Raw genomic sequence first — 142,771 nt, 5'->3', positions numbered from 1 at the left:
GTAATAGCGTTCACATCATAGGGGTACCAGAAAGAGCAGAGAGAAAGCAAGGGATTGACAATCTATTTGAAGAAGTAATAACTGAAAACTTTCCTAACCTGGCAAAGAAAACAGATGTACAAGCCCGGGAAACACAGAGAGTCCCAAACAAGATAAACCTGTCAGGGAGACAGCAAGACACATTATAATTAAAACAGCAAAGGTTAAACACAGAGAGAATCCTAAAAGCAGCAAGAGAAAGGCAACTAGTAACTTATAAGGGAGCCCCATAAGAATGTCAGCTGATTTCTCTATAGAAACTTTGCAGACCAGAAGGTATTGGCATGAAATATTCAATGTGATGAAAAGTAAGGACCTACAACCAACGGTACTCATTTAAAGGCTATCATTTAAAATCGAAGGACAGATAAGAGTTTCCCAGACAAGAAACAGCTGACGGAGTTCATCACCATTAAACTAGTATTACAAGGAATCTGAGAGAGACTTCTTTAGGACTAAAAAAAAAAAAAAAATCAAAATTATGAATAATAAAATGGCAATAGCTACGTATCTATCAATAATTACCTTCAATTAAATGGATTTAATGCTCCAATCAAGAACACACAGTGGTTGAATGGATAAGAAAACAAAATGCTTTCATATTCTCACTTCAAATTGAAAGACACACAGACTGAAAGTGAAGGATGGAAAAAGATATTTCATGAAAATGGAAAAGAAAAAGAAAAAGCTGGAGTAGCAGTACTTATATAGACAAAATAGATTTTTAAAACAAAGGCTATAACAAGAGACAAAGAAGGACCCAGTAATCCCACTTCTGGGTATTTATCCAAAGTAACCCAAACGCTACTTTGAGGGGACCTGTGCACCCATATGTTCACTGCAGCATTGTTTACAATGGCCAAGATGTGGAGGCAGCCTGGGTGTCCATCGATGGATGAATGGATAAAGAGGAGGTGGTACATTATGCAATACCATAGTATACAATGATATTGCTCAGCCAGGAAAGGAATGGGTTCCTGCCATCTGCTGCAGCATGGATGGACCTGGAGGGTATTGTGCTGAGTGGGGTGTAAGACAGAGAAGGACAGATGCAATGTGATTTAACTTATATGTGGAATCTAAAGAACAAAATAAACAAAACAGAAACAAACTCATAGATACAGAGAACATTTTGATGGTTGCCCGATGCGAGGGGTGTTGACGGGGTGGGTGAAAAAGCGGAAGGGATTAAGAAGTACAAATTGGTTGTTACAAAGTAGTTATGGGGATGTTGGGTATAGCATAAGAAATATAGTGAATAATATTGTAATAACTATGTATGGTGCCAGATGGCTACTAGATTTTTTGGGTGGTAAGTGGGATGGGGTTGGGAGGCAGGGTGAAAAAAGTTAAGGGACTAAGAAGTACAAATTGGTAATTACAAAATAGTCATGGGGATGTAAAGTAAAGCATTGGGAATATACTCAATGACATGGTAATAACTATGTATAGTGCCAGGTGGGTACTAGACTAGTCAGGGGGATCACTTCCTAAATCATATAAATGTCTAACCACTATGCTGTACACCTGAAATTAATATAAAATAATGGCAAATGTCAACTGTGATTGAAAAAATTAAAAATGGGGGGAGAAAATTAAAAATGGGGGGAGGGGACTAAGAAGTCCAAATATCCAGGTATAAAACAAATAGTACTGTGATAGCGTGGTACGGTGTAGGGTGGTTGCTGTACGTACCATGATGATCTCTTCTTTAGGAATATAAATGTTGACTAACTATGCTGTACCCCTGAAACTAATATATCGTATGTTATCTATATTTAAATTGTTTTTTAAAACGTGCCTCAAATTCAAGTGTCTTTTATGTGAAGGGAAGGGGGAAGGGGTGAGGCAGAGGTGGTGAGGATGTAGGGAGCCAGGTACCCCAACCATCTGGGATGGGAGGAAGAGCAGGAAATCTCTGGATCTCTTTGTTCCAGGTCAGTTGATCCACTGACTCCAGCTGGCCTGAGTCAGGTCCTGAGGGACAGGCAATCCTTTGAGAGTCCTTTTTTGTACATATTTCCCCACTTCTGGAGAGGCACCCTCCCACAGGATCTGTTTTTGCAAAACACTCCAGCCTCAAGCAGAATTACTCCAGCCAATCAGAATATCTATAGCAGCAGTTATTAGCCTGAAGGCCATTGGAGAAATGCAGGCTAGAATCTGTGATAGTATCAGGGAGAGAGAGAGAGAGAGAGAGAGAGAGAGAGAGAGAAAGAGAGAGAGAGAGAGAGAGAGAGAGAGAGAGAGAGAGAGAGAGAGAGAGAGAAAGAAGGGGGAGAGAGAATTTCACTCTGTTACAATTCTCCACTTTTTGGTTCCTCCTCCAATATTGAGGGAAATATGGTCCAGGTTCAATCAAGAGGGAGGATTAACTTGTAAGAAGGAGTTATTTGCCCATTTTGTCCCTCTTATCCAGTTCTTACGATATCTCATGCCCACCTCTTTCTTGATGGTGCCTTATCCTTAGAGACTTTCTGGGTGTTCAATGTATAAGCAGAGGCCATAGCAACAAGGCCCCAGAGTGTCTTCAGAAGCAGCAGTAGGTCAGGATACCTGTCCCTAATATGAGACAAAGAATAAAAGGTAATGAAGGCAGGCAGTGACAAACCCACAGATTCTCCTGGTCTGCAGTGCAGTCCAGCATCTCTGATGATGTTGTCAGGGGCTCAGGCAAACTCTGTACGTGGCTCACACAGCATCAGTCCCTGAGGTCATCTGAGCATGAGCTGTTGTGATGATTTCTCTGAAGTTTACATTGTGTCCTCCAGCTGTCCTTTGCAATTGCAAGGCTCAGGGGAAAAAAGCAACTAGGGTTCTTAACAATTCCAAGGCAAAGGATGGAAGAAAAATGAAACACTAGTTCAAAGGGTTGCAGCCAAACACTTTCACTAGAAAAAAACCAGGATCCAGTTCAGTCCACAAGAAAAATAAAACTTTAAACACAATTAACCAAATGGAATCTGATATCCACAATTGCACATTATGGTTTCTTTGAAACAATTTTTCTCTCTACAATCACCCTCATTTGCATCACAGAGAGCCAAATTAAGACTAATTCATTGCATTGAAACTAAGTCTAGTTTCAATAAATTTGACCTGTTTTTGCATAGTACAGCAAGAACAGCAATTGATCATACAGGTAGGTTTCTTTACATCTGCTTTGTTGGAATTTCATAAGGACTCACCAGATAGAACTTCAATTAGCTTCTTGGGGCTAAGAAGCCAAGCTACATCCTTGCCATCAGTCTTGGCCTACAAAACCTATAGATTTAAGTGAACTCCTCAGGTTCTCCAGGTCCCCCGAAATATCTTGAGGGTCTTCCTTTGCCATCTCTCAGGAAAGCAACCTTCATTCCTTACCTGGAAAGATTGCTATGAACCATGTAAGTAAGGTACCAGGCTGTTTTTCCAAGGCTCTTTTATTGGCTTCCAAAGTCCGTCTTAATTCCTGAAGCTTTCTGATGATAGCCAGAGTCTGTGCATGTCTCCCAAACATGACATTCCAATCAAAGCCTTGTGAAGAGTTTCCAGTTTTGTCCTATTATAAAGACAACAGATTCCTCTCAAATTTATGCAAACAACCATATTGCCATAAAAATAACAATACTTACTCATTCAGAGCCTCCAAATTCCTGGAGGCATCAGGTAGGGAGAAAAATGTAAATGTTTCAATACCTCTCACTAAGGTATAATTTTCCAAACTGCTGCAAGAGGAAAAACAAGTTTAACCCACTTATTTCTTAGGTTTCTACAAACCCTCACCCAGTTTAAGGGCATGATTCAAAAATGCCCTCTTAGAAACCTGTGTCCTAAAATAGGCCAGAGTTTGCGCCATGGATCTTTCCAGAGATGACGCAAAAGCGTCGGAGTAAATGAATGACCACCTGTCAATGAGAAGACTTAAAATGACATGGTCATCGATCTGATTGTAACGCAATTGACAAAACGCTTTGCTTTTCTGTAACATATAACATTTCCAGATAACAATTAAACTTACAAATGAAAATACATCGTGACTCTGCAGATAGACTCTTGGACGTTTTTATACTTTTGACCAACATGAACTATCATAGATACATGGTTAAAGTATCCGTTAACAGACAAGGAATAATTCAGAGGTTAAGAGGTTTCAGCCCTTCCAGAACAGGATCATTGTGATTCTCTATGACAAATTTGACTTTTGGGCATTTAATGTGCACAGGAGATGTTTTCACAAGTAGGGTACATACGGGAAAAAAAAAAAAAGGAAATGAAGTCCTTTTTATTCTTTGGGACAGTCTTGCATTCCGCCGTGAACCTTTCTTGCTGCTTTTTCCACGGCCCCATCACATCTGTTCTTAAGCTTTCCTCTCCACTTTCACTAAACTTCTCCCTACAAGGAGACCACAAAAGCCATGACACTGCAGTATCTGAGCTCAGCCAATGTTAAGTAGGTGTGGAAAACTGAAAATACAGTATCTTCATTCAGAAAAGGAAAACTCTCTGTCAGATTTTCGAGCTCCATTTTCAAATTACCTGCACAGGGAATCAGATGGTCTCAACTTGGGTGGATGTTTAGATTAAATAAACTTGGCCATGGTTTCAAGAGAAAGAGAAGCTGGGAGCTGGAGAAACACTTCAAAGAGGTATTTGAATGAATGAATGAACACAGCTTTATCCATCTAAAAGGCCATAGTCTTCAGCACTTATACTTTCAAATAGGAAAAAAATGAAACTATTCTAGCCATTCTGCTCCTAGGGGTAAAGAAAGCAGAAAGGGAGAATTCACAAATATATATGTAATAATTAAGAAATAATAAAATGAAAACATAACTTTTAGTTTGAAAAAAGAGGTTGGTTTTTGAACACTTGTTTAAATAAATTGTGCTTCTAAGTGAACTATTCATGTGGATAAAAAGAAAGGAAATGAAATCAACATAATAGGAATGCAAGAGAAGAAGGAACCACGTATTTAAAAGGACATCAAAAAGAGACTATTACACACAATTTGACATCAATAAATCTGAACGTCACAAAATACGTGACGAACTTCGGGGCATCTCCAGACTGTGTGATGTGCACTCTTGGCTGTTGTGCGCATCTGCACACCTTCCCTGAAACAAGCCCTACCTGGGAGTGTAAGCTGCTCCTGAGTCCTACGAATCCTTTCAGCCAATCCGCCAACATGAGGGTTGTTTCGAGCTGTACTAAAGCACAACCCAATACACACACACACACACACACACACACACACACACACACACACACACACACCTCTCTGTATATTTGTGAAATTACACTCATTAAGTGAATTAAATTATAAGCAGCAAACAGGAGAGCCAAAGAGTTAAAGATGTTTGCAACACATGTGACCAAGAAAGTGTATAACACACAAGGAATTCCTACAAATCAATCAGAAAAATGCAGAAAACCCAATACAAAAGTGGACAAGAGATTTGAACAGGTGCTTCAAAATAGGGACTATCCAAAGTGCTAATAAACATACGAAAAGGTGTTTGACGTCAATAGTCATCAGAGAACTGGAAAAACACAAGGAGACACCACTACAAACCCACTGGGACGGCTAAAATTAAACAAGACAAAACAAAATCATGAGTGGCCGGTTAGCTCAGTTGGTTAGAGCATGGTGCTCTTCACAACAAGGTTGCTGGTTTGATCCCCACATGGGCCACTGTGAGCTGCGCCCTCCACAACTAGACTGAAACAACTACTTGACTTGGAGCTGATGGGTCCTGGAAAAACACACTTACACAAATAAAAGTTTTTTTTAAAAATCGTACAGTGACAACAGCAAGAAGGCAGGAAAACGTGGGGCAACCAGGACGCTTATTATTTGGGGAGGGGTATAAATTGCTCCGAGCACTCTGGAAAGCTCTTTGGAAGTACGCACTAAGGGTGGAAGTATGTACTAAGGGGAACACACGTGTACCTTGTGAACCAGGGATCCCACTCCTGGCTAGATAGCCGACATAAATGGGTACGTACGTTGACCAAAAGACATGTACAAGGAATTTCATAGCATAACAGGGGAACATTCCCAATGCTCCCCATCATGGAAACAGTAAACTAATTGTGGTATGTTCAAACTATGGAAGCCTAGGTAGCTGTGATGATGAACAAGCTACTGCTATACTCAACAAAATGGATGAAACTACAAATATGGAGTGAAAAAAGCAAAGGAACATAGAGCACATGCTGTGTGATTGCATCTGTGTAAACTTCAAAAGCAGGCAAACCTAGAGCATGGTTGTAGAAAACAGTACAGGCTTATCTTTGGGGCAGAGGTAGCATTTCAGGCCTGGGGGAAGGTATGTGAGACCTCAAGGTCTTGGTAAAGTTCAATTTTTTTTCTTTTCTTTATCAAGATGGTTGTTACAAACATGCATTCATTCTGTCAAAAAGTTGTTGTGCTGTGTATTTATGAATTAATGTGCATGTATGAATTAATGTACATTTCTTTATGCACAGTATGAGTCAATAAAACATTTACCAAAGAGACAATACGTCGGTTGCCAAGTAACTAAATGGCTTTCACAGTCCACTAACGCATTGCAGCCACTTGGATGTCACTGCAGGGGATGAGCCACATCAGGGACCGTGGAGCACGTTAGGAATGTGCACGTGTTTAGAGAGAAAAAAAATAAAAAGCCCCTGGGCTAAAGCAAAACGATGGTGACCTTTCACTGTTACTCAGTTGTGTTTGGATGCCTTTCGTGACGGCTAGCTCAGAGGAGTGGAGAGCAAGGGGGGGCTGCCTCGACCTCCCTCCAGCCCCCCATCTTGAGCAGTTGGAAGAAGCAATCCCTCCGTGGCCTTACTTCAAAGCCATGACTTTGAAGAAGAAAGTCTCCCGCTCCTGAGCCTCATTCTTAGATGGGGGAGGAAGACGGGAAGAAATAAGCCCACGTTTAAAGAAGCCGTGATAACTCTGGACTTTTGTGAGCTCTTTCCCAGAAAGGACTTGACCTACTGATTTTATTTACCTTTTTTTCACATGTATTAATATTTTATCTGCTACATAAGAAGCTCCCAATGAACACTTGTTGAAGGAAAGAAGGAAAGAATGCCTGAATAAATGAATAAGAGAATGAATGAATGAATGAATAAATGAATGAATGTATGAATGTATGAATAAAAGAAACTAGTCTGGATAGAACTGACTTGGGAAGTAACCATAAAACAGTGATCAATGATTGAGCACTATCCCAAGTGCTGAGATCTCAATTCAAACTCTTACTCCTTGTGTGACGTAAGTCCCTCCAGGTGTAAAGGGCAGTGCGTACCTGGCACACAGGCTACCTTTATGTAGATTTTCTAATTTCTCACGCCCAGCAGTACTCTCAGTTCTTAAAATGCATCGTTATGTAATCCTTAAAATGCCCCGCATAAGTTAGACACTGATAACCACACTTCCCAGACATGTTAACAAGATCAGGCAGGTAAAGAAATTTACCCCCAGATTAAATAGTACTGGCTGAACTAGAATTCAAACTTAAAAATGTTTAGCTTCAAAAGCCTGCGTGGTCACCTGGTATTTGATTTGAAATGCCAACTGATTCGGGTTTCATTTCTTTATACACAGTGATCTAGCAAAACGGTATTTGTTCTTTCAACCAGACCATGCTGAGAGTACTGAATACTTTTGGCTAAGAAGATTTCAGTTCCTTGGATCATATCCATCGCAGTGTAATTGGAAATCATTAAGCACAGATTTCCTATTTTGCTGATCTTGCTTTCAGTTTCCCTTCTGAGTAAAAAACAAAAACAAAAGTCATCTGTGTTTCCATTCAGAGCAGAATCTTACTAGAACAACAACGATGAACCCTAACTGAATGCTTACACGTTTCCAGGAATTGTTCTAAGTGATTCACATCAATCAGAAAATCACAGGTGATATCTGGTCTTATAGATGAGGAAACAGAGATCCCAGGAAATAGAAACTTCCCAAAGTCATGCAGCTAGTAAGTGATGAACTCAGATTGGGACTCCAGAAGCTGAGCCACTCACACTATCCCAAATTTCTCCAACTCTCATGAAAACGTAAGACCACATGCTCAAACACAAATCTGATTAAAGAGGATGACAGGAAAGAAAATTTCAGTACAAGATTCAGTGATGCTTTCCAAGAAAACTGTAAAAATAAACAAATTGCAAGCCACAGTCAGTCTTGCCAGTTAAGAAGCATCTTAGCAAAGCATCTGGTTTTCCTGGTGTTGGTTGCAAAGTATATAGAAATGCAGGCAGATATAAATGTCTAAATTTTAACACTGTGAAAATGGCTGAGTTAGGATGAATAACTCAGGAAGGATTAAGGCACACTTATCTTTATGTACCTCTACATTTTGGCTGTGATCTGGAGAGGACCTGAGGCTATGGGATTCTGCTGTCCTTCTCCACAGGTAGGTCATGCTTTTCCATACTGGCTTTCACAGCAATCTTTCCCCGCAGGACCATTGTGTGAAGGGTGACAGGGTAGAAGCTTCTAGGTATTATGTCATGCATGAGTAATACGACCACGAAAGAGGTGGCTCTCCCTCTAGTTCTATTGCTGTGTGCTAAACAGAGATGCCGACAGACACCCATATCTTGGTCTACGCCCGGTTAGAAAGCCAATAAACAGGCGAGCAGCGAGGCAGAGAAACGCCGCGGTTGCCCTGTGTCTGAGCCTTCGGTCTTGGCCAGGCTCCAACTTTCATTTTCATGAAGAGAATAACTGAAACTTAAACTCAGCTGAGGCTTCAGTCAAAGGAGGTGTGTCTGTTGTCCCGTGTGACGGGTTGCTCAGGCACATATAAGGCGAGTCCCCGAGCTGAGGGGCAGTCGCAGGCACCTGGCACCATGTGGCTACTCGTGCCCCTGGCTTTCGCTGGAAAGGTGCTCAGCACCTGCAGGAAGCAGCTGAGCTCTCTGTGGGGCAGCCTGGTCCCCCTGCTCCTCTGGCTCAGGGCAACACTCTGGCTGCCAGGGACTGATGGGGCACAGACGCTGAAGGACAAGAAAGAACCCGAGGGGACCAGAAACGAGGAGGAGGGCAGCGAGGATCAGTCCCTCATCCCCACCAGCGTCAACTACCACTTCACCCGCCAGTGCAACTACAAGTGTGGCTTCTGCTTCCACACGGCCAAGACGTCCTTCGTGCTGCCCCTCGAGGAGGCCAAAAAGGGGTTGCTGATGCTCAAGGATGCCGGTGAGTCCCCAGTTCTGTAAGAAACCAGGTGATCAGCCGCAGGCTGGGGGACAGGGCTTTGGGGGCACGCGCAGGCTGGAGAGTTTCTCCAGAAGTCTAGGCGTTTCCCATCACCAGGTGAGGGTGCCCTCTGGGAAGAGAAGGTTAGGTGAGTTTGGGGAGCAGTACCTACGACTCCCTAAACCCCAGAGCTGGCTGGTGGGTGGGTGAGTGGAGCAAACCCAGCCCTGCCCCTTCTGCCTGGCTCCCAGTCTGCCCAGCATTCTGACAAGGCAGGTGGGCAGGTGGTGGTACTGAGTCTGTCCAAAGCTTGATGGACCAGAATTTTCCAGGAATGGTGAACGAGGAAAGTTGAAAAACACTTGGACTTAAGACATGCAGTACTTGAGTCTTTCATTTTGGAATGTGTATGGGCTCTTAATAAGGAACGTTAAAGAAACTCTGTACAACTCAAACGATGCAGTGACGTTGCTCTCAGGAGTTGCTCGCTGAACTCACCACTAGTAACGCGGAGGCACCTCAGACAGAACGCATTATCTCCAACTCAACGGCGTTATCTCGCCCTCCAACTCTGCCCTTCCTCCCGTCTTTCTTTCCCAGAGCACCTCCTCAGCTAGCAATCTCAGCAATATCACCCATCCCCCCCCCCCACAACTGGCTTGACTTTTTTACAGAAGCAGAAGATGCGTGCACAAAGCCACCCACATCTTGAGGGCACATCTGGGTGAATTTCACAAAGTGACCACATCCTAATAAATAGCCGCAGATCCAGGAAGAAGATATCATAGTGACCAAAGAGCGTGCTTCCTTCCAGCTATGCCCTTCCACGCCCCCCCCCCCCAAGAGTTACCCCTAGCTTGTACCACACAGACGGGTTTTCCCAATTTTGTGCTTTATGTCCTAAAATCACACAGTTCGCGTGTGATTGGATCTGACTTCTTTTCTCCCTGTTACGCTCGCTCAGTCCTGCACAGCTGATCTAAGCGCAGACGTGCCTCGCCATTCCAAGTTCCCGGGGGGTCTCTCTGAGGGCCTCCCCATTTCTCACCAGGACTGCTGCATTTCATGTCCTTGTCTCTGCTAAAGTCTGTTTTGATGCTTTAACTGCCCCACCCAACTCTCTTGCGTGGCTTCACACCCCACACGTATGAGCACCGACTTGGCAAGCTCAGCATTACCATCCGCGTCCCCCACCCCAAGGCCCGATGCCCCCTGTGTGGTGGCCACATCGCATTACACCCACTCACCCCAACACCTGCATCATCAGCTTGTACTCGTCTGTTCTCTCTTCCTGGAATGCCGGTCCCCCCAATCTCTGCTAACGATGTGGCCACTAGTGCAGAGAGCATCTAACAAAGACTCCGTGAGCTGAGTGGAAATGAATCAAATTCAAAACGAACTCCCATGTGACACTATCGCTGTATAAAAATCTGAATTTCAAAATATTCCAGGTCTTCGAGTTCCTCATGGTATGTGTGTCTCCATTCCCTCTACTCTTTCCTCCACTCCACCAAAATTACAGGAAAATCATTAAAAGAAGGGGAATCAACCTGTAAGAAATGACCATAATTGCTGTAATGGACCGGGGGCACCTGGGTGGTTTCAGCACATGTCTGCTGGGGGAATGGCTGCTAGAGGCTCTCCAGCCTGCCCTGTGGAATGCAGGAAGTTTCGGGAATGGGAGCCAGGCCGTGAGTGAGAAGTAAGGTGTGAGGCCGGGAAAGGCAGATACGCTGCTTTCCCCACCTTGGTCAGGTGAGGCCTGTGATAGAATTTCCAGAAAGAGAAAAAAATTAAATTTGAGAAGAGGTGGGAACTGCATCAGAAAAATCCCCAAAATAAAAGGGCTGTGTTTTTAGATTGAGGGCCTTCAGAGTGCTCCCAACAGTGAATAGAGACAGATTCCACTAAGCACATCATCTGACATTTCAGAACACTAGAAAGAAAGCTTCTGGAAGTGAAAAAGCCATACACTTAAAAAGGATTGTTTATGAGAGTGTTATCAGACTTCCCAACAAGAATATTAAAACCTAGGAAACAATAGGCAAGCCCCTAAAATTGAGAGTGCAAAGTGATTTCACCCAGAACATTGTATGTGGCCAAACAACTGATTACAAATCTATTTGAAAACATACAATCCCTCACTTTAATTCACAGTTTACATTTTTTCAACAAACGCCAAAAAGAATTTTCCAAAATAAGGGAGTAAACCAAAGGAAAGTAGGTCCAGTATTCCAGGACAAGAGGCATCCAGGGCACGTAAAGGGGAAAGAAAAGTCCCAAATCCATGTAAAATGATGTGCCAGTGCTGAGTGGCCCAAGAATAACCATTCTGAATTGTTCTAGATTGAAGGGGAAGTGCTTTCATTTTTTGCTTCACAAGTCTCAGGGTGGTTGCCTCTTTGTACCCTTGGGTTTCTAAGCAAATCTGTCATCTGTGTAACTAATTATCTACGTTACAGTGCATGTATTTTAAAATAGGGGAAAAAAACAACTTCAGGCGATGTTTTTATTCTGGGGGACCCTGGATGACATACATGGTATTCCCATAAAGTGGGGTTGACAGGGAACTGGGGTTAGAGAAGGCAAGGATAATGAGAAGTTTTATTTCATTTCTGTTACATAGAGAAAATAGGACTTTGGCCATTGCAATAATAATGGATGTTTGTGAAATGGAAAACTAGAAGGAAACATGTCTATCTCCCTTCTCCCAGGTATGGAGAAGATAAACTTTTCGGGCGGAGAGCCTTTCATTCACCAGCGGGGCGACTACCTGGGCAAGCTGGTGAAGTTTTGCAAAGAGGACCTCGCTCTGCCCAGCGTGAGCATTGTCAGCAATGGTAGCCTGATCCGGGAGCAGTGGTTCAAGAGTTATGGTACGCTGCACTGTGTCGTCGTGACACCGCGCTTGTCCTGCTAAGATAGTTGTTGCTGTATTTGCTTCCGTCCTGGGCCTTGGGCCAGGTGTGCGGGGCACCGGGACGGAGAAAAACTACACACCCTTATTGTAATCTCTTTTCAAACTGTGCTTGGAGTTAATGGCATTTCAGTTGTGTAGGGCTCTTGGTAAACAAACGTGGCCAGACAGATAACAGAAAACATGAGTAAGCATGACTCCTCTGCATGTTTCAGTGGGGTGAGTAGTAGGGGCTGAGGCTGTAGCTTAGTCACCTGGGGGGAACAAGAGCACAGCTTACAGTTGTGCAAGCCCTGACCTTATTGTTCATTTGCTATCATGTGATTTTTTAAAATACATACAGAAATAACCGTTTTTTGTTGGTTTGATAGGAAGTAAGCGATTGGACCGCGGTTCTTCTCACTGTTTTTGGAAACTCTGGTTTCTGTAATTTGAGAGCAAGTTTAAGAATTGACCTTGTAGTCAATTCTGCATAGCCAAGAAACCTAGGAAAACTCAAACCTGGTCAGCTGCAAGAACCTGGCAATGAACGACTGGGTTGTAAAGAACACCTGTGCTAAGAGTACAGCGTCACTCTTAGTCACTCTTAGGAGGGAATTACAGGAGTAATAAGAAACGTAGAGGAGAAAGCAATATTACAGAAAGTGATGGGAGAGAGACCAAAACAAAGATAAGTCTCCCCAGCATTTTCTGGGCTCAACAAGCCACTACCACAGCTCCTAATACGCTGTGTGACAGGGAGGGGCCGTACGTTTTCTGGGTCCTCCATCAAACTCCCATTATCCTGTTTTCCTATGCATCTAACACGGTTGTGCTTGCCATATGGTCAGATCTCTATAAATATTTAGATGATGAATCAAATACATAAAAGATGTCAAGCAGAAGTCAAAGAGTGTGGCTCTCCTACAGAGCAATTTTATTTACGGAATGAGTAAAGAAGTAAATCAGTAAATGTTCACAGATCCAAAGTAGCCACCTGTCTCAGAAATCACCTGATGTGATGCACAATTCATGAGAAACTTCATTTAAATATATTGATAAATGCTCACACGTATACATGTGCAGAGTTTTAGAATGAGCTAGTGTAACTGTCTCCATCATCTTATTGTATGTGTTTTTTCAAGATTATTTCACACAAGAACCAATGCACATTTCAGTGAGTTTTGTGATTAGGAGGAAAAATGTTCATTTTTTAAAAAAATTAAAGTGTAGGTACAGGCAAATTATGTTTTATCATAAGGAGATATAAACAGCCAAGAGGGCTTGGTCCTTTGGTGGAAATGATTAAAGATGGTCGTTTTCCCTCAGGTGAATATTTGGACATTCTTGCCATCTCCTGCGACAGCTTTGATGAGCAAGTTAATGTTCTTATCGGCCGTGGTCAAGGAAAGATAAACCACGTGGAAAATCTTCAAAAACTGAGGAAGTGGTGTCGCGATTATAAAGTAGCCTTCAAGATAAATTCTGTCATTAATCGATTCAACGTGGAAGAGGATATGAAGGAACACATTAAAGCACTGAACCCTGTCCGCTGGAAGGTAAGTACACAGTGTTGCTTTTTTTGTAATTAAAAAAAAAAACAACAACAACCAATAAACGTTCAGGAGAGAACTGCTTCTGTGAAGTGAAAACTGATAAGGGTCCAGAGAACTCTGGAAGCTATGGCTCCAGCCAGGAAGCCGAGCTCTGGCTCCTTCTTTCTTCTGTTGAACTTCAAATTACTCACATTCTCTTGGCCTCAGTTTCCCCTCCTGAAAACTGGAACTGATTCCCTTCTGGAATATTGTGAGGATAAAGGCCAGAAGATACATTAAGTGTGGGGGGGTGTTCTGAAGTCCATGCCTACAGAAAGCCAAACTATATTTATTTATGAACTAGAATAAGGCTGGATTTCTTTCTAAAAACTCTTGGATTATTTATAAATGGCTATTTGTTTTTCATAAATTCTGTGAATACATTTTTCATAGAATTATTAAAAGATATTGAGGACAAGGCCATCCTCCAGTTGTAGCAAAATTCATTCACCAAGATTCGTGCTTTAGGACTGGCCCCACTCTAAGCTACTAAAGTGTCTGAAGTTCAAAGACATGCAAGCCAATGCCCTGTATAGCACCCACAAAGAGCCGATACTTGCACATAATTATAAATTAAAGTTTCCTACCCCGGCTACTTTTCAGATTCAACTCTGGGAACAGTTTTAAAAACAGCTTCTTGGACCTTACTCCATGCCCACCCTGGTGGGGGTTGAGAGTGGGGCAGACATTAGCGGGGGACGGGGGGTTTTCATGAATACATATCCTTGATAAGCTGCCCTAATGATTGTTTATATAGCTACCCAAACTCTGTGCCTGGACAAAGAGTAGATGCAACTAAGGATAAGACGGAGAATTTAATCTAGTGAGCATTGCCTCATTCGCTCTGAAATTGCCTTTTCAAAATCCTGCCGTTTTTAGAGGGAGAGGCTTAGTTGCGACCTGTTCGGAATGCAGTTTCCTCATCAGATCGTTAGTGTCCGCAGGCTGCAAATTGATGCAGATGTAACTTGATGCCCCTGGATCAGGTGCCTATTCTTGTGTAATCACTCATGTGGTTCAGGAGCTGGTTTTCCAGGCTGCCTCCTCCAGGGAGGCCCTGGGCTTGCAGCCTCCATCAGCCTTACACCAGGGCTGAGCACTCCTGGGAGATAAAGGCCCTGTGGTATTCATCAACCACGTATTCATGTCACCTGCTGGCTTGCTCAAGCAGCAACAGATTGGGCTCCACCTGGCCCCCCTCATCTGATCCCCCCCACCAACGCCCCCTCTCTCTCTCTCTCTCTCTCTTTCTCTCTCTCTCTCTCTCTCTCTCTCTCTCTCACACACACACACACACACACGAACACACTGCTCTCTTTCAACATCCTATACTCAGCTTTCTCCCGAGAGGCCCCCACATTCTAGCTGGTGGATTCTGGAGCCAGAGTCAGCAGGGAAATCTCCCACGTGTGTCATCACCTATCTGACACTCAAGTCAGCTTGGGATGCCAGCCTGTGTGGAAAGCTCCCCTCCCTGCCAGGGTTCTCTCCTCGTCCTGTGCCTGGACTGGCGTGGGTGATGTGGCTACAAAGGTCAGTGAGCTTCCCTCCCAAGATGCTCACAGCCTACCGTGAGAGACAGCATTGAAAGCAAATCGGAGAATCGCCAGGTGACCGGGGCAGTGCAGGCAGATGTCACAGGATTGGGGAGCGCAGAAGGACGGGCGACTGGACAGGGAACAGAGCAAGCAAAGAAGGCTAAATTGAGGGCATTAAAAGTCACTTCTGTGCTGGCTAGAATGTAATCAAATGCTCCATAGAATCCCCCCCTTACGTGAAAACCCTACAGACCTGGATCGGCACCAGCTCTGTCATTGCTCAGCTGCCACCTACCGTTACCTTGAACAAGTCCCTGGGACTGAGTTTTCCTTTGCAGACAATGTATTTCTTATGATAGAATAACACATTGCACACACACACACACACACACACACACACATCTATTTACTTAAAAGAATGTTGAAAAAGACTATTAATGGCTTTGGAAGACCGTCCTTATGTATTAACTGGAAAACCAATACATTCTCAAGGCCTTAATAAGGATATATTAAAAATCAAAGGAAATGACATTTTGAAAATATTTATTTTTTGGTTTGGGATTTGAAATGATGTGTTTCTTTTATGGATGCTTTTGCATGGCTCATAGTTCCTTCACTACACGTCTGTTATTTCGTAATCTTGAAAAATAGATTGTAAGGCTAGATCAAATATCATCTAGACCAGTTTTTTAAACTTTGTATTTTAAGAATGTTTGCACTCCCTACATTCCAGGGAGAGGTCTCATTTCCTCAGAGAGCACTGCCTTTCTAGAATGGTCCTTAGTTCAAGGAGTCTCGTTTCTTACGAGAGGAAGCTCGGGTCTGGGGAAAATGAGGTTTGGGGTAAAAAATGATGGAAAGCTCCTTGCAAAGCAAATACTACACTTGTTTTTCAGGTCTTCCAGTGCCTCCTAATTGAGGGCGAGAATTCTGGAGAAGATGCCCTGAGAGAAGCAGAACGATTCATCATTAGTGATGAAGAGTTTGAAGGCTTCTTAGAGCGCCACAAAGAGGTGTCCTGTTTGGTGCCAGAGTCGAACCAGAAGGTTATATACAGCAAACGCTGTTTTCTTCCCACACCGTTAGATTAATCCCAAAGAGGACAATTTCCTGCCAAGGGCTCCACAGTGCCAGTCGGAGGGTGCATCGCGGGGGACGGGACCTCAGGGCAGAGGTCCAATGTCCACCCTGCACCTCCCAGCTGGGGCTTTGAAGAAGCCCAAGGTGGTGCCCTACCCACCAGTGGGTAAAGTGGTACCGAGGAGAGCGGTGTGAGATTAGTGGTGATCTCTCTTCATGTAATACATACATAGACAAAGGGGGAAATTAGGTGCATGGTGGACACAGCCACTGGGGATATTGAATAATAAAGAACAGGACTCCCCCACAGCTCGAGGCAATGGGGACAGTACCCTGCAGATTCCTCTGTCAGAGGAGCTTTCAGAGCCACATTGGACCCTGCCCCTGGCGGCCTGGGCCTGTGTGAATCTGTTGCAATCTGAATGGACACAAACATGCCCCTGGAGATGTGTTAGGTGCGGATGACTCACCTCTTGAAGGGCATGCCCACAGAGGCTCAAGCAGTTTAAGAAGAACTGAAGCCAGAATAACACACACACACACACACACACACACACACACACACACACACTTTGTAGGACAGAGTTGAGCGTGCATATTAAAAAATACACTTAAAACTAAATGTGTATTTAATCTCTCCTTTGCAGATGAAAGATTCCTACCTTATCCTGGACGAATACGTGAGTATTTCTAATAAATTGTAAAATTATCCCTTAAAATGAATTCAGCCCAAGTTACAATGAGTGCAATCATTTAGTCCACACTGTTCTTCTCAGCCAGCATTTCGTATGTTGATTGTCACTGATTAGCCTGAATATGTTGCAGCCCTGATTTCACTGTGTCAAGCTCTGACCTTGGCACTAGGGCAGGTACCCCCCTGACCCGGTCCCTGTCTGCACTAAACCCCAGATGATGGTTTCTCCCATGTGGCTGGGATCCATGGATGTCACATCGAAGTTTACACGACACAAAGCGGGGCCATCTTGGGCTAGGGGTTCTCTGGCGACAGGGCACACAGGGCACTTTAAAGGGAAGTCATATTACACTTGACATACCTTTAATACCTCCAATTCTGTCAGCTAACCCTCTGATAATCTTGACTTTGGTGAGACGAGGTTCCTCTTCAAAAGCTGCTTACATTATCCTTATTCCAACTGCCTTCCAAAGGAAAAGGAAAAGCTACCCTTCTCAACACTGAAAAATACATCACTTCTCCCTTTCCCTTCTCTCTTTTTTGTTTGCTTGTTTTTGTCTAGATTCATAAACTTCTAGCAAAGAGCAAATAATTCCATTCAAAGAGCTGTTTTTAAGAAATGAACTCCAACAAGAACCATGGCTTCAGTATTTAAATTGAACGTGTTATTTTGAGAAATGCTTATTGTGACTTTTGGTATTTTACTATTTTAAGTAAGTCCAAGACACTTCACAGCCATTTCTTTTTTGTCACTATGAGCTCTTTTCAGGGGCATAAGGATAAAGGTGACAATGCAAATGTTCAGTTGGTGGGTTGAAGGTAGAGGGGTGAATTCAAACAGAATTCATTTTGGGAAGCCAAATCATCACGATTGGCTGGAGGTCTTGACAAGCCTTTCTCCACCAACTGTCTTCTTTCACACAGTTGGAACAAACACAGAGTTGCCACAATTTGCTTTTGGCAATTTAAGAACGTGTTGATTCCACAAATACTCCTGGTGCTCCTACAAACTGCTCAGGGTCCACGGTGGGTCATAGACGTGTGAAGACCTCGTTCCTGCCTATACGGTGGATGCTTAAAGGATAAAGACGAAGAGCCTTCGCTGGGCTTACAGATTCTTCTCGATCTGGTGTCTCAGCCTCTGCATCTCCATTCTTATTCTTCTCCCTTCCTCTAAAGAAACTTTTTATTACTATTTACACTTATATATTCATGCCTGCACAGCTTTCACTCCAGCAACACCAGCGACCTGCAGTTTCCTAAACACACCATGCTGTTCCCCGCAGCTTACCATTCCAAAGCATCATTTAGATGTCAACGTTTTTTGAGAGTCTTTCCTGATGACTCCCCCCCACACACACACACAATGGAGGGACGTGCAGCATGTAAACAATTGATTGATGTAACGCGTTTATGGGGCTTACCGTGAGCTGGCCGAGTAGAAGTGGGGTCCAAGGAGCGCAGCATCCACAGTGGAGAATCTGGCCCACAGCTCTCAGCACACCTGTGCTGAGATGATTGCAATCTCAGCCATCTTTTTGGGTGAACCCTCAAAATTGAGTTGTACAAGATAAAGTGTATAGAAATGCCCCAATTTCTGTCATGAATTTCTATCTAGATGCGCTTCCTGAACTGTACAAACGGGCGGAAGGAACCTTCCAAGTCCATCCTGGATGTTGGAGTAGAAGCAGCTATACAATTCAGTGGCTTTGATGAAAAGATGTTTCTGAAGCGAGGAGGAAAGTATATGTGGAGCAAGGCAGACCTCAGGCTGGACTGGTAAGGCTCACAGCGGACCGGCCTGCGGCCCATGTGGAACTCTCACTCAGACTCAGCGCACCGCCTCCACCATCTGCCGGGCTTCTTGGTGGCACTTCTCAGGGGCCCTGAAGCTGATTTTCTGTTGCACTTGACATCTGATTCTCTACAGTAACCGAACTCATAACTTGGATAATCGAATTCCATAGATGATGCAAAATCCATTAACTTTAGTTAATTAGTTTATCTTGGTACTGGTCTTTGAGCCTTGTTTAGTATGACCCCCGTATTTCCACTTTGAAGTAATTTTTTCCAGTTTGTTCATATGATACTCAAATATTTTCTGCTAAATACCGAAATGCCAATTTTCACATCTGAAAAAATTGCAAAATATCTGTCCCGAACATTTCTACCTGTAACGCTTTCCTTTTCTGCCCTTATACCATTGCAATCCTTGACTTTCTCCCCAGAAGTTCAGAAATAGTCAACAGGTATTTCAAAGGGTAAGAAACGATAATCTTATCAGTCTTCAGTAAGTACCCAGGAGGACAATCCAGGCATGGACGCTCAGGCATGGCCCCTGGTCCACGCTGACTATTCCGAGAATGTTAGCTATCTCCCGCCCTCTCTTTTCTCTTCCAAGATTCTTAGCAAAACCAAGATATGCTTTTCATTTCATGGTGAAGTCGACAAGGGGGTCAGTGTTTGGGCAGCTGTGTGAACCTCTATATTCAAGCCATATGAGTCCGTGAAGCAGAAAGACGCGAGTTGATTTAAGTGAATGGCTGTCCCCATATCTCTGGACTACCATGAGCTGCTCCTGAAAAGCACCGGACCCAGCCTATAGGAAAAACTGTGTTAACGAGTGTAGAATGCACTGGGATTTTATGTACATAAAGCCGTGGCACGATACAAATTTTCTCAATTAACTCCTACTCACTTGAAATAAGATATAACCTTATTTCAAATTAGGTCAGAAAGACAAGATCCAGTGCCTTTCTTTTCTAGCTCTAAGAAAGTGCTGGAGGAAAATTGTGACTTAGACTGGGTCAGGGAACAGAGTCCTCTCCTTCTGGGAATAATCACATGCAGTTTGTTTATGTAACCTAGATAGTATCTCATTGCCTCCAAAATAATAATTTCCTGTTATTGTTTCAAAAAAAGCAAAATCATGGAAAATGTTTTGCCCAAGCAAGAAAACTTTTAATTCAGGTGCCATTCCACTGTGCGTCACTAAGGGGCGTTTAAAGGTTGCCTGATTGCATTACACCACCAGGCAGAAACTCCATAATCGGTGCTCAGAACTGGCTGGTTTTGAAAGGTTTGTTCTTTGTGATTATTTTCCTCAGAAGAGATTGTCCTACTTCAACTTTTAGGTCACTATAAGTCAACTAAAATGTGTTTTTGTCCCATCGAGTTGTCATGGATTTTCAAATTTATAGTTTTACTTTTTAAGAGAAAAATGAACTGGAAAGTTTTTTTCCCCCCTGTGGATTTTGATAGTGTCTGACCTATGATCCTGCTAACCTAATCAGGATAAACACAAAACAGGTGTTTTACTTAACACGAGTGTGTTTTGCTGATTTTCACATTATTCGATAATAGAAAGATCACATAATGTGAAATCATCGAAGACATTGCCTCGTATACAGCAGATACTCAGTCAATATTATTTGAAACAAAATCCAAATCGGAAGCCTAGGTCCTCTGAGTCAGAGTGAATTTTTCTCAAGCTGAGGGAAACTGTATTTCTCTTTCCCCAAAGAGAAATATAAAACAGAACAAAACAAACGGAAAAAAAAAGCTGCACTTAAGAAATAAGCTACAGTATTTTAAATACGTTATCCAGTTCCTTTATACATTATCCAGTTCCTTTTGTACTATCATCTCCCTTCCTTATGCACTATCAAAATTTGCAAAGCCTTAATGTTTAAAATATTCAAATGTTAATTTTTCTTCAAGGGGAGAAACAAAGACTTTTAGCATTGCCATAAAATTCAAATTTGGATTCTATAATATTTTGCTTTATTTTTTTTCAGTTTTAAATGTGAGTCCTCAGTTTTATGACATGTGTTCCTTTTTTTAGGGAAAACAAAGGATAATTTCATAGAGGTAGCTCAATTTCAGTGTGAAGGGCAAATATTTTGTGGCACCTTTAATTATTGCTTACGTCTACACTGGAACAACGTCACTGGCATTTTGTCTTAAGAAACATAGGTGCGTCAGATATGAGTAACAGCATATTAGGTTTAAAAGTACGAATCATCTCCATTATTTAGTGATAAATGATATGAAAGGTACCTGTTTTCTTATAAGCGTAAAGATGAGTGAGATCATTTGACTGAACCATCTGAAATGTAGGCTCCTGTCTATTCCTGTCTGGAGTTTGGAATAGAGTCGTTGGGTCCCTAGAGAGAATCATGATCCTAACAATGTCGCAATAGGCCTCTATCAGGCAATAATTGATCGTGTGGGCTACCCCCTTGTTGAAAGGACTGTTCAATCAACCATGATACGAGAAAGACAAATGAAGCTGTAAGATTTTAAGGCTTTTTCTTGAGTGTACATAGGAGGTCTGAATTTTGGGGGGAATATCTGTATATATTTTTTTCTGTATATGTGATGCTCTTAAGTATTGGTTTGATGGGTTGTCAGACATTATAATATATTAAAGTATGTTTTGCACACTGCCTTCTCTCTGTGTGGGTCAATGTGAATGTTTAAAGTAACTGCGTGCTTTACAAACGGTCATTGCTAAAGGCAAGTACAATTTCAAAATAAACATACTTATCCATAATTAAAAAGCACATTTCAGACAACCCTCTTGGCTACGAGGTGGAGTAAAGGCGAACCATTGGGAACATATTCTTGTTTTCTAAAATGAAAGCCAGCATCTTGGGGACCCAGCATCCAAGACCTTGTCAAGCCAGAAAGAGTGAATTCTTGCAGACAGACAGACAGCAGGCGTAGCAAAAACCTTCCACATGAGTGGTCATAGCGCCACCCTTCCGAGTATGACCTGGTCAGGGGTCCAAGGAGCAGGCATCAGGCATCAGAATCCCGAGGAGATGCAGATCTTGCCCCAGTACTCTGTTTCCTAGCTCTCCTTTCAGCCCTAACCCCTCAGGGACAACCAGTGGGGCTTGCATCTCTTCAACTAGCATATGAACAGCCTACATGTTCCCTGTCACCTACTGGCCTTGCTGTCCCTTTCCCCAGCAATCTGAGCCTAGGGATCCAACTCCTGGCTCCAATGTTCACTTCATGGCTTCCAAACACCATGGTCCTCCTTAGACATGCAGGGCTCTCTGACACACCCCCGCACTTGACTTCTGGTTACAAGCACTCACTTTTTTAGGAAGGATGTGGCCTCACTACTTTCCCCATCCAATATGTGCCAACTCTGGGCTCCAGCCCCCAGGGCAGGGGTCAGATCCCGGGGCTTAAAGACAATGAGAGACTCCAGGGGTATCAGAAGTTCTCCATCATTGTGGCTGGAACCCTGACAGCCACATTTGGGGTGTTCAACTCAATGCTGTGCCCCTGGAGATGCATGTCCAGCCCAGCCAGGGAAAAAGGGAGGAATTACACCGAAAACCCACATGACAAATCCTACTCAAAGGCCGTTAACATCTTGAAAGATCACAAAGATTTCAACAGTTTGTTCATGATTCTGAAAATAATACACATTTGGAGTATGATTGAAAAACAGTACAGCAAAATGAAGAAAATAAAAATTACCCCTAATTGCATCACCCAGAGGTAACTGCTGATTCACTTCCTGTCTTTCCAGTCATGCATGTTTTAATAGAATTCAGTTCATACTCAATTTTATTTTCCACACACCTTCTGAAGGTTTTTAAAGACAGTTAGTATCCTTATACTTTAATAAGAACAGTTAGTTCTTAACAATTCACACTAAAACCATGTTTCCCCCAAAATAAGACCAGGTCTTCTATTAAGTTTTGCTCCAAAAGACACATTGGGGCTTATGTTCAGGGGATGTCATCCTGCAAAATCACACTAGGGCTTATTTTCCGGTTAGGTCTTATTTTCGGGGAAACATGATAGATGAGAAGCGAGTCAATGGCACTTAAAAAAATCAGTTAATTAAAAAAAAATCAGTGGATTTGGTTTTGGGGTTGTTTATGTATTTGATTACGAAAGTGAGTGTATATTGTGTTCTGGGAATTCACTTTAGCCATGTGGGGACAGAGCCCTAGAGAGCAGTTTCCAGGCTCTCAGCCTCACATAAAAAGGTGCTGGCTCAGGTAGTAAATGGCCATCAACTGGCCATCAGCTGTGTCTAGTTGGCCGTCAGCTGTAACCAGTGAGCCATTGGCTACTAATATAACTGCCGTGGCTACGCTAGCAGAGATGGGGGCTAGCAAGAAGATGGTGGCTGGCAAGAATGGATTGCAGAGAGGCGGATGCCACCGGCGAGAATATAGTGATATGACTCCCCTACTTTTGGCTCCATGAGTGTTCCTTTTTGGCCTCACCATGTCCTGCGTTCTTATGTGGGAGTGGGAGCTGAGACCCCGCCTGACACCCTGCACGACAATACATTTCTCATTATAAATCACAATATCTCCCCTGAACTCCCCTTAGCTACACGTCTGAATAGACTGATCTCTAACAGTTCTTTCTTAGGGTTTGGGTTATAACCACCTTTCTGAGAATTCCTTTCCACATCTCAGTTATTACTGGGGTGTCAGAAAACCCATGTGTACATAAAGCTGGAGTTGTGTATTTTCATGAGGAATTCCTCCTTGCTCCTTAGCTCATAACGCAGATGTCACTTTCTCAGGGAGCCTAACAGATATCAGGCATTCAGGTGTTGTTTGAATTGAACTGACTTTGGTCAGCTCTGGCTGTGCCCACAAAATACCACAGATTGGGGGATCCTAAAAGCCAGACATTTTTCACTCACTATTCTAGGGGTTGGGAGTCCAAGACCAAGGTGCTGGCCAGTAGTGTGCAGGGAGGCAGTTCCTGCTGGTTGGCCTTCAGGTGGCAGAGACTGTAACCGCAGAACCAGGTGGAAATGCTTCTATTCTGTTGAATAAGATGGTGAGTTGCTTTTCAGGGAGAGTGGGCCAAAACCACCTGTCATGCTTGTGCAGATGAGAACTTTGACCTCCGGCGGCACCCGGAATCGAAGTCTAGAATCCCTGCCCCTGTGCCCCCATGGAACCGAAGGACCAAGACGTGACTGAAACCTGAACACAGTAACCCTTTTAGAAATGAAGGATCGTTGGCCAGGAAGATCTGGTGCTGATGCCCTCCTCATATAGGCCAAGTTCTGAGGGCCTCCCATTAAAACTGGTCCCGCCAGAGCTTCCACACACGTGGTTCCCTGACCCCTTAACAGACTCCAGCGAGCCAAGTGGATGTAAGACACTATTAGGTCTCCCATCTCTGGCTTGGTGGCTTCAATAAACTTCTCCTTACTCCAAACTCTGATGCTTTGAGTTTTCGGCCTTTTGAAGCACTGGGCACTCAAACTTGGGTTCGGTAACAAGATCACCACTCGGTAACACTTGGGAGGCCTCACCTGGGCTCCTCAAAGAGAAAAACAACATCAGAGCCAAGCTGGGGACACAGGTGTTCCCTCCTCCCTCCCAACAGCCCGTGACCAGACTCCATGTCTCCAGGTTTTGTTTAGTTGTTATCTGTTCGTTCCTTTTCATCTGTGGCGCCTGCTCTTGATGATTCTTTTCAGAAATACATCCCACCAGGTCCAGCTTCATATAAAACAGGGGAGTCCAAACTTTTGTCAATGGTTTTCACCAAGGGCCATGTGCGGTAAAATACAAAAACAGCCGGGCCACTCACTCAAGGTGAAGTACGTATTGCCTCACCTGTAAGTAAACTAAATATATTTTTGGAATTTGCTGTGGGCCAATTAACAACGGATTGCAGGCCGCAGTTGGCCCGCGGGCTGCAGTTTGGACACCCCTGATATAAAGACATGAAATGGCAGAGGAAAAGAAAGGGGAGATGGGTTGACATAGTTCTTCACACACAGAGAACGCAGCCTGGGGGGGAGGAGGCTGTATTCTTTATTCTAAGGTTGCACTCAGTCAATGGAATGATGCCTGTGGAGCATGGGGCTGAGGGGCAGGGAGGGCAGTGGACCTGGCACATGTTTGCAGCAGAGCCTCAGGTATGAGGACACTGGGTCTGGGAGCCTTCAGGGTTGGACCAAATGATTTAAGGCAGTGGAGCCAATTATTGGAAGCAGCTGTCTCCAGAAAGGGGGTGTAAATGTGGGCATGGCAGCTTCCTTTGGAGGAGGACAAGCCCCAGGATGTGAGCCATCAACATATCACTCCTGGGAGCCACGGGAGAGAGTGCCCTGGTCTGTAGGTGGCTCTGTATAAGGCACTACAGCATCTATTACACCCATCACGTCTCACCCAAACCCTGCTCAGTGCACGAAGCCCGTGTCCTGCCCACGCCGCATTTCTCACCATAAACCTGTAAGACCTTTTACCTCGTGGCCACATCCATTAGCAAGGGGCTCCAGGCGCACCACATCTTGTCTTATCCTGACATAGGCCTGATTTCCTTACTGTGCTTCCTTCCTGCCGGCCTGGTACCTCAGTGCCTTCGAGGTTTCTGTATTTCCCTGGCACTTGGCAGCCGCTTCATATGTCTAAGACCTGACCACCTGGTACTGCACTTTGGCTCTCTTTAAGCAGAACAGCAAGTTACTGCTGATCAAAACCAGCCTCTCATGAAGGCATCATAAGTTGTCTTAGACTAGACTGAGCGGCAGTAACAAAGCCTACCCTAACATTTCAATAGCTTAACACATATGAGTCTATGTGGTCCTGGGAATTGTCCCACCAAGAGGGACCACAGGTAGATTTAATTTTGTGGTCCTGCCTACTCAGTGGGTAGCTCTATGGTCACTGTGATGAGAACAAGGGCCTTGTCAACCCAGTGGTGACTCTCCTGCCATGGTCTATTGAACAAAATGAGTCACACGTTCCTGCCTAACTGCAAGGGGCTGGGAAACGGGCAGAAGTGCATGGATATTTACTGAGCACTGAATGTCTGCCCACAATTAAGTCCACCCAGTGCTGAATGTAATTTAATCACTCCTTCAGAATTCAAGAAGCGTTTAAAAATTCTATTGAGACACAAGGGTTATCTTCTATTGAGTACTATAGGAAAGCAGTGCAGTAAAACGTGAAAAGAACTAAATCAGCCAAGAACCTTGAGTAAGAGCAACATTTAGAGCACTAGCTAGCAGTGACCTTGAAACCATCAAGGGTCACGTTAAACCTCAGTGTTTCCTGTGCAAAATGGAAAGATTAGATTAAACTTTATTTCCGGTCTAAATGTCTCCTTAGAATCTATGGCATTTGCGTCCGAGACACACGGAGGTACTGGCTGGCAGAGTTGTAGAAAACACGACTCATTTATTTCATTTGATGAATATTAAGTGCCTGGAACGTGTCCTTCCTGTGCTGGGTGGGTATGGTGGTGGACAGGACAGACATGGCTTTGGGAGGATGGCAGGAAGAATACGTTTACTTTATCATTAACACAGGAACCTTCCTGTTTATTATCATTAACTTTACCACCGTTGTATGCCATTTTATTTTTATTATGATCCTTACTTTTTAGATTGGATTAGGGGTGTGTATTAGTTGGCTGAGGCTGCTGAAAGAGTGAGTGGCTGAAACAACAGAAATGTATTCCCTCCTGGTTCCGGAGGCCAGAAACCCGAGATCGGGGTGTCGGCAGGGTTGGCTCCTTCTGAGGCCCTGAGGGAGAATCTGTTCGGGCCTTCTCTTAGCTTCTGCTACTTTGTTGGCAGGCTTTGGCAATCCTCAGTTTGTGGAAACCTCACCCGATTTCTGCCTTCATGTTTATATGGTGTCCTGTGTGTGTTTGTCTGTCTTCAAATTTACCCTTTCTCTAAGGACATCGGTGCTATTGGATGAGGGGCCATCCTCCTCTTCTCCAGTATGATGTCATGTAAACGAATGACCTCTGCAAAGACCCTATTTCCATATAAGGTCACATCATGAGATACTGGGGCTTAGGGGGGCAACAGTGAATTGGGGGATACAAATCAAACCCTAGCAGTGCTGCTGCTGACCCTATGCAAGGGGAAATTTCTTCCTTGTACTTTCTTGAAGTTTTGTTTTTCTTCCTTCAGCTATTACTGTTGTTTAGGCCACACATTTTCTTGTGATTGTTACGCAGATTTGGTGTTTTGTATCTTCTCTCCAGGTGTTCTAGGAAAACAGCTCCAACCTTGCATTTTTCCCTAGCTCTGGGGGTGTTTGCAGGGCTGAAGGCAGGGCTGCCTGAAGACAACCTCTCCGCACTGGGTCTTCTGTGGGCACTCCACCCAAGGAAGGGGTTACTTGGGCCATCTGGGCTGGGGAAGGAGGAGAAGTGGCCTCTGAGGGGAGGGAAGCAGAGTGTGGACCAGGGAAGCCGTCCCAAGAAGCCTTGAGAGTGGTAGGGACTTGGCATTGGCTTGAGACGTGGGGACCTGTCAGGCCTCCTGGCCCACTGGAAGAGAAGCTGTGCATGGCATGCTTGGAAAGGGACCCCAGGGCATGGAGAAGGACACTGTCAGTGGACACTGTGGCGATGGGCTGAGGATGACTAGTTACACCCTCCATCCCAGCATCATAAAATCCCCCAGATGCCCGTGTGTCCCAAGGGAGAGAGAGTCAGAACAAACAACCGATACCTAATTGTTGCTCTCTAGAAATAATTGAATTTAAGTTAATTTTAAAAATCAAACATGAATTCTTCATACTTACAGAATATGTGACTACAAACACCACTGTCTAAAAGTCTTTTTAAAGCAGCGAGTTGAGCCTCTCTTACTCTTGTATCTAGAGGAGAAAATTCAGCATTGATTTCCCGTGCTCCATCCTCTGGACCTTCTAAGGCAGCACTGATTCTCTGGCCTGTTGACCACCTAGCACTCTTGCAAGTAGTAAGTCATCAAAAAGATGCTCACTCCATGAGTGGATTATGACTCACAAGCTCTCAGGAACTATGGGTATTTTTTCAAATGGGCTTGACATGAGCAACCTCTGGGTGAGATAGTTCAAAGTCATGACCTGTGTAGGGAGTTGGACTGAAAACCAGGCAGTGATGAGTGCAATGACCTTGAGAGACACAGGCGTCTCCTTGTTAGAGAGACCGAGTCAGTTGCTCAGAGACAGAGCAGATGATTTCACTGTTTATTTATGGAGCCTTTAGTATGCTCAAGGCCCTGTGGGGAACTACACAGAAAAATGACTTCACTATTCTACTGAATCTTGAGATCTAAGAATCAGAGAGTAAATACCCAAAACATGAAGTGTGACAGATGCAATCAATGACCAATATAGAAGCCAACTAAATATTACACAAGTCCAGAAATCTGGGGATGGAGACAGTAGTGATAGATTGGGAAGACTTCATAGACAAAAAATGCACTTGAGATACATTTTATGGCTCCTTCCAAATTGTATTATCCATGATGATGCCCTCTTTCCCCGTCTCCCCAACAACAGTCACAATAACAAAGACAAACAAACAAACATGGGGATGAAGTCACACATCACATACATAAGTACTTACAAATCTCTATTATTCTGTTGGGGAAGAGGTTGGTTTGCACCTCAGGCCTCCCCGTGCCAGCCGCAGCTGTTTCTACCACTTGATTTCTCTGCCCCTTTCCTACAGAAATGTCTGCATCTCAGTGTGGACCTGCTCGTCACAGATTATAGCTTTCCATTTACTCATTTGTTTGATCATCTGTTCACAAGTTGTATCATGGCAGTACTTCCTGGTACCACAGCTAGAGCCAGGAAGATGAGTAGATTTTCTGTGAAGCTCAGACCTCATGCAGATCTGTTATCAGCTTCTAGTGAGAAGCTGGAGTACCCAAATGTTGTTAGGGTTCTTCTCATGGTCCCTTTTTCTTGAATGCCATTTCTACAAAGAATTCGACAGAGGCATCAGAAAGCAAATGCTCCTTTGCATCTTGGAGGGCGGGCAATATTCACTAGAATGACTTCTTAAAGCAGATGTGACAGTTTTTTTGTTTGCTTTTTTAAGATGTGTGTGTATCAAGCAGAGGAAGACAAATTATGCAGTGTCACGATAGTGAAGAATCTTGTAGTTTGATTGTTTTGGGGGAAATGAGACAAATGGTAGTTAAAGACCACAGAGTCCTTATAATTTGCCAGTTATGTTGACGATGCTTTACGCATATTTGACTTACTTAATCCCTTCCAAGATCCCTGTGACACCCACACTGTTACTACCTGCATCTTCCAGGGAAAAAACAATTGAAGCATGAAGTTAAGTAACCTGCTTAATGTCACAGGCTGATGGGTGATGGCATTAGAATTCAGAGCAGACACTGGGGAGTGGAGGGGCAAGGGGTGGCGGCGGGGTATGGTGTAAAGGAAGGATGATGGTAGGCTGTGTTTTCCCGGAATTCTGGAGCAAAAAGCCATGCACTGAAGGAGGCATTCTTTCACACACACACCAGCAAATTTTGTTGCGGTGAGTGCCTGACAGACCTACGGGGCCGCCGGACAATTAAGTTCGTGAACTTTGCACAGCATAAGCGCCTGTGTTACACAAGTACTCGTGTAACTTGTATCTACTAAAGGGAATGGCCCAATAAATCTGCCAGGAATTCTACCTTCACAGACCTTCCACTCTGACAAACCAGAACCCTAAGAACAGGAAGTGGCTTGCTATGCCTGAGCGTCTGGTACCCACAAAACTGAGGGACCAATCAGCTTGCCCCCTCTTCTCTAGGGCTCACAACAAGCAGGCAGTGGGATGGAAAGGCAATTCCCGCGACGCTGGCATACAAAGGGCCTCAGCCTTCCTGGCGACGTGCTCGTGTGACAAGGCATCAAGCTGGCGTTCCGGGGAGCCCGTGGAGAGCTGTTTGTCTGGTCTGTGACTCAGTAGGACCCGAAGCCTGGCCCGGGCCGCCCAGCACAGTGCTCTTTCCATCACGTGGCTCCGAGCTTTGATCGGGTCACCGTTTCTCTCCTAGCTTGCCGATATTACCCCGCAGCCTGCGGGCATCGGGCCCCGTTTCCTGGCGGCCACCGGGCACGGAGGCCCGCGTTGCTCTCGGCGGCCGCGCGTCCTCCCCGCGCGCTCGGGGCCACCCGCCCCGCGCGCCCCGGGCCACCCGCCCCGCGCGCCCCGGGCCACCCGCCCCGCGCGCTCCGGGCCACCCGCCCCGCGCGCTCCGGGCCACCCGCCCCGCGCGCTCCGGGCCACCCGCCCCGCGCGCCCCGGGCCACCCGCCCCGCGCGCTCCGGGCCACCCGCCCCGCGCGCCCCGGGCCACCCGCCCCGCGCGCCCCGGGCCACCCGCCCCGCGCGCTCCGGGCCACCCGCCCCGCCTGCGCGGCCGCGGGGACGGCGGCAGGGGGCGCTCGCCGGGCGGGAGCCTCCGCGCCCCGCGCCTTTGTGAGCCCGCGCCGCCGCCCTCCTCCCCGCCGCCGTGCGCCCCGGCTGGAGGGCGGGCGTGGATAGAGGGCGGCTCCCGCGGGGTGCGGGGCGGCCGGCGCCGGCGCCGGGACCTGGCCGGGTACCGGCCATCGCGCAGCGCTCGGAGCGCGGCCCCCGGAGCCCTGACCGCGCGGGACCAGGTGGGTGGCGCGCGTCCCCTTTGTGTCCGCAGTCGCGGGGGCGGGAGGGATGTGGCCGCGGGGCGCCGGGTCCCGGGCGCGCGGGTCGGGGTCTGCCGTGGGGACCGCGGGCGCCACGCGGAAGGCGCCACCCCGGCCCCGGCCTGCTCCTCGGTGGCCGCAGGTGGGGACCTCGGGTCCCAGCGCCGCGGCCCGGGCGCGGGTCTGCAGCGCTGCGTCCGCGGAGCTCCGGCGGGTCCACGGCCGGCGGCGGGCTGGGGCGGCTGCCGCGTGGGGCCCGCAGTCTGCGCGGGCGGAGCGGGGGCCGGGGGCGGCGGGAAGCCCGGCCTGGCGGGAGCGCGGGCCCCAGGTGCCCTCCGCCTGGCGCCGCCCAGCGCCCAGGTGACCGCGGCCCCCGCCTGCCTCGCCCGCGCCTTCCCGGCCGGGGGCCGCCCCACCGCCCTGCACCGGCCTGGGCGTCCGTCTCCGGCCGCTGGGGCACGTCGGCGGCTCTGGGTCATAGGGAGGAAGAAAGAGGTTACTTCTACCCTATGGAGTAACATAGTCTCAGATGGTCATGCCCAAAGTGTGTGTTCTCTCTCGGTCTGGCTCCCCCCCCCCCAGTGAATTAAAAGAAGAAACTGAAAAATGTCCGTTCAACAACAAACATCCCCGCGCTCTCCTAGTGCCAGGTGGAAGGCAGATGAGGGGGGGAGTCAGTCCCAGGGGACTGTCCTGAGTGGGTGCTGCTGCCCTGGAGGAGGGGCTTGGGTCCCTGCACTGGAAAGGGACCCCACATCGTGCTTTAAACAGTTCTGGGAAGGAAGCCCTTTCCTGGGAGAGGGGCCTGGGGATCTAGTGAGGTCGTGTCCAGTGACTGGCCAGGGGCTGCCTTCTGGGGAGAGGTCCACCAGCAGGTGACACGTGTTTGTAATTGCAAAGCAGAAAGTGAGGTGGTGCCCAGGCCTGTGGAGCTGTGGGAGTTCCCAGGGGAGAAAGGAAGGTCGGGGTAGCTTTGTGAGGGAGGGAAAGCTTGAAGGTGGGGTAGGTGCTAGGTGGTAGGAAGGGCCCCTAGCGGAGGGAACTGCCCTGCGAGGAGGAAGGGGGGAGGGAACACAAAGGGGCCTGCTGGGGAACTTTCCCAGGGGAGCCCTGCCCAAGCGCTCTGCATTGCATTTCCTTCCCAGTACTGATAATAGGGACCTGGTCTTCTGCAGTTTTGTACTGCTTTTTAATTTTTTTGTTTTTATTATTTGTTAAAGAGTGCAAAAGGGATTGAGTAGAGAGGTCAGATGGGGACAAATCGTGAAATCTTTGTGTCCCAGGCTAACTTTGGTCTTGATCCTGAAGCAGTGGGGGGCCACTGATGTTTGGAGGAGAGTGAGTGAACTGAGCCCTGCTTTAGAGTGACTAAGGCGGCATTGAGGGAAGGGGGAGTGTGCAGAGTAAGATTTAGAATTAGACCCCACCACGCATACCTGTAGTATGAGCTTTAGGATCAGACTCCTCCACACCTGTAGTGTGAGATTTAGAATCAGACCCCCACACTTGTGTGAGCTTTAGGAGCAGACCTCCCAGACATACCTGTGGTGTGGGCTTTAGGATCAGACCCCCACACCCCCCACACCTGTGTGAGCTTTATACTCTGACCCCTCCACCTGTACTGCTCATCAGTGGGTCAGGCATAGATTGAAGTCCTCATGAGAGAATTGGATGCAAATAACCTAACTTTAATGGCGTGGAAAATACCCAGATTCAGCACAATTGGCGTTTGTAAGTTTAGGTGTTTAAAGGGCCCGAATCTAATGTCAGTGTAGTCTTGGAAAGGGAGCCAGTGAAGGGTAAACCCAAATGCTGGGGCAGAACTGCAGCCAGCGAATGTATGAGGCGGCCTTTCCAACGGGGGCTGAAAACAGGCCACGTTCAGTTTCATGCGCTTTATGAAATGTGCTGAGCGCCTGGGCTGGACGTGTGTGATCCCTGCATCCAGGCCGTCTCTTGTGGTTTGAGACTTGGCCGGGACCTCACACACTGTTTAGGTGATGCTGCTGAAGTCCAGCGGGGAACGTGCCACTCGGCAGGGCCAGACACTGGGAGCCACGTTGCCTGTTTTTTCCACTGTGGTTCATAATTTGGCCCTGCTGCCTTCTTTTGTTCTGATTTTCCTCCTCTTGGGAGCCTTTCTATTTGTGGTAGACTCAGGAGGAGGCCTGCCCTCCTAGCCTGGAAATCAGAGCAAGATGGTCATCGCAGATTCCTAAGTCAGCCCCCCACTGACTGTGTGGACTCAGAGGAGAGGTCAGGGACTCCAGCCACACACAGAGCTGTGGCTGGTCTGGCCCGGCACCAGCCTTGCTGCCGTGCACTTGAGCTAGAGATGGTGGCGATGTGTCAGCCACCTGGGGGTCTGGGGCCACTCAGGATGCTGGTGAGCCCTCAGACTCTTCCAGGGCATCTGGCCAAGGAAGGACTCCCCTGGATTCCTGGGGTGTGGGACAGCAGAGGCCCCCCAGAGGCCACGGACAGAGTGGGGTGCTTCTAAGGAGGTGAGCCTCCATATTCACTCTGGGAGACTTCCTACCTTGGCCGTCCAAGGACACTGAAGATGCCTTTCTTTAAGACTCGAAGAGTCATTTGAGGTGGTCATTTCTGGAACCAGCCTCCGCCATTCTCTGTGTCTGCATTGCCGACACACATGAATACCTTTTCTTAATTAGATGAAGAAATTAAATTGAAGCAACTGGTCACATACCTGCTGGGATCAGGGCTGAAGGACAGAGCGTGGACAACTGTGACCCAGCTATGTGACCATGGGCGAGTGTTGTAACCTCCCTGCACAGCCTCAGTTCCTTCAACTGTAAAACTAAGGTGTCGGTCTAAATGACTTTTAAGATCCAGAAATGAAAATGGGTCGTGTTAGAGGTCTCCAGGAGGAGAGTCGGTGGTGCAGGACTGCTCGCCAGCTGCATCCCAGGTAAGGATGTTTGCAAGAACGCCGCTTGTCAAGGATATGATGTTGAGCGGGCCTTTGACGAGGGTGCTTCATTGGCCATCAGTTAGCATCGTCCTTGGTTCCTAGGATCTAAAACCTGATTTGGGATGTGTTTCTGGAATGACCTTAGAGACCACTACTCTCAAGAGCAAGATGACGAGCTGGATGCATTGGAGAAAAGAAAGCGTGGAGAAATGTGTCAGCCCCTACCTATAGTCCCCTCGTGTTTGGCACTGGAGAGAGGAAACGGCAGTTAATATGTGTTTGGCGTTTCCCATCTCCAGGTGCTGGTAGGAAGTGCAAGGCTGTGGATCTGACTCTCACACAACCCCGTGGGACAGGCACTGCTACTGTCCCCAACTTCCAGAGTGGAGGTGAAACGCAGCTTGGCTGGTTATCCAAGGCTACACACAGGGTAAATGTGGAACTCAGAGTCTTGCAGAAAAGATTATATTCTGTGACCTTAAGGAGGCTACAGTCTGGGGGGGGCTGGGAGCCAGCTCATTCACAGAATGTTTTAGCCATGGGATCGGAGTGCAGAGTGCAGTGGGCTGTGGGAGGGGCCGCTCTCCAGCCCGTGTGGGGAGCGTGGGCCCCCCTGCTGCAGCAATGGCAACAGGGACTCTGGCTGGGATTTGGAGGATGAGTACCAGTTAGCTAGTCTAACTGGAGGGTCAAGGTCAGATTCTGGACCTGGGAGCAGCAAGAAACAGCCCGGGGCGGAGAGGAAACTTACAGCCAGCATAGCGGGGCTGAGCCCTGAGCTAGCGGGGCACTCTCTTGGCCAGTGTCTTGTTCGCAGGTGTCTCTAACGCTGTTCCCACCAAGACTCCTGGGTATAACACAGTTGCTTTCCTTGCTGGTGTCTTCTGGAAGGGTCTCCCCAGTGTGGGGTTTTGATTAGCTTTGGAGCCTCGGTCCCTCCACTTCCCTTTTCACCCCCAAGTTCTGCTTGGTAGAGAGGGTTCAGGGCAGAGGAGAGGAACCATAGGCAGCAACCATCTTTTTTACAACCCAGGACTGTGTGTGTCTTCTGTCTCCAGAGTCACCTGAGCGAGGCCGGCATGGTTCCCCAGGCTGACAGCCGCCTGTGGCTGTGGCTGAGAACCTCCGAGCTGGACGTTCACCCACGCTCAGGCTGTGGCAGTGCAGCCTGGCTCGGGGGCGAGGACGGATTGCAGACCTGGGAGCGGAGAGGAGGGTTCCAGGTCTGGACAGTGGATATTGAGTGTTTCTGTCGGGTTGTTGGTTAAACAGGGTTTGTCTCTGCCCTCGGAATGCCTCTTACAAGAGGGTTTTCCTGGGATGTTTTTTTGGCTTCCAGTGGGCTGGTTTTCGAGCAGTGCTTTGGAACACGGCAAGTTCAGCGTTGGGGGTGGCTGCGTTTTAAGGTTATCTGGAGGGAGGTGGGCTTTGCAGGCCACATCAGACAACAGGAGAGTGCTTCTCCCACGGCCACGGCCCTCCTGTTAGCCATGCAGACAGCGATGGAGCTGTCCCTTTATGGTCTCCCGCATCCAGCGCACGTGGTACCTGGCCGGTCACAGGATGGTGTATGGTCCTCCCCACCTGTCCTCTGTTGCTCGCTGGTCTGCCTGGTTTCCGGTGTTCCATGGTGGCACCACATGCCAGCCCCTGCCACCCCCTCCCCAGTGCTGTCCCCGGAAGACAGGGCAGCATGCCTGCTGGTCAGAGAGGCTGTCACCCTCCCGCAACTGGGGGATGGGAAGTGACGGCTGTGTCAGGCGACCTCTTCCCTCTCAAGGTAGAACATTGTCTTCCACTGGTGTTCCGAAGCAGAATCAGTGCAGAGAATGATTGACTTTTGGGGATGCTTTATGTTGATCCCACTGGTATCCCTCATTATTCTCTGCACTGACCCCTTGTCACTTTCCTGCTGGGACACCTTTAGTAGCTCCCGTTGCTTGTGTAGTCACCAGTGTGCCCTTTGATTGAGATTTGGAGATTTGTCACCACTTGGTTCCGGCTTGTCTTTCTAGCACTCATCTTTCAACAGCCTCCACACTCATGCCCCGGCACACTGTCCCACCACGTCCACTGATGACCCTAAAGGCTCACCCAGCACACGTGTGGCCTTTTTCTTAGCGCTGTGGACACTTCAGTGTGGGAGCCGTGGAGGCTGCCTCGTCCAGTACTGGCGTCTTGCGGGTGGGAAAAGGCAGACCGCGGCTCAGGCTGGGCCCCAGGTCTGGGACTTGTGTTTCTCCCATCTGCTGGTGGAAACGTTCTCCCCCCCAGGTGCTTCCATGGCAACTTTTTCTTCAAACCCCGCAATTGCACTTAAAACTCTAATTTTAGTGATTTATGTAACTGTCTGATTTCCTCTACTACATGATAAGCCCTAGAATCCTGCACTTCCGCATTCCCTCCGTGCCTGTCATGCTCTTTCTTTCCAAGGGTGCTTTTGTTCAGTGGTTGAACACAAGGTAGAAGAAGCTGGTTCAAGAGGGAGAGCTCCGGCAGACTTTCAGTGAGGAAGTGGGATTAGCGTTTACATTCTTTCTTCACGCTGGGAGGTCAGGCCGCAGGACGGTGAGCTGCTGACCGCATGGTGGGTGGAACTGTCAGCTCGGGGCTGGAGGCTGAAGACGACAGGTGTGGAGCGTGCAGCGTGCAGCGTGCAGCATGCGGCCCTGGCCTGGGATGCAGGATGGAGGCCCGACGTCCCGGGGCCCGAGGTTGTGTAGATAGCAGACGGTGCCCATTGCACTGTCACAGACGGTGGGCCCACGTGAGCTGGCCGGAGGTCATCCTGCAGCGTGGGGCCCACTGTGACGAGGGGAGGCTGAGGCAGGGCGTGTGGACCTCGCCCTGGGTGCTCACTGTCCAGCGAGGCACGCGTATTGAGGGACAGTGACACACAAGGGCCAGCACGTGCCCATCTGTGTGTGTTGGTGGAGCTCTGGGGAGGAAGTGACTGGTGGAAACTGGAGTGGGAGCGGGCCGACTTTGAAGATGGGACAGCAGGGAGGAGGGCATTCCTGCTGGGGCACAGGGGCCAGAGATTCGGGCGCACAGGGCTTGCTCCTGAGGGTGTTGTGGAGTCAGGGCTGGTGTCAGGGCTGGTGGCCAGGCCCGCAGCAGGAGGGGGCAGGGCACCATCAGCCTTAGGATGCTGGGTGCTGTGGGCAAAGGGCTGCCAGAGTTCCTGGGAAGAATGTTTGCTAGGGAAACGCAGTGTGGGCCGTTGAGCTTGTGGTTCTCAGTGTAGCGATTGTAGCAGCGCCGGAGACACCCCAGGACCCACAGAGCAATCGTGTATTCTGTGGGGTCTGGTCTCCGGAACCCGTTTCTCAGTGCCTCGTGCTCTCCTTTGGTCTCTGGTGCCAAAAGCATCTCACGTAGGGAGTGAATGGTTCCAGGAGAAGCCTCGTCTCGGAAGTGGGAAGGCTTGCAGACCCTGGGGCCAATTGTTACGTGACTGAGAATAGGAGGGAAACGGAAGTCCCAGAAGTTAATTTTTCCTGATGGGCCCCGAGTGCCAGCACTTTGTGGTAGTGGGGGCACTGGTGTGTCATAGTCTGGGACAATGGAATAAAAGGAGCTTCCAGGAGACTTTTAGAGCTGGCGTCTGAGGCTCTGAATTTGTTGGCTAAAACTTTGTATGTTTCTTCCAAATCACTCTGCGGGGCCGAAGCAGCCCTGGTCCCGGGTGGGGATGACACACAGCTGGCCTTCGGCTGAGATCAGAGTACCTTCTTTCTTCTCTGGGTCTCAATGAAGCACTAACCACAAGCCTTGAGAGCTGAACCAGTCTGCTTGTTGTAGGGGCCGGAGATGTTAGAGAAGGAAGCAGAAAGTCCTCTTTATGCCGTGAGCTCGTGGGCCCTGGGGAACTGCCTCTGCTTTAGTGTCTGTTGTCCCCTCCCCTAGCCTGCTCAGTGATGGCTTCCACCGACCCTCTTGACCTGAGGCGCAGGGCAATGCTGCAGACCCCCAAGGTCATGTGTTGGCACTGACCCCCAGTGTGATGGCACGAGGAAGTGGGGTCTTTGGCAGGTGCTTGAGGGCGGGGCTGTTATGCATGGGATCAGTGCCTTTATAAAAGAGACCCCCAGAGCTCCCTCACCGTTTTGCCATGTGGGGACACAGTGCAAAGAGGGCTGTGTGTGACCCAGGAAGCGGGTTCTCACCAGTCGCTGAATCTGGCACTGCCTGGATCTTGGACGTCCCAGCTCCCAAAACTGAGAATAATGTCTGTTGTTTATAAGCCACCTGGTCTGTGGGTTTTTGTTGTGATAGTCCGATGGCAAAAATCGTCAGTCACCTGTCATATTGGAGTTGGGCCCCCTCGATTGATCACATGCAAAAACCCTGGTAAGGTCACATTCACAGATAAGGGGTGTTAGGGGTTTGTGTCTTTTGGGGGACACAGTTCAGCCCATAGCATACATCTGCCAGTATCAGCTAGTACATGTTTGTATGTATGTTACTGTGTGTTTGGCCAGCACTGGAACACTTACTAACACAGACCTAAACACACAGGTTTGTTTCCTCAGTGACGAGGTGATTAAGGGTGCGGTTCCAGCGTTGGTACAGCTGCCCGGTGCTGTCACGCAGAACCCAGGGTTCCCTGTGCTGTTCCACCGTCCTTCCCAGGTGGGCACTGCAGGGCCCAGCAGGCCCACCTGGGCTCCGGGTCACGCCTGTGTTTAGGGTGGCAGCAGAGGTGGGGGAAGTTGGTGTCAGCACCGTCTGTCCCTTTCTATCAGGAAAGAACAGGCTTTTCCAAAAGCACTGCAGTTACCTCTTCCCTGTCTCATTGTTCTGGGCTCCATGGCCGCTCCCAGGAGTGAGAAGTTGGGAAGTAAAGCTGCAGGAGCTGGGGGCACTGGCCTTGAGCGGACTGGGGCAAAGCCCAGTGTGGTCCCTGGCCAGACACACTTTCAGAAACGGTCTTTGCTTCTCGCAGCTGCCCTTTGAAAGGCCAGAATCCTTATGGGACGAGGTGCAGACCACTCTGCACCTGGCTGAGATGTCCTTGGTGTCGTGTCGGGTGGTGCACACACCTGGGTCTTACATGAACGTTTGGAGCTTCCTGTTCAGTGAGGGCCGGGAGATCACAGTCCTGTCTTGCTCATTTCTGCTTCCCTTCGCAGCTGGCACAGTGCCTGGCACATAGTAGGTACATGATATATATTTGTTGAGCTTCGTAGGCGTCTTTTCCCCTTCAGTGGCATTCAAGTCCGGAAACAGTCTCAGGCATTCATTCTTTCTTTTATTCATTTGTCCATCCATTTGGCGAAACGTTTTTGGTGCTGAGGGTTCAAAGGCAGATTAAGGAATATAGAGTGAGGGTGAGGGCATGGAAAGAGGGAGGCGAGGGGGCTGGCGAGGTCTTTCTAGAACAAGACAGGGTGTGGTGCTCTGTAAGCAACAGGACAGCTGTTCTCTCTTCCACGTTTGGAATTGTATGGATTCTAGTTTGACTCTAGTGAAAGCAACCAGTTGGGACACAGAGGAAACTCTTCTCATCTAGCAGTGTCGCTTACTCCCCATTTATCCCGTTTGTGAAATAGCTCAAAATCTAAGGTGCCTGCTGCTTCGTCTTCTTTTTTTAAATTAGTTTCAGGTGTACAAAACAAGGTAATAACCATTTATCATTTACACCCCTCACACAGTGATAACCTCCTCTGACATCACACACAGCCGTTACGTTTCCACTGCTTCCATTCCTAATGCTGGTCTCTGCTTCATGTAACTATATGTGCTTCTTAATATGCTGCTAAGTATTTGTGAACCTCCACCCTAAGCCAGGCACCGAGCTGAGGAAGGTGCTAGCGTGAGTGCATCTCAGAAGGAAGTGTTTTCAGTTGGTCTTGAAGGAGTGTGCTCTTCCTGGCGCGGAGGGGCCCAGGGCAGCAGTCTTATCTGTTTATGCTTTAATCGCTCCCAGCGCTCTTTCTCCTTTGGCCTGAAGCCCTGCTTCCTTGGCAGTGACCTTGTTTTTTCTCAGTCCCTGGCCACTTGCAGCGGGACCCGCCTTTTTCCAAAAGGAGCAGCTCTCCTGCTCGTGCTCTGTGGAGGCCACTTCTCCGAGCCCTTGGCTGTGCCCTGCTGGCATGGCAGATAAGACTGCTCTCTCAAGGACAGCGTTTATCTGCGGAGGGCAGGACTTCTCTCCGGTACAGGAGGGACAAACCACGGGCAGACAGGCGGAAGGGGGTGTCATCGAGAGGGGTGCTGTCCCAGTGGTAGTTACTGCCCTTGAACTGTGGCCAGTCCCACGTGAGCTGGGCTGTGAGAGTAGAAAGCATCCAGGACCCAAAATCGAGTGAAAAACAATGTAAAATATCTCAGAACTTTTCTATAGAGAACATGTTCACGATTTTAGTTTGGCTATATTGGATTCAATAAAATGCGTCGCTAACATTAATTTCCCTTTCGTATTTTCTACTTTTTAGTTTTTTAATGTGGACACCAGAAAATTTAAAATTACATAGGTGTCTCACATATTTCTTTGGCCTGATGATCTGGAGGAACCTGGAGAAGTATGTTTCTTTCGTGGTTAATAGGCTGTTGACCGGCTTTGTCCCCTTCTAGGGAGTCCTCGGGCCTGGGGCTCGGGACTAGCAGCCGTGGTTTCCTACACATAGCGTGTCTGTTCCTGAGTTGTGCTGTGTTTTCACTGCCACTTGACAGTTTGCATTTCATATCTTGAGTTCAGGTGTGGATGGTTGACGTCCCCTCTGACTTGGGCACACTCTTCTCTGCAGCCTGAATGGTTTGGACTCAATGATGAAGTGACTCAGCTCGATTCAGTATCAACTCAGATGCAAAAGCCCTTGGACTGGTTATTGTTTGTTTGTTTGTTTGTTTATGTGTAAAATGCAGGGCTTGGGTTTGATGAACTTAACGTTTTTCCTTCCAAAACTCCTTGACTGTTGAAATTGACTTTGCCTTTCCCCTCCACGTGAGGCTAATTGTCCCAGGACCTCCTAATTTGCCCGAGTCCACCTGTCTCTCACGCAGCTTCCACTGTGTTCGCTCCTGAATGTTGGCATTCTCCCCACCTGCCTTGGGGGCCTGATTCAAGTGCACCCACCAACCCTTCCACGTTCTAGACGCCTGAGGGCGGCTGGCGGGGAGAAGGAGCCCCTGTGTGCCCCTGATTTTGTGAATTCTGACAACTGCGCCTGCTGTGTGTCTTAGAGTGCTGGCACGTGTTGTCTGCCAGCGGCTCAGCCCTTCACGCACATGTCCTGTAGCTGACCTCTCGGTTGCACCCACATTTCTGGCAGCAGTGTGTTCCTTCCTCGTTTACTTTCCTAGCTGCACAGTGTTTCCTTCAGGCCTCGCCCTGTCCCTGAGCTGCCACTTTGTGGGTGACACTGATTCACCTGCCTTCTTTTACTCCCAGGACCCAGCAGGCACGCATGGCACCTAGCGCCTACCAGCTTTGCAAAGTTGAATCTTTTAAAACCCTAGAAACCAGCATAAACGCCAGCATACTGTATTAAAAACAAGCATACTGTATTAAAAAACAGTAACACCAGAATTGACGTTAATGCGTGTCATTTAATGTCAACAAAATAGAAGTGTCATTTAGTCAACTGAAACTCAAGGCACAGCTATATGGAAATTATATTTAACCTGGAACGAGTGTGCTTTTTAGTATTTGGCATGATGCCCGTGAGGCCTCTGGCAGAAAAACATCCCCAAATTCAGAACTGCTCTCCATGCTTCTGTCTTCTTTCCAACTTTCCCTGACAGTAGAGATGAGATGCGGACTTCGACATTTTCTTGTCGCATTTCTTTGGGGTGAATGTGGCTGTGGCAGGCTGGGCTTCTGGAGGAAAGGGACGTCTTACTCATGTTTGAATTCCCAGCACAGGACCTGGTGCATTCAGCTTCAGGATGCCAAACTATGAACTGAACTTAATTTGAAAAATAGAAAGGACATTAAGATGGGGGGGGGATCACTTTGTAAGTAATAAAATGTCTAACCACTATTCTGTACACCTGAGACTGATATAATATTGGCTGTCAACTTTAATTGAAAAAAATAAAAGAGAAGACTGTCTTCTAAAAAGAAGAAAAACAACAACAAAAAAGGATTTTGCCCGAAATACCACCACATGGATTGTTTTTAAAGCCACTGGCATCCATAAACTGACCCCAAATGGCAAAAACTCTTAGCTGAGCTGTTATGATTTCAGTTTAGATAATATTTGGATCTTCCCTTGTGTGGACTCTATGCTATCTACCCCATACTGTTTATCTAGAAATCAGTCTAGTTTACACTGTGTACCATCATGGGAAAATAAATACGGTGGTCGTCACATCAAGATTTTCTTGGTAAACATGAAATTGTTATTATTTCACAATTTTTTTCTAAGTGAAATTAGCTACAAGGAACACATGCGAATATGATGAAGTGGGCTCTGCTTCAGAGCAGGAAGCGTTTATGTATAAAGCATGTGGCCTCAGCAGGAGGGATGAATTTCTAGGCCTAGACTGGGGGAAGGGATGGCTTCAGGATAAATGCATGATTTTTATTTGCAACTGTGTGATTATTTTGGACAGTTGTGCTTTGGGAATCTAGCTCAAGGAAATGATGCTAAATGTAGAGAAAAAAAAATGCTCTATGCACAAATGTTCCTCTTCATTGTTTTTTAAAAGCAATCATACCCTCAAATGGAAAACATCTAAAAATGGTTAAGTTAATAGTATGCTGTACAATGTTTGGAGATTGTGGACATGGGGACATGTTTACAGTATATCATTAAATGAAAACAGGTATGAGACCGAAATGTGTGTGCAGTTTGTGTACAAACATGGAAAATATGCTGAGGAAAGGAATCATAACTCATAAGGATTGTGACTTTTTCTATGTTTGATTTTTCAAACTGTGGTTATATTTCATTTTGTGAAATAAATGATTTCAATTAAAACATTTTAATCGTAAATTCTGATGACCGACACACACAAATTTCATTATTTCACACACAACACATACGTAAATTAACCCTGTATCTCAAGTGGGCATTTTGCAGCATGGGGTTTGGAGAGAAATGAGTGACACACAGAGAAAGCCCTCCTGTTAATAGTAAACGGAACAATGCAGTGCAAACACCAGCATTTTTCCTGAAGGGGTGCTCATTCATGCTTGCTTTGCTATCATACCCCTGCCAATCTGAGCAATGACAGTCCCTGTCAGAACTGTGACGTGGCTCCACGGAGTCCAGGTCACCTCATCCATAGCCTAGAGGTTCTGGTCACAACTTGAGCTGAGTGCCTGGTAACCACAGGAACAGGGGATTACAATCCTGCTCCGGATGTCAAGTTCCATTTAAAGTCTTCTGCAAAGACCTTTAATCTCTCTGCAAACCTTCACGTTTTCTTGGTGGAAAAAGTGAGTAGAGTAGTAGGGTTACTTCTTTTCCTGGGCTCCTCTGAGGATTAAGTCAATTGTGAATGAGACAGTTTTAAAAAAAAACATTTAACCCTATCCCAAAGGCAGAGTCATAAATATCCTGCTGCAGTTCCGGAGGGAGGAGGTGACACATGAGGAATGGTAAGGGCTCTGGGAATCTGGGCAGACACTGCCTAATGCTCTCAAACTCTGCCTTGAAAACACTTTCTGGCCACAAGGATGGGAAGTATTGGGCTTATCAAGGCTGGTACTACTTTCTCTAGCTTTTCATTTAAAGATAGGACAGCTGAACTGAAATAATGCCATATTTTCTCTTTTCCCCATTTTTCTCTTTTGACTGTGGTTTTGCTTTAAATTTTTAGTGAAAATGCCAGCAGACCCCAGAGTATTTCTGGTAGGTAGAGCAGATGTGGGCTGTGGGCTGAAGTTAGCAGTACATTCTTTTATTGAAGCCTCACACTCTGGATGTTTTACAAGGTCTGACAATTAGGTTTGCAGACTTGTTGCGATGATGTTGCTAACCTTTTCTTGATATCAAAGGGATTATTCATTATGAATTTGTACCAACTGGACAAACAGTTAACCAAGTTTACTATTTGGAAGTGCTGAAAAGGCTGCGTGAAAAAGACTACCTGAACTTTTCGCCAACCATTCACGGCTCTTGCATCACGACAATGCACCAGCTCACACGACATTGTCTGTGAGGGAGTTTTTAGCCAGTAAACAAATAACTGTTTTGGAATACCCTCCCTACTCACCTGATCTGGCCCCCAATGACTTCTTTCTTTACCTGAAGATAAAGGAAATATTGAAAGGAAGACATTTTGATGACATTCAGGACATCAAGGATAATATGACGACAGCACTGATGGCCATTCCAGAAAGAGTTCCAAAATTGCTTTGAAGGGTGGACTAAGCGCTGGTCTTGGTGCTTAAAAAACATAGCTTCCCAAGGGGAGGACTTCGAAGGTGACTAGTGATATTCAGCAATGGGGTGTATAGCACTTTTTCTAGGATGAGTTCATGAATTTAATTGTCCAACCTCGTAATTGATTTATAGATGTTAAGCATTCACATATTTTTGGAAAAAAAATTTAATGCGTGACTTGGATGGAATTTTTCCTGGAAATATTTTATTTACGTTTTAGTTGTAAAAAAATCAAGTACGGAAGAAGCCAGACACAAAAGGTCACTGTATTATGTCATTTATATGAAATATCCAGAATAGGTAAAACCATACAGATCGAAAGCAGATTGTTGGTTCCCAGGGACTGGGCAGAAGGGCATGGAGAATAACTGCTTATTGGCTAATGAGCTTTATTTTGGGGCGATGGAAATGTTTGGGAATTAGTTAGAGGTGATGCTTGCACAACATGGTGAATAGACTGGGTGCCACGGAATTGGTAACTTTAAAATGGTTAATTTTGTGTAGTGGGAATTTCATCTCAATAAAAAATAGCATATTGAAAATTCAAACCTTTAAGAGTACACACACTGTTAGAATGCAAAGCAGTTCTCCCTCCTGCAGAGGCCTTTAGTCTTGCAATCAGGAGGCGTCTACTACTGGCTTCGTACTGACACTTGCCATGCCACCCCCTCATCTCCCTCTTTTAATGGAAACCACTGCATATTGCCTTTTTCTACTTAGATTGGAGCTTTTTCCTATTAGCACATACAAATCTGCATTATTCCTTTTCAAAACTACGTAGTCAAAAAATAGTTAAAGGAATTGTTTTCTAAGTTCTTTAAAGTTGGGGTGTGCTTTATCTCCCCATTCTGAATAAATTATTCCTGGGGTAATGCCTCTCCTGTAACAAGCGGCTTATTTTGTGCCTAATTTGGTATCGTTGGGTAAATCAGTTGGTTTTTTGCGAGCAGGTTTAAGACTAAGAGCTTCCTTTTTGTGAGTCATTTCTTAGATTCAGGAATGATGGTGGAATTAGCCAAATGCCTTTTATCGCAAGAGAATGAAAAACTCATTTAATTAATTGATAGTCAATAAGCCAATGAATTTGTTCCTTAGCTACAATTTGACCAATAACTCCATTACTGAAGAATGTGTTTTATTTTCCCCCAGAGAAGACAAACGTGAAATAACTAACTGCAGGACAACTCTGAAGGGATGCCTGTGGAGCCCTCTGTCTCCCAGAGTGCAAACCATTAGTATACAATGTCTGTAAACAGAGAGAGCTTTATTGCAGCTGGACAAGATCTCTATTCATGTTAAAGTCAAACAAATCACACAGGCGAAACCTCCCGTATCATAGTCGCATAAGTAGACATGCTTAGAGCTATCATATGCGGAGAGTTTCGAAATAGTAACTTACAAGTTCAGCCGTAGCTGAATGACAGTTCTTGACCTAGAAGTTGAAAGACTGGGGAGAAGCAGAGAGATTGCCTTTGGACCCCTTTTGTGTATGTGTGTGTAAGGAATTGTGGGTAAGTGGGAGGCTTTCTCTCTGGGAGCAGGAGTCTGCTGACGACTACTTGGCACCAAGTCTAAACGTCCATTCATTACGGGAAGGAGAGAGAGGGACAAGCAGAAGAAGAAAGAGCTTCCACTCCTAATCTCTGGGTCCGTGTCACAGCAGGACCCGCTGTAAGGCTTTGCGTCAGGAAACCGAGGGTGCGAAGTAATGGGTCTTTTAGTGGGATTTTCATTCAGAGTTTCAATGTGTGGCACTTATGTAATATTTTGTGAAGCCAACGAAAAATGATTCTTTTTCTCAGTGTATAGTATCTTATGGGTAATATACTACATTAAAAATTTTTGGTGACCGGTCAGCTCAGTTAGTTAGAGTATGGTGCTAATAACACCAAGGTTGCTGGTTCGATCTCCACATGGGCCACTGTGAGCTGCGCCCTCCTTAAAAAGAAAGAAAAAATCTTTAGCTCTGAAAATTTGGAGTTATACATGCAGAAGGTAAAGAAAATAAGTTCAATAAAGAATAAAATGAAGAGTAAAATTCCCTTCCATCTAAAGTGATTATCAACAGGTTGTTCTTTTTTTTTTCTTACATTCTAGAAAAATTAGGTGTGTGAGTGATTTACTTAAATTTGTGTTCACAGATTGGATTATGTAAATTGTTTTGTACGCTGCCTTATTTGCAGTTACGTCCTAGACATCTCTTTATACCCACACCTGCAGGTCGAGCTCATTCTTCACTTACGTGGACGACACCATAGTATTTATTCAACTTGTCCTTCTTGATGGCATTTAAGTAGCTTCCCAGTATTCGCTCTTGCAAAAAATGCTGCCAAGAATATGCTTTTACATACCTATTACACATTTTTGCCAGTCTAGCCATAGAATAAATACTCAGGGTGGCACATGTGGGCCAAAGGTATGTATATTATACTTTTCTCTATTTCCAAGTAATTTTCTAACTGGTTTCCATTGTTATGCTGATCTGATTGGTGAAATATGGTACCTTTTTACTCCATTTCTTTAATTAGAAGTGAGATCCAGCGTCTTTTCAAACTATTGATAATTCTCTTTGTGAACTCTCTGTTTCCTATTGCAGTGTTTCTGTTGTGTTTTTCATTGTCAATTAGGAATATTGATTCTTTATTACATATAATGAGGATAATTGTTCCCAATTTAGTCATTTTTTTACTTGGCTTATGGGTTTTTTTCCATATAGAAATCCAATTTTTGTGTAGTTAAATCTTCATGACTTCTTTATTTTTGAGACCTGTTTTGAGAGGCCTTCCTCCTGAGTTATAAATAATTTTGTCATTTTTTTTTAGTAAAGTTGTAGTTTTACCTATAGGCATTGTTTGGAAAGAAGCCTGATTCCCCCCTACCCTCTTTTGTCCCAGCCCGACTTACTGAAGGTCTCGGCTTTCTCCAGTTGTTTGCAGACACTCATTAGAAGTATTGTGAGATTTCTACGTGGAAGACACCGTGGGGTAGAGGGTTTGTGCAAGAGCTTTGCCTGGGCTTACGAGAGCTGCCTGACTAGCAACCTGACCGTGGGCAAGGGTTTAACCTGTGTCCTCCTCTGTGAGGCAGCTCTCGTGCAGTGCCTGTGCTTTGTCTAATACCACACTTGCCTCCGGGCTGAGGTCAGTGACTGTCACCTTTAGAAAATGTTTTATCAGCGTGGGGTTGATACTCTCTTGGCTTCTCATTGTTACTTCCAGACCATTGCTCCTTCTTCCTCCCCAAGCATGCCCTGCCCCCTTGGAATGAGCCGTCAGATGTTCCTCTCCCTACTCCTTCTTTGGGTCTTCTGCAGGCCCCCTCCTCCACTGTCACTGAAGGTTGGACCAGCCAGTACACTGCTGTCCTCCCTGTTCCTGAGTTCACCATTTCTACATCTGTGTAGGTCAGTCCAAAACTAGGATCCTGCAGTTTCTTCCTTCACCTCCTCTCCAGTGACCTTGCCTTCTGTCTTCCTTCAGCTGCCCATCCCAGGGATGACCCCCGATTATTCTGACACCCAGCCATCCAGCACCCACTCTGATCACCACCCTCCCTCAGTGCGACTCATCCTTTTGCACCTGGTCTTTAGAAATGTCATTCCCCTTGGCTCCCTCAGCCTTGCTTCCATATTAGTGTTCACTGCCACCCTATGTGCTCACTCTCCTTCCTTCTGGAATGTGGTCTGTGCTCCTCCCTTCATAATCACCCAGCAACACCCAGCTTTGGCTGAGTCCAATTTTTGTTCTTGGGTGTCCGCCCCTGAGCTGCTGGTGGGCTGGCGGGAATGCGGGGCCCAGTCCCCTCCTGCCGTGTGTCTGACCACAGTGCAGGCTCAGCAGGACCCAGCTGTCTTGCCGTGTCCCCTGGGCTTCCAGAAACCACACTCTCCAGGTTTATTCCTCTGCACTGGCAGCGCCTTCCTTCTGTGTGGCTACACCTGGACGGCCACGTGCTGATCCTCTGCCCTCTTGTTCTTCATCCCTTTGATACCCATGCCCAGGTGAGCTCATTCAGTCCCCTGCCTGGTAAAGCATGCAGACACCGATGGCCCTCAATTTGTGTCACTAGATCACCCCCAGGAGCGGTAGCTCTGTGCACATTGACTCGTGGCTGTCAGAGAGATGTCTCGGGCCCTGGGACCCCAGTCACACAATTGCTCAAGACAAAAACCTGCACATATCTTGAATTCTCTCCGTCCCTCTCTTCCACCCTCCCTTCTTTTCTTCTTTCCTTTCTTCCTCCCTTCTATCCATCCATCCAATGCTTAGAGATCTGTCTTCAGAATCCATCTGGGTTCTAACCTTTTACTGCTGTCCTCACTTTTCCCCAGGCTAGGTCATTGTCACTCTTCGTTGGGCTCACTCTGTCTCCACATTGTTGCATGTCCTGCTCCTCACTTCACTCAGGTCTCACCTAAAACATCAGCTTGTCAGAAAGGCCTTACAGACCACACTCCGGAAATCACCTCCCTTCTCTTGACTTTGTTGTATTTTATTATCGCTCTTTTCATTAATTGATGGCACACAAACACACACACACACACACACACACACACACCCCACATAACCGATGGCATGTATACCCATGCACACATACATGCCATCAGTTTGTGAAAAGAGCTATAATAAAATTAAACAAGGTAAAGAAATATATACGTGTATATATGTATGTGTAGGTGTGTCTGTGTGTGTATACACACATACAAGGTGTGATCACACAAAATATGGTGAATGTTTAAATAAAAAAGTTAATACAGTGAAAGGCACATTGCCATTAACCACCCTGAAAATACTCCCACTCGCTTTGATCACACTTATCCCCATTATTTTTGCCACTTTCTGAAGCAGTTCTGGAAGTCCTCTCCCGTGAGTGTCTTCATTGTGTTGTCAAGGCTACCTTGATGTCCTGAATCATTTTGACTTTGGGGAAGAGCCAGAACAGAAGTCCTTTGGTGCCAGATCCGGTAAATAAGATGGATGAGGACACATCGTAATGTTTTTATTTGACAGAAATTGTTGTACCAGAAGCAAAGTGTGACACGGAGCCTTTCCGTGGTGATCACAGAATATGGTGAATGCTGCTGCCGAGTGCCATCCAATGGAAAGGCAGGGATCTTCAATATGGGAAGCAGTGCGTGGAACCTTAGTAACTGTGTGACAAGTTTCAACTTGTTTGGTGTAGTTAGTCGGGTGTGAGCTATGGTTGAGAGGAGTGTGCGTGTGTGTATGTGTGTGTGTGTGTTTTAATTGGGGAATATTGGGGAACAGTGTGCTTCTCCAGGGCCCATCAGCTCCAACTCGTCCTTCAATCTAGTTGTGGAGGGCGCAGCTCAGCTCCAGGTCCAGTTGCCGTTTTCAGTCTTTAGTTGCAGGGGGCACAACCCTCCATCCCATGTGGGAATTGAACCAGCCACCTTGTTGAGAGCTTGCGCTCTAACCAACTGAGCCATCTGGCCGCCCCTCCGGAAGCTCAGCGACTTCTCCTTGTCTTCAATCTAGTTGTGGAGGGTGCAGCTCACTGGCCCATGTGGGAATCGAACCGGCAACCCTGTTGTTCAGAGCTCGCGCTCTAACCAACTGAGCCGTTCAGCCTCCCCGAGAGAAGATGTGTTTTAAAGTGTGCTGTAAATCATCCTCCATCATGACAACGCTCCATGTCACACGTCGCTTCTGGTACAGCAGTTTCTGTCAAATAAAAACATTACAGTGTGTTCTCATCCAGCTTGTTCACCGGACCTGGCACTGTGCGACTTCTGGCTCTTCCCCAAAGTCAAAATGATTCAGGACATCGAGGCAGCCACAACAGCGCAACTAAGACACTCATGAAAGAGGACTTCCAGAACTGCTTCAGAAAGTGGCAAGAACGATGGGATAAGTGTGTTTGAAGTGAGGGGTGTATTTTGAGGGGAATTAATGGCAATGTGTCTTGTACTGTAATAAATTATTTTTTAATTTAAACATTCACCGTGTTCTTTGATCACACCTTGTATATATACGTATATACTACATACCATGTTTCCCCCAAAATAAGACATAGCTGGACCATCAGTTCTAATATATCTTTCGCTTCAAAAGACATGTTAGTGCTGATTATCCGGTTAGGTCTTATTTTGGGGGAAACACGGTATGTACACATATATATGTATGTCTGTATGTAGCTCAGTGTGTGCATATATATGTATATTACACATGCATGCAGATTACAAAGTTCTTAAAGTTTTGAGTGGGTATCCCTAACCCTATTTTTTTCTTAAAGCTTGTTATTTTAGTGATTCCAGCTGTTTGTAGTTTGGTGAATTAATTTCACAAGGAATAATTTTACCTAGAGCGCACTAACAGGACTCATTTATATACGGATGTACATGCAATCAGTGAAAGAAATAAGTGAGTAGAACAATTTCTGTGACGCATGTTTTGCACCTGATTTGCTTTCTCAGGTGATTCCAGACAACTGAGTTTTGTTCATACTTGGAGCAACATCCTGGTTTGTATAAAGGAGTGGGTGAATTACATTATATTCAAGTGAAATTGAAATTACCAGAGGCGCACACTCTTAGGAAACTGGAAGCCTTACCTTATACTTTCGTTTCAAGTGACAAATAGTAGTCCTTTTTTCTTTCATCAGCGGATAATGTGTGGGCATACAGATTCCTACAGAGTCTGAAGTTGAAAGCAGGACCACATCTTATCCATCCATCTCTGCATCTCTCTACCCAGTCTCAGCAGGTGGGAGGAGTGCAAGAGAAGGTTGACAAATGGATGAATATTTACCAATCCTTGCGTTCCTGGTGCTCCGCGGAACCTCACCCTAAGAATAGCAGGGTTGGTGGGGTCATGACTGACCACTCCCAGCCTGTCCAGCTTCCTAGGCAGAGCCCTTCTAAGAGCAATGCTTGCTATGTAAACAAGGGAGCCATACCTGAGGCGGCCACAAGTCACATTAAACATAAGGGTGGGCAAACCAGCTGGTGAAATCCTGTAGCATTTTCATTCACGCCTGAGGCTTTCTGGCAGTGGGGCTCCGGTAAGGTAGGGGACACAGGATGTTGTAACCTGCCAACCGCCTGGAAGCCACACAGGCTCAAGACACGCCCTCTGCATGCAGCCTCTGTATACATTTTGTTATAATGCATCTAAAAACGTCTACTGTCGCCAGTGGACCAGCTAAGCAGAGCGCTTGTCTTTCCTGCTGAAGATTATAATTCTATTTACTGGCTCTTACCTGGGAAAAATGGCAGGAACATGGGGTAAAAGAGACTGCATTGTATTGCCTTTTGTTGGAAGGGTCTGCATTTATTGCTAAGTAAAGGCAGAAAATAGACTTGCAATAAATGGAACCACATTTTCTGAAGTTGGCTTCTTGAGGCTTTCCAAGATCAAGCGGGGGAGGGCAGCTTTTGGCAGATGAAGGGGCTGCTCCTTGCCGGTGCCAGATGGTGTTGTGGGAGGTCAGGCTCTCAGACTGACATTGAGGGTCTGGACTTCAGTGGCCTGTCCTGAGCATTGCAGGAAAATTCACCTTCTTGGGCTGTGTGTGGGTGGACAGACTTCTGAAAGCAGTGAGGAAGGAATAGCTACCGAGGAGATCAGTGGGTTTATCCAGCTGGATATATCTCATGTCTACCCAGACCTAAACACTTGCTGCTCTCTGATGCTCAGCTTGGAAGTGACTAGAAAGACAGGATTGATTTTGTTCTTTCCTGCCTGTCCAGAGACACCTAAAAATAAGGGAGATTCAGACACGGGTGGCATTCCTGATCAGCAGAAGCTGTTTCAGAGAAAAGAACGAGTTTTAGAAATTCTGGGGTTATCCTGTCTTACTTTTTTTAAAAAAAAATTTTTTTAGTTCATCTGTTTCCTTTTAAATAGTTTCATTGAGAGACAATCCACGTAGTATAAAAGTCACCACTTTAAGGTGTACAGTTCGGTGGTTTTCAGTCTTTTCACAGTTGTACCAGCACCGTCACGTCTGATTACAGAACATTTCAGTTTCCTTCCAAATACCCTGTGTCCACAGCAGTCACTCCTTACCCTCCTCACCCCAAACCCCCAGAAAGCACTCGTCTGCTTTCTTCTCTCTGGGGATTTGCCTGTTCTGGACATTTCCTAGACATGGTTTCTTGCTGTAGGCGGCCTTTTGTGCCTGGCGTTTTTTACGTAGCATGATGTCCTCACCGTTCCTCCATGTTGTAGCACGCGTCGGCATGCCATTCCTTTTTATGGCCAGCTCCACTGCCATATTTTGTTTACACATTCACCAGTCGGTGGACATTTGAGTCGTTTCCACTTTTCAGCTGTTATGAGTAATGCTGCTGCCCAGTGTTCACGTCCAGGTGTTGGTGTAGACATTTGTTTCGTTTCTCTTAGGTACACGCCTAGATGTAGCATTGCTGGGTCATGGGGTATCTCCACACGTAACACTTTGCGGAACTGCCAGACTATTTCCCAAAGCAGCTGCACACCTCCACATTCCCAGCAGCCATGTTGAGGGTGCAGAGTTCTCCACACGCTCGCCGCCCCTTGGTGCGATTCTGGCCGTCCTCGTGGCCGTGAAGTGGTAGGTCATTGTGGCTTAGATTTGCATTTCCCTAATTGAACATTCATGTTGAGCACTTTGTTATGTGCTTATTGGATACTGAGTATCTGTTTTGGAGAAATGCCTAGTCAGCTCTTTGACCCTTTTTTAATTTGGGTTGTCTTTTTATTGTTGAGTTGTACGTGTTCTTTATATAATCTAGATGCAAGGTCCTTATGATGTGTATATATTTTTCCCATTCTGTGGGCTGCCTTTTGCTTTATTGATGGTGTTTTTGACACGAAGAATTTGTAGTTTATGGCTATCCAATATAACTGTTTTGTAGTTGTTGTTTGTGCTTTTGGAGAACTATCTAAGAAACTAGTCCCTAATCTAAGGTCACAAAGATTTGCTGCTATGTTTTCTCCCAAGAGTTTTACATTTAGGTCTATGATCCATTTTGAGTTCATTTCTGTGAAACGTGTAAGGTCTGTGTCAAGATTCATTTCTTGAGAGTCAGCACCATTTGTTGAGAAGACCATCCATCATTTACCCTTTGAATTGTCATGACAGTGTTGTCAACAATTAGTTAACCATCAACGTATGAGTTTATTTCTGGACTGTTAATTCTAATCCGTTGGTCTGTATGTCTGTCCTTATGCCAGTACCACACTATCTTGATTACTAGTTTTTTTGTTTTGTTTTGTTTTGGTTTTTTGATATCAGGAAGTTTCACTCCTCCAACTTTGCTTTTGGTTCTATTGGCTGCTCAAAGGTTCTTTGGCGGGGCTTTTTGGCTATTCAAAGTCTCTTAGATTTCTATGTGCTTTGTTAGGATCAGTTTATCAATGTCTGCAAGAGAAGGACGTTGGGATTTTACTAGAGATTGCATCGAATCTGCAGACAAGGCCGGGAGTACTGCTGTCTTGACAATATCGTCTTCCAGTCCACGAATATAGGGTCTTTCTATTTATTTAGGTCTTTTTTTTTTCTTTCTTCCTTTTTTTAAGGAGGGTGCAGCTCAAAGTGACCCATGCGAGGATCGAACTTGCAACCTTGGTGTTAGTGGCAATGCGCTCTAACCACCTGAGCTCACCGGCCACCCCATCTAGGTCTTCAGTTTCTTGAAATGATGTTCTGGTAGTTTTCAGTGTACAAGTCTTTCACGTCATTTAAAAAGTGCATACGGTTTTTTTATGCTGTTCTATAATGGGTCTCTTCTAGTAGCATCTACACTTCTCATCCAGTCTACTAATTTCTGCCTTTTGACTGTAGTGTTTAGACCGTTTAATGTAATTACTGATAAGGTAGCATTTGCCTGCCATTTTGCTGTTTGTTTCCTGTGGGCCGTATGTCTTTTGTGTGCCTTTATTCCTCCATTTGCCTTTTATAGTCAGTAGTTTCTAGTATAACAATTTAATTCTGTTGTTTATTTTGTTATACATTTTTGAGTTATCTTAGTGGTTGCCCTGAGGGTTGCAATGAACATAATCTTGTCTTATTTTGAAGCTTCTCTATAAACCTGAACCTGTCCTTGTAGGAGTCCCAGTGGGGCCAACCTGAACGGCTGTGATGGAAAAAGCTGGGGACAAAATGGGACACCCAGGGACAACTTGTTATCTGAGAATTGTCTGTGTTGGTGGATTTATCTGTTAACTTCTTGGTGGAATTTGGTTATTTATACAGTAAACTTCAGTTCTTCTCCAATGAACTATTGTACTTTCCCAATGTTTGTTCTGATAAGGTTCTCGTAGTTATACCAATAGCCTCCCTCGTGGCTTGGAGATGTGAACGGTCCATGCTGAGGCCGATCCTAAGTCAGCATGATGGACTTTGCCATCCTTCCCTCTTCAATCTGCTCTCTAAGCTCCCTGCCCTTCTGTTCCCCAGGTGCCGAGCGCCGTGCTGAGTGCGCCACACCAGGGTCCCCTAGGTGTGGCGGGACCCTGGGGCCAGAGACCTCCTACTTCTCCGTATGAAGGGAAGAGCCAGCTGAATGCTCACCAGCTCACCAGGATTTGGCCAGAAGACAGTTCCTCTCCTCCCCTCACGACTTCTCAGAGGTACTGTTGAATTTGGAAAATGGAGGCTTGCAAGCCTTCCTTTATGTCTTTCAGTGGAATCTCAGGCCATTGACGGGGAAGGCTGCAGGCAGGCCTGGGTGGCTTTTTCTGTACCACCAAGTCGCCCCATGGAAGCAGTCGCCCGGTATGCTTCCCCTGAAGGAATTTTAAGAATGCTCTTTAACATGTTATGTTGACTGTTATAGGATCAATTCTTCACAAAGATTCCTACCGGGTCCTCATATGCTGCGTTTCACGACCTTTGAGTCGGTGCTGCCAGTCTCATTTTGTAGAGCAGGGAACAGGTTTATAAGATGACGGGATGTGCCCAGGGCCTCACTGAACCTTTCATTCACTGAGAACAAATGGACTCAGCTCCTGGCCGTGCCATGTGCTCTTCTAACTTAGGACACACAGGGACCACACTGTCCCCCGCTCTCACAGAGATCCCACAGAGTCGTAGGGTGTGATTGGAGGAAGGGGCGGGAACAGGCACGGAGAGACAGACCGCGTACAATTGACAGCACGGATTAGTAAGTTACATGTGTTGTTCTAAACCATAAATGTTGTGGAAAAAAGAAAAAGTAGATCAAGTTTGGAGGACTGGGGCAGGTTGTCGTTTTAAATGGAGTGGTCTTGGAGGTCTCATTAAAAAGGTGACATTTGAACATGGAGCTAAGGAGTTGTGGGAACTAGCTGCTTCGTGTCTGGAGCAAGAGTGTAGTAGACGGAAGCAAAGGTGGGTGCAAAGGCCCTGGGTCCAGTCCGTATGCTCACTAGCATGTTGGATGGGCCCCAGAGGCAGGGAGGCTGGTGGGGGGCCAGCTGAGAGCAGTGAGTCCTCGGGAGGGGTCGGGGGAGCAGGAACCTGACCACCAGGGGGAATTCTGGGTTTTAAGATGGGAAGTCAGTGCAGGGTGTTAGGTGGAAGGGGACAGGCTTTGCATTGAGTGTTAATATGCTCAGTCTGGCCTCTGTTGATAACAGAAAGTTGGGGTAGAGGACGAGGGTAGACCAGAAAATCACAGAGGCCACTAGAGAAGTCCACTGTAGAAATTCAGATGATAATGGTGGCTTGCCCCACTGGTAGCCGTGGATATAGTGAAAAGTGGTCCCATTCTGGAAATATTTTGAAGATTGAGCGCTTGTGCTGTCCTGGCAGAATGACTGTGGTGTGAGAGGGAGGGAAGGGTCTGCACTGATGGCAAGTTTAGCTTGGAATACTAGATGGTGTTGGTGACAACTTCGTCTAGTCGAGATGGGGAAGGCTGCAGGTGGAGAAGGTTTGGTGCAAAAAGCGATTAGAAGTTCAGTCTTGAACATGTTGAGTTTGAGATTGTAAGACACCCACATGGAGATGCTGAGTGGGCAATTACATCCAGATCTGAGAGCTGCAGGCAGTGATCTGAGCTGGAGATAGCGTGGGAGTCTTTGGCCGATCGTTGGTATTTAAAGGAATAAAACCAGATGAGATCCCTGTGAGAGGAAAGTTGTAAAGATTGGACCCTGAGACATTCCAGCTTCACGAGGTCTAGAGGAAGAGCCAGCAGTGGAGACCAAGAGGGAATGACCAGAGATGTAGGGAAAACCAAGAGTGTGGAGTCTTGGAAGCCCCATGAAATCATTTCAAAAGGGCAGAATGAGGAGCTGCGTTCGGTGTGCAGATGGGCCAGGTGAGGCGATGACCGAGAATTGCCTCTTGGATCGGTGCCCTGCATGTCATGGGTGGCTTTGGTCAAAATAGTACAATGCTATGTGACTCTGGTGGCCCTGGGAGCAAAAGCCCGAGTGGAGTGGGTGTGGAGGGAAGGATGGAGGGGAGGAATCGGACGGAGACGGAGATTGTTGACAACTGTGTAGGGCTTTGCTGCAAAGGGGAGCAGAATATGGGGTGGGGTCCGCTGAGGTCAATAAGGCGAAGAGGGTTCGTGTTGACAATTCGTGTTTAGCATTCGTATGTTTATATGCTGATAGGAACAAAAAATTAATAAGGACCTAGGGTGGCTGAGGTCGTTTCTTGGGTAGGAGAGGGGTGCATTTGTGCACAGGTGGAGTCATTTGCAATAGGAGACACATGCAGGTAGTTCCTGCTGGGGATGGACCAGGACCCATAGGTGGGTGCCTGGGTGGGGGCGCTCCGAGGAGGAGCTACAGTTTTCTTCCAATTGCTTCTGTTTTCTTTGGGAAATAGGAAACAGAGTCACCAGCTGATGTTATGGCAGAGGACGGATTGGAAGTTTGGGGGGACAAGGGAAGGAGTGAGAAGTCCTCTGGAAAGAGGGACGTGCAGAGTGGTCACCTGGCAACTAGTGGCCACAGCCTGGAGGCCCAGATCAGTGTGAGTGTGTTCTTCAAGACACTTCAGCTGGGGAGTTAAAGGCACATAGTAGGCCAAGAACTGAATTATCCTTGGGCCGAGTGGAAAGAGGCAAAGTGAAAGGGTGGCACTAAATGATAGTGGGTGCAGGACAGAGATGGCACTGGTCTCGCAGAGATTAAGACAGTGGCATGAGAAGAGAGGACATCAGGAGTGAGGAGGCGATGGGCTGGACGATGGGTGGGTTGGAGGTGCAGGAGGTGATGGGGCTGGACGATGGGTGGGTTGCAGGTGCAGGAGGCAATAGGGCTGGACGATGGGTGGGTTGGAGGTGCAGGAGAGGTCTGGGACGCTGCAGGAAGAGGCTGGGGAGACGGCGGTGCTGGCAGATGCTGTGTGCAGACCTGGCACTCTGGTCCTCCCTGTAGCCCACCTTCTCGGCACCCCGCGCACTTCTCACCTCTACACTTTGAAAGGACCAGCTTGAGTAATCTTCCTGAACCCCTGACCATGTACTCATAGTACCAGTACGCCCCTTTTGGTGATCCTGGGAGTATATTGCTAACATGTGACTGACACATCTCTTTGCTGAGGCAGATGGCAGTCTGCAGCCCTCCCATCGTTGTGGTGGGGGAGGAGGACATGGAACGTTGGTATTTGAACATTTGAGGCTGTTCCTCCCTTCTTCACATACCTTGCATACTAAGTGCATTGTAACCTTTCTTTAAAAAAACAAAACAAAACCTTAAGTGGAACGTTTTGGGGTTACTGCCTCATTGCAGTGCACTTACTGGTCCAGAAAGACACGGCCTCCTCAGGTAGGAGGGAAGACTTAAGCCCTGGCACAGTGTGCCGCCTGGCCCAGTGGGTCGGGCATTTTTGCTGCGTCTGCCCACGCTGCGTCCCTGGACGCTCCTTTTGGGACTCTCTCTCCAGCAAATTCCAAGAACTGAAATGGCTCATAGTTACAAAAGATTCATGTGGAAGAGGCCAAAATACCAGAAAATGACATTCCAGCACAAGCGCAGATATTTTTAAATGCTTAGGAGTTATAAAGAGAAACAGTCTTCGTGGAATAGAAACCACCCCAAGTCACACTCCTGTGACTGGCTGAAGGAGCTGAATCTGAAAGATGGTTTTGTTTTTTTTCTTCAAGTGGAGAATGTCATCAGTAAAAACAAAACAAAACAAAACAAAACAAAAAAACTGCTTGGTGGAGAAACTTTAGTTTGGCCTTGGCCTTGACTGAGCGCTGAGGGTGGCCAGCGTCTGCCGAGCTGCAGCTGTGGAGCCTGCCCAGGGCCACTCTGCTCCTAGCTAGTGAAGCTTTAAGGCAAAGGTCGTTCAAAACGCTAACTAGAATCGAAAATATCAGTACCCTGCTTTCGTTCTCGTGGTTTCAGTGTCACCCAGGTAGCTAAACAATATTTTTAGAAATGGAAACACATAAAGGTGCTGTTCTGAGGTGCTGTGGCTGAGGGTTCTGTTAAAATAGCTCAGAACGACCGCATTTTCCACATGTGTATCAGGAGAGCTGCAGGGTCTTTGCTTTCACATTTTGGGTTCCTTTTCTGTTTGTTTTGAGAGCCTCGGGTCATTTTCATGTCTGTGCTGTCCTCTCGGCTTGGTTGTCAAGTCTTCTGCCAGGCCAGTTTTCTTGGTGTTTCCATATGCCAAGTTCAAGTGGCCCGATAACTACAAAGAAAAGAGTGTGCCTGTTCTCTAGGACAGGGTGGATTCCTCCAGGGGGTGGAGCAGCAGAAATTTAATGAGCATCTGTTACAATGCAAGGACTGTGAGGGGGAGAAGAGGAAAAGAGGCAGGTTTCTGCTTTCATGGTTTTCTTTGTCTAATGTTAACAAGCGGAGGGTGTGGAACTCCAGTTCCCGAGAAACACTTGGGCACAGGACAGAGCAAAACCCAGTGGCGAAGACATGGGTGCTGTGTATGAGGGGCCCGCTCCCAACTAAGACATTTTTGAGGCCGCAGTGGAGAGAAAAGAGAGGTAAAGGCAGTCCTGGGACCACTTGTGCCGGACCATCAGCATTTGTAATTAGGACCTGTCTTGTGGCTGGTGGAGAACCAGGAACATTAGTGAAGGGGAGGGAGAGGATTAAAACAAAACAGACATGTGTTGGACCCTTTTATGTGGACGCATTTCTGGTGGAAGAGAAGCCTGAAAGCAGGGAAAAGAGTCAAAAGGCAAAGTTTGATCATGCAGCTTAACAAAATTAAGGTATTTTCCCCTCTGATTTTAAAAATACAGTACTTTTTTGGTTGTACCCAAAGCCTAACAACAAAGCTTCATAGACACATTTACCAACGGAATCTCATGCCTCCTATGATACTTCCATAAGTAACTTACGATGTTAGCTACATTTAACATTGCTAGATTAAAGACCAATGAGGAAACCATTAGTATTTGGTCATTATAACTTGGTATAAAATGAATAACATGCTTCAGATACCTCAATCTCATTTTAATCCTGACTGTACTGATTTCAATAACCTGTTTTTTGTGTGTCCCATGATTTATTTCCCAATGTTTTAAAAAGTATATCTATCTATCTATCTATCTATCTATCTATCTATCTGTCTATCTATCTGCACACTTATTTGAATTTAAAAATGAGGTGAAACCGTTTCTGATAGAAAGGAGGTCGCATTGGCTGGTTGATTTGACAGTGAAAACGGTCTTTATCTCAAGTTATTGGGCTGAGCTAAATATGCAAGTAATATGGACAAACATAATCGAGGCATTATAATAAAATCATACATTAAGATATTTTATATGGGAAGGTGCATTGAAATCACTATTTTTTCACGTTTTCTGAGTATATTGGTTTAAGCAAGGTGTCTTCTATGAAAAAGTAGTAAGTACAATTAAGCTATTTCTAGAGTCTCAGTCTGTCTCTTGATATACTACCCAGAAATTGGGGCTTGGATGACTGACATCTTGGTAACTCATTCTTGTGAAGGTCCAGAAGTTTCCAAAGGTTTTCTTTTGTAAAAAGATCCACTGATGAAATTGTCTAAAACTAGTTTTTATTTTATTTCTATGTGATTTTTTGGCATATAAGTGGAAGACTGTGAAGAATTGAGTTTCATTTTTACAAAACACCATCTGGTCTCATCTATGTGCTTATGTGAACGAATGAATAAAGTTATTATGTATATAAAAATGCAAAATTGATCTTGAACTGGGCCTTATAAATGTAGATGAATTTTATCTATAGATCCCCACACTTCAGGAGAAAAAAAAATCCAAATCGTTTTTATTTCTTTGAGAAATACTAATTAGTTTTATTAGCTAATTTTTTTTTTAAAGCTTGTTTGAGGTATGAATCAGCTTGTAACACAGTTAAAGTGTACAAGGATTCCACAGCCGAGACCCTGCAGTATTTTTCTTTGTCTGGCTTGTTTCACTGAGCATAATGCCCTCTGGGTGCATGCATGTTGTTGAAAATAGCAGGGCTTCCTTCTTTTTAAAGGCTAATAATAATCCATTATATATATATGTAGATAGATAGATATAGATATCTCACATTTTCTTTGTCCATTCCTCCATCGATGGACACTTAGATTACTTCCATTCCTTAGCTGTTGTGAATCATGCTGCAAACATGGGAGTGCAGCTCTCTCTCAGAGACTAGTTACTCAAATGTTAGTTACTAGTTAAGCACTAAAAGCAAATGATATAAATGATCAGTCCCCTGCAGCCTCCTGGGACGCGAGGAAAGGGGAAAGAAGGCTGGTGTGTGTACGCGTGTTGCACCCACGCTGAACCCTGAAACCACAGAAGACACAAACAAGAAGGAAGCACCCTTGCTCACAGCTGTGAGGAGGGCTGGGCCTTCCATGGCCATGCATGTTTTGTCCTCTGAGGAGGGAGATTCCGATTCCAAGGGAGGGCTGTAGGAATGTGGAGGATCTGGCTAAGGGATGGATTCCATGCAAGCACGGAGAGAAAGGAGTTGGTTTTAATCTTAGGCTCCTGAAGCCACTGTCTAAATGTGCAGAGAGAGATGCACTCATTTAAGTGGCTGCTAATTATGACAGTCACTTGCATATCACTTTGGTGTTGATAAGTGAACTTCCAGGCGCACCACTATCTCAGTAGCTTACACAGCTCTCCTCTGATTATCGCTCTTGTTCTTCCCATCACACAGGTGAGAAAGCTAAGACTGAAAGAGCCTTGGGCAAGACCGTGCAACTGGCAGGTAATAGGTGGAGATGCAACAAACCCAGAATGCCCAACGTGCAGGTCTCATGACCTTTCTGCCTGATAGAGAAGGTCTTGGGGGCACTCAGCACCAGCAAGTCAGGGAGGACTAGGCAATCTTGGAGAACATCTTGGTTTCGAATGGAAGTTATTTAGGATTGCACGGCACACACAGGATCGCGAGGGGCAGGTGCGTGGTGGGGGGAGATGGGGTCATCTCTGGATTTGGAGTTTTGGAAGAAGCCCTTTAAGGGGTATTGGCTGGTGCTTTATGGGTTGCTAAAGCTATCTTGAGGCCTAGCAGTAACTGTGCCCAGCTATGGGAGGGGCCATGGATATATATTTACATATGAAGCGTTATTTGCGGAGTTTAGGAACATCACCGTGAAGTCCATTAATGGACGGGGTTGACGTGGGGAGAGGAGAAGGGCCCGTGGGCTCTGGGCATCTGTGCCTGGACGTGTAGGTCATGCAGATGACCGCAGAGTGCTTTGTGATCTTGTTCGGGATCCCCTTGGGCAGACTTGAGTTCAGTACTGGTGCAAGCTGAAGGGAACTCCAGAGAGTGGAATCTTTTCACCAGTAGCCCCAGAAAGAAAACCTGCAATTCGGGGTTTGGAAAAATCAGAACGAAGACCATACTTTGATTTCTCCACTGTGTAAGTGGAGAATGCAAGAATTAATGAGAAACAGGGTGTTTTGTATATAAATTGTGCCAAAACGGGAAAAAGTCACATTTCATAATCTTTAAAGAGGGAGCTATGCTGAGGGAAGCGTCTCACAGTACCCCCCCTCCCCCCTTTTGGCATCAAAAAGCTTCCAGTAGAATAGAGAATAAATCAAAAGCACATGGTGTGAAGAAGGTTCTTATTCTTTTATAGGACAAGACATGAAAGATGTCCTGTATATTGAAAGGATCATGAAGTCAGTAAGTCTTAAGAGCTGGGTCAGTCAGTGCTGCTCTAATTACTGTCGCTCTCTCCTAAGTCTTACTATTCACCCTCCTCACCTTTTCTGTCTTACTCTGTGATGTTTGGCTGTACTTGGGCTTTTGCCCTTCTATAGAAATTTTAGAATTTATGAAACAGCAACAGCAAACAAGAAAAATGACAACAAAACCTGTTGGGAATTTGCTTAGATGCTGTTAAATCTCTAGGTCAATTTAGAAAGAACTGACTTTTGATACTGAGTCCTGCTATCTATAACATTGTATTACTATCCATACTATTTGCCTTTGCAAATTACTTTTGGTAAAGTTTTATACTTTTCTGTACATAAGTCTTAACTCCTGTATGCACCTAGCTACATGCAGCATATGTTTGTTTTTCCTTAGGCACCTTAATTTTGGAGTGCCTTAGAAGGCATCTTTACTTGGGTATAAAAATACAATTGATACTTGTATATTGATCATACATCCAGCCACTTTATTAAACCTTTAGTATTTGTAATATTTTGAATATAGATCCTCCTACATTTAAAAAGTCCATTTGTGAATAATTACAGTACTGTTTATTTCTTTTCAATTCTCATATTTTTTTTTCTTGTTTTCCCGTTTGAATTAGGGCCTATAGTACAACATTGAATTGAGCAATGGAAGATCCCGTTTTCTCGTTCCTGATCTTTATAAGGAATGTTCTCATTTGATTAAGAATGATGTTTGCTGTCACTTTTTTCCAAATGTCCCTCATTAGGGTAAGGAAGTTCCTTTATATATCTGTTTGGCAGAGTTGTGTTTTTAATCATAAGCACATGTTAAATTTTATAGAAAAGCTGTTTTACATCTATTAGGATAACCCATATGGGCGCCACTATTTCCCTCTTACTATATTACGTTAAATGTATGGATTATACCAGTGGCAAATTCCCTGGTACTCCTAGGATAAATTTAGCTGTTCAACCTTTTTTTTTTTTTTTTTCTTCCTAAATACACATCTGATGAACATCTGGGTTCTATTTGCTCGTATTTTGTTCTAAATTTTTGTTTCTTTACTCATGCGTGAGGTTGGTCTGTATTTTTCTTTTAACTGCTTTTGTTTGATTTAAAGGGAGTATTTCTTTTTTCTATTTTCATTTTTTTTCTTGTGCCTTGCAAAATTTTGCGTATGATTTGAGTTATCTGCTTCTGAAATTTTGATAGTACTCAGCTGAAAACAACACCTCGTGATTTCTTTGTTGGAAGATTTCTATCTAGTTTTCTATCGGCTTTTAAAATTATTTGAATTCCTCTTTCTTTTTCTTTCTTTTTTTTAAGATTTTTTCATTGGGGAATTCTGGGGAACAGTGTGTTTCTCCAGGGCCCATCAGCTCCAAGTTGTTGTCCTTCAATCTAGTTGTGGAGGGCGCAGCTCAGCTCCAAGTCCAGGCGCCGTTTTCAATCTTTAGTTGCAGGGGGCACAGCCCACCATCCCATGCGGGAATTGAACCGGCAACCTTGTGTTGAGAGCTCACGCTCTAACCAACTGACCCATCCGTCCGCCGCCAAAAGCTTTCTTTTGGTTGGCATTTTCCTGGATCACCTTTCTCTATCCTTCGACTTACAATCTTTCCAATGTAATGTATGGTTTTATGTACATCTCTCTCTTTTTATAATTCAGTTTTAACATTCTTTTGGCAATCAAATTTACTCATTTCATGATCTTTAATAAAGTTGGATTTTTTATCCCAATTATTTTTAAACTTTGTTTTTTTAACTTTTTCTAAAGTACATTTTTGTTTCTTTGTATTCTTATTCCATTATCTCCTTTTAGAGTTGGCCAGCTATATGTCCTATTTCTCTTTTCCTAGTGGCTACTGCTAAAATTTTACCTAATAAATTTTACTGCTGAAAAATGTATATGTCAAGTCTAAAGCCTTAGAACACCATAAGTAACTTAGACTTGTAAACTAGGTGTGCTGATCTATTTTTTTTTTTTAAGTTCAATATTTTAACTGGGCTCTAGTTATTTTCCAGGGTGAGCGAACTTTCTAGAATCTAATTCACCATATTGAGAGAAGCAGGTGTCTGCCATTTGTCTTTCAAAGTCATGTGTCTTTGTTGTTACTGAGGACATGGCTGTTCTTGGGTTCTACACCCATTTCAGTATTCAGGGCCTCACAGGGTGATGGCCCCTTCCCTGCTTGGAAGATATTCCTGACTGCTGTGCAGATTGTCAGCAAAATACGAGCTGCAAGTGTGAGTGTAAAGAAGGATATGTTGGTCAATTTGGACTAGACGAATGATCCAGATTTCACCTGTGTGTCGACGAGGGACTCCTTCATACGTTATACAAACAAAAAGAATACAATAGTGTTAAAAGTAGTAATTGTCAGGATGATAGTCTAGATTAATTTTCATTCTATAATTTCATTTTACCCTTATTTTCTATAATGTGTCAAATTTATAAAGAGACACCATCCTCCCCCACTTCTGCCAAAAAAGATAAAAAAGATCAATGTATTTATTTGAAAAAGAAACCTCGTCCTGTGTTTTTCTCAGTAACTTAAAATTCTGGGATAGCTGGGGGTGTCGTTGTCAATGTGTGTTAGGGGGTTTCGTTGTCAGATGTGTGTTGGGGGTGTCGTTGTCAGATGTGTGTTGGGGGTGTCATTGTCAGATGTGTGTTAGGGGGTGTCGTTGTCAGATGTGTGTGTTAGGGGGTGTCATTGTCAGATGTGTGTTTAGGGGGTGTCATTGTCAGATGTGTGTTGGGGGTGTCGTTGTCAGATGTGTGTTAGGGGGTGTCATTGTCAGATGTGTGTTAGGGGGTTTCGTTGTCAGATGTGTGTGTTAGGTGTCTGTGGCCCTGGGCCAGACCCTGTCAGGGCAACAGCCGTAGTCCATTTTCTCCTGAATGTTTCACTGCAGGGCAACGTGGATGTGTCTTGATAGAGAATTGTAGACATTTGGCTTATGGGAAATCATGGAGCTCGCTTACTACAGTGGTTTCCAAAATTACTTTGGGGATGTGTTGGTGCAATGACCCTCTCTTCAAAGAAGTCTTATGAAAGCCGATGTCTTAAAAATGAATAGAAACAGAATTCAGCCAGGGCTCAGATTGGGACGACCCCTGGAAACCTGGGGCCCATACAAGCTTGACCCCCAGGTAAAGTCAGAGGACCACAGAGCCCACAAAAACATCCTTTTCATTTAACCCCGCCTTTCATCAAAGGAGTAACTGGAAGCCACAAGCGGTCTCAGGCTGGCTGGTGACTAGACCAGAGTTCAGTTCTTCTCTGTCCCTTGTAGGCCTTCTGCCACCAATCACTCATTTCCACGCCGGGTCAAGTTTTACTTCAGATAGGAAGAATCAGTTAGGAAGTGATTCGCACTTTTCCACTTTTAATTATTTCCCTTTAATCCAGATCATGTCTAGATGTTTTGGCTCGTTCCAATGTGCTAAACAGATTTCTGAAGCCCCAGCCCTGGGTGTGCTGCTCTAACCCTTGGAGGTCTCCCAGACCATGAAAAAGCCTGTCGAGTGTCCGGTAACAGGGATTTGAATGCAAAAAGCCTGGTTTTATTCTTGGTCTTTCGTTTGCTTCAGGCCCTTTGCTGGTCACCTCAGTGTTGGTCACATAGGGATCGATTCAGGCAGACAGACCACATACTATTTCTGTGCTGTAAATTTCCAAAGCTTCTTCCTCGTCCCGCTCTCCAACCACATGCTGGAATAAGAAGTGTGTTTGCAGCTATAATCAGCACACCTAAATACTAGTTAAATTCAGAGTGAGTACAAAATCCCTACAGCTCTGGGCTCCGAAAGCAGCTCTAAAAATATCACATGGCCGTGGGCATCTGGGGCCTTTGACAGTGAGGCGACCCCCCCCAACCTTTTTAAGGCTAATGGGGTGTGCCAAAATAGCCCAGATTTCATGTTCAGGGGGGTCTGGTTCATGGAGGATTGTGTCTGACACCAAGGAGTCTTGGCTGCCGACTGGCAGATTCCTTTCGTGTTTCTGTTTTCCTGGGATAAGACACACAGTGAAAGCCATTTCCTTTCCGGTGCGTTCCTGAGGATGGCACCTCCCTTTACTGTTTTGGTGTCCTGTGTGTCTGGCATGTGGTAGGTACCAGGCATAGTTGTGAAGTGGCTGAACTGGAGATTCAGGGGCGTTTCGAGTGGAAGGAGCCTTCAGGTCCCTGCCACGTGCTGTCATTTGTATGCCCCCTATTTTGGCGTTTCGTGTGTGTAGGTCACCTCTTTGATCCCCATGACCACCCTGTGAGAAGTCGGGCTGTTGTCTTGACCCCCAGTTTACAGGTGATGACACTGAGGCTCCCAGGGGTTGTGCGATCGCTCAAGAGCTCATGAATGAAACTTGTAGCTGGGTCTTGCGTCTGGGTCTCCCAAATCTTAGAAAGTCTTTCCATTTCACTACTGACTCCAGGTAGAGGTGTGATTAAACAATACGGTCAATGTTTAAATTAAAAAAAAAATGAATGATAGTAAAAGACACATTACCATCAATCCCCCTCAAAATAGGCTGCCTTGCTTCGAACACACTTATCCCACCGTTCTTGCCACTTGCTGAAGCAGTTCTGGAAGTCCTCTTTCGTGAGTGTCTTTAGTTGCGCTGTCGAGGCTGCCTCGATGTCCTGAACCATTTTGACTTTGGGGAAGAGCAGAAATCTCATGGTGCCAGGTCCAGTGAATAAGGTGGAGGAGGACACACCGTAATGTTTTTATTTGATAGAAATTGCTATATACCAGAAGTGAGGTGTGACACGGAGCGTTGTCATGATGGAGGATGATTTAGGGCATACTTTAAAACACACCTTCTCTCAACCGTAGCTCACACCCGACTGACTGCACTGAGCAAGTTGAAACTTGTCACTCACTGTTACTAAGGTTTGACACTCCACTTCCAGTATTGAATATCCCTGCTTTTCCGTTGGTTGGTACTCGGCAGCAGCATTCACCATATTTCATTATCACAACGGAAAGGCTCTGTGTCACACAGCACTTTTGGTATGTGGAAATTTCTGTCAAATAAAAAAATTAGGGTGTGCCCTCATCTACCTTATTCACCAGATCTGGCACCGTGCAACTTTTGGCTCTTGCCCAAGTCAAAATGACCATGAAAGGTAAATATTTTGAATCGATTCAGGACATTGAAGTAGTCATGACAGTGCAACTAAAGACACTCATGAAAGAGGACTTCCAGAACTGCTTCAGAAAGTGGCAAGAACGATGGGATAAGTGTGTTCGAAGTGAGCAGGAGTATTTTGAGGGGGATTGATGGCAATGTGTCTTTTACTGTAATACATTATTTTATTTAAACATTCACTGTATTATTATTTTTTTTTTTTACCACACCTCGTATATCCTTAAACATGCTGTGTTTTAATGACCTGGCACCTGGGGACGCTGCTCCACCTCAGAGTCACCCTTCTGGAAGGCTCTGTGGTTTATAGTCCCCTCCCTCATGCATTCTCTGATAGCCTTCAATGACATACACTACGGAAATCACGGAGACCACCTCCAGTTCTTACTCATCTGCACAAAGCTCTAACTGGTTTGTCCACCCCTTGTTGCTCAGAACAATCATTCTACAGTGGCAAACCTGGGAATATACTCTGTTCAAAACCCCATCACTGGCTCCCAGGGCCTCAGGGGCCAAGTTCAGACTCTGTCTAACCCAGGAGGAAGCTTATGATCGAGCTGCAGCCTTTACTCTTGGGCCCCCAGCGGACACCTGGCTGGAGGCCAGGGGATGACTGCTCACGGGTCACTCCCTCCCCTCGGTCAAGCGTCTGCAGGGAGCCTGTCCCGAGAGCCAGCCTGGTGGGAAGCCCGTCCTCTGTGCCCATGCTTGCCTCTGTTGGAGCCTCTTCCCTCCGCCCTGCAATCACGGATGCCCTCAGCTGCAACTGGACTGTGAGCTCAGCGGGAAAGGCCCTGCATCTGCTGGGCATAGAGAGCGCCTGCAGGTTAAAATGCACCGAGGAAATGTGTGCTGGGTGAGAGACCTGCATTTTGCAAATTCCCTTTCACGTTCCTTTGTGTGTGGTGCACAGGATGGCTGCTTGGAAGGCTGTGATTGGAGGAAGCTTGGCGCTGTGATTCCTCAGGGAGCCTGGTCTCCCTGGTGTCCACCTTGGCATTGGTGGCCCTGGGCCCAAAGGACTTAATGAGCAGAGAGTGTTGTGGGGGCCTCAGGTGTGTGGTCCCAGATTGTCCCAAGCAGCTTTGCAGTCTCTTACACGGAGCTGGCCCCCGGCAGTGTGTATGGGGTTGCATAACACTGTGATTTCTCTAAATCCGTAGGGTTTGGGCCTTCTAGTTCTGGGCCCCTTTGGCAATCCCAGAGAACACCTGAAGGTATGTGCTGAAAGCTACCTCTGCAAATGCTTTCATTTTAAACATCCTCATTTCTTCCACCCCTTTTCTAATCTTTGAACTGGATATCAGCTGTGGGTGCTGTGGGCATCTCTACCCTCACTCCCACCACTTCCTCCTAGTTTGTCTGTTTCTAGAAACCCAGTACTGGGTTCTCAGCTTTTCTTCTGGAGGCTGCAGCGGAGACCACCGCATCTCGAATGTACCCCTCAGGTAGTGACAGACTGGGGTGGGGAGGGAGGGTGAAGTTCCAGGAAGCATATGGATCGCCGGAGGGCATGTGTCACGTTGCACTGGAAGGTGCCAGATGGACACACGCAGCAGTCTTGTGGAACGGCTGTCAGCATGGCCACCATGGGGTACCAGGCACACTCCTTCCCAGGAAGTTGGAACTCGGTCACCAACCGCCTTGCCCGGCAATCCCGTTTGCTGGTCCACTGCTCTGTACTCTGTACTTTCCCTGGGGAAAGGTCCAGAAGGTGAAAAGGAAGGGCTTAAGGACAAACCGAGGTAGCTCCCTAATTGCTGTGACAGTGACAGTACGCGCAGACAGACACACGAGTAGAGGACAAGCCTTCTGTGCTTTCTTTCCACGGAAGGAACACTTTTCCCTCATCTATCACCCAGTTGTAAAAACAGCAAAAAACAGTTGTAAAGCAGCCTAGTGAAAAGAAAGTTCCAGACCCAATGGTGTAGTTGCCCGTAGACTTCTCAGCATGTACCTTGAGAAAATGGCCCGTGTGACCCACTTATGAAGTGGCTGGTGGAGCTCCACGTCCCTCTGGGGAATTGCGAAGGTCAGACGGTGACTTCCGCCCTCAGCCCATTACGTGGCAGCCTCTTTGCTGAATCATGGGGGCCAGTTCCTAGGACTTTGATGTGGCCGTTTGTGCCGCGCCAAAGCCTCCTCGCCCACTATTCTGGGAATGTCCGTGTGGCCATAATGGGCTTCCCACGGGTGCTGGGCTGGCCGCTCTTCCGGTCAGGCCTTGTTTCTGTGCTCCTCGGCAGGAGCGTGCTGAGGGGTTGGTGGGCAGCTTGGTGTAGGTGGTGATAGCCGCAGGGTTCTAGTCTGTTCCAGACACCACGGGCCGAAGCACCAATGGAGGTAGTTTTTTGGCAGAACTTTTTTTTCCAAATCAGACATCATGTATGATCTGTGCTAGGTTAGAGGACTCAGGACCCTCTTCCCTTCTACCCCGAGTCTCCGTGCAGCTCCTGGGGCCCCTTCCCGGTTCTAGGCTGGCCTTCCTGCTGGCACAGAAGCGGAGTTGGGGGCCTGAAACACGTGTGTACATGCCGTGACGGAGGCGGGCCGGGCCTTGTGCTCCTGCTGCCCTCGGTCCACACAGCAGGGCTCACTGTGGGTGTTTTACCGACTCCTTTAACCTTTATGGACATTAACCTGGACGATCTTGGAGCCCCATGGACCTGTGGCCTCACCTGCAGCACCCTGTGGGTTGTAGCTGTCACCCATGTGCTGAAAAGGGCAGTTTTGTCAGCACCCAGGACAGGGAAGGATGGCCACCACACTGATAGCTTCTTAAAAATACTTGCATTAGGATGTGATGACTTTATTAGGGAGATTTAGTGTTTTATTTCTTTTAATTTTCAAAGTTCCTTCCCCCTTCATGTTCGTGTTGACCCTCTGTAATGAACTGCCTGATTTAGTGAGACAGCCGGCATTTGTTGGGATGTCCCTTGTCCAGGTGTGGCATTTTGTGCCCCCGACCAGACTTACTCCTCAGGCACCTTATGAGGGAGGCATTTCACCTGTTTGGCACATGAGGTAAAAGATGCAGAGAGGACCAGCTCGCGATGCAGGCTTATTCCGTGACGGGCCCTCACTGCGCTTCCCGGTGTGACGGACTCCGTCTCCGCCTGCTTCCACTGCGGTCGGCGTGTGCTGGGCACGTGGTCTTGGCCAGCCCAACTCAGCATATGTGTCGTAAGCTCCTTCTTAGCAAGAGACAAACGTTAGATGCCCTCACGGATGAAACTGTCATTAAGAAGCTGCCACTTTCCTCATAGAACCCTTGAAGGAGAGGTGGGGTAACGGATCTGGTCATGACCTGGGTTGGGGATGAGGGTGCAGAGGACGCTGTGGGGGTTGGGAAAAGATCAAGGCCTAGAGCAGGCCCTGTCTGCAGGACACAAAGCTAAGAATTAAATCTCGTGCAATGGCCAGCCTCCCTAAGTTATACTGTAGATGAGCCTGCATGGGCCTCAAGGTCATTGCACAGCAGTATTGCCTGTTCCTCACCACTCTCTCCTCCCTGAGAGCACAGGACATGTGGCACTCCCGCTCAAGTACCCCACTGGCTTATCCCAAATACACAGCTGTCCCCGTGAGCAGCCAGGCCTCCATCCCAGGTTACAGTGCCAGGTCTGTCATCTTGCACGTCAGGAGTGTCCCCGCCATTCTGGAGCCTCAGGAAGCTTGCATTCACGTGTCTGGAGTCTTAGGAAGCCCTGTCACCTTCTCCCTGCTGTCACCATGGGAGGTCTGGGCGTTGCTGGGAGTTAATGTGCAAAGGGAGTAGAGGAGTTGAGCAGTGGGATGGGAAAGGAAGGTGAACACAGAACCTTTGCACAGTTGTTTGTTAATGAAGAAAACAGATCCTGGAGCCCTTTTGCAGCAGGGTGGTGTGAGCAGACCCTGGAGTCCTGAGTCCCTTGATCCCTCCGTGAAACAGGTCTTTAATCTCAGGTACCTGCCCTCAAGCCCAGATCCCTCATTTGTGCCCGGAGGTCACTTTCTCTCTGTGACCTTTTGTGTCCTGAGACCTCCCAGCGCTCACAGTCTGAGACTGGACAGTCAGTTTTCCTCAGCAATGTACAGATTGCCTCTGATATTGTGCAGGTTGTGTTCTGACACTTGAGGCCTCTGGAAAACGGCATGGAAATGTACGTACGAGAAGGAAAAGTGAACTGTGTGTTGTTTTGGGTTTTGCTCATTGAGACCTTTACTTTTATTTTTTCTGTGTCTGCCCCCGGGTGGGTCAGGGAAGGAGAGACGCACAGCCGTGCCTTGGGGGGTACCTTCTTAGCAGAGCCAGCCTCCTGAGGTTTCCAGATCTGCACTCGGAATCCGGCCTGCTTTCTTATTTTTTTAAAGCGGCCTTGCAGAAGGCCGTTTCTGACGCTTGGCGGGCATGCCGGGAGGAGCCTTTACTTTTGTTTTGTTAGAGGAGTTGAGTGGGAGCGAGTTCACCCGGGTCCCTACAGTCTGCTTTTCATCAGGGCGGTGAGAGAGCCAGCGTGTCCTATGGAAAGTGATGACCTCACTTGTCAGTGAGGAAACTTAATGCAGTCCGGAGTGTGAAGAGAGAGCACTCGTGACTCAGAAGGCGTGGAGTGTGGGCGCGGGATTGCTGACATCGGGAGCCTTGGGCTGCTGTCTGCCTGGCATGCACTGCGTGCCACTGGCGCTGTTTCCTCATCTGTAAAGGAAGAGGTCATGTGGTGACGTGCAGCGTGCGGCCCTGGATGTGGCTGGGAAGACCTTTCTCCGGGCCCCGACAGGCCTAGCTTGCCGGGTCTCAGCCCTGCTCTCACATTTACAAGTGGTTTGTTTATTTCTTCCAGGATGGAGGAAGAGCGGAGGAGAGTACTGGCTGCATTTCACTCTGAACTTGGCAGTGAAGGGATTTGTGAAGTCATTGGCCAGTGGCATGCCAATTTAAGGGGAGCGTGTGTGTGTGTGTGTGTGTGTGTGTGTGTGTGTGTCTTTGGCATTGAAAAAAGCTTTTAAAAAAAACCCTGCTCTGCTGTGTGAAATAAACCTGGCTCCCTTGATGTCTTTCTTGGTTTGTAGATTTATCATTTGTCCTCTTTATTATGCCTTTTCTTGTATTTTCCCTTTAAAACATCATGTGATACTTTTGCAACTGGAAAAGGTAATAACAGACGCTTTTCTGTTCCTAAGTTTGATGTTGTCAGCCCAAGGTTTCTAACTGCCTATTAGGGCATCACAAAAGGAACCCTGGCTTCATAGGCATTCAGTTCGTATTCAGATGATGTTTTCTTTCCTTGGTTGTACTCAGATGTTAGGATAGTAATATGCAGCGCTGATCTAAACAGGAAAGAAAAAAACAACAACAAATGATTTTCTGAGGGGTAAAGGTATTTGATTTTTGATATCGAATTCCTATAAAAGTATGTATTCTGTCTTAGAATGCTAACAGTCCACTTAAGACTTCCATTAAGCACCGACTCCACGCGAGACTCCGTGACTGGAGCTTTTGGGGTTCCAAAGGTATGTGACATAGATTCAGCCTTCATACATGTGTTAACGTGTTTGGAGAGAGGAGGCATGCGTGCTAAGGACACCATTCAGATGTTATTTCAAAGAGACACATGACGCTGAGGAATGGGAATTCTTGTTTCCTCACCTGTGAGGTCAAGGTAACACATACCCCATCAGACTGTAAGTAGGCCAAGCACCTACCTTACTGGACAACCAGTAAAACATCCCTTCCCTTCCCTTCCCTTCGATTTTGTGCAGTTATTTATGCACCTGTCTTATTTTATCTTTACACTGGAAACTTCCCGAGGCAGGTGGCAGGTGCTGCCTTGCCCAGTGCCCAACCCCCTACCCCTTATATCACGCCCCCTTCCCCCAAAACCCTCCAACCCCCGCACCTCCCACCCCCGTCAATGCCAAAATCACACTTTAAGTTTTAGAGAAGTTGTGTACTCAGTCAGCAGTTGTGTGCCTCGTGAAGCAGTGAAATTTACCAAGTTCTTTACAAATATATTTTGGAAGAAATAGAGACGATTTAAACTGTGTGCGTCTCATCCTGAAAAACTGGCCAGAGAAGCTGTGGAATTATTTCAGATTGGGGTCATTCTCCCCATGCCGGGTGTTTTCTTCCCCTCTAGCTGGGAAGCTGGAACAAAACAGCAGTGATGGCATGAAGTCTGACCGGTCGCCAGTTGGCATAACTGGCATTGGTCTTCCCAGAACCCAAAAAGACTCTGCCTTGAGGTTTGTTTTGGGAGAAGGATAAATTGCCACTGTAGAAACCCCCCATCACCCAGAATATCCCAAACAGCCCATTCTGAAAATAATATTTTCAAGTAGAGGTTAATAGCAGCTACATTCCTATTCCATGGCAACCCCTTCCTCTTGCATTTCTGAGATGCATAAATATTGGTGTGAGAGGAAGAGTGAGCGAGAGAGCGTGTTCTGAGCTGGTCTGAAGCAGGTTGTGTAGTAAAATCATGACCTGTGGGGACTCACCGTGGATAGGACAGTCATGGAATTGGTGGTTCGGGCGACTGTCCGGGTTACGGGGGTCCTTCTTCAGCTGTTGTGTTATCCACTTCCCTCTGCCAGACCTTGGGCTCCCCTCCTGGGCATTTCCACCTGGAAGCCTCTGTCCTTTGCACGTCTGTGCGTCTTTTCCCAAATGGATCCTACTTTCTCGGCTCCTGTTAATGGTGTCAGGAGGTTTTACAGCCCTGCACGCGAGTTATTTTGGAGACATCTTGGTCTGGTCCTTCCTCCCACTTGTCATTGTCCGCCACGCTGCTGAGACGTCTTCCCTGGGCGTGACTGTCCATCCTTTTTTGCTTCTTCTTTTCCCTGTCCCCACTCCCTGAATTGAGGTTCTTATCCCTCCATACATGAGTTATAATGAATTCTGACCCATCTCGTTGCGTTTAGATCGTCTTTCCTCCGGTGAGAGTCTGATTTGTCTGACAAATTGCCGCAAATCAAGCTTTGAAAGTGTTATGTGAAACATGTAATTCCTCATCTACAGAAGGAAGAGCTCGTCTGTCACTGTCCATAGGTCCTCCTCCCGGAAGCACAGAGCTTGGGCTCTCAGCAGCATGCAGGCAGGAGGACAGAGAGCCACGGTCCGTGATGGCTCCCACCCCACCTCCACTCTGCCCCTTCAGTGCCCGCTGGCCCAGCTGTGGGTACCTGCCTCTCTCTGAGGAGCCCCTCGTCCTAGGGCTGCAAGTGTGGATACGAGAATCCCGCCGTGGAGCCGCCTCAGCCAATGGGCCAGCAGGTGGGAGGTAACTGGCCTGGCCTTGCCTCAACGATGGGCTGGTGATGAGCAGGCTGCGACCGCAGGTCCCCGAATGGTTAAGATGAAGTTCCCATTACCCACAGTGGTGGTGGCTTGATGAATCCTGCTTTCCTTGCCTGCCTCACTTTGCATTTCCATAACTGTCTCCTGGGACCACCGCCTGCTTCTGGGGGAAGCCGCGTCAAGATGTGCTTCTCTTCCTTTTTGTGCAACGCACAGAAAAACCCAAGAGCTTGCTGGGAGAATCAGATGAATTAAAGGACATGAACGTGTTTTTAAATTCAAAGCACTAATCTGTTTGACTTTGGAATCCATACTTTGGCGGATCTGATTAGTATTTCAAGGAGCACTGGTGTCTTTTCAGAAATGGGTCACCATGTGCAATGAGCTGTTGGCGTCTGTGGAGTAGGGAACTGTTCCCTCATGAAAGGATTCTGAATTGTGTGAGATCTGTTGTCAGTTGCTTTTAAATTGTGTGTTCTTCCTTCACTACCACGGCTACTCTCCGGGCATTGCCACTGTGACAGGGAACAAAGTGAAATTTTCTATGAAGACGGAGTATTACTGGTGAGACAGTAGAGATGGCACGCCATGGGCAAAAAGTGCTACTGACGGAGACGAGAGCCAGGCTGTCCTTGCCAACCCCGAGTGTGGCCCTTGGTCAAGTTCCTTCTCCCCCCCTCTTGAGAAGGCTGGAAGAGATACGTATGTTCTAGAACTTTCTGGCTTTCCTTGTTTGCATTAGAAAATGCAAAATGAGAATCTCCTTCAAGATGACTCACAAGTTAAAATATGTTGGCTTTTCTTTTTTTTTTTTTCTTTTTGGCTGCAGCAGGAGGGCAGTGAACATTTAGGGCACAGAAGCCAGCCAGGTCAGAGCAAACTCCCAGCGGGCAGGCCCAGCTGAGCCAATCGCTCGTCACGTCCTTCGCTGGGGCAAACCCGGTGTTGTGCCTTTATTCTGGGAACACCACAAGCGACTCCAGTCCTTGAAATATGTCCCTGTAGCAGTGGCAGTAGGGCCCGGGCTCACTGGCAGGATTCCTCGCGTTGAAGGCACTCCTCCCCTTCTCTGGGTCGGCCTATTCTCAGCACCAGGAACAAACACGCTTGACCAAATGGTCATTTTCCCCAGCCGTGCAAAACAGCATTCCGTTACCTGTAAATTGGTTGTTTACAAATCAGTTTAGCCGCCATGTCTAGAAAAACAACTTTCCTTCTGGAGAGAGGAGACACTCTGAACTTGGTGGGTTAGTTGCCAGTGCCTGGGCGAATTGTCCTCAGGCGTCAGGGTGGCGACAGCCATGCTGTTCCTCGGTCTGCCGCCTTCCAGTCTGTCCCATTCCGCTGCAGTGACACTGAGCTTGGCGGGTTCCTGTCGCTCAGATGAGGTTTCAGGCTCAGGGACGGTCTGGCCGTGGCGTCGGTCTTGCCTCGGGTCTCCAGCCTCCTGGTCTGGGGCTGCCACCAGGGTCTCGGTGCCAGCCCATTCGCGAGGCATGGCAAGGACATCGGCGGTCATTTCTGGGGCAGCACTGACTCTTCAGGCCTCCTCAGCTGTGCGTCTCCTCCATATTTAGTCCTCACTGCAACCCTCTCTGCTAAGCTCCATGGGGGCTGAACTGTGTCCCCCCAAATTGATAGGTTGGAGTCCTGACCCCCGTAGCTCACAGTGTGTTTGGAGAGAGGGTGTTTATAGGGGGGATCAAATGGAAATGAGGTCATTAGTGGGCTGTAACCCAGATCACAGTTGTCCTCAGAAAAGGGAAATTTAGAGACAGATGTGCAAAAAGCAAAGCAGTGTGAAGAGACGGACTAGACAGTGTGTACATACCAAGCAGCGAGGCCGCAGAGGGGACCAGCCTCCCACACCCTGACCTTGGACCTCGGCCTCCAGCACAGGAGACAGTAAATGCCTGTCCTTGAAGTCCCCCATCGCTGGTGCTCTGTTGCTGCAGCATTAGGTGACTAACACAAGTATCATCATCTTTGTTTTGTAGATGGGAAAACTGAGGCCCGGATGGGTTACGTAACTTTCCCACATTCCCCTCGCGAGAGGGCTGCAGGCGGTGACCCCGGCCGTCTGGTCCTAGCGCAGCCCCCTGGCCCAGGAGGTGGGCAGCGTCAGCCTTCTTTCTGGACACCTGCAGGGGCCTGGTTTCATCACTCCTCGGTGACCTCTCAAGGGGCTTAGTGCTCCCACTTTCCTCCCACGTCCTCTGATTGTTTGAAGTTCTGGGCTAAAGTTATTGCTCCCAAATCATGGGCTACATAAAAATTAGTGCAAAAAACAGTCGCTAGACAAACTGACCAAAAACTCGATGGCATGAAATTTTGTGTGTTGAAGTCACTCTCAGCTCCACCTTAACTTCCCAAGACTTTGTTTTGTTCCTTTGTCACATTTTTCTTGTTACAAAGTGTGGCATACACTTTGCGGACTATTCGGCAAGTGTGGAAAAATAGAAAGGCTGATGGCCGTTTTCCTTCATTGTTGCTGTCCGCTGGGTTTCCAGCCCTCTTTCCTTGTCCTTGTTGCAGAAGCCCCAGGAGATATGGGGTCCCGACGGGGAAAGCTGTGCGTGTGCAGTGTTCTCTTCAGCTCCCTCGATCTCCAAGGGTCTGTGAGCTATTGCCTGATGGAAATCCCTTCAGCGGTCTGGTTCCTCGAGTCAGCCTGATTTCTTTGGCACCGTCTGAGCCCTGGAGGGTGGGGGCTGGGGTCCCACCGATGGGCATGTCTGGTATCTATACTCATATGTTGTTCGGCCTAGGTTCCAGAGAGTTAATGAATGTTGCCATGTGATGGTTAAGACTGAAAAGCAAATTGAGTTCTGAGGTGGGGTCTGGCCAAGAACAAGGGGGTCTGATTACCGAGTTCCCCTTGACGCTTCCCTCTTGCAGACTTCGTGCCTTCTGCCCATCATTCAGCTTGTAACATGGGGCCGTGGTTCTTCTAAGGGCAGACAGGCCCCGGGTGTCAGCGTGGTGGTCTGGCAGCTCCACTGACCTGAGAATGAGGACGTCTGTGTGCTCACTTGGTTCTGCCACTCAGCTCTGTGGCCATGGGAGTCACTTGTCTCCAAGTGATGTCTGGGAGACGACTGGGACCGTGTGGTCCCCAGGCTCTCCCTCACTCTGACATTTACTGGATTTTTGGCGTGGCTTAAACTCCCGGTTATCTAACTCTGCGTCCTTACCTCTGAATGAAGCCTTGACTGTGTCTCTACTTTAGGTCAAGAAACGATGGACTGTATATTTCTAGATTCCTGTCTTGGGTTTTTGAACTCAGTGCCGTTTTCTTGCTGGTCGCTTCTTACCGTCTGTAAACCGGAGATTGCAGCCCTCCCCCCTGGAGGAGGAGCCTCGCCTCTCTCTGCTCAGGCCCTTGGGGGAGGAATGGATGGCTCCCTCCTCCAGACCCACAGGCTGGTAGGAGTACCAGCAGTCAGGCTGCAGCCCCCGGAACCCACGCGCTTTCCTGGGAGCCAGAGCAGTAGCACGCAGGTGAGTGGATTCTAATTTCCCCTGTTCTCTCTCCCCCCCACGCTCATCGCCATCTGGGTTTTGGACACAGCCTCGGTCATCTGCATGGTACTTCTACAGAGAGGTTGAGTGACAGGCTGAAATGCTGCCCTGCTTCTTTGTTCTTTTGTCAAACTTCGGGAGATAACTTTCCCCCAAAAGGGATATTACATAACTTCTAATTTCGCCCCCGCTCACCTTCTTAAACTGCACATGTTTTTCTAGGTCTGTAACTTATTTTTCTCTTTTAGAAGAATTTTTTGAGTGGGTTGGGCTGAGTGGAAACAACCCCAGGTGGTTTCTTTGTGGGCTAACCACTATTTCTTGGAATGGGAATGTGGGATTCGGTTCCCCTTGGAAAACCCTTTCCCTTTCCTGGCCCCACCCTCCTTTCCTGGCCTCTCTAGTTTCTGAACTATTTTACCTGAGAGATTGGCTGCATGTTTGTGACCGTGGTTGAAAAGGCACATGGCTGGGTCCCACCATGGGTGGGACCCTCTACACACTACTGAGGCCAAGGTCAGGGGTCCCAGTCCTGTGCTGTGTCCCACGGGGCCCAAACTCCCAGAGGAAAACATCTCATAAATGCCGCGGCTGGCCGAGTAGATGCATGGACAGGAGAGAACTCATGAGGTCAGTTCCCTAAGTCACCTTAGCTGGAGAAGCGCACGTCCTCTCCCCGTGGGGCAGAGTGCTCAGTGAGTCATGATGACAGCAGGCACCCTCTCCAGGGGGTGGCTGGACTTAGGGTTGGGAGAGTGTAATTCTGCTCCAGATTACCTCGCTTTGAAACTAGGCCCTGACATTTAATGCTGGACAAGCGCTGTCCCACAGCCGTGCTATAGTGCAGTGGAGGTGTTTGCACTGAATAAGGTTTCCTTGTTCACTGCACCCCAAATTGGGGATGCCTGTTGGTGTTGAATTGGCACCAACAACCATTGGCTGGCACCACAGACTAGCTGGCTTCTTTCATTGCACTTTCTCAGCTTCCCTCATGTGTATTGGCTTGAGATGGCCACCATATTGTCATCAAACCCACAGAATAAATGTCATGTAGGAGTCAAGAGCATGAGGCAAGGTGGCATGGCTTTGACCCTGAGAAGCTTACAGACGTAATGTGGAGGAAAGACTTGATGTCTGAATGTCAGTTGTGGTCGTGGTGCCTCAGACTGCGCTCCTGAGGGTCACGCCATGACTGGTGTTGAGGTGGTCTTGGAAGGTGCCATTGAGCCACATGGTGGTGGAGGGACACGACTCACTCGGGATGAAGGAGACGAGTGGACATTTGTGCCATTGGAACAGCACGAGCAAAGGCTGAGCAGTGGGAAGGCCTGGAACTTCTGCAGGAAATAAGCAGCGGAGCGGGCGGCTGAAACAGCAGGTTCTCCCTCGATACTGACCGTGAGCCCCTCGTGAGGTAGGGCAGGCTGTGTGGTACAGGCTGTAGGTGGCCGAGGGTCAGCTTGTGAAACGTCTTCACAACAGGCTCAGGCATTTGGAATGGAAATGAAATTTTAGGGAAGGAAGAAAAAACAAACTTCATTAGAACATTGAACGATGTTTAGTGAGGGGGAAGGTTAGCATGGTGGGCAGGATTTTCACCCGAGGTACCTACTGTGGGGTCAGCGTGTGGCCTGCGGTTTCCATGCCCGTCGGTTTAAGAATCGCCTTTGGCTGCCTTGCTGGTGAACAGCAGAGTCCATTAGCTGCTACCTGAGACTGTATGGCTCTCCACGCCCAAAAGACCTACTGTCTGACCCTCTGCCGATGAAACTTGCCAACCTTCGGTCTGCACCTTTACTGGGCTTGAGGATACCATGTTGAGCGCCAGTGCAGGAAGGATGTGCAAATGAAGATTGGGGAACAATTCTGGACTGCATAGTGCTTTCGGCCATGGGGGTGCTTGTTACTACGTCTGCCAGCTCAGTACAGAATCCGTAGGTTGGGACGGTGAAGCTCACCTCTACCTGCCTGTTCACTACAAGTACAGCGATGGAACCATGTAGAATTCTTAAGAAGTGAGGCTGGGGATTAAAGCATGATTTTGCATATCCCTGAGATGGCTACATGCAGCCTAATCTCATTTCAGGAAATAAGGAACTATAGTGTGTGCTTAAGAGGCAAAGACCAGGTCTGGACTGCCAGCTGGTCCACATCCTGCCCTCGTCACTTAGCCTCTCTGTGCCTCAGTTTCCTCCTACAAAACGAGGGGTGATTGTTCCTGCCTCGTGAAGCTATTGTACCGTTAAGTGGCAAATGAGTTTACCAAACTCTCAAGTTCTCATTATGAGTGAGCTGTGATTATTACCTCTTAATTCTTATTTGAGTTAATGCTGCTCCTTTATCCCTTGTGGGAAAATTGAAACTCCTGAAAAGGCTGACACTGTGAAAGCCTCAGGCCCTTGTCTCAAATCTGAACTCTGAGAGGCAGCCAGCTGATCAGAGGATGTTGAACCTTTTGACAATAATATGAATGTCAGATTTTGAATTCGGCAGACACGTGTAGGAGAGCAAATGCAGACTGACATTTTTTTTTGGAAATCTGAGTTACCTCAGAGAAGAAAATTACTATTAAAATATCATTTGGAACTTTCAATTTATACAATAGTGAAATACATCTCCTCACTTTAAATAGGTAGATAGATGGGTAGAATGAATGGCCACTAACCCTTGATTGAATTAAGGCCAAAAGACCCTCTGTGTATTTCAAATGATTATTATTATGACATTAAGGTTATTTTATTAAAATCTTTGTAACTTTTAAATAAGGATATCCACATGGTTTACAGCCACATGTATCTAAAGGTAAATGTGGAGAATTCTGGTCTGCCTGTGCCTGGCTGTTCTCTCCACCTCCCGACCCTCCCCTCCCTGTGAGGTCCCCGTTTTAATTAGGATCTGGGGTATTGATCCAGTCTTTCTTTGTGCAGATAAAAATAAGTACAGATATACACCAAGTTTACACGACAGTCAGCGTACAATACTGTTCTACACTTGGCTCTTTTCTCTTGGGACGTTTTGTCGATCTTTTTGTTTTAATGCCTGTGAGACACTGTCGTCCTTGCTACTGCACGGTTTTCCACTGTGTGCGCTGTCCGTGGCTCATTTAACTTGCCCCCTACTTGGGTTGTTTTTAATCTTTTGCCATGCCAAACAAGACCATACTGACTACCTTCTTATACTGGCCACATGGAATTTCTGGGTCAGTGGGTAAAGGAAGGTAAAATTTTGTTAGCTGCTGACAGACCCCCCTTTTCATGTGTTGGATCCTGTTGAACTCCAGCCAGTAAGGTAGGAGAGTGGAAATTGACCCACAGCTGCACCAACAGAGTGTTTGGTCAAACATTTGAACGTTTGCCAGTGAGATAGTTTGCCTCTTGTGTAGTTAATTTGCATTTCTCTTCTTATGAATGCGTGGACTTGGGGGCCATTTGTGTTCCTTTCCCTGTGAACTATCTGTTATTCTTAGATCACCTTTTTCTATTAAGCTGTTGCTCTTCTGTGTCTCAATTTCGAAAACTGTTTTAGGGAGGGGTTAACTCTTTGGGATAAGTTGTGCAAATTTTTTTTTTTCATTTTGTTATTTATTTTGCTTTTCCTTGGCTTTGCAGAAGTGTTTGAAACTTAGAAGTATTTGAAATTTAGATATGAAGAGGAATGTTGCAGAAAGAAAAACAGTTTCTCCTCATCCTAATCAAACAGTAATTTTACGAGTGTGAGTGTGTATCTTTTCTTTGTAGTGCCTGACATAACGAGCATGTACTTTTTTAAAAATAATTTTTATCGGGGAATATTGGGAACAGTGTGTTTCTCCAGGGCCCATCAGCTCCAAGTCGTTGTCCTTCAATCTAGTTGTGGAGGGCGCAGCTCAGCTCCAGGTCCAGTTACCATTTTCAATCTTTAGTTGCAGGGGGTGCAGCCCACCATCCCATGCAGAAATTGAACCAGCGACCTTGTTGAGAGCTTGCGCTCTAACCAACTGAACCATCCGGCTGCCCTTCCAGAAATTCAGTGGCAGCTCGTTGCCTTCAATCTAGTTATGGAGGGCGCAGCTCACTGGCCCATGTGGGAATCGAACCGGCAACCCTGTTGTTCAGAGCTTGCGCTCTAATCAGCTGGGCCATCCGGCCGCCCCGAGCATGTACTTTTTAAGCTCATTTTCCACTCACCAACATTGTATCCTAATGCCACTGGTTACGACTGCAAAATGACATTCTGTGGCCCACACTTTTCCATTTTTCTGCTCTTATTTCCTTGGTATCACCTTTCAAAAATGACATTGGTGCACTTAGAGCTTTTTAATATTATGGAAAATGCTGTAATGAACATGTTCTTGCTCCCAGTTTTTTATTTTATGGGTCAATTCCCAGGAATGGGGTTACTTGACTAAAGGATTTAAACATTTTTAAGGTCCTGGAAAAATATCGCCTATTGCCTCTCAGAAGTGTTCTAGCCTTGCATATTATCACTAGCCATGCTTGTTTGTTAGTTTCTCCATCACTGGAACCAAATTATTATTCAGAAAATGTCCCGTTGATCTTATAGGTGGAAAATGAGCCCTGTCATTTTTCACACGAGTAAATCAGGGAGCAGATTGCTTAGGAGACATGCCAAGATCAGGAGGCTGGCTGCAGGCCAGTGTCCTGGTTCCCAGGAAGGGAAAGCTGGCACGTTTCTACATGAGTTCACAGCAGAGCACAGGTGACTGGACAATGTTCACATACATTTAAAGGGCCAAAATGAGCATTTTTACTTCAGTGCAGAAAAATCACACCTAATTGCTAGTAAATCCTGAGCCATTCGCTCAGTAGGTACTTCCCATATGAAGCACATTGTAGGTCTGTAGAGCATGGTACCCCGTAGTTGATACTACACGGGCATAAAATTCTCCATTACCAGGAAGCTTCTGGAGTAACAGAGAGCGGGAGCACTGCCACCTGGCTTTTTCCCAGGCGGTGAGTGTGGAGTGTCAGATAAATTGTGCTGACCCGTTTCATGGTGCGTGTTCTCTGTGCTGGCACCCTTATGCCCTCTGTGGGTACGAGAGTGAGCAAAGCAAATGGAAAACACTGCCCTCGTGGCATGTACATTCTGGAAAGGGAGAAGAGGATAGATGTTACAATGAGGAGGTGAAACAGTGGACAATGCCAGGTGCTGGGGAGGAAAGGAAAGAAGGAATGGAAGGGCATTAAGAAGAAGTGTTGGTGGGAGCGGTTGAGGAGAGTGTATTTCACCTGCATCACAGGCTGTCACTGGGAGCTCTGCATCACAATGGTGTCGTGACTGGCCTGCAGATGTCTGGGGAAGCAGAGGCACAGCCCCCAGGCCCCTACCCTCATCATCTGTTTGGGAGGGGAGCAGACCAGGAGAAGAGAGGACCCTGGGCAGAGCAGGGCAAAGCTGCCCATCATCCTACACAGCCCTGCAGAGCGTGGGCCTGCCCCTCTCTGGAACGTTCCTAAATGCCCCTTCGTGTGGCAGAGGCCGTCATACCCCGGGAATGAGGACGATAGCGGTTGGATATAGCGGGCTCTGTTAATATTATTTTTGGTGCCATAATTCTATCCTAATGGTTCTCAAGTGACCTAAGAGTTTTGCCTCCTTACGAGAACATAGTCCCATTAGACTCATTATCATTTCAACAACTCCATCCTTTCCTGAAACAGACTCCTGAGGCTGTTCCACGTCTGCTCTCTGTGACCGAAGGCTGCACGCACAGGGACACTTCACAGAGTAAAAACCCAGCCTGTAACAGTGCGCTGGAAATAAATATGCTTTCTAGCCTGGCGTTTATGGGTATTCCCAGCAGGAGTGCTTCCCGCCTTGGACGGCTGTGCACAGGTTGGTGGTGGTGTTTTCTTGGGAATAATTTAAGGCCGCATCTCTGTCTCCCTTCAGGAAAGGTTGCGTCAGTTTATTTGATGACACCCAATTCCCTCAGGGGTGCGCTTTGAACAAAGCTTCCTGATCAGGAAACAAATGAATCGCGTCTGCAGTTAGAACACTGACTGTCTGTCTGGGGCTTTCCTCTGTCTTGGTGAATATTCTTTAAGGGAAAGCTCTGTTTCTGCACCTGTGGCGATCCTCATCATCATGTCGGAACTCATTTTAAGTAAGTTTTGTGGTTTGTCTTTGTTGTCTAGCTGAAGGGTAGAGTGGGGACGGCGAGCTGCTGGGACAAAGGGGGACGTGAAGGGATTTGCAGCAGGATCGTGATCACGCCGTCATGGCTTTGGTTTTCCTGTCCATCTGGTGAGCTCATGTGCACTTGAGTCTCCCCAGCTGGAGCCAGCAAACAGAGACTGGAGCTCGTGGGTGTCCTATGAGTCCCTGTTGGAATATGAGTTCTGGAATAGTGGGCGAAGGGCTCGGACATGTGGAGCTAAGGAGCATCGGAACGCGGTCTCTGGACTGGGTGGGATGGAGTTGTGGTGTGTGAAACCTTCCCGACCTCCTAATGCTGGTCACACCTTTTACCCTGTGGTCTTCAGCCCAGCCTGGACATACTGCTGGGCATCGTCCTCCTCGTGCAGTTAGGAGATTCAAATGAGGGGGCAGGGTTTTCCCCAGTTATTAGGACATACAGCCTCTGGTACTGACCATGGGAAAACAGAGGAGCTTTCCGCGTGATTACGATCCATCTTCTCATCAGGGAAGCCGAGCACAGGGTTGATTTCAGCATCTGAGCCAACTGAGTGGTCTGTCATTGTTGTCAGTAGGCCACATGTCTTATTTGGTATCCAGATGACGCTGATGAAAAAGCACAACATTGCACCTTTAACATTCTTAGGTTAGAAACATCAGTGGTGCTGCTTCTCAGAGGGGGCCTCTTGTGTCCTAAAGGTAGACCGGCCGGATTAGCCACTGTGCTTCTGTAGACAGTGGCCGGGTCAGAGGGCCGGCAGTGAGAGACTGGAAGGAAGGAGCCTCTCCCAGTCTCTGAGCAGTGGGTGTGGTGTGAGCACTGCTAGACTGGGTGTAGATGGAGCACTGGGGCAGGAGGAGGGCAGGGGCTTCAGAAGCCCGGAGCCTGGGGTCAGAACCCTGGATTTGCCACTTGTTACCTTGGGTCTTTGGGCAAATCCTTTATCCCTCTTTAGCCTCAGTTCTTACTCTGTCCAAAGAAGACAGTGAGCTGCCGTCCTATCTCTGGTGTTGGTTGCTGAGTTGCACAATTCAAAGTAGGATAAGGACCTTAAGAACTTCGCAGCTCATCGTAAGAATATCACAGTGTGCTACTCGGCTTTATTTGATCAGAAAGTAGGTATATTGGGACCCCTGCAGTTTATCAGGGGCAGGGGGAGCTTCAGTCCTCCTCGTTGGAAGAAGAAAGTGTCCTCTTCACCCCAATGGAACAGGCAATGGCCGACTGAGGCTCGTATTTCTTTCCCAGCTAGTTAACTAGGCACTAAAGGAAAGGGCAAATTGTTTGAGTAGGTTTATTAAAACCATTGAATGGTAATACTGACTCTCATGGTGCTTACATTCTTGAGGGGGGAGAAAACAAAGAATGCATAAGGAAGGACACGTTGCGTATGTGGGGTGACATGCGGAGGGGCGGGGCATGGGTGCTGGCGGCTTCATGGAGGTGATCACGTGATTGAACCAAGTGGGGGACATTAGGACTCGGCCTATGTGTGTTGGGAAACACAAAAATCTGGTATTATTGCCACAGTGGTCATACTGCTGAAGTGCTGTGGCGTTCTCTGGGCTTGTCACACTTGTTTTCTAAGGGGGGGTCTGTTAATAGTCCTGGGGCCATTGTTACATTGAGGGAATAACTGAGCCTCATGGAATGCTGCCAGTTCTGCCCGGCTCATGGCACGGCGGGTTATAGTTTATTAGTCATTGAAAGTGAACTCTGATTATCCCCAAAGGTAGAAATGAGAGTTTGGAGGTAGTTCTCCAGGTCAGGGCAATCACTCCTGTTCTTCCAATGGGATCTGTTGTCTCTCCCACACCTGTGTTGGCAGATGTCACTGCTTCCATATGTGAGGACAGGGGCACTGACGTGCCTCCCACTCCCAGGCGGATGGTGGTCCCCGTGTGAGCACCTCGGCATGCTCCGAGCAGTACGGGAGGCGTGTAAAGGCTTCTGTTGGCTTTCCTGCGAGAAGCCTCCAGAAGTAAGGCTGTGTTCTCTGGGCCCTCAGACGGTCCTGTGCTGTTGTCTTTCTGGAACAAATCCTTAGGAGCCTGTGGGTCTCAGGGAACTGAGTGCCAGGGTCGAGACTCAGAATTCCATTGATGGCAGTTTCAAGCTTCCTGTGTCACAAGGAACTGTTCTGTCGTGTGGACGCCCGAGTCTGTAGTCGTTTCTTTTCATTCTAGTCTCTGGAAGTTACAGCGGGCTGCTGACCTTACGCGCGTTTTAAGGGACATTCTCAGGATGCGGGATGCCCAGGTCCTTGCCTTGCTCCTGACCTGGACTCCACTCTCCTGGAGGGTTTCTGGGAGGAACTTCCAGCCTCGTTGAGCCTTGTCCGGGGCTCCTGTGCCGACCCCACACCTGGAATTGAGCATGCCGACCTATAAAACGTGTCAGCAGACTTTTCTGGAAAGGGCCACGTAGTGAGTATTTTAGGCTTGGCTAGCTGACAGACATTTCTTTGTTTGCTTGTATTTTTGTGTGTTTTATGCTCTTTAAAAATATAAAAAGTCATTCTTAGCTTGAAAGCTGTACAAAGAGCAGGCCGGCCTGTGGGTCACAGAGCCTGGTCTAAAGGCCTGAGGGGTCTGTCTGGCCCAGAGCCGGCCTCGCCTGCTGACACTATAACACGCCGGAAGGAGGAGCTGCACCCACAGGGCTCCACTGCGTTTCCTGCAGCGGGTGGTAGATGGACATTGCCGGGCTTGCCCCTTCCTTGGGCTTCAGCACTGGCAGCTCTGTCCTCTGTCCGTCCTTCCATTTGCTAAGGTCAAGGCCCTGGGCTGACCCTTGACTGCTGTCTGTCTGTCACACCAATACCCAAACTGTCAGCGCGTCCCAGCGGCTTTCTGTCAGAGTATACGTAGGTTGTGAGCACTTGTCATCAGCCCTGTTTGTCATCGTACCCTGCCAGACAGACCTCCTAATCCCTGGTTTATCGCAGGCACCCCCTCCCCCACTTACTATCTCCCTCAGAACACGCACAACAAACTAACACACTATAGATAACCAATTTAGCTAATTTGGTTTCTGCCCATCCCCTCCCCCACCAGAGTGCAAGCACCCAGAGGGCAGGGCACTTACAGAGTCTGCTCACTGTTACATGTGCGGTGACTAGAGTCAGATTCTCCAGGATTGTGTGTGAACTCAGCAATGCTTTTAGTTCATGTGGTCTTCATCCCAACCACACGCGTGTACTTGGAAAAACAGGTGCGTGTATATGCACGCACAGTTCTCGGCCATGCTGAGCGTCCCTGATGTCTGGGGTGCCCCTGGTCCTCGTCTGCAAGGGGACCCCCAGAACCCAAGGCTGGGGCCAGGTACGCCTCTCCCGATTCCAACCCCCTCCTGAGTCCCCTGTGTCACCTGCCGCGCTTGTCTTTGGAGACTCTCCAGATACTTTGGCCTCCCACGCTGAGAAGTCGGCTCTTCTCACGCCCGAGTGTATTGTATCCTCACATCCCGGTGTTTCCCATGTCCCTCGCCCCTCCCATCCATTCCCTGTCCAGCTCTTAGAAAGCAAAGGCAAATCCAACAACACATGAAAGAAGTCCAGCCCTAGGAATACCGGTGCAGCAAGAGATGGGCTGGATGTGTTTGGAAGCCCCTTTTACTTCATTTTCTGCCTGAAGTTCGTCAAATAAGTGAAAACTGAAGCCTGATGTTGATAAAGGGGTGATTCCTCTCTACTCCCATAAGTTCCTTTGAACAGATTCCTTGTCGTTTTATACCATTTATTTGATCCCTTTTCCTTCACAATCAGACCGTGAAAGGCAGGTGCTTCAACCGAAGACTTTGGTTCTTCTCAGAGGGTTCTCCGTGGGGGGCGCCTGGCTGTGTGTGCTCCTGAATTCCGACGTGGGGAACCGTGTTTAGAACATTGTAGAAACCTAATGCCCATTGGCTAACCGACTGCAAGCAAGTAGAAGACTAGGGAGGTGTGAGCATAGCACTGGGGGCGGGGGGGTCCTTGCATTGGAACGGCAGGTGAGTTCTTAGGAAAGGAGGGTGCTGAATGTTGCAGTGGTTTAATAGAGGGAACATGACTCGGCTTGTCATGTGCCGAGAGGCTGTGCAGTGACAGGGTTTTATCATCGGAAAGCATGGTTTCTCTTTATTGCTCTCTCACTTAGAGATCCATTCCCCACCTTCCTGTTACACCACCAGGAGCAGCCGCCTTCCCTGGGAGCTCAGTTACACTTTTCAGGTGGGTGGGAGGAGGGAAGCCTTCATGGGCTCAGAAGAATCCCAGAGGCCAGCTCTCCCCCCAAAGCTGCAGATGACGCCACTGGTCCAGGCAGGCACAGTGACAGGTCACAAAATGTCGCATGGTCACTGAGCAGCTGTGCTGAGATGACAACCCAGGCTTGAATCTTCACAGACACCTCTTTGTACCCCACTGCGGGCCCCCTACTCCATCATGGCTCCTTCCAGTAACTCAAGGGATGGACACACCCCAAACCCAGGCTGTTGTCCTGGCAACAGGGCGTCTGTTTGCAGCCTTGAAGGAAACAGCCACTGTCCCAGCTGCCCCCACCCGCTGGCCAGAGGCGTGCCCCCACACCACCCTTGCCATCCACCAGAGGTGACTAAAGGAGCAGGAACAGCTGAGGATGACAGCATCAAACAGTCTCTGCACCCCACAAACTAGTCTTTGTTTGGCAGAGCTGGGGACGGGGTACCACGCTTCATCATAGGTGTAATCTATGCTGCTACTCATTCCTCTGTGTCCCTGTCTGGAGATGATGAACACATGGTCAGGCAGAAGGAAGTGGCTTTGGGGGTGCGGGGGGCTTGGCTGTGTGACCTCTTAGCACGTCTCTGAACAGCTGGGAACAAGGAAGTCATATTAGAAAGGACAAAAGATCCCAAGACTCCTTTAGCCTTAAGATGTAATGACTTTATGTTTGTTTTTCAAAGCAAGGCTCCCTGGCTGCCGAGAGTAATGTGAGTGAATTGGAGCTGAAACAATAGGCTCTTTGTGCCGTCCTCTGCATTTCATTCCTTGACGGAGGTCAGAGAGCCTGGCAGTCTGGGGAGTAGACCCTCATGGAAGCTGCTGGGACTGCTGGAACTTGCTGTGGGATATTTTGTGGGAGCTCTGGGGAAGACTTGCTCCAACTGCCTCTGTCTAAGAAACAAAGGGGTGAACTCTCTGTCATGCATGCCACTTGTTTCCCAGGCCAGGCCCCGCCACCCGCAGGAGAGGCCGCTCCCAGGGCAAGAGCACAGGTGTGCCGAGCTGCTGGGGAAGAAGGCGTCTGGAGGCCACAGCTGACGCTGGAGATTCCTCTAAAACCGTTTTCAGCAGGATTTCTGTCGTGTCCTTGTGGGGGCCCCATGCAGTCCCAGGCCTTGCTGTAGGAATCCTGCTAGGGTGACCTCTTCTCCCAGCCCAGACTCTTTTTCTGGCAGGGGAAGTGCAGGCTCGGAGCTTTGATGGGGTAGGGCTGCTCTGTGTAAGGCCAGGCTCCTTCTAAGTCAGCATGCCCCCCAACCCACCCTAGGTAGGTCATGTCCGTTTACTGATGCTATGACGAAACTCCTCTCCGCCTCACCTGGGCAGGTGTATGCCTAAGGAAAGGCCGCACAGCCTCCCCCACGTAACATGTCGGTGGCTGTTTCTCCAGTGAGTCTGTTGAGAGCTGGTTCTGGGCAGAAGGGCGGCTCGGACAGCCGGGTGCCCTGCTCTGGTCCTTCTCGCTTGATATGTCTGCTCTCCCTGCCACCCTGCCAACTCTGAATGCAGGAGCCTGGTACGGTGAAGTGACTGAGAGCAGCTTGCTTCCTTCTTTTTTCCTTACAGAACCTTAATGGTGTGAGGTTGTGTTGGAGAGAGGGTCTTGGGGCCCAGTTGAGCCACACCAGACACGCTTCCTGGGGCGTCTCTGTGTTCATTAGCACGTGAAAACCCACCCCCTAAGGAGTTTCATGGGTAAAAATAACACACAAACCTGTTCAACTGTATCTAAACCCAGTATGTCTCAGCCTTCTCCGGTCACACTTAAAAATACTGTTTGGAGGAAAACACTGGCTTAAAATTGCACTCTTCCCGTTGAATCTGCGTTTTAGTAGGGTTATGTGGGTTTAAATGAAAACTGCTTTTTAAAAAAAACTTTATTTTAGGTCGGTTTAGATTTCGTTGTACAGATTCAGCTTCCAATCTAGATTTAGGTTAATGGATTTGGATTTAGGTTTAGCAGCAGATGCTGGTAGGACAGGGAGTTCCCACGTGGAAGAGGTTTAGCTTCATGGCAAAATGGATGGAAAAGTATAGATCCCTACATCCTCCCCTGTCCCCACACTCGCAGCCTGCAGCATCACTGACATCTCCCATCAGAGTGGCACACTGATTACCATCAGTGAACCTATAGTGTGACACGTCATTGTGACCCAAAGTCCCGAGTTTACTGGCTTAGCTCGGGTCACCATAACAAAGTCCCATAGCCTGGGGGCTTACACTACAGGGACTCATTCGATTTCTCACAGTTCTAGACACTGCAAGTTCGTGATCAGGGGGCCGCCCGGGTTCTGCGGAGACCTGTCTGTCTGGCTTGCAGATGGCTGCCTTCTCGCGAAGTCCTCATGGTGGGGGGAGGGGAGAGAGAGGGTGGTGGCGGGGAGGCAGGGAGGCAGATCTCTTTTGAAGCTACTGTTCTGTGGGATTAGAACCCCACCCTGATGACCTCCTTTAACCCTAATTACCTCCTAAAGACGTAGTCACGGAGGCTGAGGGCTGCAACATACAAATTTTGGGGGGCCACAGTTCAGTGCATGGCATTTATACCAGGGCTCACTCTTGGTGTCGCGCATTCTGTGGGTTTGGGCAAAAGTGGAATGACATGCACCCACCATGACAGTACCACACTGCGTAGTGTCACCGCCCTAAATGTCCTCTGTGTTCTACCGGCTCATAGCTTCTTCCCCTGCAGTCAGCCGCTTACCTGTGTACTGTCTCCCTCGTGTTGCCTTTTCCAGAAGGTCATATAGTTTAACTCACACAGTCTGTAGCTTGTCAAGACTGGCTCCTTTCATGTAGTCTTGTGCATTTCAGGTTCCTCCAGGCTTTTTCGTGGCTTGAGAGCTCATTTCTTAAGCATGGGATACTGTTCCGTGGTCTGGATGGGCCACAGCGTGTGTACCCATCACTGACTGAAGGACATCTTGGCGGCTTCGCAGTTCTGGCAGGTATGAGTAAAGCTGCTCTAAACATCCGTATGCAGGGTTTCGTGTGAATGTAAGTTTTCCAGTTAGCTGGATAACTAACTACCTGCATCACGGTTGCTGGAAGTAGTAACATTTGCTGTTGAGTTGTAGGCATTGTCTCCTTTGCAGGAAGTAACAGCCAAGCACCTTCCTAAAGGGTTATGAAACCATACGCTCGGACAAGGCAACGTCTCTGTAGTTAATTTTTACGCAGCTGCCATTGCCATGTTTCTAGGGCTGCTGACAGCTCCAAATTACGAAGCAGTGGTTTTCCATAGCCCCTGCCAGAATGGGAGTGCTAGGCTGAGGCCCCGGAAGCTGAGACGCAGGACTGAAGTGATTTCTCTTGCATCTCTGCAGATCCACAAAGCTCCATTGTCAGTCAGGGCATGAGGATATAGGAAGGGGCCCAGCAGAGTAGTTGGTGACTGAGCCGGAGGGTCCGGCTGTCTGCCGTCCAGCGCTCTGTGTGTGGAGCAGGCAGCCTCATCCTCTCTGCGCCTTGGTTTCCTCATTGGTGAAACTGGAAGAATAGCAAACTCTTGATGTCTGCAAGGCACTGTGTAGATAAATGAAATCATGCGTGGAAGTGATAACATATGCATATTAAACAGTCAGGGTGTGTGTGTGTGTGTCTGTGTGTGTCTGCGTCTGCGTCTGCCTGTGACCAGCACTGCTGAGCAGGATGGAAAAGAGACACCCTTGAATAATGTATCATCAAGTCGGGACACAAACTGACACATGTGGCTGACGTGGAAAGCCACACTGACCCAGAGTCATAGAAAGAATCAGTGCAAGTTCATGTGCAGAGGCGAGCCCAGCTCCAGGCAGACAGGCTGCACAGTTGTGCTTGGGCGAGTGGTGCTTTTGTTGGAGTTCAGCCTATAGGACTTTGGAGGCAGATGGAGCTGGGGTGGGGTAGGGGAGGTGCTCTCAGGAGTGACAGGCAGCTGTGGTTCTCAGACATCTGGGGGTGAGAATCTCCTGAAAGGCTCCTGGAAACCCAAGTTCTGCGTCTCTCTCTCTCCCCGACCTAGAGAGCCTAGTTTACTAGGACTGGGTTAGGGCCCCAGAGGTTGTGTACTTGCAAGGTCTTGGGCCACACTGGTGCCACTGTTTCAGGGAGCATATGCTGGGAAGCACGGATAGGCTGCCTGCAGCGGAGACTGAGATACTGAGGACAGCGGAAGACTTCTGAGGAACCGAGGAGACTTCTCAGAGCACAGGGACTGATGCTGGGCGTGGAGGATTTGGAGGAAAGGTGGGGGTGGGGGTAGGGGTGGGGGGGTGGGGAACAAACATGGACGAGACTCAGCCAGCCTTGAGGACCAGGGATTTGTTGGAGGAAGTTGTGGGGACAAAGCCCCAAAAAGCAGTTTCCAGGCTCTCGGCCTCACGTGGAAAGGTGCTGGCTCAGGTAGTAAATGGCCAGCAGCTGTGATCAGATGGCCAGCAGCTGTGGCTAGTTGGCCGTCAGCTGTAACCCGTAAGCCATTGGCCACTAATATAACTGCTGTGGCTACGCTAGCAGAGAGAGAGTGGGGGCTAGCAAGAGCAGATTGCAGAGAGGCGGATGCCGCCAGCGAGAATATATTGGTTTGACTCCCCTGTCTATGGCTCCGTGGGTGTTCCTTTTTGGCCTCACCATGTCCTGCATTCTTAGGTGGGGAGCGGGAGCAGAGACCCAGCAGGCCGCCCCGCACGACAGAAGTCATGAGCATAAAAGGGGACAGTGATTGGTCAACCACTGCTTTCCCTGCCTTTACTTCCTTTGAAGGGGTGAAGGTTGGGGAAGAGGGACCCACAGAAGTCCACAGCCCCAGAGCCCAGGGGCGGGATGGTGCCGGCCGCGTGGTAATAGGTGGAGTGCCCGCCTCAGGGGACTGCACTCCCTTTCAGCTCTCTCCCATCCTCGCACCCACACCTCTCCCGGCTCAACGCACAGCGCTTTGTAACCCTGGCAGGAGCTTAATAAGTAACTTTTCTTATAAACATTGTGAATCGCTTAGATTGAATAATACTTATAATCAACCAGATGATCTTAAAATCGTTTGTTGTTTCATGACTTGACATTCACATGAGCAAAACAAAGACTGTTGTTTTCTTTTATTGGGCATTGTGATTCTCTTAGCAAAGTCGTATTTCAAGCTGCAGCTGTTCAGTGTTTGCAAAGTCATATTCAGCCCATCCTGAGTTAGGAAGACCGTGATGGGCTTAGACAATGTATACTTTTTTTTTGGTAAAATATATCCTATTGTTGTCACCATTTGAGTCATGATTTTGAATATACCTCGGAGAGTATCTACTCTTGGAGAAAGAATACTGATGTGGGGCCAGGAAACTGGAATCTGACCTGCCTCAAGGGTAGCAGTGGGAAGCCACACTGTCTCGAGGGCAGTGGAAATCACGGTCCGGGAAGAAAGGAAGTGAGAGGTCAAGCCAGCAATTTGTGCTGAGGCTCACATCTTCAGGGAGGCTGTAAACAGGAAAGGGAGCCAAGCTCAGAAGCTGGGAAGAGTGAGAATGGTCTGGGAACGCAAGCCAGCGAGGACCCGTGGTCCAGAGCGAGAGGCAGTGGTTGACCCCGCGATGTGCCTGCCCAGGACTGGCGGTGGGGGCGGTCTTCACAGACTCCACATTGAAGTGGTAAGCCCTCGGTTTCCGCCCTTCCAATACCCATTTTGGGGGATGTCCAGTCTTGGACCACACTGCACAGCGGATGATGACCTAAGAGGCTTCCAGAGATTTTATGTTGTCTTCTTCCAAGGTCACGGCCATCAGCCTGAACTTCCTCAAAGGTGGAGCTTGTGGTGGCCATTCTCTGCTCAGCCACATGTCTTCTCCCTTCAGTCCATACCAGTTAATGGCCTGGTTCTTACACCCGACAGGTAATAATGACATCTACTTTCCAAGCAGGTAATATGTCCCCATGATTTTAAATATGTTACTTCTCACTCACTCTTCATACCAAGTGTACATGGGAGGTGACGATGTATAAGATTTTGCGGAAGGAAAAAACTGAAGTTTGTAGAGGTTACATAATTTCACCCAAATCACATGACCAAGTAGCCTGGACAAGAGTTTGAACTCTGGTCTGCAGGATTCCAGAAGGCTGCTCCAGCCCTGCAGAATCTGACCCCAGACCTTTTCAGCAGAGGTGACAGCCACCCCCCAGCTGTCCAGCAGAGAAGCCACTGAGGAGCTGCTGCCCTCTGGGGGACGTTTCCAGTCCTGAGTGCCTTCTCAAGCCAGCCCCTTGCCTGCATAGCTTCCAGTGAAGGTTTGTAATCCCTCGTAGGACTAGCTAACATCCTTAGTCAAAGCCTAGTCATCACTCTGTACAGTGAGCCGTCCGAGATGTTACTTAAGGATTAAAACAGAAAAAGATGCAGAAAAAAAAGAAGAAAAACAATCGTGGCCCATGAGCCCAGGGTCCAGAAAGCTCTGGTGGGCATTTAAAATAATACTAGTCATGAGCGTGGATTCAAGGTGTGGAGATATGTTCCAAATGGAATGAATTCGGGGAGATGAGAAGGCTTGATTCTGGTGTCCGCTGTGCCCCCAGGTAGCAGAGTGACCCCAGATCATCGAAGCGTTCTGGCCCCTTTGGCCTTAGGTCAAATGATGAGCTCTTGCTTAAATTATGTGCAAAGCCCCAGTCAACTCAAAAATTACTTGAATTTGTGTCAAAGAGCTCTGACAACGGAAAATGCATTTGCTTTAGACTGAGCCTGTTAAGTGTCCTGGGAGGAGGCGGCTGCGTCCCTTGTCACCGCTTCCTCTCCCCGCTGACGCTGAGCTCCGGCCTCACTCCCAGTGTGCGTCCTGTCCTCTTCTGGAGCTTATAGGTCAGGTTGCCTCCGCTTAGCTGTTGCGTTTATGTCACTCGTTCCTCTGTCCTGTGTCGGGACGTCGCATGTCCTCTGGGTGTTTCCAGGGCTGTGCAGTTCTGAGTGACATGGGTCTTCTTCCCACCCCGGTGCCCTGGGGGGGACCCGCAGGGGTGCCGTGTATTGATCCGCAATGCGCTATGACTGACAAAACTTGAGAAACGAATAGAAGATTTCACAAACTCGTCATAACAGTTCCTTGTCCAAGGAGTAACTTGCACAGATGATGGGAACGTGCAGCCCCTAATTTTAGAGATAGTGGCGTCACCATTGTTTGTCACGGGTTGATAAAACTGTGGCTGAAGGAGGCATTGCAGAGGAAGAGGAGACGCGGCTTTTGCTGAGCATTTCCTGGATGTGTCAGGCCTGTTCACCATCTCTCCTTACCCTCACAGCAGCCCTGTGAGGTGGGACTTACCAGCCCATCACACAGATGAGAAAACTGAGGCTGCAGTGGTCCAGCACTCAGGTACTGCACTAGTTACGGGCCTTCTGTCTGCTGCAAAAGCACAGACTTCCTTCTCGCCTCCCCTGGTGCCTGCACACTCTGCGGTCTGGTGGAAGGTCTGAGGGTATTTCTTTCTCCCGTTTTGCTACCCACTCCTTTTCACCTGTGTGAAATGTCACGTCCAGTCCTAACCCAAGCTTCACCCCCGCCAGGCTCTTCTGTGCTGCGCAGTCCTCCCAGGCCTGTTGTGTTCACCGGGGGCCTGGGGCACCAAATCCTTGCAGAATTACACGCTGCCTTGTGTTACCGGTTAGCTTTTTATTTGACAAAGGATGTTCGTGAATTAAACCTGAAGACCGCAGGTCCAGACTGTGTCTCAGACATCTTGGAATCTTCCCAAGATCCTACAGCCATCCAAGGACATCCTGGGGACTGCTTGGTGTTCTGTTTTGTTTTCCCTTTTCGTGCGGCTTGTGTCTTTGTTGTTACACAGACAGCGCTCTGCGATAAGTGTGGAGTCAGAAGAAGACCGTCCTCTGTCTCTGGCCTCACAAACCAGCCGAGGATGGGGAGTCTTCTGCACCCACCTCGTTTCCTGCTCGAGGTCAGGGAGCAAGGTTAGGAAGGACGGAACCACGTCTTCTAAATCACTTTCAGCCCTGAGATGTGGCGAGCAAGCAGGGAGAGTTCAGAGAATTCAGGCTAGGAGTTTTCTCTGAAACGTTAAGTCTTACCCGGCTGAGTTTGGGGAGCATGGAGTACTGGTGGTAAAGCACATTGTTACCTGTCTCAGGTGCTGGTAAGTGTCATAAAGCATAAACCAAGCGCCGAGGGGTTCAGGGTGAGGGTCTGTATCTCCAGATGCAAGCGTGTGTTCCTTCAATCAACCGGCAGTTCTGGCGAGTCTGCCGTGGCTCAGATGCTGGCTGAGAGCTGGGGCCCCACACCTGCCCTGAGTTCCCAGGGCAGCAAGCCTTGGGCATCGGTGTGGTACATAGAGCCACAGGAAAGTGCATGCCTTCGGGAACACAGACCGTGGGCGGGTGAGGAAGTGGCCAGGGGTCGCTCCCTGAGGATGGGGAGCGAAGGTCACGTCCACTGATGTGTGTGGAGTGTCTGATTTCCTAGGCACCGCTGGGTGCAGTTAGCTGCACACATCTGCCGGAGGCCCTGGCCTTTATGACGTTTACATGTCAGGAATCTGCCAGGCGTCAGGGGACAGCGGTGCTTGGGCTGTGCTGGACGGTCGGTGGCACTTCGGTGGCGTGATGGAAGCCAGTGTGGGAAGGTGTGGTCTGTTTGGAGGGCATGGGGCCTGAAAGGGGAGGACTTCACTGACCGGGCTCCCTGGGCCGATTCCACAGCAGAAACTAGAGGCCTGTTCGAGCCTGTCCATAACCTTTTTAACAAAAGCTTCTCTTCCTTGGCTGCTACGGTTTTACCCTCCTGGGCTGGCGGCTGGGCCGCTGGGAGGTGTCTTCCTCGGTGCCGTTTGGAGGCCTGGAGGGAAGGTAGGGGATGGGGTGGGCCTTTGGGGACTTTGGGGTTAGACATGAATGTCACCATCCGTATAGGAAAGGGGTCCCCTACACTCTCCAGTCAGGGGCTAAAACTTCGCAGAGGACCCGAGCGAGTTCTCCAAGACCCTGGACCCATCAACAGTCACTTTGCCACCCTCTGGGGCCCTGGTTGTGGCCAGTGATCCCCGCATCCGTTGTGGGGGACGCTGTGAGGGTCTGATGGCCTGTGCTTCTCTCGTTTCAGACTGCTCTGCCATGACCACCGCGCGGTACCGGCCCACGTGGGACCTGGCCCTCGACCCCCTCGTGTCCTGCAAGCTGTGCCTCGGGGAGTACCCGCTGGAGCAGATGACGACCTTGGCCCAGTGCCAGTGCATCTTCTGTACTTTGGTGGGTCTCTGGGAGGAAGCGTGTCTGCGAGGGTGGCGGGAGGAGCCTTTGCTTGTGTCTTTATACCCCCCCCCCCCGACCCCTGCAGGCCTTTGGCCGCAGGGTCGCGTTCACCTCGGTGAAACCCTCGGAGGCTTTCGCCTGCTCTTGGAGGAAGTGTCCAAGTCAGCCGGGTCCCCAGGTAGATTTCCATCGCAGTTGCCTCTGGTGCAAAAGGAGTCCACTCCACAGAGCTTTAGAAGCCGGGAAAGCACCGTAGAAAACCTGAGAGGCATGCGTTCTCCTTTCTGGAAAGGAAAAACCACGCCCTGTTTTACATTTGGTAGTTAGGAGGTTTATAACACCTAGCTCACCTAATAACAGCTCTCACCCACTGAGAATGCACAGCCTGGGTCAGCTTGCCCTGGGCTCGCTGAACCAGAATGCATGTGTACATCTTGAAGTCACGTTTAAATTCCCCTAAGATGGAGCCGGCATTGTTTGGGGCCAAACAATCTGCTCTTGATGGTCCTAGGGACATCTGTTTCCAGCAGGCCTAACTCAGACCCAATATTTTACACATCAGAAAGGGAAAACGAGAGTGTCGGGTTTATTTTTCAGTTCTTCTCATTGAATTTTACTTGATTTTTCTTGACATTCAAGGAATTAGAAAAAAAAAAAAAAAGTCCAGACAAGAGAAAAACACACAGAACCATTTTCTTCAAATTAAAAAAAAACACAGTCACTTCTGAATTTAACTGTTGTAAATGGACCACATGGGTCCATTAAAGTCTGTCACTCGACAGTCTTTCCTGCCTTTTGCAGGAGATGTGTTCTTCATTCTTACTCATATTTCACAGACCGTATTTCAAACGCTTAAGTCTCATCTCCTGCCTCTGCCAGACGCAGGCGTCCCGAGGGGCGGATTCTGAGCCTGCATGCCCGGGTTTGCTGCAGGACTTGTGATGGCCGGTCGATGAAGGCTCGCGGGCTCGCACTGCAGCCAGTCTCTCTCAGTGTTGTAGTTGACAGGCAAGGAATGGGCCCATGAGAGCCGGCAGGGACCTCAGCCTGGAGCACAGGAAATGGCTTTGGCCTTCTGAGATGGGGAAGGAAAGGAGAGAGAGCCGATGGGAGCTGCTGACAGACAGACCTCTTCCCGTTAACCCAGGAGTGCACTCCTTCTCCTTTCTAGAGGGTGAGGGAGGATGGTGGAGATGGTTGGGTGGATTAAATAATTAGCTTCGTGCCTCAGGGACTTCCACAGTGTCCACCAATGGACCGGAGTCCCCTCTGCCCTGGTGCCCTGGGCGAGTTTGCTGCCTCAATAACCCGCCACCCTGGGGACACTTCCGTGACCAGGGTTTGCCTCCTTCCCCTTGAAGTAGTCCATGAGCCTGGCCCTTTAACCCAGGCTTTCCTTTGTTGTTGTTTTGGTTTTTTATTTCTGGAGAATTGTAGTAAAAATAAATCAGCAACTCAAGATCAAATGCTTAATTTAAAGCAGGGCTTATGAAAGGAGGAAGATGGCACTGTTTTCTCTAAGAGGGGTTGCAGGGCATAGCAGGAAATAGGGTGACAGTGTAGTTTTATTTTGTTTCATAACCATTTCTGCAAAATTAATATGTTGAGAGCAGTTTCGCTGTTTGTGCAGCCACCGCAGTGTGAAGCTAGGAAGCCCCTGTGTGTGGCAGGTGAGGGGTGTGGGGGGCCCGTGGCTCATTCCGTCAGTCACTGTGTTCCCCTCTGTGTGGGCCTCTAGTCAACCCAGCCCGGAACACACCCTGGGGAGGAGCCCGTGGCCAGCGGACTTGGAACTGTCCTTTCCCTGGGAGACAGACAGGGAAGGTAGAAAAGGGTGAAGGTAGAAAATTGTGTGAGACTGAAAGCAGGAGGCACTCTTAACAAAATTATTACTAGACCAATAGGTTAAGTTGTCAGGTGATTTGACCTCAGGAAGAAAGGGCTCCCTGGGGAACAGTGTTTGGAGTCAGGCAGTCAGGCATCCCCTCGGTCAAGTTCAGGCTGTCTCAGACCTCAGGCCTCGTTCACCTCACCTGTGAAATGGGCGACAAACAGTTTACGAGGTTCCAGTGGGAGAACATATATAAAGTATCTGTTGGACGGCAGGGCTTCCCGCAGGCCCAGGTCCTTCTCTTTTGCCTCTCAGTTTGGGCTGAGAACTGCAGGCGTGAAGGAGAGCTTGGGGCAGCTTCCCCAAACGTGTGTCCTAGGGAACTGTCGTCCTAAAATATGTACTCAGCATGATTGTTGCGGTTCGGTGGGTTTGCTAAGCCACGTGTCCCTCTCCGTGTACCCCCACCAACACGTTCTGAGCATGATGGAAACCCTGAGAAATCCATAGCTGGGGACAAACTAGATTTTACCTGCGTGTCCCAAATTTATCTGAATGGGAGAAATGTTTGCCTGCCGGGTACGAAATGGCACAACCACAAGGTGTTCCTGGGATCAGCCTGCCCTGGGAAGCATGGGTCCTGGAAACAGTTTTCTGAGTGTCCGTTAGCTCGGGGTCCCTTTGTTCAAATGGAAGTCTCCAGGAAAGCCTAAAAATATGTAAAACGGTTGGAACCAGCCCTGTGCTGTCCGTGTGGACTTTGTGACCCCAGCCCAGCTGATTGTCTGTCCTGCATGTTGGCTCCGGGGGCTTCGGAGGACCCTGGGTCTCCTCCAGGACTCTGCTCTGTGGGCTGGGAGGGTTAGGATGTACAGGTCTCGTCATGGTCTCGGCTCTCCAGACGGGGAAAAGCAGACTGGCAGGGTGCGGTGATGGGGTGCGTGCGGGTGCTGACAGTGGACCCAAGAGCTGGGGCGTCCAGGGGCCCAGGTGACGATGACAGTGAAACCTCGCTCTGCAAGTCCCTCCTGTGTCCCCGTGGGCGGAACTGCTTCTCCATCCGTGTTGCCAGGCATCTCCCAAGCCCCCAGGTTCTCTGCCAGCGTTGCTCACAGGCGCTACCAGCGTGGTTTTCCTCTTTACCTCTGGCTTCTAGAACCCATCTAAAACGTTACTTTGTGGATAAGACAAAGATGGTGGGGAACAGCATGTGTTGATTGCCGGTGAAATCCCAAATGCTTTACTATATTATCTCAGTTCTCATAAAACCCTGTGAAATGGGCGGGATTCTCCACCCAACACTCCTGTGCTCTCGCCCCTGGCATTATAATCTGATAATTACCTGTTGAAGTTGTGAGACGACTGATTCCTGGTATCGGCTTTGCTGAGAAACTTGGCACAGGGCCGAAGGTCTGCTCTGGAGGCGTTTCTATGCCACACCCTAGGTCAAAGGCAGAGGGCTTCCTTCACACCCCTCCCTTTCCCGGCACCTTCCCACCTCGGGGGACACTGGGGACCTGCTTTCCCTCTCTCTGTATTCTGTGCACTTGACTCTCATCCTGAAGCCCCTCCCCGTCTCCCAGATGACCCCCAGAGGGCCTGCTGCAGTCGGGGTCCTGGAACCCTGCCCTGTTATTGGCAAGATGCCCAAATGGGTACACTCAGCGGTCTCCCCAATCCCTCCTTATTCTTGAGGTAAAACACACGCACACAACAAACAGAACTATTGGTTTCCCCACTTGACGGAGGGAGGACACCTCACAAGGTAGGCACATGTTGCTGGGTGTACTGATGGGGAAAGCGATTAGCATAGACTCTGGTGTGCTCACGTCTGACCCCTGACAGCCAGAATTGATAGGACAGGCGGCAAACACGCCAGTCTCTGCTTGTGTACTGCATATTCATTTTTATGGAAGGTTCTCTGTGAGCCCCTTTGTGTCTTGTGTCGTTTCAAGACATTTGTTTTGGTGGATTTGAATATGAAGCTTGTGAGTCAGGACGCACTTTATATCTGGGAGAAGACTGGGCATGGAGCCTGGCCAGACACTTGGATCCTCATCTTAGCTTCTGTAGTAAACAAACCAGTTCTACCCCGACACGGTCATTTTGCAGAAACTGTGCAGGTGCTTTCTGGTGGCACAGAACGTTTGCTCTGGGCAGCTTTCAGCGCTGTGACGCCTTGTTGGCCCGGGCAAGCTCTTGACCGGTGACGTGTAGAGTCCTAGATGTCCCTGCGTGTACGTTTCACACCAGCTTTGACTGAGGTGCTTTCCTCCTCAGGGCGAGTACACGCTCTCTCCTGACGGACTGCTCTGCACAAGACCCTGAGACGCTTTGTGTTTTATCGGTTATCGGTTTCCATGTCCTCCAGAGACCCCAATTAGACCAACTTAATTATAGACAGTAAAATAATGATCTTGTCGCTACGGCTTTGATTTTCATTTGCCCGTGACTAAGACGCATGTCGCGTGGATAGACTACAAATAACATCGGCCACTGTTTACTTAGCTGCTGCCATGTAGTGACATCGTGCTCGATGCCATTATACACTTCCTCTGTCACTATCACAAAAGTCCAGCGGGTCAGGCCTCCTGTTTTATTGTTGAGGGAGCGGTGGCCCCAACTCCTCAAGGAACCGTTTGCAGCCTCTGTGTGTAAGGACGGGGACTGCTCGAGTCTGCCTGGCTGCAAAGCCTGCGGTCTCTCTCTGTGCGCAGATTCACCTTAGGCCCAGCCATAAGCGGGACATTCCAGTGACCTCCCACCTGCCAACATTCCGCTGCGGCGGGGGCTCAGCGGGCCACTCAGCCCTGCCCTGCCCCCCAGACGGATCACCTGGTGCCAGCCCAGCGGGCACAGGCCTGATGGAGCTTCCGTATGACACCCCCTCCCCGGCCCTCTCTCCTCTGGGGAGGCCTGTGCGCTGGTTTCGATGAATTCACCTCTGAAACCCCTGCCTCCCGGTGGCTCAGGTGGGGCTCCCAGTCTGGGCTCATCCTTCCTCGGGTCCCTGGGAGCGCTCTTTGTAGTTGGGTGGGTGAAACGTAGGTGATTGGGGAATAGTCTTAAGTCCAGGGCCCTGGGTCAGACGGAAGGACCAGGCTGCCACGCGGGCCTTGGCTCATGGTACCGGCATTGCGATGGACACGTGAAGTCATAGCTTTCTGTGTTAGTGCTCTTACGAGAAGCTGGGGGAAATGGCTCTTTTTGAGGATGTCCTTGATTTCTATTCTTTAAAGAAATTTGCCATCTGGAGTTGTTAATGAGTGGCATTCCAGTCTGATGGAATGGTGAGAATTACCGTTTAGATCCAATTAGTATTTACACGTTGAACATACAGTGCCTCCAGGCAGTCTTCCAGGCTCTGTCTCGTGTACGATTCTGACAGCTGCACTCCAAGGCAGTGAAACCACCCCGATTTGCAGCTTGGGGAGATGAGGCTGAGCGGGAACACTCCTGTGCCAGGCGCTGGGAAGAAGTGCGTCTGGGCTTCGTGCTGGGCCCATCCAATCATCCTGACCGAGCATCCTCGCGATGAAATAGCTTGCGCCTTTTCAAGGGTACACCTAGGAAACATAGCTGCGGGCTCTTCTCGGTGAATCGCTGTTACAACATGAATCGTGTGATTATAGTGACGTTGGCATCACGAACCCCACGTACGGGACTTGGGCTGTGATTATAAGCCGACTTGGGGCGGCTGGTGAGACGTGTGACACTGTTGTCCCCTCACATCATGGACAGGTTCCTGACCACCCTGAGTTCTTCTGTAAGCTCTTCTGAGCTTCTGCTTTGGTCACTTTTGGTGGTGAGCTCACTAGGGAAGGCTCTGTCTCTCCTTCCAGTTGTTCTTACTGGGCTCTTCAGGGAAGCCGGGATTCCTAAGACGAGTAGGCTGTAAAGCAAGAGGAATTGGTACTGCGAACGGCCTCCCCATGTCCGATATGGAGTCTGCTTTGTGTCTCGCACTTGACCTCTGGCTTAGTGCACGTGCTCGGCCATCCCCCAAGTAGGTGAGGCTGTAGTAACTGCCGGCTAGTGAGGTGTCCCTGCTGGAGGCCTGGCGGCTGTACCTGGGCTCCCAGCAGGACAGCGGGCATCTCAGAGTCGCGAGGCGAGTCTGGAATCTGGGCTGTGTGTGCCCTGGCTGTGGGGAAGCCAGCAAGCTCCTTTTCTGGTGACTCAGTTTTCACATCTGACAGATGGAATGGTCATCCGGTTCCCGGGAGAACATTCTAGGGAAGGTGCGACGCAATGGCCTCTGAAGGACTGAGCGCAGTGCCTGACATCCGGTGTGCACTGCAGCCGTCTGACCCCCCAACCTCCATCGCCGCTTCTCCCAGTCTTCTGCCAGTCTTACTGGCCTTGTCTTTGCCAGGGCTGTGTGCAGGGCCCCGACCTGCAGTCTTGGTTCTGTAAACCAGCATGCAGTCCTGGGCACAGAGGGGGCACCCCATCAGCATTTGTTGAGTGAACAAAACCTCTGATTCGGTGGTTGCTATGGCCTGCACAGTGAAAATATGAAATGTAATGGAGCGATGTGCTTCATTGGTCATTTGTATTGTAATGCATCACGGCCTTAAAGTTAGGATTTTTACAGATACATCTCTCTCTCTGTCTCTCTCTCTTTTTTTTCCAGTGCCTGAAACAGTATGTCGAGCTCTTGATCAAAGAAGGATTAGAAACTGCCATTAGCTGTCCGGATGCCACCTGCCCTAAACAGGGCCACCTGCAGGATAAGGAGGCACGTGACACAGGACAAATCGGGCTTTGGGCTGTGGACAGCACGTCCTATGGAGCTTCTCAGGGCCTTCTGGCTTCGGTGTCGGCTGACCTTGCGTTCTGCGCTAGCCCTCAGCTTGTTACACTCCTTACTTGTATTTTTTCCCCCCTTAGATTGAGTGCATGGTTGCGGCTGAAATTATGCAGAGATATAAAAAGCTGCAGTTTGAAAGAGGTGGGTACATTATGTGGTTACGATTTCTGTGAGAGAATCCAGATAACTTGGGGGGGGGGGCACTCTCAGTAGAGATGATTACACAACATTGGGCTACTGCAGAAGGGAAAAAGTCGATGTGCATTAGACTTCTGAAATTCTGCTGCCACTCTGAATCCTCTGAAGAGTTCAGAGTTGGAAGGTCTTCGTTAGGGGTCTACGTGGTAGCCGCAAGGACTCAGGAGACATAACTGGTTTATAGGAATGTGGGCTAATGGGGGACGTTTAACGAGATGTGACTCTCCTGGGATGTTACTCCTCAGCCACATTAAGGCCTAACGGTTTGAGGGCGAAACTCTTAGATCTGCACTGAGTGTGAGACATAAAGGCAGAAGGCTGGTGCCTAGGCAGAGGACAGGTGTACGGTCTCCACCCTGACAGCAAAGCGGAGCCTTTTCCTTGGCACTCCCTGTCCACCTGGTGCGGGCCTAGACTAGTAGGCCCTGAGTCCCTATAAGTGTCACGACAGCCCTCACGGTTGTCCTTATCTATGAAACTCCCACCCCAAAGGCTAACTGACTCACCCTGATTCCCGTCTCTTGGAGTGCCCTGCCCAGCCCTCCTGCCCAGACTCGGGGGTTCTTCAGAGGCACGGCGTGGCCTGTCCATAGTGGAGCTGTACAGTTGATGGCAACGTTGTTGAGGGGACATTGCAAGGTGCTGTGACGTTTGTCCATCAGGACAGGTCCATCTCTTTGCTCCCTGAAGTATGCCACAATCGCAACATGATGTTTTAAGGAGTCTGTGGATTCCCTTTGGCCTCGTTTTTGTATATATTCTGGGCCTTGGGCTCATCTGAAAAAGAGCGGATAACCAACATGTGTCAATGACACCCCTCATGCACCACTTTATGGTGAAGACACCGCATCCAAATTCTAAACTTTTCAGCCCAGTTTATGATGGCTGATGTCTGCTGTCCCCTCCTCCTGGACGGGTTCTCATTGTATTTGCTGCTTCGAGGCAACCCTAGGTCAGGATAGGGATGGAATGCAGAACAAGCCAGAGGAAAGTGTCAGAAGACTCCTAGTTTAGCTAAAAGCGGAAAATCTTTTCTATGTGCGTTTTTCTGGTTTGTTTTTAAAGAAATACTAAAGATAGCTGTGTTTCCTCATGAGGCTTCTCAAAAAAAAAAAAAAAAGAAAAAAAGAAAAGAAAAAGGGAAAAACAGTGGCCAACTTGAAAAAAGCCCAGCATTTTTGGTGGCATTGAAATTTCAAGAGCTTGTTTATTTAAATGGGTTTGGACAGTTTATAATTTAAATATAAATGCCATGTGATACAAAAGTCAGTGTGTAGAGCTATAAAATTGATTAATTTGGCTTTCTGAGACTTTCAGGCTCTTCTGAAAACATTTTCCAGCGAAAATTTTGACGGAAACTGGTGGTTATTTGGGTTTCAAGAAAATGAACTTTGTATGACATTGAATTTTATTTAAAAATGCAGCTGGGTAAATGTTCCTACCTAATAATTTTTTACTCTTATTTTTCTTCAGTACTTTAACTTAGTCAAAGAAGACTTTTTTTCTTTTGCATAAAAATGAAGCCAACTTGACTTAGGTTAAAACAATACATCTCTCAAAACTATCACTTTAAACCATTTTGCTAGCATTACATTAAAAGCCAAAAAAAATATGGACTCAGACTTAATATGACTAAAGACCTGTCTGAATGAAATGTTAAAATGTTAGAGCAAAAATACAGCTATTGATTGTAGCCAGTCATCGAGCAAATTTTGAGATGTGATCAGAAAGCAAGTTTTGACTTGTTCTGTCCCTTTGCAATGTAGTTAGTGCAGGATGCCCTAAAAGACAGTTCCATGGTTTTCTAAAAACATTCAGTTACCCAAATGTCCTGTGGTTAGTTAAAGTTGCAAACACTATCTCCATTGGGCCTTAGGATGTCCCATTTGATAGAAGAGCCTTGATGTTAATTGGAACTTCCCCACTCCTCCAGCTGGGTCTTCGGCCAGCAGGAAGCTGACCAAGAGGGTGGCTGGATTTTTCCCTATCTGAGTACCTGCCCCCCCGCCAGCTGGAAGACCCCAAAGGCTGGGAGGGGACAGGCTTTCCAGGGAGAGGCCCATCACCCTCTCTTGCGTGCCCCGCTGAGCTACGCCCATGCTCCTGCCCTAGCATCGACCCTGCCGTGTGGGAGGTGTTTCGGTACCTGTCCGTCTCTCCTGAGGCTCCTGGTACCCAGAGACAGGCCTGTGGCTTCCTGGGTTCTTCATCCCGCTGACAGCAGCACAACACCGCAAATGCAGGCTGAAGTCAGGTCTTGTGTTGTTTTGTGTTTTTAAAGGAAAGGAAAGCCCGGAGAGAGTAAATGCCGTTTCAGGCTTATTCATCAGTACTCAGGCCTGACCAGAGGCAAGGGCCCCTGACAATTACGCTGCCTCCCTCCAGGCTGGGACCCGCAGCTACCATATCGGCTGCCCCTGTAGTGAGACCCACTACCCGTCCGTGAGGGGACACTGGGTGCATGCCTGTCACAGCATACTTCTCAAAGGAAAACCATGCTTAAGAAAGAAAAGCACCTTTAAAAAAAAAAGAGTCTTGAGTTTTTATATAAGTAAAGCTTTTAGGGACCTGCTTCATTAATCTGTTATTAACAGATCTTTAGGAGATGGGAGTTAAGATTCCTTTCTTCTAGCATGCCAGAATATGGACTGCATCCCTTGTTTGAAAATGTCCCAGATACATGTAAGTCTATATAAAATATTAGATCTGTTACGACATATGAGGTATCATGGATCTAATGCACATTATTAGGTACACGTGTGATAGAGAGCTAGACAGACCTCAGACAAGCTCTGTGGGGCTGCCCAGTGTTCATCTTCTGAGTGATCTTGTACCCCAGCTTGCAGAATTCAGCAGTGAGGACGATGATGTAGAATTTTGCTGGGATTCTGAGAGAAAAGTGCGGGGCCGTGTACACAGGGCATGATGGGAAGGTTGTTTACAGTTGGCAGAGGATTTGTCCTTCACTTCTCCACTAGGAAACCTCTCCCCATGGGGCACACAGTACCATGTCAGAGCTCCAGGAGGACAGAAGTCACACAGTTTAAGTTGTTACCATGGAAACCTTAACTAGGAGGGAAACCTGCCCTTCACACTATCACTAGGCCTCTCATGATAAGCAGCCCAACAGCTACATTTTTTGTGCAATGCAAATGAAGGGGACATGGCCCACTGCCCTGGAATGTGTGAAGACACTCTGCATAGCTTGGGAGAATGACCCTTCCCCAATGGCACAGGCTGCTCAGTGGGAACCGGAAGGGTCTCCATCGGGCAGGTTGTCCCTTTAGGCTATCAGACCAGCACCAACCACGGTATCACGGTGGAAAGCAAACAGCTGAGGATTCCTTTCCATATGTCATTGACTAGGCTGTGTGCCCACAGCCCCCTTCCTCAGGGGAACCCAGAACTGGGCTCCCCCACAGCACCCAGAGACCTGGTAGGGAGAGTCTCGAAGTGACTCTGGGCTGCTTGGTGTTCTGCTTGGCTTATATCCCTAGGAGGACGCCCTGGGCGTTTTCCTCCTAAAGCTAGGCCTTCCCAGGAATCCATGCAGCACCCGGCGTCCCTCTCTCCTCCTGTCCCCTGTCCCCTCCTCTCAGGCCAGCAACACCAGCTCTTCCTGCCCCTCTCTCCCTCCTTCCCAGGAGACAAAGGCTGCATTTTCCCACAAAAGCCACCTCCTGGGACCTGACAGCCAGAAACATTCTTAGAAAAGCAAACATTGAAACCATGAACTAATGACAAGAGCTAATTTTACTGATTCACTCACTGTTACAAGCATTATGATTTCACATTATTATCATGAAGGTCCGTGAAAGAGTAACACGTTTTCCTGAATTCCAGAGTTCCTTTGTATTATCAAGTTCTTCTAAGTCATCTGCCAGGCCTACCAATTTGATAGTTTTGTGTCATTGATTAATTCGCCTTAAAAAACAAAACAAAAAAAGACACGGGGAATTTAGATTAGATAAGGAGTCAACCAGCCATGACCAGTGGGCCAAATTGGCCCGGCCCTTGGCCTGGTGTTGTTAATAAAGTTTTATTGGAACACTCATTTATGGATCAACATGGCTGCCTTTGTGCTACAACAGCAGAGCTGGGCAGGTGGACAGAGACTGCATGGCCCTCAAATGCTGGAATACTCACCGCCCCTTTACAGAAAAGGTTTGCCAGCTCCTGGAATGGACGATTAGACCATTTTCAGGGTTGTACTTGACACCGGCTTGTTCCTAGAGGGTTGCTTCTGCCTCCCCCATTTAATTGGGAACATGGCAGACACGCGTGTGTCCTGTGCAGCCTGTTGAGGTGCGGCCGGGGCCCACATCCAGCCCTGCCCAGCCCCAGCCTGTGTACGTCCCCAGTGAGTACAAATCACGCTTTTGATGTGGGTGAGCTGCCCCCGCCCTGGCTGTCAGCTGGACACACGGCCCAGAAGCTTGTAAGCGCTTTTCATTGCCTTCCAAGTTTCCCAAGCAAAATTCAGTTGTCCGGGGTTCCTTCCTGAGAGCAGCCCTGCTGGAAAGCTTAGAAAGCCGCGGCCTACTTGCAGGCCTTTGAAAGCGGCCCCATGACCCCCTGGCAGGGCGTCCGCATTCCCTGTGGTTTCCTGTTGGGCTCTCCCTCCCACTGCCCCTCAGAGAGTTCAGTGTCACACCGCATGGGGGATGAAATGCATAACCAGCCTCATGAGGAGGGAAGGGCAGCTCAGGATCCACTGTGTAAAGAAACGTGCGTGTGGAACAAAGATGTGAAGGAGTGGGAGTGTCCGGAAGCCTGTTTTTCAAAATAACATCTAATTTCGTTAAATCAGGGCTCTTAGCAACTTGGGCTCCCGTTGGGTTGGAAAACCAGCTGTTCTACACGGGAAATAGCTCATGGCGTAGGTTCGGGAGGGAGACAGTCTCAGGCGGGTGAGCTGTTTGGTAAGAATCCAGCCATCCTCCATCCCTCCTCCTTTGTATCCTTAAACATTTTCTGAAGGTCTGCTGCCTGCCTGGCACTGGGCCTGAAGACATGGGCCTGAGTTCAGGAAGTGTTCCCGGGAGGCAGGCAAGGAAGTAGGACAGTGCCCAGGCCACGGCGTGTGGGCCCCCAGGAAGCCAGGACAGGCCGTCCAGGGCCAGCAGGGCCATCCCGGTGGCTGCAGGCATACTAGGTGCACACAGCAGCAACCCCCAAGAACTCGGGGGCACTGGGAGTGGGGTCAGAGGGGGAGAAGGCCTGGAGAGGAGGAAAAAGCCAGACAGCCACAGTATGTCTGCTCCGGACAGTCGCCAGGAAAAATGTAAAGCAAGCACTGAGGGGAGCCCTCGGTCCGAGGTCCCAGACACCCTTCACCTGTAGAGTCTGACCTGCCGCTCTTGTCTCCGGTGCTAGAGGTGCTCCTGGACCCCTGTCGGACTTGGTGCCCAGTGTCCACCTGCCAGGCTGTGTGCCAGCTCCAGGAGATGGGGCTGCAGACCCCTCAGCTGGTGCAGTGCAAAGCGTGCCACACCCAGTTCTGCTCTGCCTGCAAAGCCAGCTGGCACCCCGGTCAAGGCTGCCCAGACACCATGCCGATCACCTTCCTCCCCGGGGAGACCAGGTACGCCCTGCGCACAGCAGGTGTGGGCCGAGGGCTGGGAGAAGGGACAGAAGGGGCTCCTCCCTCGAGGCGCCACAGGGAATACATGCCTGTCCCACGTCAGCCCCTTTCTCTTGAGCCTCGTTCACACCGGGTGTGTTTGTTTGGTGACTGTATATTTGACAACTGATTACACGCCAGGCAGTGTGTGCAGGGCCCTGGGAACCTGCAGTCGCACAGAAGACGAGCATGTGGATAGTCAGTCACTGGGAAGGGGCTCGTCCTCCACTGCCTGACATTGCCCTGAACGTGCCCCCGAATGGTGTAGGAGTGGGGACTGGAGTAGGTGGCAGTGAGCATAAATACCGGAAGGGCCACCCAGCCGCTTCCTGGATGCCCGAGGCCCCGGTGACCGCATCACCCTAGAATGGTGAGCCTGTCGGAAGGAGGTGCTAAGTCACAGCTGCGTGTCTGCCCTCCTGTCCCCACAGACTGGTGCCCAGAGGGACACTACGGCACCATTCTGCACACGTTGAATTTTAGAAATCGATAAAGCTCAGCTTTTTGTGTCCTGTAAAATCTGCAATGGCAAATGGTTCAAACAGATAGAGTTGGTCCTGTGCCTGCTGAGACCACGATTCTGATGGATGGACTGTCAGCATCCACCCCCAGGTGTAGTTGTCAGCTGCTCCCTCCATTCCTCTCTGCCTGTGCTGGTATCCCCTCCCCCAGACCCCACAGCTGGCCCTGCACAGAGACCCCCTTGCGTTCCTGGAGCACATCCCTTTTTCCTCCTGTTTGCATACTTGTGTCTGGAATGCCCTTGTCTGCCCTCCTCCTTTTCCTGGAGACTCCTTGTCACCCTCCAAGCCGTGGCTCACGTCTCCTCCTTTGTTGAGCTTCCCGTTCTCAGGGCCCAGCTGGTGGCCCCACCCTCTATGTCTGTCCTACTGGAGATTGTCTGTGTTGATTACAACACCAGCCACATTGTGTTTTAGCTCATCTGTTTATGTGGCCGTTTCTTCCTGACGTCACCACATGCCTTTGAACCTTGTCACCCCAGAACTTGGCATACGGCAGGCATCCAAAAGCTGGAATGAATGCGTGAGCTTATATTTAGGCCTCAGTGCTCCGTAATTCTAAGGGGAAACCTCCTGTGTGGTCAGGTTGTGCATACGTGGGAGAGCTGAGCTTCCAGGTTAGGGAAGAAGAAAGGAGAAGGCTGGTTGGGGCATGTCCCCTCATGCAGAAGTAGAGTTCTCTCGAAGAGACTCCCCCGCACCCCATGTGTGAGTGAGGGGCGCCTACATTCTGTTAAGCAGGAAAACCCGGAGTGAGAAAGAGCCCGGCTCCCACTGCTGGTGGGGGAGGAGGCGCCCGGCAGTGGTGTTTCTTTGGCAGAAAACCTTCTTGAGATGGAGGACGGTGGGTGTTGGGAGCCTGATGACAATATTTCTTCATCTGTGATGTCCTGGTCTCGCTGAGGTCATTACACAAAGGTGGCAATCATTTCTCAGTGTATTCGTGTAAGTCATTATGTCATGCATCTTACAAAGAACAAAAACAAAAACAGACCAATAGAAAAAAAATCACATGGACAAACTTCAGAAGTGACACATGGACAGTTTAAATCAAAGCTCACAAATCTGAAGTTGTGGAAACTTAAAATTCAAATGTTTGACCTAAAAATCTGGCAGGCTGTCTTCTCGGGGAAATCTGAATACCCAGCTGCCTTGAGCCTTTGTTCGTTCTCTCTGACAGTCGGCTGGGGCTGAGTTGTGGCCACCTCGTTAGAAGGAGGTGTGAGCTATCCTACGCGCCACAGTCCTCACCCTGCCCTCTCATCTCCCTGGTCCTGACTGACAGCTGTCATTCATCACTGAGAGAACACTCAGCTGAATTCAAATAACGGAGTTTATTTGTTGAAAATGAAACTTTCCTTAAGCCACGTTACTATCCGGCACCTGAGCAGCTTGACTTGTGTACACTGTGTCTAACGCTTACAGACACCAGAACACGAGGTGTCATGAAGCTGTCAGACTCCTGTCTGCTCTCTAACCATGAGTGCACAGTGAGAGCTGTTACGCCTAATAATTGGAAGGATCATTCAGGTGCCAGAAAAGGTTTGGGAACCATTGTCCACACTATGCAAATTTCTGTGCATGCCACGAGGCACCAGAACCTACATATTTTAACTGTTTCTGTTTTTAGAAAAGTCTCCTGGAGAGACTCTGTTAACATTGCCTCTGTCAATGGCCTATTCTTCAAAATTAGCTTATGAGTCACATGAAATTGGTTCCATTGGTCACGCCTGGCTTTCAAACCCAAATAATGTTATCTAACTTGATAGTCAGCCTTGCTCACCGGACTGGTGTCTGGTGACGTGTGGCTCTTTGCAGAAATCAAATTCACTTCAGAGGTAGGCCACAGCCAGTGCCTGCAACCTGGTGCCAAGCCCACGTGTCCGCATGCATACGTTGTAGCTGTGCTTTTTAAATTGACGGCATGGGGCAGGTGTCCTTCCATAGTCATACCGAAATACCTATGCACCTTCTCATTAGCAGCACAGAACTGCTGGTCCCACTTATCAGCACCTGCCACATGCTTGATACTGTGCTGTGTGCCTTTTCCTACGGGAATCTCTTCTCATTCCCACACTGACGTGAGGAGAGGCTCAGAGAGGTCATTACACAGCCAGCTTGTAGAACAGCAGCCACTTCACCCCAGGCTTACGGCCTGTCATGCTTCTGCCAGCCTTGCCAGACTTCCCAAGAAGACAGTTCTTTCAAGACAAACCAGGTAGATCTAAGTAAGCAACTGCTGTGTGTTCGCAATGCTTTTTTCCCCCTGAAAATAGCAAAGTGCCTAAAAATTATCATCAACCCTTTGGAAAGTATGCAAATATAGGAAATCAGGACATAAAATTTAACCATAATCCCGTTACTCAGGAACCTCCATTCTAAACTAAGCCTTAGGTCATGTTTTCGTTGGCTCGTCCATACACACACGTACACCTAAATTTAGGTGTGTGCTGATGTTGGTGTTTTTATTTATTTTTTTTCCCCTCAATCAGATTGGGCGATTCACAGTGATTTCGGTGATTTCTTTTTCTGCAGTTTTTGTTTCTTTGGTTTTGTTTTATCTCCTTCAATATCAAGTGACCGTGGTTCCTGTAGCTTAGCTTCTGCTCCCGGCATAAGTGACGGTGACTGAGTCTCCCCGGGTCCCTGCGAGCAGGGCCTGATGGCATTTCTCTTCACAGTTCTGCTTTCAAACTGGAGGTGGACGACGCGCCCATCAAACGCTGCCCCAAGTGCAAGGTCTACATAGAGCGAGACGAAGGGTGCGCACAGATGATGTGTAAGAACTGCAAGCATGCCTTCTGCTGGTACTGCCTGGAGTCTCTAGACGTGAGTATGGCTTCACCTGGACCTTGACCTGGCTGGTGCCTTCAGCATGAGGCGCAACTCGGGGGGAGGTACAGACCGGCCGTTTCCTAAAGCGCCTAGAGAAGGTGCCCACGGCCCTTACCACCTTTATGGAGAGTCCACACATATATGTAGTCTCTCTCTATAGCGGATATATAATGCATATATAATTTTGTGTTTTACCATATTCTAATGTTTTCTGGAAACCTGATCATTAAATTATATTATCTAACTTCTGACCTGCAATTTGCCACTCCTTAGAACTTTTCCTAAAGGGGAAAGGAAGTGAAATGCCAGTTTTACTATGTTGTGGGATATCCTGAAAGATATTTTAGGGGAAGTGTTGGAAATGGACTGATCACAAGTTTGATTCCTGGGGTGATTGTTGTTTCTGCTGCTGGCTCCTCTGCCACCTCGATCTACTTACAAGTCATAGGAGGCCAGCCCGGCGTCTGCCTCTGTCTCGTGTGGTTCCAGGGCTGCCCACTGTCCTGGTCTCGGGCACACTGCCCTCTCTGACTCAGTTCTAACGTGGCTCCTGCCTGTGCCCGAGGCCCAGTGCGCTCTGCCTCGGCCTGAACTGGTGACAGAGGCTCCACACTGCCCTTTCCTTCATGAGACTCATTGTTCTCCTGGCCAAGAATTTCCTGTTTTTCGTTGGAAATGAAGAGCTGCTGAAAAATGACCCTGTTGCCACAGAAAGCAGACTCTGAAGGAATTGGGGCCATTGATCAAGGGCAGTAACAATGATTTAAGACCCGTGCATAAAGGCAGGGCTGGGAGCAGACAGCATGTAAAACCGGAACATGGCTCCACGTCTCACTGGGCTCTTCCCTCCTCTCGGGACACCCCCTCCCCCCAGTCTCTGCACAGGAATGCAGCAAGGACTCGTGTCCCCATCTTGTCCCTTAGGCCTCCTCTGCTCCTGGCCAGGCCCCACCCCTGGACCCCTCACTGGTGAGGCCCGTGACCACTCCTGCCTCTTGGCCGAGTACACACCCTCCCAGTGTGACCGAACTCAGGGGGCTCGTTAACCTGCGCTCATCAGAGCCAAACTAGACACGATCAGGAGATTGCAGCAAAGAAAGTAGAGGTTTATTTAAGGAAACGGCACCAAGCCCTGAGACACAGGACAGCTGGCGCTCAAAGACCTGGCTCCCCAATGGCCTGTAGGTGACAGATTCTATGGGGCAAAGTCACAGGACACCGTGGGTTAGGGGCTCAGGGTCGTGCTGGGAGCTGATTGGTCGGAGGTGAGGTAAGGGTAATGAGTCGTCTCTTCGGGTCTTAAGGACGGTTCTGAGGTCTTTTCAGGCATCCCTCTGTCTGGTCTCATGGGACAGTAGCCAGGGGGTCATTCCACCTTAGGGCTTTGAGCTGAAACATAACTTAGGTAAGATGTTACCTTTAGCTGGCCAGAGGTCTCACTGTGTGACCCTTAGTCAGGTCCAGGCTACTGTGTTCTGCTGCCCTGGAGCTTGCTGGTTATTCAGGGGAAAGGCTAGGTTTCCGAGGGGTATATAGAGAGAGGGTTATGATTTCTAGAACTGGGATTTAAACTAAATTTAATCAAAGTCATGAGGAACCTTGGTTGCACCAGCATTTGTTACTTACGAGTACAGTCGAAAGGGGTACACGCACTTTCTTTTATATTTTTTTTGTGGGGGGATAGTTATTTATTGAAGTAATCGTTCTGTGCCAGCACTGTGCAATTTCTTCTTCATACCTATTTTATTTAATACACTCAATCTATCCATGAGAGTTGGAATCGATTTCCTGTTTTTCAAGAAGTCCAGGAAGGTTGATAGTCTTTCCCCAAAGCCCTAAAGGAGCGAGAGAGGGACCCTGCATCCCGGCTCTGACCTTCAGACTCCAAAACTCTGACAACTTTGGGTCAGACCAAGCTGCTGCAAGCCAGTCTTTGACAAAGGCTCAAACCTTAACGGGTGGGATTGTTGGAAGGAGTTTATTTTTATCTCTGACCATCTCCCTGATTTGCAGCTTTCCATCCCGGCTCCATTGTTTCTGTTTCCACCCAGGAGCATAATGAAACTTCTCTGAACAATGCTAAGGAAATGGTCCCTATCACAAAATGCACTGGGATTGCTGCCAGGTCCTGGGGCTGGTATGCCCCAGCCTTCATCAATAAACTGAACTCACAATGAAATCATTTATACATTGTCAAAGCGGCTTAGAGTGCTTTTATAGGGAGAAGATAGGTGCTTTTATAGGGAGAAGATAGGTACTGTTTAAACAGTCTCTCACTTTGTCCCGGAAGCAGGTCCTGAGTGTCTGTCAGAACTCAACTCCAGGGGTTGGCTGGCTGGCCAAGTCCATGCCCAGGGCATGGGGAGCTGGAGATCTCTGGCTTGAGAAGCTCCTGGTGGCTGATGGCATCGGGTCCTTGTGTGGAGTGCTGCAGGATGATGAGTGTAAAGGCCGCTGGCAGCAGCCTGGGGAGGAGCAGGCACTGGGTCTGGGCAGGTCGGGGCACGGTGACAGTAGAGGGAGAGTTAGTTCACCAGGCAGCTGGATGTGATGCAGGAGGACATGAATAGTATGGGCCTGAACGTGGCCAGAAGGAGAAGTCGCGGCCATGACTCGGTGTGCCGAGCTGAGGAGTGTGTCCTCTAGACGGGGCCTCTGCTTCCCAAACACCGGTGACCCCTGGTCAGACCAGGGCCACTGAGGAAGGCTGTGAGCTGGGCCCTACCAGAGACCTGGGGGCCATGCTTCATGGGGGTACAGCCGGGTACCTGCATTTTCTGTAAGCTGTGCAGGTGACGGTAGCAGTCGGGGTTATCCGCGTCTGACAGTGGAGAGATCACAGAAGACCTGTCATCTGGATTGGGCCACGTGATTCCGATCGTGTTTCAGAAAACAGGCTCAGAAACTTTTCAGGAGCCTATGGTGCCAGACTGTTCGATAGGCAGTCTGGGAAAATGAGCAGTACAAATGAAAAATGAACTGATGTCAGTGGTATGTGCAAATTAACGTGAGTGGTGAGGGAACTACTATGAGTTTCGGGAAGCGAGAGTTCCCAGCGGGCCCACGTCTTCAGCAGTAGCTGCATAGAGGACAGAAGGCCAGCGGGAGGAGACGTTACCTTCATTTACACCTTTGTGTCCCTGTAGGTGAGGGGTGTGGGTGACGCGGACAGACAGGTAGTGGGAGGCTGGGACTGCCCACCTTCCCCATAGGCATCTCGTTGCTGCCCCAGAAGAGCCAGGGTTTCGTGCCGCATGTCTGTATTCAGGCCCCTGGCACTGCCCTAAAATCAGCAAAGCCTAGCCTGCACGGTCCTCAGGGCGAGAGGAGTGCTCACGGGATGGCTGCAGCCACCCCGTCTGGTTCGAGCAGAGTTGATTTTAAGAGCCAGACAAGAGCCCCTGTGTCCCGCTCTCCTGAGTTCTCGGAAGAATGACTTCCTGTCCCCTCAGAGGACACTGGGCCCTGTGCTTATTCACTCTCTTCTCAAAAAGAGGCTGTTTGCACCCTCCGCTAAATGAATGGACAGACATCGGCCCGTCCTTTGTGCTCTTCTGAGTTATTTCTTTTTATGGAGGAACAGGGGACAGTGGCACTTCCTGTACTTGGAGGGACAGAGGGTGTTGTCTAGAAAATCCATTGCTGCAAGCTCAGTTGGTGCTTGTTGCGGTTTGGGTGCCAAACACTGGCCCGGGCACTAGCTGAAGAGATTGGCATCAGTAAGGGGAACCTGACAGTCCGGTCCTGGTCTCAGAGCCCCTGGAGGAACAGCATCTCCCAGTCGGACGGGAGCTACTGCCCCCTCCAAGACAGTTGTAGAAATTGGAAAGACTGGTTCCCAAGCAAGGAGAACGTTTTCCGGGTCTGAGCGGAGTGGAAGCACCTTCCAGGTGAGAGGTCTGGCACTCATGGAGGAGGGCGGCCAGAGGTAAGGGAAACCATCAAATCCAGGAATAGTCCTGCCAGGACGAAAGGAAGATGTAAAGGCAGAAGGACTCCGGTGGGATAAATCACAGCCAGGGCCAGGAGAGTCCTTTGAGTAGCAAGAGGCTCTGACCTACTTGATCAGACTCCTGCATCACAGGATTCTCTCTCCTACAAAACCAAGAGTGACCGCTGAGCCCAGGGCCGCCTTCTTCAGGCTGAGGTGGAAATCTTGCTCAGGGCTCCCTCTCGTGCCCAGTCCGAGGGCCCTGGCCTGGAGCTGCCAGAGTCGTGTGTGGAATTTCTGCCCTTTTTCTGCCATCAACCACATCGTCATTCATTGGGTGCAAAAAGGGAAACTCGGCCCCGGCAGGACTCATTCACTAAGCCGAGATGACTCACTTGCTCATGGACCCTGCTCTTTCTCTTCCTCCTCAGGATGATTTCCTCCTGATCCATTACGATAAAGGACCGTGCCGTAACAAGCTGGGCCACTCCAGGGCTTCTGTGATCTGGCACCGGACCCAGGTAGGAGGCCACTCACCTGGGACGTTGATGTCGGGAAGAGAAAGCGTGTGTGTGCGTGTGTGTCCGTGCATGTGTGTGTGTGTGCATGCGAGTGTGCGTGTGTGTGCGTATGTGTGCGTGTGCGTGTGTGCGTGCGTGCACGCCTGTGTGTGTGAGCGTTTGTGTGCGTGTGTGTGTGAGCGTGCATGTGTGTGTGTGCGTGTGTGCACGTGTGTGTGTGAGCGTGCGTGTGTGTGTGCGTGTGCGTGTGTGTGCGTGTGTGTGCGTGTGTGTGTGTGCGTGCGTGCACGCCTGTGTGTGAGCGTGTGTGTGTGTGAGCGTGCGTGTGTGTGTGTGTGTGTGTGTGCGTGTGCGTGTGTGTGCTTTCCAGAAGACCTGCCAGTTGCTTGGAGATCTGCAGTGTAGAGAAACAGAGCTAGGAAATGTGGTCCTGGGCTGACGACGTTCCTGGACCCCGGGCCCAAAGCTGGAGTGAAGACACGTCTCCTGCAGCACACGGTGAATCTTCACAGCAGGCGCTGGGTCCCTTGCTCCTCACTCGTGGGCTCGGCAGCCGTTCACTGTGTGTAGTTAATCCTTGTGTCGCGCTTAAGGGAGGAAGAGCTTCCCGTAGAAGCTGAAGAGGCCCCAGGAGAGTGAGTTAGTCCCAGGGAAGGGTGACAGGGAGAGAGCAGGAAAAGTCCCTGCCCAGTAAGGTCTGTGCAGCCTGTGGAGGTGACAGGGGGCCTGTGTGCTGGTATTTATTCATACTTTCAGCACATCTTTATTTCCTGCAGTGTGCCAGGTGCTATTCTATGAGCTGGAAATACTCCGTAAGATAGATGCGTTCTCCTCTTAAAGGGTCCTCATTCTGTTTTGGGACAGAGATCGTAAGCGAGCAGCATGTACTCAGCTGTGGCGATGATGGATTGGGGAGGGGTCTCTTAGATTGTGTGGTGCCTGTGGCTGAGTGCTGAGCTGGCCATTGGGGTATATGGGCAGGGCAAAGGGCACAGTCCAGGCAGAGGGGACAGGGATGGGTTGATGGTGGAACTGTGGCCTGAAGATCCCTGGGACAGAGAAGGACTGAGTTGGAGGCGGAAATAGTCAGAGGTGATCTCAGAGGCTAGACCCCAAGGGCTTTGCCGGCACAGTAAGACATCTGGAGCTTACTCTGCACGAAGTGGGAAGTGAGCAGGAGGTGGGCTGGGAGAGACTCGGGTCTGTGGGAACTCCCGGGCTGGAGAGGAGGCTTGGAAGGTTCACAGCCGATATTGCTTTCACGGTGGCTGTCAGCCCATTGATGCAGCCCCATCTGGGACATAAAGGAGCAGGTCCCAGGGCAGGTGCACGAGAATAGGAAGTGTCCCACCCATCATTGTGCTCCCTGGATAATCCTCTCTGCAGACCCTGTAGCCAAGCCACTGGGGTCCACAGCAGGGGCCGGCTGGTGTTCCCTGCAGACGGCCCGGGGTAGGTATGTTGGCTTTGCAGGCCGTAAGATCTCTGTTGCAACCTTCAACTGTGTCTGGTGGGAAAAAACAGCCGCGGACAATATGTCACTAGAGAACTATGGCTGTATTCCAGACAAGCTCCTTAAACAACAGGTGGCAGAATTGACTGGGGATGGTTGCCCACATCTGAATACACTAAAACCCATTGAATGGTACACTTTAAGTGGAGGAGTTGTAAGGTATGGGAATTACAGCTCAATAAAGCTGTAATAACAAACAAAACAGATTGCAGACCAGATTGGGCCGAAGGGTCAGTCTGTGGACCTCGGTCTCAGAGCTCATTTTCACATTTGTCCTCCTGACCTGCACCGTCTCCCACACGCATCACATGTGCTGCCTCTGCCATGTGGGCCTTCACTTAAGCCTCTGTCCAGTTGGGTCCTGAGGTCCCTGGGGAAATGCGTCTCCTGCCTACCACTCGCCCAGCTCAGGCCTCCCTCCACGTGCTCAGGAAATGCCCTTGAATCCAGTGTCCTGTGACTCCCAGCTTTTAGGGGCTGTCATCAGTTGCCCAGTATAATTTGTTGATTTTGCAAGGTCCCTCGCTCCCCACCCTCTAGATGTGAACTTAGGTAGAATTGTTTTAAGAGATTTTTGAGAATTTTAGTGTGCCTCTTTGCAATTATCATAACCACCTTCAATGTTTCCGTGGGAGTAAAAGTATTCTCAGCCAAATGCCTTTTACATAGCACCCTTTCAGACGGACTTTTCTAGCAAGGGAATCAGGCCATGAATGGAAGAATTCTACGAGGTGTGATCACAAAATACGGTGAATGTTTAAATAAAAAAAATTATTACAGTAAAAGACACATTGTTATTAATCCCTCTCAAAACACTCTACCTCGTTTTGAACACACTTATCCCATTGTTTCTGCCACTTTCTGAAGCAGTTCTGGAAGTCCTCTTTCGTGTCTTTACTTCATCCTCCATCATGACAACGCTCCATGTCACACACCGCTTCAGGTACGGCAATTTCTCTCAAATAAAAACATTACGGTGTGTCCTCATCCACCGTATTCACCGGATCTGGCACCGTGCAACTTCTGGCTCTTCCCCAAAGTTCAAATGATTCAGGACATCGAGGCAGCCACGACAGCGCAACTAAAGACACTCACAAAAGAGGACTTCCAGAACTGCTTCAGAAAGTGGCAAGAGCGATGGGATGAGTGTGTTGGAAGCGAGGGGGAGTATTTTGACAAGGGTTAGTGGCAATGTGTCTTTTACTGTAATAAATTTTTTAATTTAAACATTCACTGTACTTTGGGATCACACCTCATATGTCTCTGTAAAGTAAAGGTTTTGTAGAATTTTATTTTGTGCCAATTGATGTCGTTTTGTATTCTGTGTAGCAGGTCTCTTGCTGACACAGTGCTTTTGGCATCGGCATGGAAAGGAGGGTTGTGAGGGCTCTGAGGCAGCGTGGGAACAGATGTCACCTGTATTATTCACCACGGAGTTGCTGGATGTGAGCTCCAGACGCTCCCAGCCTGGCCCTGCCATTTGCCCTCGGAACACTCCCTTTACATACACAATGGCTGTGAAGTGTCCGCCTGCCTTTTTCCAGTGCTGTTCCAGAAATGGGGCATCCTGCGTAAGAGCTAAAAGGGGTGTTTCTTTCACTAGAGTCAGTCTGCTTCCTCAGGACACCAGCCCCCAATGTGGGAGAGCGTTACCCACACTGGTTCTTCCTTTCCTGCACAGAGAACAGACACTTGTAGCTCACAGTAAAGGGTGGGGGGGGGGCTCGCTTTTAGCCAAAGGGGGGCATTTAAGATTCCCGGCTAGTGATTGATTTCTCCAGAAACGCAGGTGTCCTGGAAGCCTGTGCAGTGTGACCTGTTTGTTTAAGGGTCTTTTCTCTGAGCTCAGTAAAATACGCATGAGTTGTGTCTTGTACTGAAAGCAGGAAGCCTAGTCCTCTCTGTCTTACACAAACCCCGGGACCTCTGGAATCGCTTTCTGACCTTAGAGTTTTGTATTGGTGAAGTGAGAAAATTGGAGTGCATTATAATCCAGGGTCAAATAGGATTTCTCTACTCTACGTTTCCAGGGAGGTGGGGCCAGTGCTGTGGCCACGGCAGTGAGGGAGGTGTCCTGTTAGCCTCTACCTGCATTCCTGGCACCCACGGCCCCCCCAGGACCTCAGTGATTTCGCTCACTTGGGTTTGTGCCCCTAACTGCCCCACTGGATTCCCAGCTTGCATGGCTACCCGTCTGCATGTGGGTGTCAGAACATACGTGAACAGAATTTCAGATTTCCCCACAGAGTCTCTTCTTCCTTCAAGTCGCCCTAATTTCATTTCACTTAAACAAAGCCCTGGGCGATGTCCCGGATTCCCCCACGGCCCCTGCATCGCCTCCCCTGCTCACCACAGGCGTAACCCCTCGGCTCGCTCTTTCTGCCTGGGTCCCTCTCCTGTTTCAGCTCAGCTCCCAGTCCTTCTGCTCAGCTGGTCTCGGCCTGAGTCCTGTTGGACCTACTGCGTCCCCAAGGAAGCCGTCCTAACTCCCCAGTATCAGTTTCCAGTGTCTTATGTCTGTATTTGTGCAGAAGTTGGCACTTCTTTGTGTGTCTGCCTCCCCCTCCCCACAGGAGAACCCGTTCTTTTAGAGGACAATCACAGATGCTGCTTCTCCTCCTCCTGTACAGTTCAGAACAACAGGAATTGATTAAGCTGAGGAAAGAGGGACTCTTAGAGACGTGAGGAAGAGGAGGTCAGAGCAGACAGTAAACAGTGAGCAGAAACTAGGAGGACTACTGGCAATGGCATCTCACGTTATCGCCTGCCCCAAAGCACACACCGCCAGCGTGAGGTCCTGTCTGACGCGGCTGGCCTGGGAGGGGCCGGGGCCTGACCACTAGTGCCGGCCCCTGCCTGGGTGTCAGCCCTCCACCTGACTATTGTCGGCTGCCAAGGTGCTGTCAGTGAATGGAGAGAAGAGACCTGAGAGCCGACCCCAGCGCATGCGATGCAGCCCTCGGTCCCTTACCCCAGCCCTCGTCCCAGCCTCTGCCGCATTCGAGCATGCGCTGGGCCACTCGCCATGCTGTGCTCCAACGCCAAATTGCAGTGAATGACAGGCGTTCCACTCATCTGGTGCAGCGTTTCACCGCACTGGAATGTGTTCAGAATATCCTGTTGCTCTTCAGCTGGTCCCTCTCATAAATGACCGTTTATTGTGGGACAGACACTCTGCTGTGGTCACAGGAGTGTGTTCTGCTCTGACTAGTAAACCCCACGAGAAACTCAGTTTGAGTGGTTAACCGGTCCTTGAAATCAGGGTTTGCCGGCGTGAATGACAGTGGTCACAGCGACCCCTCGGCAGCCCGACCCTGGGTACGGGTCTGCTTGTCTCAGGCAGGGTTGCTCTGCGCCCGACACATGTTTGTCACACGCTCACTAAGCCACTGGTTTTGTTTTGTGACATTTGCTTCCGGTCTCATTCCTGCCCATTGGCTGCTGTCCTTGTGGCGGTATCTGCAGCCTCCTGTCAGCAGCCGGCAGGGGAATGGGTAGCCCAGCTTGTTAAATGGCACGCAGATGACACACAAGACGGACTGAGTGAGAACTAACACGGGGTCTCATTGACCCAGGATGGAGCATTGGGTCAAGGGTTTTGAGCGCATGGCCCCTTCGGGGCTAAGGGTGTCCCCAGAAGTGGAGATGGCTCACGAGTGCCCTGGGGATCGCTAACAGCTTCTGCTGTGTGTCCGTGGGCTGTTGAAATATCGGTGTGCACGGGATTTTAACACAGTGTGGTCTGAATTCAAACCCTGGAATTCCCTCATCGATGTTATGTCAGACCAACGGACTTATCCGTCTGGGAAGAACACATGGATTCTTAGCATTTATAATACAGTCTGTTTGATAAATGCAATGGGATGTGTGTGTGTGTGTGTGTGACCGTTTTCAGGCAGAACTCTAATCAAGGCAAACTTTCATTTACACCTGGGAAGCTTGAGCATAGTATCATGTTTCAGAGCTGAAAATAGCCCTTGGAGATCTTTTACCTCATTTGCTTATTTTATAATTGAGAAGTTTGAGGCCCAAGATGACGTAAACACACTGAGTCAGAATCAGCACCGTGCGCCCAGCACCTTCATGGACTTATCTCTCTGGACACCAGGTGGCGGTGTAACTCCATCTTCAGGTATCTGTCCTGGGCTCTTCCCGCCTGATGGAAGAGACTCGTCAGAGTAAACGTCCTGCTCCTTTGGCCAGTCACACTGCCAGATTGGATGACGGCATGTCTACATTTGAGGCTTTTTTTATTTTTCAGCAGTTACTCAAACCTGGGGGTAAACATATGTTTTAAAACAAAATCACAATGTGTAAAAGTAAGTGCTCGTTTTCACACTCCAGGAATGATACCCGTCTGGTCACTCCCTTATGCACCACACCTGTGTCTTTCCAGTTCTCCTGTCTGGAATGCCTTATCCCAGTCTTTCTTGTCTGCTAACCACCGCCTTCCCTTTATAATCATAGCCATCTCCCATTGGAAACTCTCATCGCCACCAGCAAATGGAGGTATCTGCTCCCCGAGAACCCTGTACGCCTGGAACCTGATAGCATTTTTTTGTTAATAGTATTGTTACCAGATGATTAAATCATGGTCTTTTTCCATCAGACTGGCTGCTCCTTGAAGGTCAAGATCTTCGTGCCTCTGTATTTGCAGCACCTAGTACAATGTCTGGTTCAGGAGAAGTGTTAGTTAATTGGATATATCAGTGGATGAATGTTTGGGTGCTCAGATGGAAAGAAATAGAGGAAGAGAAGAGAAAAGACGTAAAAAGAAAGGGGGAAGGGGCGGAAGAGTGAAAGGAAGAAAGTGAAGGGTAGGACATATGGGTGGGTGGGTTGATGGATGGATGATGGAGAGATGATGGATGGATGGGTGGAGGAATAGATGGATGATGGATGGATGGATGGGTAGATGGATGGTTGGGTAAATGCTCCATGGATAATGGATGGATGGATAGATGAGATGTGGGTGGATGATTGATGGATGGGTGGTGGTGTGGTTTATTTTTCAGCCATGGAACCTACAGACCAGTCACCTTACCTTCTGCTCCTGTGTTTCCTCTTGCAGGTCGTGGGCATTTTTGCTGGATTTGGGCTCCTTCTCTTGGTGGCCTCGCCTTTCCTGCTCCTGGCCACTCCGTTTGTACTTTGCTGCAAGTGCAAATGCAGTAAAGGTGACGATGACCCATTGCCCACCTAGAGGAAGGCATGCTGCTGGAACAAGACCCCTGCCTCTGGGAAGCGTGATTCTCCCCTTTCTCTCCCCGCCGTCCCCCTCTCACTAAACATCTTTCTTGCCTTATGTGCCCCATTGAGCTTCACAGTGTCACGCAGGATGCCGTGATTTCAGGGACCGATGTCAGAACATTTGCCGAGACAACAGGTGGAGTCACCTAGGCCTGGGGCAGGCAGGGCTGGCGTGGGTAGGGCACGTCCCCACACAATCGGTCTCTGCAGACTTGACAAGGGAGGTGCTGTAAGAAGCACACTGGGCAGTTTTCTCGCTCTGGCGGTAGACGAGGAATGTCTGGGGGTTGCAGAGAGAGCTTCTCGTGCAAAATGTTGTCCGTCTCCTCCTTGGCTTCAAGGTGGTGCCATGATGCTGAGAGAAGTCTTTGAGAATTGCAGCTCACTTCAGACTGAATTCAATTATTCCGACTTGAGAAAAGCGCTCTGTTTATGACAACTGTTTTTATTACTAATGGCATTTAGTAAAATCCTTTTTAGAAGGCGTTTTTTTTTTTTTTTTCTTTCTTTCCAACTGAGAAGTGAAAAATCAACAAGGTGCATCTAAACCATCCTATGCCTTTCTTGAAGTGTGCATTTTAAGAAGTTATTGTGACTTTTCTGGCTCGGCCACTTTTCAGGAGATTTAGAAAGCCTTATATGCCCTTTGTGTTCTTCTTGAAACTTGTAACGACTTTTCGAATGCTGTGCTCTGTGCACCATCGTACACATGATTCCTATACCGCTGCATTTCTTTGAAAATACTGTTGTGTTTAAAGGAGAGTCACCACCAATAGATTTGCCTTTTGTTTTTTTCTCTCTTTGGTGACACAGTTCAGCTCCCAGGCTTGTCTCTTCTCACCTGAGTGTCATCAGAGTTTTAATGTCTTCAGAAACCAAATGTTGTGCTCCGAAATAGTTCTACTTGGAATAGTTCTACTTGGGATCACTATGATTTGGCCACCTGCCTCAGTCTCCTCAGGGAGAAAGTAGGAAGAGAAGTGGGCCCCGCTTCTCAGAGGCAGGGCCTCTGGCTTTGCAAGGGAGGAGCTTCTCGGATTTTCTGTTTTTAAATGACTAAGCTATTTTGTACAAATCACGTATCTTACAGAGCTCCAAGTCCTGTTGCTAACCCTTTTGCCCTTGTGGAAACACCTTTCACATTGTGTCGTTATTTTGATGGGATTCTACAGGCTATCTTTTACAGGCTGCGTGTGTGACCGTTACCATGGCAGCAGAAGGCACAGATCAGTAAGACACATGTCATCCCATCAATTGACTTTGGAAAGTGGGGGATGTGTCTTCACAGAGAGTGGACTTTACTACGGCTCTTAAAGCCACATGTGCTTTTAAAGAACAAACCGATTGCATTGAACTTGAGGCTTCTAAAAATAGTGGAAAGGCAAATGTTGTAGATTCACCACAGGGGAACTTTTTAAAACTTATTAAGCATTCCACAGAAGAGCACAATGAAAACCAAACCTGACTTGTATCTCAGTGGTTTGCTTGTTGCAAGCGTGTGTGGAAAACGCGGTGGTGTTTGAATCTTTCCCTTCCTATCTGTGCTTTCATTTCAGGTCCTGATTCACCTTCCCACGTAGAAATGTCTTATTTCTTAAGGTTCAGTACGTTAGGAGAAATAGGATCACCTCACTCTTCACCTCTAGTATTTGTTTTATGAAGCAGAAGCCATTTAGGAAACCAGTCTGTGTCAAAATTATGTGGAAAACTTCTCCTAATTGTAGTTTAAAGAACATGCCTAAGACTGTGTTTTGAGATGAAGCCTGGGTGAAGTCTGTAGCTGGAGGTGTTGCAATAGGGTCTGGAGGTAGAATGGCTTTTCTGAGAGGGTGACAACCGTGGGAGGCCTGAGGATGAAGTTGGTGGCATGGCTTGAGGCCTCCTGCTGGATTTGAGAATGCAGCTGTCTAGCCAGAGCCCTTAAAAATGTATGGAACACAGCAGGCTCGTGGCCGCATGTGGAGACGGCCACAGGGAAGGTCTTCATCCCATCCCAGTCCATCCTGCCTGTACTAACTGCTGCCCATTGCACACTGCACGACTCCATACACGGCTCCCTCACTTTTGGGGGAGGGAGCAGAGCCTCGGAAAGGTTGCATTCCCTGGGCTGAAGCTCAGATCGTTTTTATTCCTAGCGGGTCAGGCCGTCCGTCTCTCCTGGGGGAGTCTGGGGGCGCAGCTTGCACATCTGAAGCCCCAACCATCCTTGTGCCTTCACCTCTGACATGTTTCGCAAGCACGAGGTTTGATCAGGGAGGGACCGCAGAGATTCAGGGGCCAAAGTAGTACCTGCTCACACCAAGGTTTTGCATCAAGCAAGCCTCACTTTTCTCATTTGGCTTGAGTAACAACAGAACTGAAAACGACCCTTCCCTGGAAAGATACCAGCAGGATTGCACTGGGGTCCTTCCATAACATTGCGTTTCCCTTCCCCCCGGTGTTTCCGTCAACAGCACCGTACCCACTGGCCTTGGGGACGCACTGTTAACGAGGCTTGGTGTAAAATATAAATGGGGCGTGGGAGGATGGCTCGCGTTTCAGATTTTAACCTTGCTGCCACTCCCCGGTAAAACTTGCGGAATTCTACACTTATTAGGTGGACTCGTTCCTGTTATCCAGCACAGTTTGTCTTAATTGAAAATGGCATTCACTTTCACAGACTGTTTCCATACAGACCATTTGGGAGCACATGCCTGTTTCTGCATCGAGCCGCTATTAAGTCCTGGGGAAGAGGGAAGAAAACCTTTCCAGATGGACCATAGCATCAGCTATGGTTGCGGTGGTGAGGGAGGGCACGGTTTCCCCATAGTCATTTGAATCCCTTTGGAAACTGACCACGTTCTGACGGTTGCCTGGACGCGCCTGATCACTCAGGCTGGTTCTGCCATGTGTCCTAGTAGCCAGGTGGCCAAGCTTTGCCTCTGTCAGAGGGGTCCCTGCGGGTAGTCACGTAGCAGAGACTGAGCACAGACAAAACCTTCGATGGCACAAATTCCTGTCCACGTCAGTTCTTCCTCGACCCCCAGGAGTAGCTGCAGACCGAGGAAGCAGCGCTCGCCACTCCTGGCATCTTTTACAATGGGAACAAGTTCTCTTTACAGCATGTTATTCCATAAACCAGCTTAGGAAGCAGCTCAGTTCCTGATTAGGATTCAATACCAAGGGGAAAGGGCGTATCAGATATGCAAGAAATACTTCAAGACATCTTTACCTTTTTCACCTGTATCAGAAAAGTTAAAAGGTAGTTCACAAATTAGAAGAAGACATTTCCCTTGGGAGTCTTTAAAAAAATGAGGGGAGTACAAAGAACCAGGGTGAGCTTTTTGTATACTTCTCAGATTCTCATTTATTAATAAATGCCCCCTGTATATAGTATATATACACACATCATAGTGAAACCATCAAGGGAAAACATTTTGCATGTGTAAAGCTTCGTGAAGTTCTCATTAAAAAATACCAAAGCTTGTTTATCCCTTATAATGAACCCAAGCTGTTATGAAGAGACAAAATGAGATTCTGACTGGCGTTAGAAATGCCACATGGGACAAAGGGATTAGCTGGGCACCAGAACTCGGGGAGCATGCTGTCTGGGTGCAGAAGGCCACGGTCTCCCTCCTTCCTCTGGTCTCTGCAATCTGTCTTCCACAATCCAGGAGCCTTCAGGTAGGGCTGGGTGCCCGCCACACGCCTGCCTATTCCTTCCTTCTTTGCTCATTTTACCACGGGTGTATTTTAATCTTGCATAAAAGCATGCATGAATGAGTCATGCACTTGTATATGTGATGTATTTGACAAGTGGTGGTAAAAACAAAAACAAATTTGTGTTTTTGAAATGTCACTAACACTGTGATGTATAGAAGAGCTGTTTTGAATGCCTTTTAATGTTGTGTTTTGTACTTTGGAATCATATGGATAAGTGTGATTTGTAATTTCAATACATATTTTAAATGTATTGTGTCTTATGTAGTTTGTCCCCACTCTCCCCCCTTTCAGAAGGGATTTCTTTTTAAAGATATTTTGGCTAGAATACAGGTTCCTTTTGTAAATCCTGTCTGGCTCCATCTTTTGTACATTCCGAGTTGACTGCTGGCCTGGGGGTTGACAGTGTGATGAGGGAAGGAGGTGGAAAGGGGGACGGGCAAGGTGGAGACCTTACCTGCTGGGAAAGCAGCTTTCGCTTCTGGTTTTCTCTCTCCTGAGTGTCAGCAAGTGACCTGGCTCATTGGTAAGTCACCCCCCGTTGTGCCAGCCCAGGAATGCGGCCTCACCTCCCTCCGTGAAGACAACCACTTCAACACCTATCCATTCATGGGGGATTTATTCCCCCCCATAAAAATCAGTGACATTCTTTTTCTGCTTGGAAAACAAAGTGGAATGAATGTGGATACTTCTTGTTCACTAGGAGAACTAAGTAACTCTAAGATTAGAGTAAGGGACCTTTTTCATTTGCCTGTTCTAAATTCATGGAAGAATAGGCACCTTGTTCATTAGCGTGAAGTGAAAGGCTAGGGAAAGGTGAAAGTTCAAACACCCTCAGAATTTAGAGGTGAGTTGTACTTTGTTAACGGGGTGCATTGCTGTCACCCCAGCAGCACCTGGTCTGGAGGGGAGGCCGAGCTGTCAATCAGCCGTCAGGAGAAGATGGGGCAGTGCTGAGGCAGGCCAGGTAGGGAAAGCTTTTGGGGGTGCTGTGTGTGAACACGTTTAGCCGACGAGGAGGCGTGAGCCAGGCCAAGATGAGTGCAAGAGTGTTCAGTCGTGTGAGGAGTGTGGGCCGCCAGCGCCCTGGGGATGCAGAGTTGTGTCCGACCTCAGGGCGGAGTGCCGAGCTTCGGACCTTCACGCCGGAGCTGTGGGGTGCGGGAGGTTAGTGTGCTAGGGCGGCTGTAGCATCACCACAAACCGGGGACCTAAACAGCAGTGATTCGCTGTCTCAGTGTCTGGAGGCCACGCATCCACGATGCGAGGGTCAGCAGAGTCGGTCCCCTCTGAGGCATGTGATTTCTCAGGCATGTGACCGTCTGGAGCACCCGTTTCCTCATTTGAAAATGAGGGTAAAAAATACTTCGCAGCATCTTTCTAAGGACAGATGAGGAAAGGTGAGTAAACCAAGAGAGTGTTTGGCAATATGAGAAGTCATTAATGAGTTCCAGCCGTGATGGGGACGAAGGTGCTGTCGAGAATGCTCACCCACCACCTGCAAATCCGGGATCCCAAAGGGCCCACTCGTGTCATCCCAGGGCCACTGAAAGGTCTGGCTTGGACCACCTGGCCTTCCTACGTCACAGCTCAAGCCACTAATGAGGGACCCTGGGGACTCTGCTTAACGCAGAAAAATGGAGCAAATTCTGCACATGGGAAAATCAGAAGTCACTTACTTGTTCCCCTGGAACAAGTTCCCCTGTGTCTTTTCGCAATATTTTATTTATTCTATTTATTTTTTATCGTTGACAGGAAATTCGCTCACAGCCTACCTGCACATGGAGCATTCATTCCTCAGCACGCTGGACAGATCCAAAGGGACGGGCTTTTCTGCATCCTCAGAATCAATTATCACAACATCTATAAAAGGCCCACCATATAAACGGGAATGTATTTTGAAAACTGACAGTTGGACTTGATGGTTAGTTTTATCCAGGGGGTTAGAAAATGAGCATAAATATGAGTTATTCATGTTTATATCAGCAACTCATATTGTCTGACACATAGTAGGGACTTATTAAGTGCTTGGCAGATAAAGGGTGTATGTGGGAGGGGCGGGGAGAGGGACAGTTACTTGGAGTCGTTGGGTTTAAAAAACAACCATTAAATTGAAACGAGGTGGAAGAGGAAGGGTGTCATTCAAAACTACTTATAAAAATTAAATCAGAATGCAGGGGAAGTGCAGATGGCCTAGAAGCAAAAGTCTCAATATAGGGTAAAAACATAACTATTGTGAACTGAGACCCGCCGTGAGCCAGGCACTGCCTCCTGCCATACATTGGAATGCTCGCAGACCGGCGAGGACGGTCATCTCCGTACTATATTCCTCCGTACGACGAGGAAACGGGCCGGTGGAAGCCCTTGCCGCGAGACGTACCAACCGTGAGGGGCAGCCTGGAATGGGGGACTGCGTGTTTCCCGTTACAGGTTTCCTGTTTTCCTGTCCAGATGCAGCCCCACCGACGGGCAGAGCCCTCCCTCAGCCATGAGCAGCGGCTTGCTTTCTGTCCCTGAGCGTTCGAACTGTGTCTGAAGGTGAGTCTCCCACATGGAGACAGAAGACCTCAGTCCCACCTGTTTTCCAACCAGCCAGATGAAGCAGGGCAGTGGCCCCAGGAGGTCCCCAGGGGGAGGCAGGTCCTCAAAGGCGCAGACCACTGGGGTGCTGTCAGTGCCATAGACCGAACGTGCCTCCCCGCCACCCCCAAACGTGGCCTTTTGAAGTGTCTGGATCAGCATCTAGCAGGAAATAGTGCCCATTGCAGGACAAAACCGTCCTTCCCATGTCAACATTCTGTTCAGATGAAACTGACTCCCACAACAGCCCTGGGGAAAAAAGTATTATTATTATGGACACTTCCCTTTATAGGTGAGGAAACTAAAGCTCAGATAGTATTAAGAGTCTCACCCAGAAACAGTCAGTGGTGGACTGGAGTCAAGGACCGCCCCACAGCCTGTGGGAACACCACTCAGGACTTCAGCAAGATGCCCAGAGGCACTCCAGGGCAAGGGCCAGCGGCGCCCAGAATCGCTTCCCTTCAGGAAGGCCTCAGAGTGGTGGGACCCAGGCAGCCTCGCCTGGAGCTGCTGTGCTTCCATGACAGCAAAATGCTTCCTAGGAAAGGCTGACCTTGGTCGGTGACATTCCCCACCATCTGAAGTGGAGTAAAAACGAGAGGCAGGATGACATGGAAATCCACAGAAGTCAGCGTTGGCAGGGGCCACACAGCCCATTCTGGAAGAGATTCTCTCTCACCGAGGGCAGGCTGAGTGCACAGCTGATGGCTGAATCACCGTGACGTGGGCACCATTGATTCTTCACCAGACACTTGCTCGGCAGACACATATGGCAAGGGCACAAAAAGAGGCAAAGGTTCCTAGCCCCCATCCTCACGAGGCTCAAGGTCTAGTGGGCTTTGCAGTGGGACAAACGGTAGCCCTACCTGACAGGATGCTTGAGACCCTATGGCAACCCCTCAGCAGTCTGAATGAGTGACTGGACTTGGAGAGAAGGCAGGGTCTGGGAGCACTTCATGTGCAACCTTAGCCATCTAAGCCGAGTGTGGGAGGGTGAGTGGTACTCGGAGTGGGCTGTGGGGTCTGGGCCTGGCTCAGAGGCAGAGGGGAACAGGGATGACAAACACAGAGGTGGGAAGGCGTGCATTTTCAGGCAAACTGCATAGTGGCTGTGCCTAGTCGGTGGTGGTTAATGTGAAGTCATGTTTGTTGCTTGAAGGAGCAAATAAGTACGTCATTCATATGGTTTAAGCCAGGAGAAGAGGGGACATTGGCCGGATATCAAGGCTTAATTAATGACAAGAGTAATGGTTAGGTCACGTAACTTTCATCTCAGGAGAGAGAACCTCTGGAGATTTTGTGTGCTGGTTCCATCTGGCACCCAAATCCTGAAAACGAAAGGAAAGGACAAAACTCCATCATACTCAGCTACGTGAGACGTTTTCAGGCACAAGAGAGTGAGGTGCGCTCGGAGCTGAATCTGTTTCTCTATTCTGCACAACTCCTAATTCATTGTTGGGCACAATGAATGTGAAATAATAACTTAATGTTTTTATTAACAACAACGGAGCAATCAGCATGCTAATGAAACTTGCAGATGAGAGTAGACTGGGAGTTATTACAAACACCAATTAGGACAACCAGACAATGAAGAGGGATAAAAGGGAGGAAACGTTACAACAAAGCAAACTTCCATTTCTGCAAAACGCAAGCAAAGGCACCTGCACCAAGTGCAGTGTGGGGACACCCAGAAGGCCAGGCTGCCGTCGGGGGTTTGGACCTGCCTGGTGGGGGGCCAGGGCAGGCTTGTGGGATGACAGTGGTTCCATTTTCAGGGAAAAGTACCATCATCCCTGCTTTCCAGGAGAACATACAGTGCATCAAAGTTGCCACATTTTGGTTGCCCTTGGAGGGCAGATGTGGCTGAACTAAAGGCAGTTTGTCCTGGGGGTGAATTCAGCAGCCAGTGACTCGCTCCCTTCACATTCCGCCTTCACAGGCCCGCAGTCTGTCCTGGGGCCCAGCTCTTCACTCACATTTCCCCTCCATTGATCCAGCTTAACTATGATGCTTAATTAAAAATCACACAAATGCTGCCAAAATGCTCCATTGTCTCAGCAGCCATAGCCATAGCTAGAGGCCATGCCAGGCCATGCTCTCAGCGTCACCACCTTGGTGTTGAAACAGGAAAAAGAAACCACTGATTATCTTGGCCAAGGAAACCTTCGAAAATGGTCAAGGTGATGACAAATTTTTTCCCCCCTTTTAAGATTCTTCATTGCACAAGGGAGCTGACCCCTAGCGTGGAACAAGAGATGCCATGACATAGCATTTCCTAATCCTCTCAGAAATGCCAGAAGTCAGCATGATTTTGTGCCCACTTTGTAAATCAGGAAACAGAAGTCTCAGTGGAGTTCACCTGCCCACGGTCAAAGTCGCTATTCCATGAGGTCCTTCCGACTCCAAAGACGGTTATCTCCCTTGAACTGCTGTTTTTCCCCGAAAATAAGACCTAGCCAGACCATCAGCTTTAATGCATCTTTTGGAGCAAAAATTAATATAAGTCTTATTTATAGTAAAATAAGACTGGATCTTATATAATACAATATATAACATAATGTAATGTTATATAATGTAATATAACATAACATAATACTGGGTCTTATATTAATTTTTGCTTCAAAAGACGCATTAGTGCTGGTGGTTTCCCACATTTTCGGGGAAGCACGGTGTTTCGTTGTCCAAGTGCCTCTTGCAAAGTGGGTACAGTGGATGTGGGGATGGCTCATTATTTCGCGAGAGGAGCACATGGTGGCTCAGAGAGGGTGTCTTGTAAGTGGCGTAACTGGTAGCAGCAAAGCCAGCTTAGCCCAGCTGCCCAGTGTGTGTGCACTGCTGGTCCAGTCCTGCATTCCAGAAGCTCAGTGGCCAGGCTCCCCGTGCTGAGAGCATGTTTGAGGCCTCTGTGGTGACACAGAGGGTGCCACTCGTCTACGTCAGACCCTCCTGTTCCCTGTAATGCTCGGCTTGTGTCTGAAATGGGGGGACTCCTGCATAGGGGCCCACACACGCCGTGGCATGTGTAACATTTAGCTAAAGCTAGCAGTTTGCTATGTTTTTCTTTCCAACGTTTCTCTCATCATTAGTCCTTTCATTTCTCCTGCGGAACACCAAGCATCTCTTGAAAGCGACTTCTGTGCAATAGTTCCATATGCATTTAAACTCCTTCAACATAAGTTTTCAGTTTTTAGTGAAATTGCAAAAGTCAGTTTAGATATTTGCAAACGGTGATAACTTCTTTTCTTTGATCCTCATGGGATTTTCTCTTCCAGCTGGTAGGTTCTTAGAGTTGGAAGGAATCTCAATGGGCACCTACCGCCTTTATACTAAAAATGCTAAAAATGTGGCGTTGACAGAAGCGTTAGCATTGCCTGGTAACTACTTAGAAATGCAGAATCTCAGGTCCCGCCTCAAACCTATTGTTAGAAGCTGGATTTTAGAAAGATCCCCAGGTCTTACCAGAGGTTAGCTGGGCTGTGTTCTCAGCTGGAGCCACCACTAGGCAAGAGTCCATTTCTAATTTCATTCACATTGTGGCAGAATTTGTTTCCTTCTGTATGTCCGTTGTCAGCTGGAGGTCCCCCTCCGGTCCTAGAGGCTGCCTGCAGTTCTTCACCACCTGGGTGTCCTCCACATGGCGGCTTCCTTCACCAAATCTCTCCAGTGTGTGCTAGCCAGATGAAGCCATAGATATATATACACATCTGTGTTTGTAAGTACACGTATACATACATGCACATATACTATACATATGTGTGTTCCTGTGTCCAGATACATTAACCATGGGAGTGACATGTTTGCCTTGGTTAGAAGCAAGTTACAGATCTTGCCCTCAAGTTGAGGGAATTATATAGGGTGCGAACTTGGGAGCTGCTCTAGAGTCTTTCTTTGTCATGCAGATAGAAATTTGAAAAGCAATGATCAAATCTAATCTGTTTGTTACCTCATCCCTCACAGGTGCAAGGACCTACAGCTTTGCATCTGAACTATTTTTCCTGAGGGACATAATTGAATATCCATCTCCTCTCATTCTCGTTCTCTTTCAGACCACCCTCACTGGCTTCTGCACTCACTGTTCCACCAAACACATCTGGCTAAAGTCACCAGTGACTTCTCCATCACCGAATCCGCACATGCTTGTTTGATCTTCCTACCTGGCCTCTCATCAGCATTGTCAGGGCTGACATTTCCTCTTTGACACGTTCTCTCTTTCTCTGCTTTCATGTATCTCCCAGCTTCCTTTCCACTTCTCTGGAGACTTTTTCTCAGCTTCCTTTTCTTGCTTTTTCTTTCCAGCTTTTCAAATGATGGGATTATTCAAGGATGAGCCCTATAGCTCTTCTTACTCAACTTTCTCTCCTAGATAATGTCCCCCTGCCACCTCAGCCCAGACCTCTTCTCTGGAAACCTCTCCCTTCCCCAGCTCATGACTACTAGGGGATGAATTGTGTCCCCCCAAATTCATATGTTGAAGCACTAACCTTCGATACCTCAGAATGTGACTATATTTGGACATAGGGTCTTTAAACACGTGATTAAGTTAGAATGAGGCTGTTGGGTTGGCCCTAATCCAATCTGGCTGGTGTCCTTATAAGAGGAGATGAGGACACACACAGAGACCCAGGGGCTATGAGCACAGAGGAAAGAGCACGTGAGGACAGAGGAAGAAGGTGGCTGTTGGCCACCGAGGAGAAAGGCCTCAGGAGAAACCAAACCTGCCAACACCTTGATCTTGGGCTTCCAGCCTCCAGAACTGTGAGACAGTAAATGTGTGTGGTTTAAGGCCCCCAGTCTGTGGTGTTTTGGTTATGGCAGCCCGAGCCCACTAACACAGTGGTATGGTTCCAGATTCACCTGCCAATATGCAGTTCCTCCACATGCCAACTGCCCCTCCTCAGCTCACCCCACCACGGTCCATCTAGGGTATGTTGCCTCTTACATCTCTTCTTGGTCATTCTAGCTCTGAATCCTGCAGCCCTGGTCCAACCCCACTTTCCACTTGCAGTATTCTCTCAGCAGCACTTCCGGCTCTACCTCCTGGTAGGGAATTGCAATCACATATTTTGTTGACAGTCCTTGAGGCCAGCCTTCAAGCCTGTCCCATGGTTTTCCCGCCTGGCCGTGGTCCCCTCTCTCACCCTCAGTACCTACTTTGGTGGACTCCGTCAGTGCCTCGCTTATTTGCAGATTCAATCCACATCGTGCAGTAGCAGTTGGGCACACTGCATTCAGGGCCATCACAAACCTCAGCACCGCAGGCTCCCCGCAGTCTGGTGGCCTGGCACAGCTCCTGGCAGCCTCTCCTTGGAGCTTAGTTCTGTGGAGGCACCATCTGCCGAGATCCCTGACACCTCCTGCCTGGGACTGTGGGATGTGACCCCTGGGAGCCGATACACAATCTGGTGTTTATCAAAGAAGCTGCTCATCCACCAACTGGAGGAGACAAGGGAGGCTACGGAAGTGATTTCTACCTTAGAGTGGCAAAGTCGAGGTACGAAACTCTCGTGCTGTCTTTGTGCCACACAGAACTTTTGTACCCCTCACTGGAGATGCCTAATGCAGAGCCTTACATTATACTCGTATGTATCACAGTGTAGTCCAAGTTACCTGATGGCTGGACGGCTTTCTCTTCGTCTGTCTAGTCCCAGTTGTAGCACGGCACCCAACGCATGCTCAAGGCGTAATGTTCCCTGAATGAGTACCCTGTGGATCATTCCAGAAGCAGGATTTAGGGACAGCTTTCTGCTTCTTTCTAACCTGAAAGAGGAGAAAGTGGGTGTTCGCTTGGCAAGGGTGTTACAGAGGCACCGGTGTCAGGCAATGAAGGGACCTGAGGGTCCATTCATACACCAGCTGAATGAGCTCGGACAAGCATTTTCTCTGATGCTCATGTTTCTTGCTTACCAAATAGTGAAAATAAGCTCCATGCCCACTGTTCTGTTGGATGGGATAAGCCCTGTGGGTCGAATAAGTACTATTTGTCTTTCACCTGGAACTACTACAAGGGTTTCATACTTCCTGTGGGGATGGGATTATAGACCTGACAATTCCTAATGCTGGGAATTCTCAAACTCCCGTTGCCCTCCATCAATTTGAATATATTTTAGACAGCACTTCTATCACTGTAATAATTCCTAGGGGTGGGTAGGTAGAAACTGAGAGAATCATAGTGCATTTTCTCATACAAATCTTCCCAAAGATCAAACGTAAAGCAGGTATTTGTCGGTGGACAGTCAGGAAGCACGGGGCCTAGTCGGACAGTAGGAGTTCGAGAAGCTTCTTGGAAGAGCAACTAGGACTGAGTGTTGAAGGGACATGTCGGTGCAAATGGTAGAGGAGACATGCAGAGGTCAACCAGTGCTGAGCTTCGAACATGTGCTAGGTGCTTTCACGTGCGATTGAATCCTCACAAAGTAGAGACAGAGGCCTGGGGACCAGATGGAAGCAGAAATCCGAGTGTCTGGGAGCCAGTAACCAGAGATCCGCAGTCAGATATGGGTAGATATCCTGGAAGACAACCTGGACGGAGGGAGGCAGGACTCTGCTCCGGGTAGAGGAAGTGAGAAGGGAAGCAACAGGGCAGGAAGCACTCTCGTGGCAGGAGCGGGGTGGCAGGGCTACCAAACAGGACTCTGCCTCGTGAGCTACCTCATCCTGTGCCACTCAGACAACCACCCCCAGTGGTTCCCCAGGGCAGCTGTGCTCGCCAAGGTCCAGGAAGAAGGGATTCTCCTAGGTCCCCACTGCAGACCACAAGAACCTTCGTCCTCACTGTGAAAGCCAGCCAATGTGGAATTCTTAAGGTGAGTAGACTTGGACTCTGGTAAATGGACCAGCGTGTACTTGGCAAATACCAAGTAGACAAATAATAACAGCGTTGATTGGGAGTCTTCACGGTTCAGGCACTGTGCTTCTTCTCTGGAGGGACACATCAGACAGTTCCCACGGAGCTCCATAGATTAGAGGGGCAGTGATGTAGGAAAGGGGCCACGTACCAGGTGTGAAGCCTGGAGAAAGGGGTGCAGGGATGGGAAACATGGGGAGGAAGAAAGAAGGCCTTGAACTGAACCTAGAGAGCGTCGTGGTTTCAGGAAAGGAGCCAGGAGGAGCAGAGCGGAGGGCCACTTTTTAATGTCCTCCTGTGTGTACCACGCTAAGGAAGTTGAAACTGAAATTCTTACATGAAATGGGAACCACCAGAAAGTTTTAAATTGGGCAGTGACAGTTAAGTCGTATCCTTTTTTTTTTATTCTGTTTTTTTTTTTAATTAATTAGTTTCAGGTGCATAAGACAAAGTAATACTTAGACGTTCATCATTTATATCCCTCACACTGTGGACCCCCCGCCCCCCATCCACTATCCCTCCGACCTCGCACCGAGCCATCACAGTATATATATAAAATTATAGAAGTCGTATGTTTTAAAAAGATTTCCTGGCGACTGGATTAGAGAGGAGAAGCCTGAGAAGTGCGCGGTTTGCTGGGGAGTTGAGGTGACGGAAAGCTGTGGGTTCACGATGCGGAAGACGCCGGCCGGTGTGCAGTGCCCAAAAGGGACCGGCAGGTGGCCCTCCAGCACCACATTGCTCCAGTTTCGGGCAGGAAGTGTGCTTGGCCGCCGTTTGTCCTTGTTATTTACTTTGCTGTCGTGTTTCTCACGTTAGTTGGAGTTTCGTGTCTGCTGCTGGCCCTTCCACCCTGTACCCACCCAGCTCGCTTTCAGCTTCTTTTCAGAATACTTTCTTTCCCAGCCCAGAGATTCACCACAATAAGGTCGGGCAGCAAGGAAAGAGAAAGCAAGTGCTCCGTTTCCGTAAGGACAGTGTCATATGTGGGGCAGCCAGGCCTCTCTGATTTGCACATGTGCGCTCAAGACCAGCCCTCTGCGGCCTGGGCGTCATCACTGCCAGCAGGAGGGACCGCGAGTCGGGCAAGCCTGGGCTCCAGAAGCTAGAAGAGCACAGGAGCCCATCCCCATGCGCCTGGTCCACTTCCTCCTGCAGCCCAGGCGGACCCACTTGCTCGATTGACATAGAACCAACCTGCACCTTAGAGGTCCTCTGTGTCTGTTCTGAAGGACGAGACATTTGGTCACTCAGTGCTGTCTCCCCAGAGGCTCCTTCCTTCCTAGCAGAAAGAGGAGGGTTCCCAAGGGCCCCGCCCCCTAAGCTGGGGCTTTGTTCTGTCACTCATCCACATTGCCATCTCCCTTTGACAAGTGTTTTCAGTCATTTCTAGTCCTTTGGCGGACTCCTTGGGCTGGGCACTGCGCTCCCATGTTTTCTGCCTCTTCATGCCAGTGGCACCTTAGGCACGTTACTCCACCTCTCGGCCCTGCAGGTCCCATGTCTGCTCTCCACTCACAAAATCTGGACAAGAGTACGAATCCGCAAAGTGTTCCATTAATTGAAATAAACCTGCATAAAGTTGGGCATAGTAATTGCAGTGATTACAATCATATCTTGGGCTCCAACCTGATTACCAATCCATGCATGGATGACAAGGAAACCTATTTTAAATTTTAACAAAGGGACCTCATATTTTTCATTTACCATCTGCCAGCTTTTACTCAGAATACGTTGTCAGAAACATTTGCTCATCAGTCTTAAGGGTGAGATATTTGGGCTGAAAAGCATCACAAGTGCAAAGCTTCCTTGCATATGAGGACAGTAATTCCAGATCTTTCTCACTCAGTCTTTGTGGCTCAGCCTAGCCTCTGGGTTGGGATGCAACGTATTATTGGCTTATTGCCAGCTAGAAATTAGAAGAACGTCAGAAGACCCCATGTTCGACTTCTGCTTCTAAACCACAGACTGGCTGTGTCCTCTTGGGCAACTCACATCACAGGTGAGCCATCATTTTTTCTCTTTGAAGCTGGATTACCCTTAAGTGCCAGTAAGGCTGGTGTGAAGGTCAAATGGAGATGGTGGGTGTGAAAACACTTAAACTACAGAGATCTCTGTCGACTGTTAATAATGGGTCATTTCATTCTCAACAGTTTGCGGAAACTTTGTGTCCTGGTACTATGCCAGGCACCTGGCAAGAAGTGGAGTGGGACATAGCCCCCCAAATCAACAAAGCATATGTTCCTCATCACATCGCTTACATAGAGCCCCCTCAACAAAGCTGAAGTCCATTTATTTATTTTTTTTAAAAGTGAGTAGGAAGGGATTAAGGTTCTATTTCCAGGAGGTATTTCCCCCAAACGATTGTGTTGGTGAATTATATCCACCTGGCTTCATTTCTCTAAATAAATGTTTTATTTACCTTGAAAATGTATTTCCTCTGTGAGTATTGCTGTGAACCTCTTGTAACAAAGTGGGTGTTTCCTTCCCCCCTTTGCACCTCAGTGTTGTGCTGATGTGAAAGGGCACTGAGCCCATGAAATCATCAGCAGCCTTTCAACTCTGGAAACATCTCTGGCTTCTAAACACACAGCTGGCCGGTGCACGTGAAACATCGGTCCTGCTAACTTTTCCTTATAGGCAGTTTTCACCTTTAAGAATCATTCCTAATTTTGTCTTTAAGAATCATTCCTAATTTTACAGATTCATCATATTTGCATGCAAAACTTTGCCAATTTCCTCACTATTTTATTTTATTTTTTTTTGCAATTTTCCCAGTTTTTCAGAATTCCTCTGACTCTAAGGTTCTCTCTTCTCACTTTCTTTCTACCTAAAAAAAAAAAAAAAAAAAAAAAAAGATAGGAATATTTCTAATATCTAAATATCACCCAACCTCACGTTCAAAACTGCCAAAATCTGCTCTCCTAACTTTCCAAAAAGTTAGGAGAAATTATTTTTTTGTTGTTTCATTTTTAAACAAAGAAACAAAACTAACTGCAACACCACAATTATTTTTGATAAACCTATGAGTATTCATACATGTGGGCTCCTATGTGCATTGTCTCATGGATGTACAGCAAGGAGAATATGGCAGAATATGGAGAGTGTCTGGTCCATAAATATTTATTTTCTAGTTTTTATTTATTATTTTAAATCATTTTTTAATTTTTCGATGACAGTTGACATACAATATTATATTAGTTTCAGGTGTTCAACATAGTGATTAGACATTTATATACCTTATGACGTGATCACCCCAATACATCCGGTACCCATCTGACACCGTATAGTTTTGTTAAGCTTAAATTTTACACACACACACACACACACACACACACACACACACACACACACGAGGTCAGACAATTAAGTTCGAGAACTCATCCTAGAAAAAGTGCCACACACCTCATTGCTGAATATCACTACAGACCTTCCAAGTCCTCCCCTTGGGAAGCTATGCACTGATGCCAGCTCCTAGTTCACCCTTCAGAGCAATTCTGAAATTCTTTTTCTGAAATGGCCATCAGAGCCATTGCTGTATTACCCTTGATGTCCTGAATGTCATCAAAATGCCTTCCTTTCACTATTTCCTTTATCTTCGGGTAAAGAAAGATGTTATTGGGGGTCAGATCAGGTGAGTAGGGAGGGTGTTCCAATACAGTTTTTGTTTCCTGGCTAAAAACTCCCTCACAGACAGTGCCGTGTGAGCTGGTGCATTGTCGTGATGCAAGAGCCATGAATTGTTGGCGAAAAGTTCAGGTCGTCTAACTTTTTCACACAGCCTTTTCAGCACTTCCAAATAGTCAACTTGGTCCACTGTTTGTCCAATTGGTACAAATTCATAACAAATAATCCCTCTGATATAAAAAAAAAAAGGTTAGCAACATCGTTGTAACAAGTTCACAAACTTAATTGTCAGACCTCGTATACAGAGGGTGACAAAAAATGTATACACGTTTTAGGAAAGGAAAAGAACTATATTAAAATAACCACTATGAGCACCTCTTGTAATTGCAGAAGTCAAATGTGAGTTGTATTCATCTTTTGCTATCGGTATATATTGAGTACAATTTTAATACAGGTTTTTCCTTTCTTAAAATGTGTATATATATATTTTTGGCCATATATATATATATATATATATATATATATATATATATATATATATATAGTATAACTTGAAACTGGATAGGTGGCAGAAGGGAGGAGCCCAGAGCTTAGCCCCTCTGCTACCAGCCACCTAGGGGGAGGGACTGGCGAGAGACACTCAACCAAGCCCCATCACGTTTAGTCCCTAAAGGCTGTGGGTAAGGACACCCCTAGGTTTGAAGGGTGTGGAGTCAGGAGGATGGGGATCCCAGAACCTGGGGTGCGGTCAGAGGCAAATGTCCTGGGGGGTGGTCAGGATATTTCTCAGAGGCCCAGTCCACCTAGCATCCACGTGAGGACCCCCTGCCCTCAAAAGGCTCTGCAGAGGCCAGGCCCAGCCAAGGGCTACTGGAGGACAAATCTTGGCACCTGTCCCCAGCGAGTCCAGTTCCTCCCTGAAGTGGGTGGACAGGCTGCCCGTTTTAGATGCCCGGTCTCTTCACTCTGTCTTCCGCTCCCTGGGGCTGGGAGGGGTGGGGCAGGCTGGCAGGGCACTGCCTGGCCCTGGCGAGGCCTTTACCGGAAGGCCTGTGACATGGGGTTCTCTGATTTGCTTTCTCGGCTGGATGGAGGCTTGCTGTTCCAGGGGCTATTGGTACCCAGGGCGGGGGAGCCGTTAAAGCTGTCCTCGTGGTCAACGCCCGGTGGCTGCGTCAAACCGGGTCTTCTCAGCCGGGCGATGAGCCTCTGGTTCTGGTCCCGAACTCCCCGCCCATTAGGGTGGGCTCCCCCCCCCCCCAGCACCCCCCACGACCACGACATCCTGGCTGGAGAGGGCGAAGGTGCTGGGTGTTGGCTGGGCTTTTCTTCTTTTCTTCTTGCTGTTGTTGGTGGGGGTGTCGCCACGCGCGCCCCCCCCCCCCCCCCCCCCCCGTGCTGTCCCCTAACATCCGTTTCTGCCGTTTGCTGGGCCGCCGCGGGCTCCAACAGGGGACGCCACATCCGCGGCCACTCGGCGGGACCTGAGCTCCTGCATGGCTCCCGTGGGACGCCCAGGCCAGGTGACTCTGGAGACAGGTGATCTAACATCCCCGTCCTAGGCTCGCCGGCAAGGATGCTGCTGGATGAGCTCTGCGCTCCAGGTGCCGAAGGGCCACGTCTGTAGCCACGTCCTG

The 142,771-nt window shown here is 48.3% G+C and overlaps 2 protein-coding genes across 5 annotated transcripts; both read left to right on the top strand.

The window, feature by feature from the left end:
* Window positions 1–8,866: 8,866 nt before the first annotated feature.
* On the top strand, window positions 8,867–21,485 carry RSAD2 (radical S-adenosyl methionine domain containing 2). The gene is made up of 6 exons (XM_081067863.1): window positions 8,867–9,229; window positions 11,944–12,105; window positions 13,455–13,684; window positions 16,155–16,304; window positions 16,986–17,018; window positions 18,651–21,485. Exons 1-6 carry the CDS (start codon window positions 8,881–8,883, stop codon window positions 18,813–18,815), a joined length of 1,089 nt encoding a protein of 362 aa, XP_080923989.1. The 5' UTR covers window positions 8,867–8,880; the 3' UTR covers window positions 18,816–21,485.
* Window positions 21,486–30,307: 8,822 nt separating this feature from the next.
* RNF144A (ring finger protein 144A) lies at window positions 30,308–128,433 on the top strand. 4 transcript variants are annotated; one of them, XM_081068225.1, is made up of 9 exons: window positions 30,308–30,446; window positions 54,147–54,319; window positions 97,200–97,345; window positions 103,816–103,920; window positions 104,073–104,133; window positions 109,567–109,774; window positions 113,016–113,163; window positions 117,532–117,621; window positions 124,206–128,433. In XM_081068225.1, exons 2-9 carry the CDS (start codon window positions 54,253–54,255, stop codon window positions 124,335–124,337), a joined length of 957 nt encoding a protein of 318 aa, XP_080924351.1. In that variant the 5' UTR covers window positions 30,308–30,446; window positions 54,147–54,252; the 3' UTR covers window positions 124,338–128,433. The 4 variants fall into 4 exon arrangements, with proteins under 4 accessions (XP_080924351.1, XP_080924353.1, XP_080924352.1 ...); XM_081068227.1 differs by lacking the exon at window positions 30,308–30,446 and adding an exon at window positions 32,658–33,399 and having other exon boundaries at window positions 124,206–128,427; XM_081068226.1 differs by lacking the exon at window positions 30,308–30,446 and adding an exon at window positions 35,845–35,970 and having other exon boundaries at window positions 124,206–128,427.
* Window positions 128,434–142,771: the final 14,338 nt, after the last annotated feature.

Source organism: Rhinolophus hipposideros, assembly GCF_964194185.1.
Source record: "Rhinolophus hipposideros genome assembly, chromosome: 12".
Classification (NCBI taxonomy): domain Eukaryota; kingdom Metazoa; phylum Chordata; class Mammalia; order Chiroptera; family Rhinolophidae; genus Rhinolophus; species Rhinolophus hipposideros.
This window is presented reverse-complemented; position numbering and strand designations above follow the sequence as displayed.

Coding starts and splice junctions, on each gene's coding strand:
- RSAD2 (XM_081067863.1), top strand. CDS start 8,881: ATGTGGCTACTCGTGCCCCTGGCTTTCGCTGGAAAGGTGCTCAGCACC. Junction 9,230..11,943: donor GCTGATGCTCAAGGATGCCG/GTGAGTCCCCAG, acceptor CCCTTCTCCCAG/GTATGGAGAAGATAAACTTT. Junction 12,106..13,454: donor GCAGTGGTTCAAGAGTTATG/GTACGCTGCACT, acceptor GTTTTCCCTCAG/GTGAATATTTGGACATTCTT.
- RNF144A (XM_081068225.1), top strand. CDS start 54,253: ATGCTCACCAGCTCACCAGGATTTGGCCAGAAGACAGTTCCTCTCCTC. Junction 104,134..109,566: donor AAAGCTGCAGTTTGAAAGAG/GTGGGTACATTA, acceptor CTCCGGTGCTAG/AGGTGCTCCTGGACCCCTGT. Junction 109,775..113,015: donor TTCCTCCCCGGGGAGACCAG/GTACGCCCTGCG, acceptor TTCTCTTCACAG/TTCTGCTTTCAAACTGGAGG.